General features: G+C 37.2%; 8 protein-coding genes and 1 long non-coding RNA gene across 12 annotated transcripts in view; 6 read left to right on the top strand and 3 right to left on the bottom strand.

Annotated features, from left to right (window-relative positions):
• Positions 1–3,879: 3,879 nt before the first annotated feature.
• LOC126816439 (lon protease homolog 2, peroxisomal) lies at positions 3,880–23,526 on the bottom strand. The gene is made up of 17 exons (XM_050543010.2): positions 23,385–23,526; positions 22,247–22,340; positions 21,150–21,348; positions 19,987–20,099; positions 18,954–19,106; positions 17,968–18,152; positions 17,156–17,254; positions 16,514–16,588; positions 15,915–16,100; positions 15,120–15,267; positions 13,697–13,776; positions 12,956–13,188; positions 11,882–12,138; positions 11,363–11,584; positions 10,013–10,210; positions 9,277–9,387; positions 3,880–6,428 (listed from the first exon to the last, which is right to left on the bottom strand). The coding sequence occupies exons 1-17, from the start codon at positions 23,495–23,497 to the stop codon at positions 6,318–6,320; spliced, it is 2,577 nt and encodes an 858-aa protein (XP_050398967.1). The 5' UTR covers positions 23,498–23,526; the 3' UTR covers positions 3,880–6,317.
• Positions 23,527–23,941: 415 nt separating this feature from the next.
• LOC126816445 (F-box/LRR-repeat protein 14) lies at positions 23,942–26,437 on the top strand. The gene is made up of 2 exons (XM_050543024.2): positions 23,942–24,107; positions 24,416–26,437. Exons 1-2 carry the CDS (start codon positions 24,084–24,086, stop codon positions 26,303–26,305), a joined length of 1,914 nt encoding a protein of 637 aa, XP_050398981.1. The 5' UTR covers positions 23,942–24,083; the 3' UTR covers positions 26,306–26,437.
• Positions 26,438–37,446: 11,009 nt separating this feature from the next.
• Positions 37,447–72,362, bottom strand: LOC126816436 (importin-4). Its single transcript, XM_050542991.2, has 29 exons — positions 72,248–72,362; positions 70,381–70,467; positions 69,504–69,589; positions 67,558–67,599; positions 66,394–66,526; positions 65,444–65,580; positions 63,274–63,316; positions 61,608–61,673; positions 60,357–60,458; positions 59,346–59,429; positions 58,489–58,623; positions 58,175–58,228; positions 56,900–57,009; positions 55,272–55,380; positions 54,520–54,658; positions 53,958–54,068; positions 53,350–53,466; positions 52,822–52,945; positions 52,386–52,497; positions 51,831–51,943; positions 51,472–51,549; positions 50,686–50,843; positions 48,881–49,074; positions 47,250–47,417; positions 46,335–46,543; positions 45,273–45,408; positions 44,287–44,391; positions 43,652–43,721; positions 37,447–42,732 (listed from the first exon to the last, which is right to left on the bottom strand). The coding sequence occupies exons 1-29, from the start codon at positions 72,311–72,313 to the stop codon at positions 42,593–42,595; spliced, it is 3,228 nt and encodes a 1,075-aa protein (XP_050398948.1). The 5' UTR covers positions 72,314–72,362; the 3' UTR covers positions 37,447–42,592.
• A 1-nt stretch (position 72,363) lies between these two features.
• Positions 72,364–79,393, top strand: LOC126816472 (acyl-coenzyme A thioesterase 8). The gene is made up of 6 exons (XM_050543085.2): positions 72,364–72,748; positions 73,679–73,818; positions 74,412–74,637; positions 75,909–76,072; positions 78,645–78,842; positions 79,240–79,393. Exons 1-6 carry the CDS (start codon positions 72,675–72,677, stop codon positions 79,344–79,346), a joined length of 909 nt encoding a protein of 302 aa, XP_050399042.1. The 5' UTR covers positions 72,364–72,674; the 3' UTR covers positions 79,347–79,393.
• A 2,010-nt stretch (positions 79,394–81,403) lies between these two features.
• On the top strand, positions 81,404–89,276 carry LOC130010388 (acyl-coenzyme A thioesterase 8-like). Its single transcript, XM_050543080.2, has 6 exons — positions 81,404–82,645; positions 83,523–83,662; positions 84,278–84,503; positions 86,445–86,608; positions 86,964–87,161; positions 88,600–89,276. Exons 1-6 carry the CDS (start codon positions 82,539–82,541, stop codon positions 88,704–88,706), a joined length of 942 nt encoding a protein of 313 aa, XP_050399037.1. The 5' UTR covers positions 81,404–82,538; the 3' UTR covers positions 88,707–89,276.
• Positions 89,277–94,942: 5,666 nt separating this feature from the next.
• Positions 94,943–105,531, top strand: LOC130010390 (acyl-coenzyme A thioesterase 8-like). 4 transcript variants are annotated; one of them, XM_050543084.2, is made up of 6 exons: positions 94,943–95,079; positions 98,064–98,203; positions 100,507–100,732; positions 101,473–101,636; positions 103,463–103,660; positions 104,287–105,531. In XM_050543084.2, the coding sequence occupies exons 1-6, from the start codon at positions 95,006–95,008 to the stop codon at positions 104,391–104,393; spliced, it is 909 nt and encodes a 302-aa protein (XP_050399041.2). In that variant the 5' UTR covers positions 94,943–95,005; the 3' UTR covers positions 104,394–105,531. The 4 variants fall into 4 exon arrangements, with proteins under 4 accessions (XP_050399041.2, XP_055955707.1, XP_055955706.1 ...); XM_056099730.1 differs by lacking the exon at positions 94,943–95,079 and adding an exon at positions 96,543–96,669; XM_056099732.1 differs by lacking the exon at positions 98,064–98,203.
• A 3,168-nt stretch (positions 105,532–108,699) lies between these two features.
• Positions 108,700–113,908, top strand: LOC126816474 (acyl-coenzyme A thioesterase 8). Its single transcript, XM_050543090.2, has 6 exons — positions 108,700–108,891; positions 110,217–110,365; positions 111,149–111,377; positions 111,908–112,071; positions 113,159–113,344; positions 113,762–113,908. Exons 1-6 carry the CDS (start codon positions 108,812–108,814, stop codon positions 113,863–113,865), a joined length of 912 nt encoding a protein of 303 aa, XP_050399047.2. The 5' UTR covers positions 108,700–108,811; the 3' UTR covers positions 113,866–113,908.
• Positions 113,909–115,081: 1,173 nt separating this feature from the next.
• Positions 115,082–132,474, bottom strand: LOC126816473 (gamma-soluble NSF attachment protein). The gene is made up of 10 exons (XM_050543089.2): positions 132,293–132,474; positions 131,127–131,194; positions 129,009–129,093; positions 127,420–127,437; positions 126,813–126,953; positions 123,406–123,472; positions 122,213–122,283; positions 121,007–121,165; positions 120,619–120,748; positions 115,082–119,475 (listed from the first exon to the last, which is right to left on the bottom strand). The coding sequence occupies exons 1-10, from the start codon at positions 132,355–132,357 to the stop codon at positions 119,362–119,364; spliced, it is 918 nt and encodes a 305-aa protein (XP_050399046.1). The 5' UTR covers positions 132,358–132,474; the 3' UTR covers positions 115,082–119,361.
• Positions 132,475–138,371: 5,897 nt separating this feature from the next.
• Positions 138,372–144,179, top strand: part of LOC126816493 (uncharacterized) — a 16,213-nt gene continuing 10,405 nt past the window's right edge. The window contains exons 1-2 of the long non-coding RNA XR_007678413.2: positions 138,372–138,557; positions 141,383–141,784. This is a non-coding gene — a long non-coding RNA (uncharacterized LOC126816493). The remainder of the gene's footprint in view (positions 138,558–141,382; positions 141,785–144,179) is intronic.

Below are 144,179 nucleotides of genomic sequence, written 5' to 3'. Positions count from 1 at the left end.
AACTAGAAAAGGAAGTGTACTCTCGACATAAACAAACATACCCAGTTATCTCAATGCTTTAGCTATTAGCTTCATTTTCATATTTAAAATTTACGATGGTTAGAAGAGTCTGGCAAGATCCGGAGCACACAGTGGCGTGGATGTAAAAAGGCCCGTAACTAGCCCAGAGCAAGGAGAGTGGTGGAAAGTGTTCTCAGGGGTGCTGTAAAATTGACGGACAATGTATATCTATTGTTTTTAAGGTTCACAATTTTTTCACAGGGGGGGGGGGGGGGAAACTTTTTGCAGGGGGGACTTTGCCCCCAACCTCCCGTGCCCCCCACCCACAATTACGGGCGTGGATGTAAACGAACGATTGGCAGCTGGAATAAGAAGAAGAGTAGGCGCTGTTCGGGCAAAATGTTCTTCATAGCACACTGTAGGGCATATGTCCGTCTTTATTATCCCGGTTGGTGCAGAAAAGTAGACGCTGAACCAGATTTCAACTTGAATATTAAGAGAAATATATATTATAATAGGTCTGACTAGCTGTCGTGTATCTTAAAGATATGCAGCCAATGTAACCGTGATGGTTATTAACTGAATGATATTTTTTAATGGTGTATCGTAAATATTTCATGATGCTGACATTCAAATATCAAACTTTATGGGATCATCTATCTTCTCTGTTCTAGAATCTTGTGGTATAAATCTCACCCTTTCACATATTAAAGGGGCCGGGGAGGAATAGTTAGATCGTGCGCGTTGTATTATAAGGTCTGTCATTGAGTATACTGGTTTGGTTTCGATTTCCTGGTTGTACGTGACAAGGAGTAGGGTCGCCTGTCAAACATCGTGGGTTTTCTCCGGGCCCTCCGGTTTCCTCCGACTGCTAAAGTCTAAAGACCCCTACGCGCAAGTGAATTAATGAAATAAAATTGAACCATATGTTAGATCCGAAATGACCTAGTTTGTGTCGAGTGGACGTTAACCCCACCCCCTCTCTCTCACTCTCTCTGCAGCGAGACTTATAAGGAGTTGGGTCGCCTGACCAACCTCATGGGTTTTCTCCGGGTCCTCCGGCCTTCCACTGATTTAGACCCCTATGCGCATGCAAATTATTGAAATAAAATTAAACCATATGTTAGTCCCAAAATGACCTAGAAAGCCCCCTCTCTCACTCTCTTACTAAACTGAAGCGGCATATGCCTCTCTACAATTAGTTGACCGACATTTTAAAGCCTAAATCGACGATTTTAGTCGAAAACACTATAAATACTTCTAGAATTTTGAAAAGTATTTATTCCGCATCCATTCAATGAAAATTGAAATGGTTTATGTGTACTTTGTGTGGCAGATGTCAAAATGGAGTAGAACCGCATCACAAAATAGTATGCTAAATTTTGGATATGACGGCCATTCAGGGTAGAGTTCTAACCCTGGACCTAGTCCAATGGCTTATCCCAAAAATCACGTACCCTAACCTTATTTATATCTCAGCGACTTTGACAAAAATCGAGCTGGCCTTAACAAATAGGTTTAGCCGCAACGCCGTGGTTCGCACGAATATATCTGCAAGGGGGAGATAATCCACTTTTAAAAATCCAAATGTTTCCAATTAAATCGAAAATGAAGGAATTCTTAAACATTTAATTTAGCATATTTGAAACATTATTAAATACATTAATTTATTCTATTAATACACCTCCAAGAGAACAATTGCACAAATTAACTTCTTTTTTTTTAATCGAGGGAAGGGAATCCATTAATTTTATTAAACCAAAAAAATGGAATAATAAGTCTTACTTACGTGAAGCATCATTAATTTTATCATCGTTAGTCCATTATAAAGAGAAATTATAGGAAATGAAAAATTTAATTATCCGTAAATTAAAATTTAAATGTTTTGTCAGGGGAGGTAACCCATTAATTTAATTCGAACAGAATAATGGAATAATGAATATTAAGGATGTTCAGAAGCATTATCTCTAATGCATTTCTGCAAAATCTTAGGTTTTGAGTCTAAATAAAACGGAAGGTGTAGGAGATGAAAATTTAATTATTGAAAACCATACGTTTTAGTTTTATCAGGGGAGGTAATCCATTTATTTATTCGGGTGCTGAGACAAATAATCATACTCTTGGAGATGATTATAGAAGAGATGATTTCTTTTAATGTTTTGTTCGTCAGTCCAGACTACCAAGGAAAACATTAACAATGAAATTATAATTAATACTAAAATCGCGATTCAGATTTGGGAAGGGCAAGTAACTCTTTAAATTATGAAATGGAACCAGACTACTAATTAAAGACAATGTTAATGTCATGTCATGTCTAAGCATATCCTCTTTTGCAAAATATTCCCATGGAATTTATTTCAGCATAGAGCTCAACATGTCATAATTCACACTGATCAGCAGGATGACATGATGCGACTTAATGAGCCACAAATATTAACTTTTTTCCTCCGACAAATTAAATTCTAAAACATTTTTTTTATGTAGACTATTAGAAAAATAAATAAAGCAGTTTTTGTAGGTAAAAAATATTTCCTATTTAGTGTAAATGGGTATTAAAATGAGTAAAAGGCACCATTCTGCCTGAACCAGTAATGTCTTATGTAAACAATGCACACGCCTTTGAGCTGATAATTAATGCTGTGTGATGTGACGTCACGTGTTGAAGGCAGTCATCTTTTACAGAGATATTAGAAGACTTTTGTAATCCTCTGTGAAACAGATTGGTCACAACTATCTGATAAATTGTTTGAAGGGGATTGCCTGATGTTATATTTCCTTAGGTGCTTATCCTTCCACTTCAATATCTTTTAATTATTCAGTTGGATCTAAACTTCACAAATCAGCAAAGATGTGTCACAATTATCTGATTGTACAAGCCTGGAAATAAGGCACCTGTCACTGACAATGTCAGGCACTGATTTGCCTTTTTTATTGATATTATTAATACATATCTGGCACTAAGTTGAAAATGTCAGGTACTATTTCATTAGTGTTTGACATTTTGTCGGTACATCTAGAACCGTTATTTCCAGGCCTGCTGATCAAATCTGGAAGCAGGGTTTGACATGATTGTTGATTCTAGGTCATTTTTAGAAGTGAATTCCTCTAAACAGACATCTGTTGACCTTCTCTCAAAATATTCACCAAAATCTGGCAGAAAATCAAAATTAAAATCCTTTTTTCGTCAATTATTCTGGAACAAATACCCAAATATTATCATAAACTTCCTTGTGCCCAACACTCAGAACAGCCAAAAAGATAGGTTGCCAGGCAATGAAACATACGCCCACAGCAGCTAAATCGTTCGGGCAGTCAACAAGAGTTGTTGCATATTTGTACTTTTGTCGGTAATGAAACATTTATAATACACTAAAGTCTGATTAAGAGTAACAACTCATTAAGTAATTATCAGAAAATCATTAGAAAATCATTAGGTTTCTTCATCTGATGACCTTAAAGACTTTAGCCTCTGGAGTGTGCACAAGATTTTTCAAAGTGATCAAGGGCCATAACTCTGGAAGTCATTATCGGAAATTAGTGAAAATCAATAGGCTTCTTCATCTCATGACCTTTATTACTGTGTATAAATTTTAAGTCAATTGGATTAACTGTGGACGCGTGACAGACAGACGGACGACAGACGGATGGGGGTGCAGATAATATAAAACAACATTTCAACAAATTGTGCTGATAGAATTGCTCTTTTAGATGGCCCTTGATTTTTCATCCCTTCTGAAAGCCTAGGCATCACTTTCCTTGTCATCCTGGACAAGTTGAAACAGGGCTTGAAAAATCCCATGGTTCTTCTGTGTCCATGACATTTTATTTGAGATTCAAGTCCTAGTTTTGTTTTGTCAGCTCATAAAATTCAGGTTTCTTTATTCAATGGTTAGTCATCATTTTATTTAAATATGTTTTTTATCAATTTTTTAATTAGCATAAATATTATACATAAATATTAGCATAAAAATTATACATAACTTTAATTACCAGTAAACATTCAAAAACATAACCAGGGATGCCAGGCAACAAATCATGCTCATAATTTTCTGTCATTAACTACTTAAAATTGACACACTTCGAAATCTGTCATTAACTACTTAAAATTGACACACTTCGAAATCTTTCCCAACCTGTTATTAAATTGTCTGCAAATATAATAAATCTTTGGAATTTGATACATACATTCAAAAATTATTGAAATTTCAAATAGTTCAGGTGTTAGCAATTATTGGGGGTTGGATGGTCGAATGGTTAACATGTGCGCGCTGTATCATAAGGTCTGTCATTGAGTCAACTGGCGTGGTTTTGATTCCCTGGTTGTATGTGACAAGGAGTAGGATTGCCTGTCCAACCTCGTAAGTTTTCTTTGGGTCCTTCGGTTTCCTCCCACTGCTAAAGACCCCTACGCACAAGCCAATTATTGAAATAAAATTGGACCATATGTTAGTCGTTGAATGACCTAGTTTGTGTCGAGTGGACGTTAAACCCCATTTATCTCTCTCTATCTTGTTAGCTATTATAGTCAATGAAGTAACTATTCGCCAACATGTTTGAGAGAAAGGAATGAGGTTTAACGTCCACTCAACACTAACTTGGACACTTTGGGACTAACATAATAATGGTGGTACAATTTGTTTCCATTATTCTCTACATGTAGGTAGGGGTCTTTAGCATTGGGAGGAAACCAGAGGACCCCGGAGAAAACCCACAAGATTAGGCAAGTGACTCTACTCCTTGTCACTACAAGGTTGGGATCAAAACCATTCCACTTGACTCAATGACAGATCTTATGATCTAAAGCACACGTTAGACTATTTCTATATTTAATAACAAAATTATAGTCTATGTACGTTCAATAGATCAGTGATTCTCAACCAGAGTGTCGATCTTCCTTACTGTGCCGCAAAATTTTGAACGGCACACTAAGAAAATGCGAAAAACCAAGTGACCCCAATTGAGTATTCACTGGTGTCTACTGATAAGCTGTGTTTTTCTTTATTTAGTTTGAGTCATTCTATGTGTCTATAACTAGTCTGTGTCTACGGTTGTATGCCGTCTGACTTACCATGTTTTTATTTTGCAAAATTTCAAATATTTTTCATAAATATTTAGCCAGGTGTGCCGCTATTTTTCCATGTGTTCTAAGGTGTGCCGGTGGCAAAAAAAAGTTGAGAACTACTGCATTAGATAAAGTTTAATTTTGTGTCAATGTACACATTGTGTTTGTTAAACAATATTTTATTCAAAATAAGAAAGAGACTGAGGACCTATAAGACCTCTCTGCTCTCTTCTAAAAGCACATGGCATTTGTTACATATGGCAAGAATATACAGGTAAGTTTAACGGCATGATTGTACTCCCATTAGAGTTGTTACTATATATAGTATCAGCTACAGAATGGTACCATCATATTACATCTGTTATATACATCAACACAACACTAACTTGGCACCAATCACAGATATTATCACATGTTGTCATAGTGATATATGATTATTATCCAATCGACAATAGTCTACCATAACTAACAATATCATAGATAGCAAAACAGTTCTTTTTTTTTCTCTATGAATAATAGAATAATAATTTAATCTTAGTGAAACTGCTTTGATTTAATCACATACACAGTTTGGTTGGACAAATTGTTGACCTTCAGTTGAAGTTGCCCAGTCCGTTCTAATTAATTATAATATATTTATAGTATTCATAAAGCAAAAAGACAAAAAAAAAACCAACACACAACCAATGCAGGATATTTGAATTGATATTCATGATTTCAAAATTCTTCAAAGCTAATCTAAAATTAATATAATTTAACCTGTCAATTTTGATTAAATAAATAGATTTAACTACTTAATACACATCATCTTATTGCCAAAGGAAAAGCATCTTCTCATTGGCTAAATGAGGGGGTCAAGTCAGGTGTATCTCTTTAAAGTCTGATTTGAATCACTTTGATTGGCTATAATTATTAAGAACAAGGATCTTTTCATTGGCTAAATGCAGGGGTCAATTCAGGTCAGTAGAACACAACTGTACTGTAATTACCAACAACGATATAACACAATAGAAATGATTTTATGTCATCATTAAAAAAAGATTTTAAATTCAATTCACACATTTCTTAATAATTCAACAGCCATTAATTATAATATATCTTTTTATAGAAAAATAATATATTTCAATTAATATTATCTATTCAAATTAATTTTTAAATTTGTCCTTAATTCAAAAGACAGTGTGGAACAATTAAACTAGTTTCTCTTTCAAACAACCTTAGTTGTTATTTTCTACTTAAGTCGCCACTCTTCGTTTCATAATTTGCTTTCAGTGAGAACTTGAGCTGACAATGCAGGAAAACCATCTTCAAATGCTGAGTTCAGGACGTCTGCCAATTTGGTAGCGAAAATAAAACACATGTCTTTCTGTAAATAGAGAGAATAATCTGGTAACCATGGATATAGTTGCTAGGTTTCCATTTAATTCGTGGAGTAATTATCATCTTAAAGATATCTTACATCAACATGGTAATCTAGTGCTCCTTTCAAAATTATTCATATTTGAAAATATGAGATTTAAACATACATTATGCAAGAGCTAAATCTGCTTATTGCAGGTCTTTCTTTAGGCCTAAAATGTTATCTAAATTATTAATTAGACATTAATTAACTAATCCGGACCATAATCAACTCTCGATGTCTCGCCAGCCTGCGATATTTACTGGATTGGAATCCGATCTGCTGCTCAACGCTCATTGATGATTAAATAAAAAAAATGGATGATCGCGACTATGCTTCTTATCGTACCGACTTTAGTAATAATTTTCGAGACTAGGCCTAAAATTCTTGGTTCTAAATGGATCAATTTGACTGAAATTTTCTGCAAATTCGCTTTACATTATCTAGTTTTTAACTATTATAGTGAGAATTGGCAACTCTTTATCTAATCTCCCATAATATATCTTTAAGAAAAATTAAAATTATAGTTAAATGGTGCTGCTACGGTAATATAGTACTCCTTTCAAAATTATTTATATTTAAAAATATGACATTTATGAAAAATCAAAATAAAATTATAATTTTATGGTGCTGCTATGGTAATGTGGTGCATCCTCCAAATATTATTTTTATGAATGAAATCTATATATATATATTTGTGAGAGAGAGAGGGTTTAACATCCACTTGACACAAACTAGGTCATTTTGGGACCAACATAATGTTCAATTTTATTTCAATAATTCGCTTGCATATACAGGTCTTTAGCAGTGGGAGAAAACCGGAGGACCCAGAGAAAACCAACAAGGTTGGACAAGAGACCCTACTCCTTGTCATGTACAAGTGGGGGAATTGAAACCATGCCACTTGACTCAATGACAGACCATCTGATCCAACGCCCACATGTTAACCATTTGGCCACCAACACCCCCAGCATTAATAAAAGGTGTTACATATTTAAGATGTACCAGTAATGATGGTACATATATGTTATACATGAGAGACTAGCATTTATATATAAATAACAACATATGTAATAGGTAGATTAAAATATGGTTCTTGTTATCCATGGTTTTAACATTATAGACAGATATATGTAGAACTAGACAAATATATGTAGACACAGACAGAGAGAGAGAGTTAACGCCTGGTCAACACAAACTAGGTCATTTTGGGACTAACTTATGGTTCAATTTTATTTCAATAATTTGCTTGCATATAGGGTTCTTTAGTAGTGGGAGGAAACCGGAGGACCCAGAGAAAGCACTGAGGTTGTGCAAGCAACCCTTTCGAAAATCATTGCTAGTCCCCATTGACATGCAGCTTGATTAGCTAAAGCATGAACTTGATTAGATAAAGCAATGAAGTCGATTAGCTAAAACAATGAACTTGATTAGCTAAAACATCTAGCTGCTTTCAATTTACATAACATAAAATATGTTTTTTTATTGAATTTTTCCTTTAAAAATTGCCAAGACAAGTATAGTTTTATTTATGTCACCACAGATCAAAATTGTCGTAGAAATGTCTGAAACAAAAAATAACATGCACTATAGACTGTAAACATGCTTTTTTTATTATGGCGCTATATAAAAATCCTAGGGGGGGTGGATGGCCGAATGGTTAGCACGTACGCGCCACTGTATCATAAGGCCTGTCATTGAGTCAACTGCCTGTCCAACCTTGTGGGTTTTCTCCGGGTCCTTTGGTTTCCTCCCACTGCTAAAGACCCCTACGCGCAAGCGAACTATTGAAATAAAATTAAACCATGTTAGTCCCGAAATGACCTAGTTTGTGTCGAGTGGACGTTAAACCCCATTTCTCTCTCTCTCTCTCTCTATATAAAAATTCATAAAGGCTTGACGCATCTTTAGCACTTTCACTAAAATATCAAATAACATGACTTAATACATGCTAAATATGTACTCAATTGGATTAAAAAACAAAAAGTATGCACTATGAAAATATGTTTTTTTTTATTATAAATTATCTCCCATGAACTGAAAAATACATGGTAGTGTCTATCTATTATGTAAAAACGAAATGTTGCATTGTTATTCCTAGTAAGACAAACGTCTTAACTACTGAGAAGACAAACGTCTTAACCATTAACCGGTCATTGTCGACTATAATCACCACAACGTTATACAGCTAAGTGGTCACGGTCGATCGATTAAAGTCGACCACAGCAAGAACCTTTTTGATAAGCCGCATTTGAGTTTTTAGTTACGTATTTAATTGATATGGCCACGCATGCGTGTCAGACAGGAATTTGTTTTGTCAAGGGCATTGAGAAAAACATGTCTTTGTTCAACATTATTTGACGAAAAACGTAATTTAACGATGTTGGGACGCTCGAAGTAGTTGAAATACTTATGAATGATTCCGACTTGGATTATATCGATGACACCGATTCTAAAGACGATATTTCTGATGAAAAGGACTTAGAATGATTTGCAAATTATAGATCAACTTATCCTCTTCAACATTTTATTTATTTAGCCTGACCACTGGACGCCATGACGTCAAAATGACGTCGACCGGTTAACTACTTAGATAAAAGGAAGCAAATACACAAAGTGAAGACGAAGCAATACTAGACGACAACAAGGCTATTAAGATAGGTTGGATGTTGCATTCAGTTTGACGACAGCCCGCTCTCCACGTCTGACAAAAGACCCATGGTACTACAAACTTTCACAAGTGTAGTTTGCTAGGGATTTCTATAGCACTAAATGATGAATCAAATGTTTTATAATAATAATAAGTTCTACTTACCCTGATGTTATCTGGTATTTCATGAAGATCTTTTTCATTTCTTTTTGGTAGAATAATTCTATTTATCCCGGCTCTATGGGCAGCTAGAACTTTATCTTTTATTCCTCCAACCTAGAATAATAAAAAACAATTCAGCTTTAACGTTCAGTCAACATATATTCGAAAAAATTTAACCTTAAAACAGTTCAATTTATAGTTTTTATGTGTAAAAATACTTTAAAATGTATTTAGGAAATTGGATCAAGAGTAAGCCCTGGTGGAATTTTTTTTTTTTTTTAAAAACAATATTCTTATTCAGGCTTAGTCTATGTAAGACCCCTCTCACTCCATTCAAATGCACTAGAAAATGAAATGAAATGAAATGGGTAAACGTCCTACTGTTCTGCTCCGACTGGGCTAATGAAGACGGGCATACACCATACAGTGCAGTATGAGGGAAATTTTGCCTGGGAAGCGGCGCTATGACCTACTTATATATCGAATTCCAACTGCCAAGAGAACTATTACGTGCACACCAATGTATATACGGGACCTTGTTTTTTTGTCCCATCCGAATGACAAGACAGCTGTCCTTGTCAGGCCCTCTGTCCTGTAACACTGACAAGGGGAAACCATGCCGGAAAATCCCGATGAACTTTCTCGGTCAATGCAGGGATTGAACACGTGACCTCCAGGCTAGTGAGCCAGCGTCTTACCCACTTAGCCACAGTGGCTCCCCGAATGCATTACAACTCACCGGTAAGACTAATCCTCTAAGAGTAATCTCCCCTGTCATAGCTGTATCTGATCGAACACATCTCCCACTAAATAATGACACCAATACTGTTGTTATGGTAACTCCAGCAGATGGACCATCTTTCCCAACAGCACCAGCAGGAAAATGAATATGGATATCGGTATTATTCAATAAATCACCGGTCAAATTCAAACTCAGCTAAAAAAAAAACAAACAAAGAGATTAAATTTAAGCCAAGAACTTTCTCAAATTTGATGAATTTTTTAAAAAGTAATTGTAAATATACATTTTGCACATTTTGCATCATAATCATCATTATCATCCCCATCATCAAATAAATTTAACCCTAAGGCACTTGCATCACCCAAAACCAAAGCTCCCTCAAAGGGCCCAATTCATGTAAATAGTACCAGTTACTACATCTCTCACTTAGGGGGTTAGGGTTAGTTTCAAAATGAGCCCTCAAAGTAAAAATCGTCATTTTTCTTTCAATTGTTCTAGGAACTGGAGGAGTTAATCAAAACTCAATTGATTATAAGAATCTAATATGCCATTAAAAACATAAAGATGATATATACAATGAGTTCAAATTTCCGTGCAGGACGGAGGATCTGGCAAGGACCGCTGTCTAGTCGTTCTGATGGTCCGAATAACTGAGGTCCCATGTACACATTGGCGTGCACGTTAAAGAACCATTGACAGTTGGAATACGATATAAGAGTAGGCCGTAGTGCCGCTGTCTGGGCAAAATTTCCCTCATAGTACACTGTATGGCGTATGCCTGTCTTCATTAGCCCAGTTCGGAGCAGAACAGCAGGACGTTAAACCCCATTTCATTTCATTTCGTTTTCAAATATCCAACCTCCATGCCGGGGGTGATCTCCCCAAAAGTGATCACCCCATACCTGATGCAGTTTATTTACACTTCCCCTGTGCATGTGCGCTTACTGTCTATTTATAGTAACTCTCAGAGTTAACAGTCATGTTTTTTTTCGACCAATATGAGAGAAATGGGGTTTAACGTCCACTCGACACAAACTAGGTCATTTCTGGACTAACATATGGTTCAATTTCATATCAATAATTCGCTTGCACGTAGGGGTCTTGAGCATTGGGAGTAAACCGGAGGACCCGGAGAAAACCCCCGAGGTTGGCATTGCGACCTTACTTCTTGTCACATACAACCTGGGAATCGAAACCACACCAGTTGACATAACAGTTAATAATTACATGCACCAAATGTTAAAGGATTAACCATTGCAGCTTGTGATATTAGACATACATTTTTATTTTTAGAAAAACAAAACTGAAACGGGAAGACCCCTCAAAAATAGTATGAGTATTTAGTACCTGTTTAGAATGTGCTCGAACCCAATTTAAAGCGAGATTAGCAGATTCTTTCATTACGTCCCCCAGTTGTCCTGTTAGAGTTAACTTTCCTTCTCGTTCCGTGTTTTCAACTCTTGATGCCTCTACGAACATGATCTCTCCACCCATAGCTGTCCACGCCAGACCCACGGCCACACCAGGTTGCTGTAATCTTTCTTTAGATTCCGGTTCATACATAGCAGGCTGGAAAAAATATTCAAGTCTGGTAAGTTAGGCGGCAATAAATTTTTTTTTTCTGTGTTTTTGTTTTTTCCAAAGGGTCACAACTCAGCTAAATGACTTCTATACATATCTATTAGTTGTTTATAGGAATATATGATTATCCAGTATCATCTATGATAGTCATTAACATTGATCAGGGTTGTGTACTTGATAAATGAGTCTATGGATTCATTCAAATTCTTCCTAGATTTACTTCCTGTAACCAGAATAAAATATTTACAAGGGGTAATTAATGGCCTACTATAGAGCTATACATACCCCAAGAATGTCTTCCAGTGCAGCATCATCAATAACTATTGGCATCTCGGGTGGATGAGCTAACGTAGACGCTGTATGGGAATCGATATCAGTCAGACTATCATTCAATATCTCCTTCTTGTCACCCTCTGACGCTTCCAATTTCTCATGTCGGCTTTTAGATATTCCTTCTGCAACCCGTACAGCTACAGCTCGACAAATGGCCGCCAAGCGCCTCTCTAATTTTCGTACTCCGGCCTCCCTTGTGTAGTTAGTAACTAAAATAATAAACAGAGCTGTTTTAAAAACATTTTCTAGCTTCAGGTTTCGAAATTTAGGGAGTCATGGTGGGTCAATGAGTAAGGCAATGACTTACTAACCAGGTGATCCCAAGTTCCTCAGAAAGTTCCCCAGGATTTCAGTGGCGCAGAAATGGCATCTTGTCGTTCAGATGGTCTGAAAAACTTTGGTCCTGACTCCTGTCTGTGTACACCTTGGCATGTAAGTAAAAAAAAGTTTTGACGGTTGGAATTCAATGAAGAGTAGGCCTTCGAAATTTCCCTCATAGCCCACTGCATGGCGTATGCCCACCTTCATTAGCCCAATAGGAGCAGAACAGTAGGACGTTAAACCCCAAATCATTTCATTTCCCTATAACATGGGTTAGGGTTTGGAACTTCACAACCAGATACATTATACATGATTAAACTGTCTGGAAAATCAACTACCGCTCATCAATGAACACGACCTCCAGCTAAAAAAAGAACGTGGCATACAGTCATAAGTCCTGTATTTTAATCACTCAACGACTACCACCTCCAGCTAACGTAAGAACGCTGCATACACTTCTAAGTATATTTTCCATGCATCATTGTAAAAATATCGTTGTTATTATTATTATTATTATTACCTATCTAATTAAAATACAGATCTATATTCCATTTCATTTTTTTTGTACTATCGATGGCCTACACTACATGAAGATAACAACTCTTCCAAATCCTAGTGTAGTAAAGACAAGTAAAACGAAATTTTGAACTATAAAAAACGAAACGAAATAGGATCTGTGTTTTATCAGATTGTATTAATTATTACCTATTATTTTGACGGTGTCTTCAGGTATCTGTAATTTCTCTTCACTCAATCCATGTTCCTCTAATTGTTTAGGTATTAAATGTCGTAAAGCGATGTGTATCTTCTCCTCCACGGTATAACCTGGTATCTGTATTACCTCCATTCTATCTAGTAACGCTGCTGGGATGGTAGCCATATTGTTGGCTGTTGCTATAAATAACACTTGTGATAGATCAAATGGTACATTCAGATAACTTCACTAAGTTAAGAAAAACAAATAAAACCTCGATGTTTTTTCAATTGACCCTATTTTCAAATTTGTGATTTTTTTCACTATACTGTGGTACAAAATGTATTCTAAAACTCTCCAGCAAAACATCGTCATTTTCACATATTTAAACATACATTATGCAAGGGCTAAATCTGCCTATTGCCGGTCTTTCTTTAGGCCTGAAATGTTATCTAAATTATTAATTAGACATTAATTAACTTATCCAGACCATAACCAACTCTCGATGGCATCAATTTTATTTCAATAATTCCCTTGCACGTAGGGGTCTTTAGAAGTGGGATGAAACTGGAAGACCCGGAGAAAACCCACGAGGTTGGAGAGGCGACCCTACTCCTTGTCACGTACAACCAGAGAATCGAAACCACGCCAATTGTCCTTCTAAAGACAATAGAACTGAAATGTACTGGGTATATGGTGCATCTCATGCAACCATGCAAGCTCTTTTCTCCCAAAGACAATAGAAAGGATACTGATCAACAAAACTATGATTTTGTTCAGGATCTAAAACCTCTAACAGAGCAGCAGCTGGATCACCATGGACACCTCGACTCTACAATAAAACAATTTAATTAAGATTTAAAAATCGTCTTTAAAGAATATGAATTTATCAGACTGAAAATGTTTTACAGTGAATTATGATATTGATATATACAGATTCCCCTATAGTTAATCTAGTCCCAAGACAAATGATACCCCCATAGTTAACAGGTCAATTGATTCCCCCATAGCAAACATAGCCCTAAGACACATGATGCATCCATAGTTAACATAGTTCCAAGACATATGATGTCCCCATAGTCGACATAGTTCCAAGCCACATGAAACAGCTATAGTTAATATAGCTCCAAGACACATGTAGTCACCATAGTTAATATAGTTAACATAGTTCCAAGACATATGATGCAACCATAGTTAACATAGTTCCAAGACAGCAAGACACATCATGCCCCCATAGTAAACATAGTTCCAAGACACATCATGCTCCCTAAAGTTTACATAGCTTCACGATACATCATGCCCATAGTTAATATAGTTCCAAGATACATCATGCCCATAGTTAACATATCTCCAAGACACATGCCCCCCCCCCACCTCCATAGTTAACATAGTTCCAAGAAACATGATGCCCCCATAGTTAACAAATCTCCAAGACACATTATACCCCTATAGTTTACATAGTTCCAAGACACATTATGTTCCCATGACTAACATAGCTCAAGACACATGTTGCCCCCATAGTTCCATGAAACATGACACCCTCATATTTAACATAGCTCCAAAGCACTTGATGCTCCCATAGTTATCATAGTTCTAAGACACATGATGCCCACATAGTTAACATAACCCAAGACACATGATGCTCCCATAGTTAACATAGTTCAAAGACACATGATGCCCACATAGTTAACATAACCCAAAACACATGATGCCCCCATAGTTAACATAGTTCTAAGACACATGATGCTCCCATAGTTAACATAACCCAAGACACATGATGATACCATAGTTAACATAGTTCTAAGACACATGATGCTCCCATAGTTAACATAGTTCTAAGAGACATGATGCTTCCATAGTTAACATAACCCAAGACACATGATGTTCCCATTGTAAACATAGTTCTAAGACACATGATGCCCACATAGTTAACACAACCCAAAACACATGATGCCCACATAGTTAACATAACCCAAAACACATGATGCCCCCATAGTTAACATAGTTCTAAGGCACATGATGCTCCCATAGTTAACATAGTTCTAAGAGACATGATGCTTCCATAGTTAACATAACCCAAGACACATGATACTTCCATAGCTAACACAGCTCTGAGACGTGATAGATTTAAAACAATCAGCAAATATAAATTAATTTCAAATAAAAACTATTTACCAATTTATCTATTTCATCAAAGAGGAAGACAGGATTGTTGACTCCGACTGTTTTTAAACCTTGTATTATACGACCTGGCATTGAACCTATATATGTTTTACGATGACCTCGTATATCAGACTGATCACATACACCACCTAACGCTATCCTAAAATATATAACACGTTAACCCTTTAAATACCAGATACTTGTAAATACTGAAATACAACATATTAACCCTTTAAATAGATGTAAATACTGAAATACAACATGTTAACCCTTTATATACCAGATACATGTAAATACTGAAATACAACACGTTAACCCTTTAAATACCAGACACATGTAAATATTGATTAATAATAATGATTTTATTTATCAATATTGCGATAATGATTTTTGTAAAATCGTCCAACCCTAGGTAAGAGTACTCTCATTGAAATGTCCAACTCCACTCAACACAAACTAGGTCATTTGGGGATTAACATATGGCTCAATTTTAATTCAATAATTCGCTTGCATGTAGTTAGCCGCAGGAGGTAGCCGGAGGACCTGGAGACAACCCATGAGGCTGGACAGATGACCCTACTCCTTGTCACGTACAAGCAAAGAATTGAAATCAGACCTTAAGATTTCAAGTGCATGCATTAAAACACTTGACCACCCATCACCCAGACAGTTTAGAGTTCTACAGGGAGCAGTTGATATGTTAGGGTTGTTGCTGGGGTCAACATTGTACAATTCTGTAATTCTCTAATATAGTTATTTGTATTCATAGAGTTAAGAAAGCTCTTTTTTCTAGTTCTAACAACTTACCTATGAAATTCTCTTCCTAATGTATTCGCTATGGATTTCCCTAAACTTGTCTTTCCAACTCCTGGTGCTCCAACAAAACACAGAATTGGTCCCTTTAATGTGTTCTTTAATTGTCTAACAGCTAAATATTCTAATACCCTCTTCTTTAATTTATCTAAACCATAATGATCTACATCCATATCTTTCCTGAATAATAATAACATACACCCATTAATTATCTCCCCTGACAGCCATTTATCTGCCCTAAACCACAACATATCTTTAAAGTTTAACCTTTCAAATCTTAAAATTATGGCTATATCAGTATTGTCCCAAAATAATGTCCAAAAGTATTCAAAAAAAAAAAAAAATCAATTGGCTATTTATTTTGAATACACAATTGATAGAAAAAAAAAAGAAGAAAAATGGAGTTGAAAAAAAGAAGATAAAAAGGAAAAAGGATTTATCCATATATAATTTTCACAACATTCCAAAATATTTAGTGGACTGACACCATTGGCAGAAAAATAATTACCTCCCTTGACACATCAAATTATCTCCCCTGATGAGTAACATTGTCCTTCAGGGATAAACTAACATTTATAATTCTTTTTACATACCTTGCTTGAACTATATCTAAAGCATCTTTTGTACCTTTTGACCAAGGCAGCTCCACCATTAACTCCAGGTAATTCCTAAAAAAAAGAAACATGAAATAAAATACTTTTATTCTGTCAATGGCTGTGAAAGAACGTTGATCTGAGAAGAGGCTTCCTTTGCTGTGGCATTGCCTGTCCATTTTATGTATGGTTGCCCAATCTGGTTAAAACACAGATCCTATTTTGTTTCGTTATTATAGTTCAAAATTTCGTTTTACTTGTCTTTACTACACTTGGATCTGGAAGAGGTGTTATTTAACTCATGTTCTGAATGGTGTCCGAGATAAGCCAATGAAGCGGTCTGTTACGGCGAGCTTTAGGCGTATTTTTCACGGAACTGTGGGTAATCCACTAGTAACATCAATGCTGATTGGTTAATCAAATGTCTGACGTCATAGGGTCATAAGTTGGTCTTTTGACCCCTGACGTGACCTATCACTATAACTTGTCAGATCTTCATGTAGTGTAGGCCATCGAAAGTATAAAAAAAAACGAAACGAAATGAAATATAGATCTGTATTTTAATCAGATTGTATGGTTGCCATCACAGATCTTGCATTTTGATTATAAAATTCCTTCTCGTCTTGAATATAGATTGAATACCTGATCATGGCGTGTTCTGGCATGTGTTGTGGCATCTTCTTTAACCTTTTTAATTCTTTCATGGCTGCTTTATGTGCTTCTTCAGACATCTTACTGGCTCTACCAAAAGAGAAAGTTCAAACATTTTAATAATCAAGCAGTGTTTTTCGTTGACTTTCGACATTTCATTCATACTAGTTACGATGTATTATGTGTGTGCACCACTGTGATTCACAGTGGCAAGGTTCTAGACCTGACAATAAATTACCTTATAAAGTACCCTCTCTCATCACGAGGCAAGCAGGGTCGAGAGATAAGGAATCTAACCTACTGCCTACTTTTCTTCGGGTGGTTTTGGATGGTGTAAAGAGCCCTAGTTATGGTGGTTTTGGATGGTGTAAAGAGCCCTAGTTACGGTGTTTTGGGGTGGTCTAAAGAACCCTAGTTAGGGTGATTTCGTGTGGTCTGAGGAGGCCTAGTTAGAGTGGTTTTGTGTGGTCTATGGAGGCCTAGTTCGGGTGGTTTCATGTGGTCTAAGGAGGCCAAGTTAGGGTGGTTTCATGTGGTCTATGGAGGCCTAGTTAGGGTGGTTTCATGTGGTCTAAGGAGACCTAGTTAGGGTGGTTTCGTGTGGTTTAAGGAGGCCTTGTGGGGGTGGTTTCATGTGGTCTAAGGAGACCTACTTAGGGTGGTTTCGTGTGGTCTAAGGAGGCCTAGTTTTGGTGGTTTCGTGTGGTCTAAGGAGGCCTAGTTAGGATGGTTTGGGGCCGTCTAAAGAGGCCTAGTTAGGGTGGTTTGGGGCTGTCTAAGTACTAAAGGGTTAAATCAATTACTTGATTTTTTGTTCCATGTCAACAATTTCATCCAAATCTTCAATTTCACCATCATCTTCATCTTGTAAATTTGGTGTGTTTAATTTACGAAAAGCTTGTCTCATGTTGATTGGACGATTTGATTCTCTCCGTGTAATTATTTCAACTTTACCATCTTTACGAGCTTTCTGTAGTAACTTTAAACCCTAAAATAGAGAAAAAGATTCCTGGAGGTTTATTGAGCTTTCTGTAGTAACTTTAAACCATAAAAATGAAAATGATTCCTGGAGGTTTATTGAGCTTTCTGTAGCAACTTTAAATCCTAAAATTGCAAAAGGTTCCTGATGATTTATCACAATAAAAATCATTGACTGAATTGTTCGTTGTTAATGTCTGGTTTCCTCCCACTGCTAAAGACCCCTACGCGCAAGCGAATTATTGAAATAAAATTGAACCATGTGTTAGTCCCGAAATTACCTAGTTTGTGTTGAGTGGATGTTGAACCCCATTTCTCTCTCTATCTCTCTTATTGTTAATGATTAAGTAAAAATAAAAATGCAATGAAATTGTGTTAAACGCACTACTTTTCTGTACCAACTGGGCTAATCAAGACAGCATACTTTGGGCAATGATGGGAATTTGACCTGGACAGCAACGTTTCTGCTTGTGCTGGCCCAATATATCGTTGAATCGATTTGTCATGATTCACGTGAGTAAGTAACCTTCCGTAAGTAACCTGTCCCTCTTAATTATCCACGTCACACATTATCCATAGGTACACAAACACTCTCATATTATTTTGGTTCTTATTTTGATCCACATCAATATCATGATATAAAACAGTTTTATTTCTTCGACATCAGCAGGACTAATATGGTCACGTTGGTAGTTGGCTTTGTATTGCGTCCAATGGAAAGGGCGCGGTTCGGCTCCCTTTCCGACTAGCTACGGGCCTGATGACTCCCTCAGAAAAACAAAATGAAAGTAGAGAAGAAAAGTACACCAACCTCTATCTGCCTCATGAGTAATGGTAAGGCTTTGTTAAATCTTTCTGTTAAATCTATGGCATCTAAAACTTGGAGTTTCTCATTGTATGAAGATTTTACAATCGCTGCACAAACGTCTGGTAGATGTTGACTTGGTAAACTCTCCAGCATTCTCTTTAAAAAAAAACAAAAAAAAACCCAAGTGAAAAGTGAGACTGATGTCACTCTAAATTAATCCCCAAACTAGCCAACACTGAGACTGATGTCACTCTAAATTAATCCCCAAACTAGCCAACACTGAGACTGATGTCACTCTAAATTAATCCCCAAACTAGCCAACACTGAGACTGATGTCACCCTAAATTAATCCCCAAACTAGCCAACACTGAGACTGATGTCACTCTAAATTAATCCCCAAACTAGCCAACACTGAGACTGATGTCACTCTAAATTAATCCCCAAACTAGCCAACACTGAGACTGATGTCACTCTAAATTAATCCCAAAACTAGCCAACACTGAGACTGATGTCACCCTAAATTAATCCCCAAACTAGCCAACACTGAGACTGATGTCACTCTAAATTAATCCCAAAACTAGCCAACACTGAGACTGATGTCACTCTAAATTAATCCCCAAACTAGCCAACACTGAGACTGATGTCACTCTAAATTAATCCCAAAACTAGCCAACACTGAGACTGATGTCACTCTAAATTAATCCCAAAACTAGCCAACACTGAGACTGATGTCACTCTAAATTAATCCCCAAACTAGCCAACACTGAGACTGATGTCACTCTAAATTAATCCCAAAACTATCCAACACTGAGGCTGATGTCACATTCACCCTCACCCCCTACCCACCCATTCCCAACAACATAGAGAAGTTTGACATGGCAGTGGCATTACCCCATCCCCCAACATTGTATAGAAGTTTGACATGGCAGTGGCATTACCTCCCACCCACCCACCCACCCATACCCAAAAACATAGAAAAGTTTGACATTACCCTTCTTTGAATTCTAACTCAAACATATCTTTTATATCAACTCACCTTTAGTTTAGCTACAACAGGTATTGATACATCCAACATCTCAACAAGTTTAGCTGCTTGTTCTCGAAAATTCTCGGCCAGAGAATTTAATTCTTCATCGGATGTATCATACACTGAAAAATAACAGATTAATTTTATCACCGGTATTTCAACAGCAAATCATGGTTGACACAAATAAACTTTGCGCATTATTTTCATATTTTTTATTAATGAAGATTTTTCATCCATTCATGGCATTAACATCACAGCTATTTCAGCTCTTTAGTTTTACCCCTGCTTGTATTTTCGTCTTCCCTTCTCTTCTTGTGGTTAGTCACAATTTAAAGTCTGTATTAAATACAACCATTATAATAGTTCAAAAATAGATAATGCAAAATGAATATATTGAAAATTTCATTCAAATTACTCTATTGCGTGAGAAAATATTAGCCTTTGAAGGTTTGACAAGATGTGTGCATTGATTGTAACCACCGTATTGGTTGTTCGAAGCTAAGCTTCGCTTCTCCATCTTTAACTTAAATCGAAATATGGCTGAACTGTTCTTGTCTACATGCACTTAATATCAGAGATATCCGATGGCATCGGGAGTTTATTATGGTCTTGTCATATTAATAAATGTCTAATTAATAATTTCTGGCCTGACAATAGGCATATTTAGCTCTTGCACAATGTATGTTTAAAGATACATTATGGGAGATTAGATAAAGAGCTAGCAGTTCTAACTATAATAGTTAAAACACTAGATAATGTAAAGGGAATTTGCTGAAAATGCCAATCAAATTGATCCACTCTGAACCGAGAATTTAGCAATTGAATTTTGGGCTTAGCCTTGATTATCATTACTAAAGTTGGTACGATAAAATACATAGTCTCGATTATCCATGTCTTGATTTAATCATGAATGAGCGTAGAGCAGCAGATCGGATCATAATCCAGTAAATATCATAGGCTAGCGATGGCATCGAGAGTTGATTATGGTCTGGATAAGTTAATTAATATCTAATTAATAGTTTAGATAACAGTTTAGGCCTAAAGAAAGACCTGCAATAGGCAGATTTAGGCTCTTGCATAATGTATGTTTAAGAAATCTATATAACAAGTTGGCATCAATCAAACCAATAAACTAATCTATATTTGATTAATAAGACGGTAATCCCCATTACCTTTATCATCAGCAACTAATTTATCAAGTTGAGTAACCGTAGCAACAGGATACGGTGATTCCTGTAGTAATTTGTCGACTTTAAATCTACACAGCCCAGTTACGAGTAAAGTATAAGCTGGGCGGGGCCAGTTGGTTCCCGTTATCTGTACAACTACTGCTGCTGTTCCGATTGGATGCAGACTTGTAACTTCTTCGTCCTGTACAGGTGATCAAAATCAGTTAAATAATCAAAAAAAAACACGAATTACAATTCTTGTATTAAATCATAGTCAACAAAAATTATCAATTGCATTATTTTGAATTTAAGCATGGTTTAAGCTGTTAAAAAATGAACCCTGAATTAAAGACACATTATACAATGGTAAGCTACATAACACAGTCAGGAATGAAAGCAGTTTATTTCAACGGCCAGACAAATCGAAATGAAAATGAATTGTGGTTTAACGTCCTACTGTTCTGCTCCGACTGGAATAATGAAGACGGGCATATGCCATACAGTGTGTTATGAGGGAAATTCTGCCTGGACAGTGGCACTACGGTCTACTCTTATAACTAATTCCAACTGTCAAGGAATCTTTTATGTGCCCTCCGATGTGTACAGGGGAAATCTGTTTTTCATCCCATCCAAACAGCTAGAGAGCTGTTCATGTCAAGGCCTCCTTCCTGCACCACGGATAAGGGGAAATCATTTTGAAAATTCCTGATGAACTTTTTCGGCCAACACAGGTATCGAACCTATGACCTCCAGGCTAGCGAGCCAGCATCTTACTCACTTTGCCACAGGGGCTCTGCCAGAAAAATCAATATATATCTTTTGAAATAGATGTACAGCATAAAGGGAAATTTGTTTTACGATGAATGAGGGAGAATCAGGTTATTGTATATACTGTATAAATATAGTGCTATATAACTATCCATAGCAGTTACCATTTTTTTTCCAGTATGGGCTTCCCTATGGGTTATCTTTCGAAATTGTTTTTTTTCGTTTAGCAAATTTTGTACAAGTGCCGAGAGAACAAAGCAGCTATACCGGTTACCAGCTTGATTTTGACTCAAAACAAGTTCAATAAATTATTATATTAATATATTACTTACATCTAGTTCGGCCTTCTGTTGTTTTGGTATAACGCCTATAACTGTGCTACTTAACGTATTCCTTCCTAGAAGTCGACTTTTTATCATATTCATACTGAAATATTAACAAAATAATACAGTACCATGAGTTGTTATCATAATCAATCTATTTCATATTACCAAATCAACCCCCTGCAGATCAAATATTTTTCTGAATATTCTAGAATTCTTGTCATCTTAACTAATCTGCGAATCATGATAAACTTTTTTGACAACACAGAGATTTAACACGGGACCTTCAGGTAGCTATAGCCTACTCCCTGAGCCACTGTGACTCACTTCGGAAAAATAACTACTAAGCCAATGATTCCATCTAAAATGAAAACAATATTAGTATAATTGTCTGTCTACACATAGCCTAATGGTCTTGGATGACATGTGGATACATCCATTTATCATGAATTATGTCATAATATTTTGTGGTTAATTCATATTCCTGAAGCAATGGCCGCAGAAAAATCCATCTCTGGCCATTGCTGGATTGACTTCTGATACTTGCGCTTTTGAGGGAGTGTGTCTATTCTTCCCGTTCAATCAAATCTATCCTAAGTACAGCAACATGACAGTCCTTCGTTAATCTGGGGGTCTTCCCTGAAACTTTGGACAGTTATTAAAGGTATTAAAAACGGTGAAAGTATTGTTTGTCTCCAAACAGTATTGTTTACATTGTAGCCGTTTTTGATAGTCACGTTTGTCACGCAATTAGTTTTTCTGCAATATTATGTTATGTACAGGCTAATTGAGCGTAATAAATTTCTGGATCATTGAGGTAATGTTTATGTTATGTAAACATATTTGAAGCTCGAGATTTTAGTTTAATCCTGAATGATATTTACGCTGTTCAGTTAGGTATTGGTTATTAATCGGACTATTGAACAGTCATAATTTGGAACAGAAATTTGCTTTCTTTACGGCAGTGTTGAGTGGGATTAGGTCTAATCAAACGAAACACTGCGATGGGGTTAATTTTAATCTTCTTGTTCTTCAGTACTGACTTCAGCGACGGCAACTCTACTGTCTCTGGTTCAGCTGTGAAGGTAAAGGCAGATCCAGCATCTGTAAGAGATAATATGTGACAATGACAATTATGAATAATTACTTTCTAATGCTCCTGACAGGAATTCGCATCGAAGATCCTGGCAACAGAACATTGTCGGTGACTAAAAGTAACGGTAAACGTCTCGGAATGGTTATCGATGAAGCCATTTTCATAACATAACCTTTGGTCGGTCGGTTCACTGGTCAAGGCCGCGAGGTCAATTAACGATTGTCGTAAAAAGGGTAATGATCAAAATACTATTATTTCTCAAATATTTAGTGATTAACATCTGTGTATATTTATAAAATCCGACAGATGCCACTAATGTTATAAACTGACATCAAAATACTTTGGAAAAAATAACGACATAGACAAATTAGTGTCTTGATAATCCAGACTAGACAATTTAGTCGGCTCCTTTCCTTTGATTTAATGGTACGTTTATTATTTATTGCTTATAAAATACCGCGTGTTATTTGTGCGATGTGGTTTGTCTTCCGAGTTTCTGTTTGGCTGTTACTATGTATGGTGCGGTTCTCCTGCAATAACTCATCGTGTAACGCCTGGGCAATTACGACTACAACCATCTGTCATTCGCAGGTCACATGATTTTGAAATGTAAACAAATGGGCTGTCATTGACTTGTGACTCGAGTTAGATAATCTTGATGCAAGTCGAAATCTAGAAGGCAACAAACAAGGAAAGCGTGTTACTGGTTATTTTCTGTGTAAATCCGTCTAGAAGACTTTAAATTTAAACATGGCGTCTTCAATACCAATCGAGGTAAGTTGAGATGACATCAACGACTTCAGTTTTTGCAAGTTCGATCAGTTAAAACATTAGTTCAAGTTGTCAAACCCTATTATATAATGTCCTTGCTATAAGGATATATATATATATATATAAAAAAAAAAAAATAGACCTTGTAGATGTCATACCATTTTTGTTGGTATATTTAGAAATTTGACAACCTATAGCAGTTTACAAGTGATAAAAAAAAAAAAAAAAAAATACACAAATGATATTCAGCGGGGCGGGGGGGTGCCTACACATTAATTAATTTCTTAAAAATAAAATGTTTTATTTTTCAGGTTGTAACCCATATATTTAAATATTTAGCTGTTTCTGATCGAAAAGAAGCCTCCCTTGTTTGCCGCTCCTGGTACGAAGCCTCCTTAGATCCAAGTTTACAGAAGGACATTGTCGTCAATTTTCTCGGAAATATTTCATCTCAAGATGTTTCGGAGGGTTTGGTTAGGAGAAAACTCACCCACCTCGTTCTCAATCAAATCGAGAACACACTGAGCTCGAATGAAAATTTGATCCAGTCATGTCAAAACCTCAGCCAAGGTTTAAAAAGTTTATCGCTGAAAGGAGCGAATATCACGGAGAAGACATTTATATCGCTTGTGTCGCATTTTACAAATTTAGAAAATTTAGATCTCACTTGCTGCAACTCCTTGTTCATGTCCGGAAAAATTCTAGAAAAGCCTTCGGATGTCGAACTCTTGAAACATTCCTTAAAGAACGTTAAGACCTTGACACTTTCCTCCATTCGATTTTTATCCGATTCCACGTTTAACAGAATTGTATCCGTTTGTCAGAATGTACAAAATCTTTCCATAGCGTCTGCTCAGATTACTTTCAACAGCCACGCTTATTATCCAGAGGACACAAAGGTCTGTGATAGCCCGGCCATTTTTTCATTCCGGAACATTTTATTTTTCTTGCAAAAGCAGAAAGAAAAAATAAAGTCGCTGAATTTGAGTCGCATTTCCATAACGGATCCGTTTCTTGCTAAAATATCCCACGTGGAAGGATTAAACTTGAAAGAATTGATTCTAATTAATTGTCGAGACTTAACCAGTGAGGGAATAATCGAGATGTGTTCAAACCAGAAAAATATCGAGAAAATAGACGTCAGCTATTGTATTGATGTTGGAGATCGTGGCCTCCTGGCCATTACGTCGAATTTAAACAATTTAAAGACATTGATGACAAAGAAATGCCTGCGTATTTCGGATGTTTCTGCGAAAACGCTTAAAAATCTCCCCTGTGTGGATGTCCTGGATTTGTCTGAGTGTTATAATTTGACGAGCGACGGATTGATTCAGGGTTTGTGTAGCGGAATCCAGAGCCACCTGACCCACCTGAATCTGCGATGCTGCAGTTCCTTAACAGACGACTTAGTTGTTGAATTATGTAAATACGTTCCAGGACTACAATATCTGGACTTAGGTTCCTGTTTTCCCTTGACAGATTTGAGCGTTCAAAGTATCTCGAAGAACCTAAAGAATTTGAAGCATCTCTGCCTGACATGGTGCAAGGAAATAACCGATCTGGGTTTGATCGGATTTGAAAATGTCGATCTGAACATGGACACACATGCCGACCACGGAGACCATGGCCAATGTCGCTGTACACGTAGAAAGCACGAATCCACCATATTCCGTAAACCTACGGGAGAACTTCAGAAGAAAAAGTTGGCATTAACTCAGTTGGAAGCCCGAGTAAAAACAGAAGAGCAAAGATGCCGCCTGAATAACATCGCTGGTCTTCAATCTTTGGATTTATCATCGTGCGAGAAGTTGACAGACGTCAGTGTCAAGGAAGTCATAAGATTCAGCGGGTTACGAAGTCTCAACTTGTCGTCTGTTCACGGCCTTACTAATGCCAGCGTCATCGCAATCGCTAAAGGTAACCCAAGCTTGGAGGAGATCCAGTTTCAGCAGTGTCCAAAAATTACAGATTCCGCCATGGAGGTTCTGATCGAAAGATGTCCACGGTTGACTTATATCAATGTGGCTAGTTGCGATCTCTTGACAAACGTGACGCTTTATAACATTCAAATGAATTGCCATCGTCTACGCCATCTTGACGTATCTTTCTGTAAAAATATGACACCTGAGGGCGTGGATAAATTGGAAGCGAGTATCAAATGTTTGACGAACGTACAGAGGAGATTGGTTGGAGCTTTTTAACCAGGATGTTGATATAGGAATATTGTTCGATATATTTTTGAACCAGGAACTGCTTGCATAGACTTCGTTATCTTCTTGGCACGATGCTCTGCCAATTTAAATATAATCAATAAAAAATTGGACAGACTTGTTCTATGGACAATTGTTCATCGAATGACGGACATCGATTTTGGATAATGTTGTCATAATTCCAAGATGGCTCCAATGACGACATGCTCAGTTCCTAGCACTGGGCAAACCTCCGCAGATTCCAGTACCTTACATCTAACCTCGGCTGTATGACGAAGTCTGCCATTGGAACTACTTTCAAGTTCCCAGATTACCAACAGCGTTGATCCTGGCAACGCCTTTGAAGAATGTTTTATCATACAAATATTTCAAAGTCTGAAGCTGTTTTTTCTTTCAAGTTTATCCGATTTTCTTCAAACTAGTACAACTTTGCAGCGAAAATTCTACACACGCTTCAAATGACGCAATTTTGATAACTTCTTTTTAAAAGTGGTATGTTTTCCTAATAAGTAAACCGGTGCCATATCGCAATTGTGTAGTCGTAGGTACATATCACTTACCGTCATACAGCCGAGGCTAGATGTAGAGTAACGGAATCTCTCGAGGTTTGCCGAGTGAGTTCCCAGGTAATATTATTGTGATTATTAGGTATAAATTAAATATTTTTATTTTTGTGTTGAATGGTAAATTTGATGCATACACATACAATAGTCAGTATATCGTAGTGCTAAAAATTGAGGATGATTATTGTGACAGCCTACACGTACGTGTCATTTAATTCAAATATATGTTATAGGTTTAAAGTATTGATACTATGACATTTGTAAATGTATAAATTTGTATGATATATATTTTATGTAGTTCTTTATTCCAGTGATATTCAACTAAAAATACTAACGTCTTTCACATCAATTGTTTCGGTGGCATTTAGTAATTAAACCCGGAAGCCTCCTCTATTTAACTGGGAACAGCCTGATTATATGGTTGTCATTGTGAATATATCGGTGCTGCAGCATCTGGGGGTGTGTCTCTGTTCTCTGCATTTGATTGGCTGCGTACTTCACAACCTTCAAAACTATGGAATAATGTTGGGGAATGCTAAATATATACCAGTAGGGGAGATTTGTGATTTCCAGAGTTCACAATGGCCGCTTTATGTAAATGAGTATTTTGGGAAACATTAACTAGAACCCTTTTAAGAGGAGTGAAAAGGGAATTGGATCCAATTTCAGTCTCCTAAAATGGTTAGGATTAGTATTCCCCCAAATACTCATTTATATAAAGTGGCTAATGTGGACTCTGGAAATTCGCGAACCTCCCCAACCGACCTACAATTAGAAGCTCCTAATAGCCTTCCTTTTAAAGGCTCAATACCACTCTTGTTGTAACTGAATAATATGTCCCAATCTTTATTCTGGTCAACAAATTGCACTATTTTACAATATTCCAATTAATTGATGATACAAATTTCATCTTAACACACCTAATTTAAAAAATTGGAAAAATTCAACTAAATGATTTGAAAAGCCTAATATAGACCTTTTCAAATGTGACTTAATTGGATTTAAAAATATTTTCGAACCCTCTGGACAAGTAAAATGGGATGTAATGGATAATTTACACAACAGGTAGGACACTAACACATCTAGTACTTAGAATAAGGCTATTATTTATTTTCTGGAACTGTCAAGCCAGCAAGAGTGTTATTGTCCCTTTAATTTGCACCAATCTATAGCCATTTTTAAGAAAAAAAAGAAAAAACATTTAGTTTTAGAGGCTTTCAAATAATATTTATTTACTTTGTTGTGTTTTATATTCATCTTTTTAAAATTGTTTATTTTATTTTAAATATTTTCACCAGTTAGATATTTTGTAAACCCGGTTATTTATATAATGGTCCTACAACAAAATGTTGACCATCGTATCACATAAACCACGAAACATTGTATAATATTTGTTAATACATGTAATGTTAACCTTCATATCACGTAAATGGCGAAACATCATATGATATTTGCTAATATACAATACATGTAATATTGACCTTCATATTACGTAAACGACAAACAGTCATATGATATATGTTAATACATGTAATATCTTTAAAGGGAATTTAGGGAAAGTAATATTTAATAACAGATGTTATTATTAAATAACCAATTTTAGTACATTAAGCGTGGATTAAGTTGTGAAAATCAGATATTGTACAAAATGCAAATATGACTATTATTGGCTTGAATGTCTCGCAATAACTCACATGGAGCAATTAATGAATTAGATATAATTTTATTGGACCAATTGAAAGTCTACATTACCAGAATATGTATCCTTATTTTCAAGCCCGTACAATCTGATTAAAATATGGATCTATAATATTTCGTTTCATTTTTTATATTTTTGATGGCCTACACTACATAAAGATCTGACCAGTTGTACTGGAAGGTCGCGTCAGGGGTCGTATGAGCGGCTTTTGACCCTATGATGTCAGACATTGATTAATCAATCAGCGTTGACGTTTCTAGTGGTTTACCCACAGTTCCGTGCATGGCACACTAAGAAGTCACCGTAAAAGACAGTTCCATTGGTTAATCCTTCACGCCATCCAGAACGGGGTTTTATAACAACCCTTTCAGATCCTAGTGCTGTACAGACAAATAAAATGGAATTTTGAACTATAAAAAACAAAATGAAATAGGATCCATGTTTTAATCAGATTGAAGCCTGGACATACATTTGTAAACCACCTGTCACAGATTATGTCAGACACAAATTACTACACAACATTTGTATTATAATATTTACTTTGAGTGATAATTTGTCTCAGACAGGTGCCCTATTTCCAGGCTTGGTTGTTTTAATGCTTGCTTGTTTTACTCATGGTTTTCTAAGGCATTTTTTTCTGCATAAAATCAAAGTTGATATTTAAAAATAAACACACTTATATGGATATACTACTTCGGAATTTTATTAACATGCTACATTTCAATAAACATACAGGTATCGTTATCAAGCATTTGCTATTCAGGTATCGTTATCAAGCATTTGATAAAATTCAGAAGTAGTATATCCATATCAGTGTGTTTATTTTTAGTGAAATCTATTTCTATATGTATTATAAGGAAAAAGTTGATATTTGCCATTCAGGAGCTTGATTTCAACAAGCTTAACTGTTCATACATGTATCTTCAGGTCTCGACTTTTATTTTGTTTTTACCTTAACAAGGAAATTTGACCGATATTTATTATATTCATGTTATCGTAAATGTACATATTTATTAGGCACAGGAAAGTTCCCCATATCAGTGATAGGACAGAGGGCCTGCACATATTGTCTACAGAAAGTTCCCCATATCAATGGTAGAGGACAGAGGGCCTGACAAGGAACGTCATCTATTCTTTCATATGGGTGGGGTGGATGGTTAGCACGTGTATCATAAGGTCTGTCATTGAGTCAACTTGCGGGTTGATTCCCCGGTTGTGTGTGACAAGGAGTAGGGTCGCCTGTCCAACCTCGTGGGTTTTCTCTGGGTCCTCTGGTTTCCTCCCACTGCTAAAGATCTGTACGCATAAGCAAATTATTGAAATAAAATTGAACCATATATTGGTCCCGAAATGACCTAGTTTGTGTCAAGTGGACGTTAAACCCCATTTCTCTCATATGGGATGAAAATAACTTGACATGCACATTAAATAATCCTTAACAGTTGGAATTCGACGAAGATTAGGTGGAAACGCCACTGTCTTGGCAAAATCCCCCTTATAGCACACTTCAAGACATATGCCCAATTGGAAAATAAATGTAGGACGTTTAACACCATTTCATTTGTATACTTATGTAAATTCTCATCACTAAAACAGAGAACAAAAAAAAGTTTAAATTTGAGATGTTATAATTTTTTCAAAACAAAAACTCTGCATGTAGGCTGTACATGTATTTATAAAGATTATTTCTTCACCCAGATTTTGTTTTTGTAAATAAGGTATTTAAAGATTCTCCATTTTGTTTTTTTGCTACATGCCAGTCTAACCACAATAATTATTTTATAACCAAATTAAGTTTTTTTTAAAATTTTATTTATAAATTTTTCCCCCCTCTCACAGTTAAACTTTTGTTCTATTTCTTTAAAGAACATAATAAAGTGTTTAGGAAAATGAATATGGGAATCCGCCATACAGTGAGCTCTGAGGGATGTGCACGTCAAGCAGTACATCATTCGTTCGTATACATCCACATCCACCAAGAGTGATATCGTAGACAAGAGCAGTACATGGGAGGGCCCCCGTTTTACGTCCAACCCGAACCACTACACCCCTTTTCTTTGCCAAGCCCTCCTTCCGGCAGCAGGCTGAATAATTGTGAGACAATTCTCAGCCTATTAGAATATTGATATTTTGTAAACATATGAAATTACGGACAAACGGTGCACTATAGATGTAGGAGCTTGCATTGCTTGCATCAGTAGAATTTGTGAAATGTTTAAATAATTAATGACTGAGAATGCATACTATTTAATTGACATTAAATATTAAAGATACATCATGTAAGATTTGGATAAATGAAATGAAATGAAATAGAGTTTAACGCTGTACTGTTTTGCTCTGACTGGGCTAATGAAGACGGGCTATGAGGGAAATTTTGCCCGGACATCGGCACTACGGCCTACTCTTATATTGAATTCCAACTGTCAGGGGATCTTTTACGTGCACACCAATGTGTACATGGGACCTCGGTTTTTCGTCCCATCCGAACGACTAGACAGCTGTCCTTGTCAGGCCCTCTGTCCTGCATCACTGACAAAATCTGGATGAATTTTCTCGGCCAATGCAGGGATCGAACACCCAACCTCCAGGCTAGCGAGCTATAATAGTTTAAAAGTAGTCAATTAAAAATGAATAAAAGTCTTGATTATCAATTATATTGTTAAATTTTTAAATCTTATACTATTTAATTGATATTAAATATTAAAGATGCATTATGTAAGATTTGGATAAAGTGCTGGTAGTTCTTGCTTTAATACTTCAAAAATAGATAATGAAAAATAAATAGAAGTCTCAATTATCCATTTTATGGTCTAGAGAGTTGATTACAGGTTTGTCATGTAAATGTTTAAATAATAGAATAACATTTAAGAAAGAGATTTAGCACTTACATAATGTATCTTAAATTACAAGTAAAGTGATCCCTAACCCTAACCCAAGGTCATCCAAAATTTCTACCTTAGGGTTAGGGTCGATTAATTTTAGTTATAGATTATTTGTTATATTTTAAATAAATTACTAATTATTTTAGATAGATTTATTTATGTGTGTATCTGGAAATATGGTATCTGTGACCGACAATACCAGACACAAATGTAGGGTTTGTCAGGTAGGCGGCACACTTTCTCTCGTGTCTGTTAATTTATACGAGCACAGCGTGTCCTTGTTTTATTGATATTATTAATACATGCTCGTCACAATAGTCAAAACACTTTCTCTCGTGTCTGTCAATTTATACAAGCACAGCGTGTCCGTGTTTTATTGATATTATTAATACATGCTCGTCACCAGTCAATATACTGGGTAGATGTATTACATCAGTAGTGGCAGACATTTAGTCAGGTACATCAGATATATCCAGACCTTGCTACCAGGTAGATATGATATTTCCAGACCTGACTACCAGGTAGACATACTTCCAGATACTTATTAATTTTGTTATATTAAGGAATATTTGGTGTATTAAAACAATAAATTATTGCCTCTTGAAACTATTTCATCAAGATGTTATTTGATCGTCAAATTTTTTAGATCTGTAAAGAGTCAACAAAAATAAATTGAATTGTGGTAGTTGGAGATTAACATTTTACACTGTAACCCAGGTATTATTTAATCTTGTGTATCTAGCACTAATTTCTTTCACATATGTTTAACATCAAATTTTTGTTTAAAAATTCGTAAAAAAACGTTTAAAATCACCATAAATCATCTAATTTGTACTTGTGTCCAGTTTAAAGCTGACTGATTAATTTTGATAATGAGTGTCCAATTTACAAGTATTTAATTTCCCGACCACTGTCCAAACATTAATCATTAATCAATTGGGTTTATTTTTCAACAGTGATTGAGAAATTAAACACTTGTAAATTGGACTCATTATCAAAATCTTTAAACTGGACACAAGTACAAATTCGATGATTTATGGTGATTTTAAATGTTTTTTTTACGAATTTTTAAACAAAAATTTGATATTAAACGAATGTGAAAGAAATTAGTTCTAGATACACAAGATTAAATGATACCTGGGTTACAGTGTTACTTTACTGCACCAATCAGATAAATATTAGAATAGATCTATGTGCATCATGAGTATGGGCATTATTTATATATATTATAAATTAGTTTTAGAAATATCTATTTAATAATATACACTAACACTCAGGGGCACACAACAACGGCCAATTTTTTCGCTGTGTGGGACGTTTTTTTTGTTGTTTGTGAAAATTGGCCAGTATGCCAGTCTCTATAAATCAATATTCAACTGAGTCATTTTAAAATGACATAATGCTATACTTACTAACTACGACAATTGATTTTCTTATGTGGAGTGGGCCGATTTTTTTATGGCTCACCCCCACTGGGAAAATGTTTGTGGGCCCCTACTAACACTATATATATATAAGGGACCTAAACCTATTTTATTTATGTCAAAATAAAGTGTTGAATTGGTTTTGTAATATCTTTGATTTAGGCCAGAAAATGTGTTGAGTCTGGTTGATCTAATCTGTTTTATCTTTTTAAGTTAGAGCATAATTTTTCATTAAGGCCAGAACAGAGTTTTGAATCTGATTTTTCTGACGTATTATTTCCATTAGTAATGGATTAAGTTCTAAATGATTAAATTTTTGTTACAAAAGATTAACTTGATTTGATGCGTTTTTGGCTTAGAGAGGGTCTCGTGTTGAACATAAAATCAGATAAATATCAGTATTGGCTTTTACTGTGGACCTAAAATTTTAAATGTAGACACGAGACAGAAACAAATCAACACAGCCAAATTTTACTAATCTACACTATCAATGATGTCTAATCTTTAATTAAGTTTGTTGGTTTTCCTGTTTCAAAGTACAGGTAACCAGAAATAGTACCCAGTGATTAGGACTACAGGTAGTCTTTTGTTTTAAGTCTTAAATTGTTATATATGTTAAATTATATTAATATAATAAATGTGATACAATGATAAATTCTGTGGTTCAAAATTTATATAGGCTGAAGAGGTTCAAGAGAACAGAAAACGTTAGCCAAAAAAACATGTGTTTATTTCTTTTTTCAACTTAATTTTATATAATATGTGCAAACACACTAGACTGATAATCCAAAAACGTTGATGGTCATTAGTGCTTTAGTTATATTATACAGTGTTAAATGTGTGTCCTCCATAATTAAAGACAAACACATACACACCCACACACACACAGATTGATAGTCCAAAAATATTGATGGTCATCTAAGCCCATTAGTGCTCTTGTTATATTATACACAGGGGGTTGGATGGCTGAATGGTTAGCGTGTGTGCGCTGTATCATAAGATCTGTCATTAAGTTCACTGGCGTAGTTTTGATTCCCAGGTTGTACGTGACAAGGAGTAGGGTTGCCTGTCCAACCTCGTGGGTTTTCTCCGGGTCCTCCCACTGCTAAATGGTTGAAATGAAATTAAACCAAATCTTGCTCGCAAAAATGACCTAGTTTGTGTCAAGTGGACGTTAAACCCCATTTCTCTCTCTCTCTACATATATATATATATATATATATATATATATATATTATACAAGCCCATTAGTGCTCTTGTTATATTTTTATACAATGTCAGATGATTGGGTTTCTTATCAGAAGTAAATAAAGTTTATTTAAAGTTCCTCAATGACACATCGTAATTCAACAGATATAGGTGACGGTTAATCAGACGGAAGGTTGGTCAAATAGTCTTGTTGCTCGGTGAACATGTCATTCAAGGGTTGGTCATTTTTTTATGACGCAAATAAATGTGTTGAACAGATGGGTTTGGTATTTCATAATCATCCTCACTATTTCAAGATATTATGAGGGAGAGAGAGAGAGGGGGGAGAGAGAGATGGTGTTTAAAAAGTCCACTCAACACAAACATGGTCATTTAAGTACTATATGTTACAATTTTATTTCAATAACACGCTTAGGCATAGGGGTCTTTAGCAGTGGGAGGAAACATTCGAGAGAGAGAGAGAGTTGGGGTTTAAAGTCCACTCAACACAAACACGGTCATTTAAGTACTATCTTATGGTATAATTTTATTCCAATAACACAGTTAGGCATAGAGGTCTTTTAGCCGTGGGAGGAAACATTCGAACATCCAACTCTTAAAATAAATTATGTGATCTTTATATTTACTGCTGAGAGAGATAGAGGGTTTAAAGTCCACTCAACATAAACATGGTCATTTTATTTCAATAATTTACATGGAAATAAAATAAAATGGGGTTTAATGTCCTACTGTTCTACTTTGACTGGGCTAATGAAGACGAGCATATACCATACAGTGTGCTATGAGGGAAATGTTTCCCGGTCAGCAGTGCTACAGCCTACTCATCAAATTTTAACTGCCAATGGATCTGTTACATGCAGACCAATGTTCAGACATTTATGATCTAAGGTGCACACATTAGGTCACTGGGCTACCTACCCAACCTCCAACAGATGCTTAGTTTACTGCTGACAGAGAGGGAGAGCGTGTTAAAGCGGAAATTTCAAATTTTCTAAGAAAGTCAAAACATAATTATTTCTATGTCTTTTGCTCAATAGGTTATCAACTCACTATTATACGACCATGGGCATTATTTCCCACCCTTAAAAATCATTGACACCGGAAATAATAACACAATTACCTCCCTTGCTTTCCTATTGCCTCCATGCATTAGCGTCCTTCAAACGTTGGAATTTGAAGTTGAAAATGATATTTTTGACAATTTCTCAACTGGCAATAGTGAATTATAGGATTAATAGGATTATTCTTCAACAAGGTAGGACTGTTTATAGATACCATCTATTTTAAGGCTTTATTTTAATAAATTTAAAAATATAACTTAAAAATATGAAATTGTAACTTTAACATCCACACAAAAAGTAGGTCGATTTGGGACCAACATGCTTTAATTTTATTTTAAAAATTTGCTTGCGTGTAGGAGTCTTTAGCGTATTTAATACTTAGAACGTGGGAGAAAGCGAGAAATCGGGTTTAACCTCCACTCGACACAAACTAGGTCATTTTGGGACTAACACATGGTTCAATTTTAGTTCAATAATTTGCTTGCGCGTAGGGGTCTTTAGCAGTGGGAGGAAACCAGAGAAAACCCATGAAGTTGGACAGGCCTTTTCATATACAACTGGGGAATTGAAACCACGCCAGTTAACTCAATGGCAGACCGTATGATACAGGGCACATGCGCACTAACCATTCGGCCATCCACCCCCCCACCCCCACTTAGAATGTGAGTAGCTGGTCCACATGAATGTCTTGTAAAACAAGCTTCTTAGGGTTAGGGTTAGACGTCACTATTAGAATTCCCAATAGCTGAATTTTTCCTACTGTTCTGCTGCGACTGGGCTAATGAGGATGGGCATACGCCCAGACAGCGGCCCTACACCCACCTGCCTGACAATACTCCCAGGATGAATATTATTGAGCAAAAAGGGTACCCAAACTAACATGGTTGAAAATCACCCAAAATACTTCCACTTGGTTTAAAATTTTCATTTTATTGTTGGTTTGTTCACCGTAGGACAAAAATAAAATCTTTTGTTGCATTTAATTTGTACTGAACTAGTAACCTATATCCCGACAGGTTTCACACAATAGACAACAAAATTAGATTTTACAAATTAGACATCCCATAGAATCTTATTATTGTTAATGACACCCATTACAGTACATTCATTTGGTTTATTATACTTGAATAATTAATAAAATAGTGTTAAAGATGGGTTGCACGGCAATGAAACATACGCCCACAGCAACTAAGTCGTGGGATCCATCCACAAGGGTTGTCCGCGACTTTCTCACATATTTTTGTAGGTAATAGAAGAGAGAGGGAGAGAGGGAGGGAGGGAGGGAGGGGTTTAACTAGGTCATTTCGGACTAACATATGGTTCAATTTTATTTCAATAATTTGCTTGCGTGTAGGGTTCTTTAGCAGTGGAAGAAAACCGAGCATTTACATGTTGCTTCAAACTAACCAAGGGTAATAACCCATTAAATAATTAAAATTTGATTGGCTTCTAGATCTTCTTGATACTACATTTATTATACAAATAAGGTACCGTTACTCAGATGATAAATTTACCTTTTTGAGTTATCAGAAAATGTGGAAAATCAATAGGGTTCTTCATCTCATGACCATTTAAATTTGAACTTTAGCCAATAGATCCCCGACAAAATCTTTCAAAATGATCAAGGGCCATAATTCTGGCCTTAGCTCATGTTACGTAACTTTGTCATGGTACATGTATCTTGTAACATTCGGAATCCAAACCAAATGAATTTTTTAGAACTCCAAAATCATTTGACTTTTAACGGAAATTGACGATAGATTGCCAGGTAACGAAACATACGCCACAGCAGCTAAATCGTCCGAGCGATTGACAAGGGTTGTCGCATATCTTGTAACAATGTTCAGCAGTGTGACCTTCTCTCTCGTAACATAAGCTGTCCATTCTGAAACACACAATCTTCACTTGGAATCCAAACCAAAATCATTTGACTTTCAACAGAAATTGAAAATGACATGAAATGTTGTTTAACGTCCTTCTGCACTGCTCCTACTGGGCTAATGAAGACGGGCATGCGCCATACAGTGTGATACAAGTTAAATTTTGCCCGGATAGTGGCACTATGGCCTACTCTTACATCAAATACTAACTACCAAGGAATCTTTTACATGCAAGCCAATGTTTACACGTACTTCAGGTTTTCCGTCCCATCCAAACGACTAGACTGCTGTCCCTGTCAGGCCTTGCTAACAAAATTTGAATACACATAAATGAATGACTCACATAAAATCACAAAAAAAATCAAGGCTGTATCCAATCGGTTTCATATCAGGAAATAAATCAAAAGTCAAAAATCAATTTTAAAATATTTCTATTTTTTCAAGCAAAGAGCCCAAATACAATAATAATATCATGCACTCAATAATTATGTCTTTTCACAGTTTAAGCTTAAAACATCACTTTCAAGCCAACGCACACAGAAACACAATTATTTAGGAATTTTTTTCCAAAAAAGTGAAACCAGGTTGATGTTGCCAAACAACATGACAATATCAAAAGCCAGGGAAATTGTTAGCTTATATCGCCTTCCATAAGAATCAGATCGGGTTGATTTGGAATGGTAACTTCAGCCTTATATCAGCTAATATCGCCTTCCATAAGAATCAGAGGTTGATCCGATCTGGATGATCGGAATCTTAACTTCAGTCATGGTCGTCCCATTTAGCAGCAGTATCAAATGGGTATATATAAATATTTTTTTGAGTGTCATTTAGTAATTGAACAGTAATACACATTTAGCAATTGAACACATTAAAAAGCACAACACAATTTATATGGAAATACAATCACTGTTTTATAGGCATAACACGACGTTTCAACAAGTATTTTCTTATCAAGCACAACAATAAGAGAATACTTGTCGAAACGTTGTGCTATGTATTTCCATATAAATTGTGTTGTGTTTTTTAATTACTGGTTTATTAACAACATGCAACGTTTTTACAATGGTTCTCTCGTTTTATCAAACAAATGATGGAGAGTATCATCGTTGAAACGTTGCATGTTCAACATATTTTATGTAAGAGTTAAATCTGCCTATTGCAGGTCTTTCATTACGCCTGAAATGTTATCTAAATTATTAATAAGACATGTATTAAAATGACAAGACCTTAATCAACTCTTGATGCCAATATTAAATAGATTAGAACGGTTCAGTCCTATTTAAACTTGGAGAAGCGAGTCTTAGCTTCGAACAACCAGTACGGTGGTTACAATCTGTGCACACATCTTGTCAAACCTTCAAAGGCTAATATTGTTGCTCGCAATAGAGTAATTTGAATGAAAGTTTCAATGTATTCATATTTTGCATTCTCTGTTTTCGAACTATTATAGCAAGAAATGAAATGAAATGAAATGGAGTTTAACGTACTACTGTTCTGCTCCTAACCTGGGCTAATGAAGACGGGCATACGCCATACAGTGTGCTATGAGGGAAATTTTGCCCGGACAGCGGCACTACGGCCTACTCTTATATCGAATTCCAACTGTCAAGGGATCTTTTACGTGCACGCCAATGTGTACACGGGACCATTATAGCAAGAATGGTCAGCTCTTTATCTAAATCTTACATAATATATCTTTAGTAAACCAGTAATTGTTATTCCATGATAAATAGTTTGATAAATATTGACCATAGAGGTTTCTTGAAAAAAATCTAGTGATGCATTTTATATCAGTATATCCCTGGAAAGCCCTGAAACGATTCGAAATTCCTTAGATCATCCGAGTTATGTGAATAGCTCTCCATAATGTAGGACCATTGACTAGTTCTTGTGGAGGCCACAAACATTGACGTGTTGGTTTAAGGCGATCTAAGGAGCATTAGTTTCAGAGCAATCCAAGAACTGGTCGTATTTTTATACATATTTAAATTTATGTTTTCAAAATGTATCGTAAAGTGCACCAGAACATGCAAGGACTGATCCTGAGACCATGGACAGGGGTTGGGGGCAAAGCACGCAAAAGGGGCACCGACATGTGGCCTCCCCTGGACAATTTTGAAAATTGGAACCCCGGAAATGCACACAACAGTGGCACCGACATGTGGCCTCCCCCGGACAATTTCGAAAACTGGAGCCCCGAAAATGCCATTTCCAGTGATCTGAGACAAGAATCAGGTTCTAAAACACTGCCTGGATCGACAAGGGGGGAGGGGGGGAGGAGAGGGGCCCTGCACTGAGAGTACCCCCACTAGATCTGCCCTTGAACATGCATGTGTAAGATTGCGCTAAATAACTGTTTTATAATAATAAGAATAATTAATAATTGAAGAATATTTAAGTTTACACTCTTCAAAAACTTACATAAATTACATAAACTTAAATGTGTTCGCAAGATGTCTGACATATTTTGACTGTGCCAAGGGCAGTAACTCTAAGGCAATGATTACCGACACTAGCAATGACGACATGTATTCATATTATTTGTGAGCGTTTTAAAGGCACATAGCAACATTGATCTCTGATTTAAATAAAATAACTTAAGATGCATAAAAAACTTAACAATATCCAATACATCAATTTAATTCTAGTAAAATAACAGCATAACAAAAGATAAACAATCTTCTATTGGTCTATGTGCATTATAAACGAAAACTAACCTCATTAAATTCTTATATTACTTAAACATACATTGTGCAAGAGCTAAATCTGCCTATTGCAGGTCTTTATATAAACTACTAATTAGACATTTATTAACATGAAAAGACCATAATCCACCCTCGAAGCCATCTGATGGATACAATGTTAACCAGATTTGAATCCAATCTGCGATGGAAAGGTTGTTCATGATTAACCGTAAAAATGGATAACCGATACTTTGTTTATTAACTATTATCATAACAGCAGTAACAATGATAATCAAGGCTACACTGTTACATATTATAATTCCGTTTTCTGGGCTCAGCGTGAAGTAATTTGACTGAAATTTTCAGCATATTCTCTTTATATTGTTTAACTATTATAGCGAGAACTGTCAGCTCTTTTATCTAATCTCCCATAATGGCCCTTCAACAGACCAATTCAATTTTAGTTCTGCAGAGTTTTGATCAATAAATACCCCCCCCCCCTCAATTCTTATACGCAGAGTTTTTAAAATTTCAAAACTTGGCCATTTGGAAGTAAACGTTTTTGAGGCGAGCAACCAATTTCTTTTTGCTTATGAAATGAAATGGGTTTAAACCTCCTACTGGGCTAATGAAGACGGGCGTATGCCATCTGACAGCCTACTCTTATATCAAATTCCAACTGCCACGCCAATGTGTACACGGGACCTTGGTTTTTCGTCGCATCCGAACGACTAGACAGATGTCCATGCCTGGCCCTCCCCTCCTTTTTTCCTAAAGAAACTGCTAGCAGAATTTTTAGTAGGTGTTCCGAAGAACAAAAATTCTAATAGGTCAAAGGGCAGAAAGAACTGAACGGACATTGGTGTGGTCAAAGGGCAGAAAGAACTGAACTATACGTACAAAAACAGAAACTCATACTACAAAAACAGAGGACAAGACACACAACAAATGGACATTGGTGTGGTCAAAGTGTAGAAAGAACTGAACTATACATACATAAACAGAAACTCATACTACAAAAACCGAGGTAAAGACACACAACAACCACGGACATTGGAAGCAACAAACAACAACAGTATTATCAAATCAAGTGAATGTATCGTGGGCTGGTTTTTAAGGGACTGCTTCCACACAGAATTATCATACCACAGAGTTTCTGATTGTAGTACATGACTAGAATAAAGGTTTTTAAAGGACTACTTCCACATAAAATTATCTTGTACAGGACTAGGATAAAACTTTTAAGAAAGTTTGCCCAGACAGCCTACTCTTATATCAAATTCCAACTGCCACGCCAATGTGTACACAGGACCTCTGTTTTTCGTCCAATCTGAACAACTAGAAAGCTTTCCTTGTCAGGCCCTCCGTCCTGCATCACTGACAAGGAGAGGAACCACGCCAGAGAATCTGTATGAACTTTCTCGGCCAATGCAGGGATCGGACACCCGACCTCCAGGCTAGCGAGCCAGCGTCTTACCCACTTAGCCACCGTCTTACCCACTTAGCCAACGTGACCCCCCTTCTTGTTTAAAGGCTTGATGCAAACTACAATATTATCAAAGTTTTTATTCTCTCTGAAAGGAAAATATCAGTTCTGATAAATTGAAATTTCATCGATCTACGTTGCTGTCTTTTATTGGCAGCGGAGAAATCTGATGGTCCTACTTCAAATCAGATTGAATCCAAGCAGAGACATTATCTAGTGCTTTAAACATACATTATGCAAGAGCTAAATCTGCCATTTTCAGGTCTTTCTTTAGGCCTGAAATTTTATATATAAAATATTAATTAGACATTAATTAACCTATCCAGATATTTACTGGATTATGATACGATTTGCTGCTCAACTTTCATTCATGATTTAATCATGAAATGGATAATCGAGACTATGTTTTTATCGTATTGACTTAGTAATGATGATCAAGGTTAGGCCGAAAATTCAATCGCTAAATTCTCAGTTCAGAGTGGATCAATTTCACTGAAATTTTCAGCAAATTCCCTTAACATTATCTAGTTTTTAACTATTGTAGTGAGAACTGCCAGATCTTTATCTAATCTCCCATAATGTATCTTTAAATAATCAATCTGAGTCTATATTTAGCATGTATTAAGTCATGAAAAATTGATATTTTAGCAAAAATGCAAATGATGCATCAAGCCTTTGAGTCAGAAAAATATTTCTGGGAAGGCTGCGTTTAATTGTCTTGATTTGTATAGTCCTATAACAGAAACACGTAGTAAACAGGCATGACAAAAAAAACATTTATAATTCATCAACTTTGTCGAAAATATCTGGCCATTTCTTAATGTAAGTTTCATTTTTACAAAAATATCTTAGACTTAATAATAAATATATAAGTTTGAATATTAATCTAATTATAATAATAATACTGTCCGAGAAATAAAATAGTTTTACAACAACCAACCAATCAGCAGCCTTTTAACAATATACAAAACAACAACCAATCAATCAGCAGCTTTTTAACAATGTATAAAAGTTGTGCATGAAGCATATTAATATCTTTCTGAATAACTAGTAGCAGTTTTTTACTGTGAATAACTCACGCTCAAAACGTATCAGGCTATTTTAAGAATCATCCTGTTACACGGAGATGTTTTTAGAAGTGGGAGGAAACCCAAGTACCCAGACAAAACATTTGGGGTTACAGGTTGGTCATCAGAGATTTTAGAAATGTACATTAATATGGTCTCCAAAACTCTGGAAATGTCTAAATGGAGTAGAAATAAGTATTCATGTTATTCAGAAAGACTTGCATCAGCGAAAGATAAAATGCATAAAATTAGTTCTGTATTTCACGTCACGGAATGAAAAATATACCAGTCTTTCTGATAAACTTTTACAGACTTGACATTCAAGACCCATTCACCATGGATACACAATTGTCGAGTTTTGAGCTCAGGTCGTTTGGTAATGTTGCCTTGACCTTCTGAAATTCTTCCGGGTATTTTTCGTTGATGTGTTTAGCGAAGTGCACCAATATAGTGTGGGTTTCTGTGGAGTAAAAAAAAGAGTATACGAAATGTGGTTTAATCCTATAGTACTTGAAACTTGGAACCGCCTGAAACTTGTGTTCTTTACAAAGGATGAGTCATGTAACTGTGGTGCCCCAAAAACTAGTATACAGTACTACAATTCACAAAACTGGGATGATTGAAGCAATTCAAACGAAAGTACTTTCGGACGGTTTCGGTGTTATCAATAGTATAAACTATATCACTTTTCAAGGAACTGGGGTAGTCAAAATGTACCTGATCCAAGAGCTTACGGGGTTAACGTTTTATTTTTCTGCACTTCAAAATATAAACCCAATAACCAACATGGCTGTTGGTTCTTTATATAAACCCAATAACCAACATGGGATGGTTCCCATGACTGATTCTTAATATAAACCTGATAACCAACATGGTGGTTGGTTCTTAATATAAACCTGATAACCAACATGGCCGTCGGTTCTTTATATAAACATGACTGGTTCTTAATATAAACCTGATAATCAACAACATGGCGGTTGGTTCTTAATATAAACCTTATAACCAACATGGCCGTCGGGTCTGAATATAAACCTGACAGGTTCTTAATATAAACTTAATAATCAATATGGCTGTTCGTTCCTAACATAAACATGACTGTGGTTTTTAATATAAACTTTATAATCAATATGGCCGTTGAATTTTAATTTAAACATGACTGGGTGGTTTCTATAAACCAGATAACAAACATGGCTGTGGGTTCTATAAACATGACAACCACCATGGCGGTGGGTTCTATAAACATGATAACCAACTTGGCGGTGGGTTCTTTCTATAAATCCTATAATTAACATGGCCGTAGTTCTATATATAAACCCAATACAGTGACAGTGCTGGTTACTGGGTTTAAATTAATAATTTGTAATGACAAAACAATTTACCTGGTTTAATTTGGTCTGTACCTACAACCATAGCTATAGAACTTAACAACTGTGGTGTACATTGTATCACCTGTAACATATAATAACACATAGATATAGATCTCATTAACTGTGTGTGTGTGTGTGTGGGGGGGGGGGTGGCTAAGTGGGTAAGACACTGGCTCCCTAGCCTGGAGGTTGGGTGTTTCGATCCCTGCATTGACTGAGAAAATTTGTCCAGATTTTCCAGCATAGTCCCCCCTTATCAGTGTTGCAGGATCGAGGGCCTGACAAGGACAGGTGTCTAGTTGTTCAGATGGGATGAAAAACCGAAGTTCAGTGTACACATTGGTGTGCATGTTCAAGATCCCTTGACAGTTGGAATTCGATATAAGATTAGGTTGTAGTGCCGCTGTCCGGGCAAAATTGCTCTTGGCAGTTGGAATTGGATATAACATTAGGCTGTAGCACCGCTGTCCGGGCAAAATTTCCCTCATAGCACACTGTATAGCGGCGTATGCTCGTCTTCTTTAGCCCAGTCGTACCCTATTTCATTTCATTTCAGCTACACACAAAGACATAGTTACTTTTCCATCATTGATTAAACAACGTACCTGTTGATTACCGTTACTATGTACCTGTATTAAACAACTTACCTGTTGATTACCGTTACTATATAACTGTATTAAACAGTGATATACTGTGTGATTCTCTTCATAGTCTTCTTTTAATGGTAGAAAACTTACAATGGCGGGTATCACCTGAAAATATAACAAACAATATCTTTAATGGTTCATTTCGAGTATTTTTACTTTTTTAACAAAGTCATAAATCAGGAGTAATATCCCATGGAATGTATACCTAGGTCATTTTAACACCATGGAAGATAGTATCAAAAAGAGAAGAGCGAAAGAGAGAGAAAGAAAGCGAAAGAGAGAGAGAGAGAGAGAGAGAGAGAGAGGTTTAATGTCCACTTGATATAAACTAGATCAGTTCGGGACTAAAATATGGTTCAATTTTATTTCAATAATTCTCTTACGCGTAGGCAAGGATCTTTAGCAGTGGGAAGAAAAGGGATGATCTGGAGAAAACCCAAGAGATTGGACAGACGACCCTACTCCTGGTTTTGTACGAACGGGGAATTGAAACCATGCCAATGTGATTTCACTAGATCACCCCGCAAAAGGAAGAGAGAAAGAACTTTGGTTTAATGTCCACTTGACACAGACTAGGTCATTTCAAGACGAACATGCAGCACGATGTTATTTCACTTGTTCCCTGGTGTGTAGCGGTTTTTAGCCAAAGAAGAAAAACCAAGAGGGCCCAGAGAAAATCCACAAGGTTGGAAAAGCGATCACACTCCTTGTCACGCATAACAGGGGATTCGAAACCACGCCAGTCGACTCAATGACAGACTTTATGATACAGCGCGTGCACGTTAACCATTCAGTCATCCACCCACCCCCCCCTTATAATATATAAGCGTGGGTTCGAAACCATACCACTCTATGACAGGCCTTTTGATCTAAATTGCATATGTTAGACCACTTGACCACCTGAAAAACAAAGAAAGAGACTAACCTTGTGGACGGATGGACAGGGACGAAGACAATATATGTCCACATGAAAGAGAGAGACTAACCTTGTCAAATGGAATACAACTACTATTGGTCAAAATAAGCCGACAGATGGCAGCACAAACATTATCTAAAACTCTTGGATTATCTTCGTCACCAGACACCAAATCAAATAACGTCTTTAATATCACAGGGAATTTACTGAAATCAAAACAATTTCTTAAATATCACAGCTGATTTATTGAAATCAAAACAATTTCTTAAAGATACATTATTGGAGATAAGATAAAGAGATGGCAGTTCTTGCTATAATAGTTAAAAACTAGAAAGTGTGAAGGTAATTTGCTGCAAATTTCAGTCAAATTGATCCACTATGAGCCGAGAAAGTAGTCGATGAAATTTTTTCATAGTCTCGGTTATCATTACTAAAATCATTAATATAAACAGCATAGTCTCGATTATCTACTTTTTCTGATTTAATTATCTTTGGCCGTTAGCGGCATATAGGAATCTAATCCAGCCTACATCGAAGGCTAGCCTTGACATCGAGAGTTTATCATGGTCTGGATAAGTTAATTAATGTCTAATTGATAATTTAGATAACATTTCAGGCCTAAAGAAAGACTTGTAATAAGCAGATTTTGCTCTTGCATAATGCATGTTTAAATATCACAGGGAATTTATTGAAATCAAAACAATTTCTTAAATATCACAGGGAATTTAGTAACCATTGCAATTCTGAAGGGAACATGATCTAACATTTCCAGCAGTAACCAATATAACTAGCCTATAATAGAAATTGACACAGGAATCTGATGACCATAGCAACCAATAGCAAACGGTCATCTTGCAGGGGCATAGTCACTCCAATTCTATTAAGACTATAACAGAATTTGTCACAGGAATCTGGTCACCATTTCAACCAATTGTGAATGGTCATCAAGCATGTGCATTGTCACTCCAATCCTTTGGAGAGAGAGAAATGGGGTTTAACGTCCACTCGATAATTTGCTTGCGCATAGGGGTCTTTAGCAGTGGGAGGAAACCGGAGCACCCAATCCTTTGGACTAGAAATGATCATAGGACCATAGCAACCCCAAACGAAGGAGTTAATACAATATGCCTACCTATGGAGCTTTTCACCACCATATTGAGCTAAAACGCCCACAGCAAAAACAGCGTTACTCTTCACTTCCTCATCTTCATCTTGTATATGTTTCATAAATAACGGATAAAGAGTATCGACAAATTCTGCCGAGGCAGCTCCACATGCTTGCACAACCTCTGCTAATGTTCCTACAGCAAAAGATTTTTCTGGGACGGAACTTGTAGCTTTCTGTTAAAAAGAAAATTTAATCTTTAGTTATTTAATATTGATAACTATTACATCGGTTGTCTCCAACAGGGTGTGCACAACTCAGAACATTTAAAATTTCAGGAGTTATTTACCAGATTATTTACCATGAACTTGTGAACTTTTGAAGAAACATTCGATGACTACGTTCAGTATTATATCTTAAAATATATAGCGAAACCACAAATGTTGATTTTCCAGGAGTTTCAAGGATTGTTTTTCCAGGATTTTCCAGTACTAGAAATCATGTTTTCATTTTCCCATGATTTTCAAGGAGTTTCAAGTAGTGTGCGAACCTTGTCCAAGACTGTGAAATGAAATGGGGTTTACCTGTTTAACGTCCTACTGCTCTACTTCGAATGGACGGACATATGCCATACAGTGAGCTATGAGGGAAATTTTGCATGGACAGCGGCACTACCGCTTACTCTTATATTGAATTTTTACTGCCAAGGGTTCTGTTTTTCGTTGCATCAGAACGACTATACTTTGACACTTGCCAGGCCCTCTGTCCTGCACCATTGACAAGGGGGAATCATGCTGGAAAATCCAGATGAATTTTCTCTGCCAATTTAGGGAATGAACACGCGACCCTGGGCTAATGCAGACGGAAGTATGAATAAAAGCTGATTAACAACAACAAATAATTCAGCCTTGTATAAGATGTATCTTGACGATTTATACTCACCAATCTTTTGAGCAAATCTGTGAGGAAACTTCTGAAGAATGGTAGGAATTCTGAACCACCGACAAGTTTAGCCATCGTAGGTAAAACATCTCCTGCTGATTCTATCAACATGGCATCATACTCGGCTTGTTGATCATCATCTTCATCTTCATCATCTTGACACGCCACCTAGTGAGTAGATAATACATGTCATCTTTTATTTATTTAAAGTCAAAACATACAAGAATAAAAGTTAGAGAAATAGAGGTTTAACAGACCTCAATACAAACTAGGTCATTTCCGGACAAACATAAGATTCAGTTTTATTTCAATAATTCCCTTGTGCGTAGGGATCGATAGCAGTGGGGGAATGGGGGAAACTGAAGGACAGCAGCACTGTGGCATACTCTTATATCGAATTCCAACTGCCAAGGGATCTTTTACGTGCACGCCAATGTGTACACGGGACCTAGGTTTTTCGTACCATCCGAACGACTAGACAGCTTTCCTTGTCAGCCCTCCCGTCTTGCATCATTGACAAGGGAGAACCACCCTGAAAAATCTGGATGAACTTTCTCGACCAATGCAGGGATCGAACACCCGACCTCCAGGCTAGCGAGCCAGCGTCTTACCCACGTGATCCCCTAGAAAAGAAATAAGGTTGGCATGTACAAGTGTGGGATTAAAGCCAACCCACTTGACTCAATGGCAGAAACTAATGATACGAAGGGAACACGTTAGACCATTCGACCACTATCTCCTTCTCCTCCCCCACCCCCACCTAAAACTTAAATATAGAGCTAAAGCAATCCACACAACTATAGCCCGTTCAGACGCTTAAGTTGAACTGGTTTAAAAACCCTGGGGATCGTTAAACCAGTTTAACTTAAGTGTCTGAACGCAAATGTGGGGCAAATAAACCAGTTTAAAGATAGGTTGCCAGGCAACGAAACATACGCCCACAAGCAATTGTGGACGCCGGACCGACGGATGGACAAACGGACGGACGGGGGTGACGACAATATACGACCACATTTCAATGTGGGCGTATAAAAAACCCAGCTCGCGACCTGTCTTCGAGAAGGCTTTTTATTTTAAACTGGTTCATCTTAGCCGTCTGAACAGTTTGGCTTTAAATCCGTGGATCGAGCTTGCTTTGAGCATGTGCAGTACACAGCAAGTTACATTCCTGTGAAAATATTGGGGTTAGACAGTGTTATCGAAAGCGTGCGAGAACCGAATAAAGAATATGAAGCTACCCATGCGTAGTTAACTCTAACCTCCGACCGAAGAGGTCAGAATAGTTAAACTGGTTTGGCGTGCGAGAACCGAATAAAGAATATGAAGCTGCCCATGCGTAGTTAACTCTAACCTCCGACCGAAGAGGTCAGAATAGTTAAACTGGTTTGGCTTATAGTATGTGTGAACGCAACACGATGCTGTCTTAAAAACCCCAGCGATTATGAACTGGTTTAAAAATAAGCGTCTGAACGGGCTATTTGACAGCTGTCCTTGTCAGGCCTTTCATCCTGCACCATACAAGTAAGTATTTCTCCGCCAACAGTGGGAGCGAACCTCCGGGACCTCCAGCCTAGCAACCCATCGTCTTATGCACTGAGCCACAGTAAAAGATTTGAATATGAGATAAATACCTTATGTGTAAATATTTTTTTCATGGCTGTAAGTATAGGATTCGTTGCCCCGGTCATTTCTAATACTGGTTGACCTATTTTAGTCAATAATTCCTCGATTGAATCAACAGCTGACATCACCACAGTTCTATCAATATCGGATTGGATAATCTCTAAGAATCGTGGTATTATAGCATTTAACATAGTCTTTAAAGCTGAAAATACATTTATATTAAACATACATTATGCAAGAGCTAAATCTGTCTATTGCCGGTCTTTCTTTAGGTCTGAGAAATGAAATGAAATGGGGTTTAACGTCCTACTGTTCTGCTCCTAACCTGGGCTAATGAAGACGGGCATACGCCATACAGTGTGCTATGAGGGAAATTTTGCCTGGGCAGCGGCACTATCGCCTACTCTTATATCGAATTCCAACTGCCAGGGGATCTTTTACGTGCATTCCAATATGTACACGTGACCTCGGTTTTTCGTATCATCCGAAGGACTAGACAGCTGTCCTTGTCAGGCCCTCCGTCCTGCATCACTGACAAGGGAGAACCACGCCGGAAAATCTGGATGAACTTTCTCGGCCAATGCAGGGATCGAACACCCAACCTCCAGTCTAGCGAGCCAGCGCCTTACCCACTTAGCCACGTGATCCCCTTTCTTTAGGTCTGAAATGTTATCTGAACTATTAATTAACTTATCCAGACCATAATCAATTCTTGATGTCATCGCTAGCCTGCGATTAAATTGGTTAATCGAGACTATGCTGTTTAACGTACTGACTTTAGTAATGATGACCGAGGCTAGGCAGAAATTTTATTCGCTTAGTTCTCGGTTCATAGTGGATCAATTTGAATGAAATTTTCAGCAAATTGCCTTAACGTTATCTAGTTTTTAATTATTATAGTGAGAACTGCCAACTCGTTATCGAATCTCCCATAATGTATCTTTAATTCTATTAATATTAGTGGATATTTTAGTAGCAAGCCTGGACATAACACTGTAACCCGGGTATCATAACGCTTTATTTCAAAGCACATTTAATGAATAACGTTTTATTTCAAAGCACATTTAATGAATAACGTTTTATTTACATGCACGTCTAATTAATTACGTGTGATTTTAAACTCATGGTGGACAAAATTACACTAAGGTCTTCCTTGACGTTGGGGTATTCAGATATTAACAAGCAAAGTTACCCCAATTAAAGGGCCATAACTCCTGAACAAAATTTTATTTCATGTGGACGTATAAAAACTAAAGATGCATTATGTAAGAGCAAAATCTGCTCATTTCAGGTCTTTATTTTAGCTTCAAATGTTATATAAATTATTATTTAGACATTTATTCACATGACAAAGCCTATAATCAACTCTCTAGATCATCGGATTGACTTGATTTACTTGGATTAGAACATCAGTGACAGAGAGAGAAATGGGGTTTAACGTCCACTCGACACAAACTAGGTCATTTCGGGACTAACCTATGGTTTTAATTTTATTTCAATAATTTGCTTGCGCATAGGGTCATTAGCAATGGGAGGAAACCAGAGGACCCGGAGAAAACCCACGAGGTTGGACAGGTGACCCTACTCCTTGTCACGTACAACCGGGGATTCGAAACCACGCCAGTCGACTCAATGACAGACTTTATGATACAGCGTGCGCGTGCTAACCATTCGGCCATCCAACCCCCCTTACTTGGATTAGAACATCAGTGAGACTTGAGAACTATTATAGCAAGAACGGACAACTCTTTATCTAAATCTTACATAATGCATCATTAATCAAGATAAAGAAATATAATTTTATTAGTCATACCTGTCTGATCTAGACCCGTTTCTATACAGACTCTATAGACACAAATACAGAACTGGGAGAGAGAGGCTATAGTCACTTTCTTTATGCCTTCTGCTGGATAATCTAATAAATCAAATATTTGTGTGTAACTCTGTTCTAGGAATGGCATGAATGGTGCACTGGAAATAAAATTATTTTTCATAGTAAAACAAAAGGTAGTTCAAACTATGAAATAAAAAGGGGTTTATGGTCATACTGTTCTACTGCCAAGGAATTTAATCAGATAAATCAGAACCACCTAGTAACTTTAACTTTAATTAAAGAGACGTTTCGTTGAGGGTTCCCTCAACGTTTTCAAGCAAAAGATGTGTTTCTGTGTTTATTACGAATGTCAATTGCTATAAATGCCCCTCAAAGAGAGAGAGAGAGAGAGAGAGAGAGAGAGAGAGAGAGAGAGAGAGATGGGGTTTAACTTACACTCAACACAAACTAGGTCATTTCGGGACTAACATATGATTTAATTTTATTTCAATAATTAGCTTGCGCGTAGGGGTCTTTAGCAGTGGGAGGAAACTGGAGGACCCAGGGAGAAAAACCACGAGGCTGGACAGGCGACCCTACTCCTTGTCACATACAACCGGGGAATTGAAACCATGTCAGTTGACTCAATGACAAACCTTATGATACAGCGCGCACAGGCTAACCATTCGGCCATCCACCCCCCCAAAGGGATTCTAAACCCCTCAATTAACGAATAGTGCATAAAAGTTTATCAACAATTTGAAGTATAAAAGAAGAAATAATTACCCAACATTTTCAGCTATTTCTCCCAATGAACAGACAGCATCTTCTTTTTCATCTAAATAAGCATTCTCTACTGTAACACTGTAATATATAAAACACATCTAAATAAGCATTCTCTACGGTCAGGGGGGAGAGAGAAAGAGAAAAAACCTGAAAGATTTTACTTGGTCCGTGCTGGGATACAAACCCAGACCATTCTAGGCCAGTGTCATGACCCCGCCCAGAAACTCGTGCCTGGTTACTACAGTTAAAATGGAACATTTAACAGTGAATTTACAAATGCAACTCACTACCTACTATGCTCTTTACCTATACGTGATATATGTATTACATAGTGACCCCTTGTAACCCCTAAAACTCACCCTTCTATTTGACCCTCGTCATCATCTGAATCCTCATCCCCGATATCTTCTTCATCTATTAAATCATCTTCATTAAACACAGCTATAGCATCAGTGTCTTCTTTAAAATGGGTCTGAAAAATAAAATATGTAAAATAACAAGTTGGACTCTGTCTAAAACAACCCATTTGGTTTGTGAAGAGTTTTCACGAGTTGTGTTCACGAAAGTATGATTCACAAACAAGCCACCCACAAAAAGAGAAGACAACACAAACAATATAAAATACTCAATCATTAATTAAAATCTCAATCTTAAAATGGTTATAGCTCGTTCGATTTGTCTCTTCGTAAGAAATTGAATGAAATAAAATGGGGTTTAACTTTGCACCAAATGGGCGCTATCCGTACACATCAACACTTTTCCTTGCCAGACGCCCTTTGATAAGAGGGAACAATTCGGCCACCCAACCCCCTAAGAAGAAAGGAACAAGGATGAATAATTCCAAGTAACGTTCCAATACCGGGATCTAATCCCCAACTCCATCAATATTTCTAGTAATCTAGTCTATTACTTACAGTTACACCTTCTTTAGACTTGATCGATAGTAACATGTAGTTTACGATCTTTTCTAAGTATTCGCTCATTTCCGTCTTCAACAGATTAGAAATAGCGGCAAAAAGAGAATAACTGAAAAAAAACAACAACAGATGAAAAATAAACGAAATGAAATGAAATGGTGTTTAACGTCCTACTGTTCTGCTCCAATTGGGCTAATAAAGACGGGCATACGCCATATTGTGTGCTATGAAGGAAATTTAGCCTGGGCAGCGGCACTACGCCCACTCTTATATCAAATTCCAACTATCAAGGGATCTTTTACGTGCAGGCCAATGTGTACACAGGACCCCTGTTTTTCTTCCCATCCGAAAGACTAGACAGCTGTCCTTGTCAGGCCCCCTGTCCTGCATCACTGACAAGGTGTGAAATCAAGTGAGAATGGTATCTACTTACACACATCTACGTAAATCAGGATCATCTGCAGCCTCTAGTAAATTTAAACCAAGTTGTAAACATTCTTTAGCTAATGGTTGAAATATGTCACTACCACAATTTCTAGCTAAAATACCCAATGTATCTGAAATTATTAAACAAATTACTGGCTAAAATACCCAATGTATCTGAAATCATTAAACAAATTACTGGCTAAAATACCAAAAATTATTATTATTATTGACAAATTTATATAGTACATAGGTAACCCATGTATCATTTAATCATGTGTATCTAGCAATAATTTCTTTCATCCTTCGTTTAATATGAAATCTTTGTTTAAAAATGTAATCATGTAATTTGTAGTTTAAAGCTGAACATTCAATTTTGATAATGAGTGTCCCCCACGATGAGCGAACCCAAGACCTCTTGGTTAGCGAGCCAGTGTCTTACCACTGAGTCACCGCGGCTCCCCTGATCATTCTATTGCTGAAAGATATGTTGGTCTTTCTAAGACAAATTATTGAAAAAAATATAGAAAGTACTAACCTATTGTTTGAAGCTGTAATTTTTTCATTTCTTCTGAATTCCTGGCAATCAAGTAACTTTTTAATTGTTCAATTATCTCATTAAAATATGGTTTCATGGCATCTTTAGCTGCAGTAGCTGTAATAAATGACCCAATTTGGATACAGTTCATTATAAGAATAAAATAAAACAACAATGATTCAAAAATTATCAAGCAACGAGCAATCAGTGGGTTTAAACTGAGCAGAAAATGCTCATTATCAAATTTAAACAATCTGGTTAAAACACAGATGCTATTTCGTTTCGTTTTTTTATAGTTGAAAATTTCGTTTTACTTGTCTTTACTACACTAGGATCTGGAAGAGTTGTTACATAAGCCACGTTCGAGTTATTATGAGGGATTAGCCAATGAAGATGTCTGACAGTGACTTCTTGGCGTTCGATGCACTGAACTGTAGGTAAACCACTAGAAACGTCAACGCTGGTTGATTAATCAATGTCTGACGTCACAGGTTCAAAAGCTGCTTATATGAAATAACCAGGTTTGAACAGGATCTCATTGGTCCACGCCAGTCCAATGCTATTGACGCTCGACTACCCAGCAAATAAAATATAAAATATAATGTTACCTGTAGCACCAATAGCAGAAATAGCTAATTCTTTAGATCGAATATGATCGGATTTCAACACAGCAAGTAAATGGTCCATTAGTGGGGGAAGATATGGCAAGATTTCTTTCTCTGTTAAAATAAAATATACATCAACAAGCCACCTCAGTATGTAAAAGAAGAAGAAACTATCGAAGATTTAAGAGGCTCATCTCTTTACTTCAATATTAGATCATTTCCTGTGACAGATAACTCAGCGCCATTGAGCAGTTTACTGAATAATAGGCGCTATATAAATACAGTATTATTATAATGAAGAAAGAATTTTTCAATTGACTGATTTTTTTTTTTGTACCCGAAATCTATAAAATTTAGAGAATAACTCATAAATAAGGCAGAAAATGTCAAGCATTCCGATTTGCATCTTGTGATTCAATATAGAGGAAAGGTGAATCGTGATAAATTAATTCAATGATATTTGATCCACGCATTATAATCTAGAGACTTTGTTGCATTCCCTTTAGCAGGTTGATAGTTCAGTTCCTGACAGAAGCATCAAGTCACACATACCAACATAACTTACCTAAATTTTCACAGAAAACTTCCAGTGCATAATAAATCTTTGTCAGCCCTTTAGGATTCTTATCTGGTTCTTGACTAATTTGACCCAGATATTGAAACAATAGGGGCAGTAACTCTGATGCAAATTTACTGATATTAGGCTGAAAATAAATAACGTTAAGGAATAAAGAATGAAAGGAATTAAGTGTCTTGAGAATATGATATAAGGTAGAGATAATTCTAATAAAACGTGACTCTAATTCCAACGGCCAGATTTGGAAATAAAATCTTCATTGGATAACCGATGCTATATATACATATGTTTGTAGTGATGTACGAAGCAAACTGACATTTTCTTTTGAGGAATTTTGCCCAGAAAATTAAGAGAAAGAAATGGAGTTTAACATCCCCTGACACAAACTAGGTCCTTTTTCGGGACTAACACATGATTCAATTTAATTTCAATAATTCGCTTGCACGTAGGGGTCTTTAGCAGTGGGAGGAAACCGGAGGACCCGGAGAAAACCCGTGAGGTTGGACAGGCGACCCTACTCCTTGTCACGTACAACCAGGGATTCGAAACCATGCCAGTTGACTCAATGACAGACCTTATGAGACAGCGCGCAAGTGCTAACCCTTCGGCCATTCACCCCCCCCCCCCCAGAAAATTAAGACAAGATAGCTATTTGTGACAGATTGGGACTGATGTCTGTCTTTACCAAATTTTAATGTGGGTGGATGTATAAAAAGTTATGAAATGAATTATAGAATTACCTGTAAATGTTCTGAAAATTGCCCCAAAGCGAAAAGAGCAGCGTTTCGAACAGTATTATCAGAATCGTTGAGTCCTTTACAAACACAGTGTAATACAGCTTTTAAATGTCTGAAAGAAAATCAATGTTTTATTTATTTACACCTGGTATGGAAATAACACTTCTAGTTGTTTCTGAAAAAATCTCAGGTACAAATGAACTAGTATGTCAGACATTTCTAACTTTATGAAATTAAATGAAATAGGGTTTAACGTCCTACTTTTCTGCACGAACCAGACAGAGATATGGGGTTTAATGTCCACTCGACACAAACTAGGTAATTTCGGGACTAACATATGGTTTAATTTTATTTCAACAATTCGCTTGCGCGTAGGGGTCTTTAGGAGTGGGAGGAAAAGGGAGGACCCGGAGAAAACCCACAAGGTTGAACAGGCGACCCTACTCCTTGTCACGTACAACTGGGGAATCGAAAACCATGCCAGTTGAGTCAATGACAGACCTTATGATACAGCGCGTACATGCTAACCATTCGGCCATCCCATCCCTACAGGCATAAACCGTTTTCCCAAACAGTGTACATGAAATGAAATGTGGTTTAACGTCCTACTGTTCTGCTCCGAACTGGGTTAATGAAGACGGGCATATGTCATAACATGTGCTACGAGGGAAATTTTTTCCCGGACAGCGGCACTACGGCCTACTCTTATATCAAATTCCATCTGTCAAGGGATCTTTTATGTGCACGCTAATGTGTACACAGGACCTCGGTTATCGTCCCATCCGAACGACTAGATAGCTGTCTTTGTCAGGCCCTCTGTCCTGCATCACTGACATGGGGGAACCACACCGGAAAATCTGGATGAACTTTCTCGGCCAATGGAGGGATCGAACACCCGACCTCCAGGCTAGCGAGCCAGCCTCTTACCCACTTAGCCACCGTGCCCCCCCCCCCCCCGGACAGTGTACATGAGAATTGAATTTATGGGTGGGTGGGTGGTCTGTCATTGATTCAAGTGGTGTAGTTTTGATCCTCCTGTTGCCTGTCCAACATCTTGGGTTTTTCTCCGGGACCTTCAGTTTCCACCCACAGTTAAAGACCCCTATGCGCAAGAAAATTATTTAAATAAAATTTAATCATGTTAGTCCCGAAATGATCTAGTTTGGGTCGAGTGGATGTTAAACCCCATTTCTCTCTCTCTCTCTTTTGAATTTCTGTTCCATCCACAACTTGTTCTGCTAGGACTGGGCTAATAAAGAGGGGCATACGCCATGCAGTGTGCTATTAGGGAACTTTTGCCCAGGCAGCGGCACTACGGCCTGCTCTTATATCGAATTCCAACTGCCAAGGGATTTTTAACATGCACACCAATGTATGCACGGGACCTCGGTTTTCCATCTCATCCAAACAACTAGACAGTTGTCCTTGTCAGGCCCTTCGTCCTGCGCCACTGACAAGGGGCAACCATGTCGGAAACTCAATAGCCCAGTCAGTGCAGAAAAGTAGGACGTTAAACCTCATTTCAGCACCTCATACAAGACTAAACCAGGCTGAAAAATCCAGAGGAACTTTCTCCGCTAACGTGGGTTAGTTACCACGATCACTGAAACCCCCTCCCCACAAACACTTACTTGTTCATGATATGATCAGCACAGCCCTCAACAATTACAGCCATCGCAATATAACCAGCCTTTCTGTGACAAGGATTTTCATTGGCTAATGCTCCTTCTATTAATGGCATCTATAGTAATTTAATAAACGTACAATTAACAATAAATTTTACACAAAGCAATGTCCCCCTTTTAAAGTAGAAATATTGTAATTAATCTATTAAAACAGAGAGAGAGAGAGAGAGAGAGAGAGAGAGAGAGAGAGTTTAACGTCCACTCGACACAAACTAGGTCATTTCGGGACTAACATATGGTTCAATTTTATTTCAATAATATGCATGGGCGTATGGATCTTTAACATATGGGGTTAGTATATATGGTTGAATCGCAAGATGCTGAACTGATTTTTTTAAGTCGCTTAGGAGTGGGAGGAAACCAGGGAACCCGGAAAAAACTCACAGAATTGGATAGAGACCCTACTCCTTGTCACATACAAGCAGGGGATCAAAACCACGCCACTTGATTCAATGACTGACCTTATGATACAACGCACATGCATTAACCATCCAGCCACCCAACCCCTTATAAAAAAAAAAACACACACAGTCTTCACATTGAATTAACTTTCTATAAAACTACTGAATCTTAAAAACCTTCACATTTCCCAAATATAACATTTAATAACTATAACAGATCAACAGTTAGGCCAATGTACCCCACCATAACAAGTCAACAGCAAGGATGATGTCCCCAACCATAACAAGTCAACAGCAAGGATGATGTCCCCCACCTTAACAAGTCAACAGCAAGGTTGATGTCCCCCGTCATAACAAGTCAACAGCAAGGCTGATGTCCCCCCCCTTAATAAGTTAACAGCAAGGATGATGTCCCCCACCTTAACAAGTCAACAGCAAGGATAATGTCCCCCATCATAAGTCAACAGCAAGGATGATGTACCCCATCATAACAAGTCAACAGCAAGGATGATGTCCCCCATCATAACAAGTCAACAGCAAGGATGATGTCCCCCATCATAACAAGTCAACAGCAAGGATGATGTCCCCCATCATAACAAGTCAACAGCAAGGATGATGTCCCCCACCTTAACAAGTCAACAGCAAGGATGATGTCCCCCACCATAACAAGTCAACAGCAAGGCTGATATCCCCTATAACAAGTCAACAGCAAGGATGATGTACAGACAGGCAGTTGCACTGATAGACAAATATCAATAGTGCCCAGAATTCTGGGAACAATTAGAATTACAAAAGAGAATATGATAAAGAAATATCTTACTAGATTAGGAATAAATTTCTTGGGAGGTAAATGTAAGGACATGGTATCTAAAACCTAAAATTACAAACAATGACATATAAATATTTATATAAATCAACTTTATATGACTTAATTCTGTTTAACTTGGTTGTATCAACCACAATAGATCCCTTTTAGATGTGTATTTGTTTCTTCTGATTTTGCTACCCATGACTATAGTTTGTTTTCCACCTCTGAGACACGTCATGGTTTAACACTTTTATCAATTAGTGAGTTAATGACTAGTCTTATTCCTGATTGTAGTCGAGTAGAGTTATTTGCCCCTGTTTTTATACCTGTGGTACGTATTGCACAGGTGTATGAGATTCTATTTCTTCTATATCCTCATCATCATCTTCATCTTCATTAGCACATAGAATAGGAAATATAACTTGAAGAATTGGATCCACCAGCTTATGTTTGAGTATTGCCTGAAACAAAAAAAATTAAATAATATTAAGACAAACAAGAGAATCGAAGGCATAGCGACAACCCTGTTATTTCCTGCATTTTGATGATTTGGCGCTATATCTAAATGGATACGATAGTATTGACAGTTGTTGTGCAAGAAATGGAGTACGGTTAGTGTTTCTACAGCCCCCAATGTGACTTCTAAATTATCTAGGAAGTTAAATAAAATGAAATGGGGTTTAACATCCTACTTTTCTGCACCGACTGGGCTAATGAAGACAGGTGCACGCCATGCAGTGTGCCATGAGAAAATGTTTGTCTGGCCATTGGCGCTACGGTCTAGTCTTTTTTTTTTGAATTCCAACTGTCAAGGCAAAGGGTTCTTTTACATGCACAGCCAACGCCAACGTAACCTTTTTTTATTATCCCATTTGAATGACTAGACAATGTTCCCTGTGAGGCCCTCCAATCTGCACCACAGAAATCAGTATCAGTCATCTCAATAAAAGTTTACGTTATCCCTCAAGTTAAGTACCTGGTTTAAGCGTATTACGACATGGACAAGCACTAATATTTTAAACTTGTATGTCATGATAGGCTATTAACCCCTCCTTGACGTAACGGATCGTTTCATTGGTCGAAAGCGCCAATGGTTTAAACTTGTTTATCAAGCCGGTTTATAAAATTATGTATTTACTTCCAGCATCATAATGTTCTACAAGATTCTTAAAAGTATACGTACGTTTTTCTTCATTCTTGTAAGCGAGCTAATAAAAGACATAGCTTTAACACGAACAGCGTCTCCAAGACTAGATTGAGCAGCTACCTGTAAAATATAAAACAAGACTCGATTAAACAGCTACCTGTACGATATATATGAAATGAAATGGGGTTTAACATCCTACTGTTCTGCTCTAATGAAGACAGGCATACACTATGCAGTGTGCCACATGGCAAATTTTGTCCAGACAGTGGCGCCGCGGCTTACTATTATATCAATTTTCATGTGCTAAGGGATCTTTTCCATGCAAGACTAAAATGTTCTACATATTTGGGATAACCAATCATGGCATTTAGGAGGAATTCTATTCTGAAGGATACGCTGATGAAAGAAAGGTCCATCTATCCACCACGGGACCCGCAAACCAGCGGAGTCACGTTTCAAACTCTATTTGAAAAATGTATCAAGAAGGACTGTGATATCTGCTACAAATTAGACCAAAATAACTACTTTATTAGTGGTAAAACTGGCAAGAAATATTCCTGGCACACGGGCTATAATTGTCTACATAGTCTACCTATTAACATGCTCCACCAAAAACAATACGTACGTAGGAGAAAGCAAAAGTGTCTTATCAAAACGAATAAAGGAACACTATGCAGATATTAGACACAACAGACTAAAGCCGGTCGCACTACACTTCAACTTAGATAGACATACGAGTAGAAATGTTATGATTAAAATTATAGAGCTTTTTAATACTGACCCAGATAACGGCAAAAATGATGCCGTAAGGAAAGCCAATGAATTCAAATGGATTCACACTTTAAGAACATTCGCACCGGATGGCATTTAACGATAAGATGTAGTCCCGAGGCGTCCCCCACTTTATTGTTTACTCTATATATTTGGGAATCAAACTATTTCAGTCATTGTCATTTATTCTCATATATTCCCACAGACTATTTTCGAGTGGCAGACCAAATAATGTATGTTTACTGAGAACTTGAAGATTCTAGATTAAAAGCCTACCTGTAGACAGAATTCTACGACAGTTTTAACATGTGGTACAAGAACAGCCACTTCAGATTCCAATAATTCATCAAATAACTCCATACATTCACAAGCTTCATCCTGAAAATATATATTACACAAATAAATGGGGCTTCAAAAACTAAATGACAGCTGTATTTACATTGCAAATGCAATGAACCTCTATTTAGCTCGGTAATGTGGTGACTATTTTGAAAATTCGTCTTAATTATTAAATAAATATATTAAAATGCATTCAAGTAAAATAATGAAGAAATTCCAAGTTCAAAAATTTCTACCTTTTGTTACACAATAAAGATTGACCTAACCACATAATAGTTCCAAGATGACAGCCTCCATGAACTTTTCTGTGTCAAGTGAATGGGTTAGATCTGTGTCATTACACAGACAACACTGAGGCGATGTAGGTTTTCTAGGATGTCAAAGCCATTTTACTTTGGTTTATTTGTTTATACATTGAGTTTTTGATAGAAAAAGAAGTATGACCTGTAATGTTTGGATCACGTGGCATATGTATAATGGCTATCAACTGTGTTCTGTTGTTCAGATTGATAATGGAAATGAAATGAAATGAAATGAAAATGAAATGGGGTTTAACGTCCTACTGTTCTGCTCCGAACAGGGCTAATGAAGATGGGGCATACGCCATACAATGTGCTATGAGGGAAATTTTGCCCAGACAGTGGCACTACAGCCTACTCTTATTTCGAATTCCAACTGTCAAGGGATCTGTTACGTGCACGCCAATTTTTTCCTCCCATCCGAACGACTAAACAGCTGCCCTTGTCAGACCCTCCGTTCTGCATCACTGACAAGGGGGAACCACGTCAGAAAATCTGGATGAAGTTTCATGGCCAATGCAGGGATCGAACAGGGTAAGTGTTTCAAACTGATGGAATTACCATCGCGTGACACAGAACAGAGTCGTTTCACAGTTCTGCCAGTTTGTCTTAAAGTCTCTCAATCATCAGTTGAACGAATATCAATTTCGTTCAGTATTTACAAAGATCTGACGAATTGAAAATGTTTCAACATTTGGCATGTTGAGTAAAATTGTTACGTATTCAAACATGGTGAACGTGTTTCAGCTACATTATTGGTCGAGACAGTATCAAAATATCTGTGTTTATTCATTTGTGACCACATAACTTTGACAGATTTACCAAGAATTTACATTTATTTTGGTTGACATAACTACGTTTCTCAAAATTACTAAATTTGAAAAATTACCTCATCAACCTTGATTAATTCTTGAATAACCAGTAAAATCTGTGGAATACTTTCTTGAATAAATTTCTGTAAAATACAATTCAACAATTAAAGGCTTTTGAAACAATTTAAGTTTGTGTCATACAGATTAATAAGGTTAAAATTTTACATTACATTCATCATTAGATTCCAGATACAAATCATAGATAGATGGCTAAATCGAAATATCACATAGTGAGAGAGTCATTTTGGGACTAACATATGCTTCAATCTTTTATTTTCAATAATTCACATGCATGTAGGGTTCTTCAGAAGTGAGAGGACCCAGAGAAAATCTACATGGTCGGACAGGGGACCCTACTTCTTGTCATGTACAAGTTGGGAATCGAAACCACACCACTTGACTCAATGACAGACCTCTCGCAAAGGGAGAGAGATAACAATGACAGACCTTGTGACCTAACACACCCGCATTATACTATTCAGCCACACAACCACCGCAAAGGGAGACAGATATCAATTTTATTTCAACAGTTATCTATTTACCATGCCATACATGTGTCTTATGAACATGTAAGTTAAATTATTCATATATCCATTATATTGACATAGAGACCAGCCAGTAATTCAGTCGGTAAGGAAACTTGTGATGTTAAACAGGCAATCCCACTCCTTGTCACATACAAACCCAGTATTAAACCCATGACTTGTACAGATAACATTCTATTTGTTAGTCCAATCAATAACCCAGAAATGATATTGGAATAGATTAGTAAAATATCCTATCCTTTCAATAGATGATAGATATTAGTACAAATTAAAACAACATCGAATTCCCCAGCTTTCATATCCCTCACTATCTGTGGATGTTTTGACAAAATGTCTGTCAGATATACAGTCCGATGAATAGTTCTGAGAATTGGTAAGAAGAGAAATCCCTGAACGAAACGAACCAATCAAAATATTTTTTCGAAACTGAATAAACCCGACGACACCCTGTCAAAATATCCACAGTTCACATATTAAAAGACAAATTACTTGAACAAAAACCTATTTCAAAAACACTTGAATAATTCTAATAAATTAACAAATATAATTATCTTTTAATTAAAACTGTCAAATTAAAAGACAACAAGAAATGTAACCAATGACAACTATTTATTTACCTTTACAATTTGAAGCTAGAAATACAGCAGACGACAAATTATAATTGAATTAATTCTTTTGACTCAAACCAACTTTAATCCTTTTATTTTAAAATACAGATGGGACATCACCCTTTGATGGTGGCGTACCATTATTTCAAATAATCGTACTGTGAACTTGCCAATCGTACATTATTTATACTAGTGAAATATTGGACTCTCGTGACGTATTTCACTGTCGTTTAATATATTGCATAATATATTGTAAAAACACTCAGGCCTACGGCCCTCTTGTTGTTACAATATATTACTTAATGTCTTGCTCTCGTCCATTAAACATAATTATTACTCAAAACCAACACTAGTGATCATTAATAATAATGGGTGGCTGCATCACTGACAAGGGGAAACCACGACGGAAAATCCTGATAAACTTTCGCGGCCAATGCAGGGATCGAACCAGCCTCTTACTCACTTAGCCACCATGGCTCCCAGTAATAATTGATTTTATTTACATAGAAAATAAAATAACATAAACTTACGTATTCATCCATTCCAACTAAATATACCAATTCACTCATTGTTCTAAAAAATTAAATTATTCTTTCATATACGGACTGATAAATGGAATAATATGATCAGTAGAAATTTAATCATGAAGGATTTTGTCATGCACAAACACAGGATTGTAATTTGAAAGTTAATCAAATTCAAATATTTTCGCCAGGACTAATGGATTTTTAAAAAGAGAGAGAAAGAGAGAGAGAGAGAGAGAGTTGGGGATTAAGGTCCACTCAACACAACCTAGGTCATTTTAGGACTAACATATATTTCAATTTTATTTCAATTTATCGCTTGCGCGGAGGACCCAGAGAAAACCCACGAGGTTGGACAGAAGAGCCTACTCCTTGTCACGTATACCGGGGAATCAAAACCCCGCCAGTTGTCTCAATGACAGACCGTATGATACAGCGCGCATGTGTTAACCATTCGGCCATCCACCCCACCCTGGATTTTAAAGATCGGGACAAGTTAACGTTCAGGTCAACGTGAGATAAACCTGAACCACAATACAACATGCAATATCAAATCCAGATCTGACTGTGATAAAAAGAGAGGGAGAGAAAAATGGGGTTTAACATGTACTCGACACAAACTAGGTTATTTTGGGACCATCACATAATTCAATTATATTTCAATAATTTGGATGGGCGTAGGGGTCTTTAGTAGTGGAAGCAAACCTATGAGGTTGGTAGTGCTGACACGATAAAACGATATATCATTGAATCGATTTATCGTGATTCACATTCTCACGATTCGCGTATTGAATCGCACGACGCTGAATCAATTTTTCACGATTCTTTTTTACATTTTTTTTTTGTTGCTTCAGGAAGTAACCTAGTCCATATTTTAATCCACATCAATATCTTGATATAAAAGTTTTATTTGTACGACATCGACGAGACTAAAAATATCAATCATTTTTTTTATCCTGTTGTTTTCTTGGTAAATATCAACTTGGTTATAAATCGTGACACCAATCGCCTTGTAGTACTTGAATCGCAATACACATCGAATCATGACTGCAGTGGAAATACCCAGCACTAGAGGTTAGACCGGAAACCCTACGCCTTGTCATGTACAAGCTGTAAGTCAAAACCATGTCACTTGAATCAATAACAGATCTTATGATATAGTGTGCACATGCTAATTGAGAATTAAGACCAGGCCCCGGGTTCACAAAGCATTCTCAGACTTAAGTTTAGAATTTACTCAAGAGAGAGAGAGAAATGCGGTTTAACGTCCACTCGACACAACTAGGTCATTTCGGGACTAACATATGGTTTTAATTTTATTTCAATAATTCGCTTGCGCGTAGAGGTCTTTAGCAGTGGGAGGAAACCGGAGTGCCCGGAGGAAACCCACGAGGTTGAGAAGGCGCCCCTATCTCCATGCCACATACGCTCACACCAGGGCTCGAAACCACAGCCGCAAGCCAGAGGTGACCGGCCAGCCAGAGGTCGAAGCGCGGCACTCTAGACCACTAGGCCATCCCAACCCCCCAGAATTTACTCAAAACTGTTTATTAAATGAAATGAAATGGGGTTTAACGTCCTACTGTTCTGCTCCTAACCTGGGCTAATGAAGACGGGCATACGCCATACAGTATGCTATGAGGGAAATTTTGCCCGGACAGCGGCACTACAGCCTACTCTTATATCGAATTCCAACTGCCAAGGGATCTTTTACGTGCACGCCAATGTGTACACAGGACCTCGGTTTTTCGTCACATCCGAACGACTAGACAGCTTTCATTGTCAGCGCCTCCGTCCTGCATCACTGACAAGGGAGAACCACGCCGGAAAATCTGGATGAACTTTCTCGGCCAATGCAGGGATCGAACACCCGACCTCCAGGCTAGCGAGCTAGCGTCTTACCCACTTAGCCACGTGATCCCCCTGTTTATTAAACTTTGGTTGTTTTAAAGTATCAAATACATCACTAAGAAACAATGTGCAAAGTTTTGTGTTTCTGAATCAAAGATATTACTCATAAATAGTGACTGAAAGTTGAACTCGGGTCTAGGGCTCAGACTGGGAGAAAATGCTTTTAACCCTCATTTTAATGACGTGACACATGATCTAAAGCTCACATCCATTCTTTTCATTGAAAATTGATAAATTATATATTTATATATATATATATACCCACCTAATAGAATAATAAGGAATAGCTTTACTCTGGTTATTTTTAACCGTTTCTACTAATATTTGCATGACTGGTATAAGATGAGGTTTTAACTGCTCCCCAGCATCGGATGATACTGTGTACAATACAAACATTCCTAGCTGAAATATTATAATACATTTAAATACAGGCTTGTCTTGATATAAATGACTACAAATATCACACATGCATTTAATAAATACAGGCTTGTCTGGATATAAATGACTACAAATATCGCACATCACATTTACATTTAATAACTACAGGCTTGTTTGGTTATAAGGGACAACAGTGGACTAGAAATGACTATCTCACGCTTTACATTTAAAATGAAATGGGAGGTTTTTTTTAATGTCTTACTTTTCTTCATTAACAAATCCCAACTGACAAGGGATCTTTTACATGCACACCAATGTGTACGCAGGACCTTGGTTTTTCTTCCCATCAGAACAACTATATGTTGTCTCTTGCCAGGCCCTTTGTCATGCACTACTGACAAGGGGGAACCATGCCGGAAAATCCTGATGAACTTTCTCGGCAAACACGTGGATCGAACATAGGAACTTAAGGTTAGTGAACCAACGTCTTACGCACGGAGCCACTGTGGCTCCCTGATATGAAAGACTAGTGAAGTACACAAAATGAAATGGGGTTTAACGTCCTACTGTTTTGCTCTGAACTTGGCTAATGAAGACGGACATACGCCATACAGTGTGCTATAAGAGAAATTTTCCCCAGACAGCGGCACTACGGCCTACTCTTATATCGACTTCGAACTGTCAAGGGATCTTTTACGTGCACATCAATGTGTACATGGGACTTGGTTTTTTTATCTCATCCGAATGACTAGACAGCTGTCCTGGTCAGGCCCTCCGTCCTGCATCACTGACAAGGGGGAACCAAGGCCGAAAACTAAAGTACACAAACCAACGTACCTCTACTTGTTTAACTTCAGGACTTTTAACTTGAGTTGTGATAAATTCAAATAAAGCTGGCCATTGATTTTCAGGTAGATCATGTTTAGCTACTGTGCCAACTATCGTACCTATAGCAGTTCTAACATTCTTACTAAAATAATAAACAACATTTATTAGAAATTTTTCATTTACACAATCTGGTTAAAACACAGATCCTATTTCGTTTCGTTTTTTTTATAGTTCAAAATTTCGTTTTACTTGTCTTTACTACACTAGGATCTGGAAGAGTTGTTATATTACCGACATTCTGTTACGGCGAGTTCTTGGCGTGTGATGCACAGAACTGTGGGTAAACCACTAGAAACATCGATGTTGATTGATTAAACAAATGTCTGACGTCATAGGATAAAAAACTGCTCGTACGACCCCCGACACGACCTTCTAGTACAACCTGTCAGATCTTCATGAAGTGTAGGCCATCGAAAAGTATAAAAAAAACAAAATGAAATATAGATCTGTGTTTTAATCAGATTGTCATTTACATAGATGTCATTATTTTAATTCGCAGATTATCTTTTCATTTTTCGGACAGTATCTAATGCAGAATGTTGACAAATGTCCAATCCATCATATTTTTGTTAATACAGAATGGAATGGAACCAATTAATGATCACACATATATAACCAATTGGGTTGTTTATATTTGAACAGTGATCTTGAAATTAAACGCCTGAAAACTGGACAGTCATTATAAAAATAAACAGTTAGCTCTAAATTAGATGATTTTTACGAATTGTCAAAAAGAGGGAGAAAGAATTGGAGTTTAACGTCCAACTAGGTCATTTTGGGACTAACATATGGTTCAATTTTATTTTAATAATTTGCTTGCACGTAGGAGGAAACCAGAGGACCCAGAGAAAACCAACGAGGTTGGACAGACGACCCTACATACAACTGGGTAAAGAAATCACACCAGTTGACTCAATGAAAGACCTTATGATTCAACACGTCAACCATTCTGCCATCCAATTTATAGAAATTGGGGCTAAATACACAGCATTAAATGATACCCTGGTTACAGTGCAAGTTGATCACAGCCATCATTAAGGGACAGACTTCTTCACCCCACTAATCTAAACAATACCTTTCAAATTTTATGTTGATCAGAATTAGATTACTTACTCTGGTTCTTGAACTAGTAGCTGTAAAATATTTCCTCGAATACTGAAATATTCAAACCCCAAAATATGAGAATTGTAAAAAAAAAAAAACAACTAACAAAAATAAAAATAAATCTCTTGTATCTATTCAAAGACTGACATAGTTTATGTGATCAAACAAGCATTACAAAAATCAGGCTCCAAATAAATGTCAGTCTGTTATTAAAACATCACTTGTCAGGTTTTCTTCTATTTTTCATGTCATGAAGCTGAAATGTGTCATTTATTAAAATAGTAGGGTCCCCCTTGTTTATGATCAGTTAGTATATGTTACATTTACACCCTGTTTCTTGAACATCAAATCACAAAAAAAAAATCAAACAAATCTCTTCCAAAAGCTTTGCATCGATACATAACATTGAAATTACGGTAACTAAAGCAAAACAACCTCATTAGGTTAATAAGTGTATGACCCCTTCTTGTTCTTAGATGGGTTCAGGTATCCATTGTACCCAGATGTCCCTCTTACTCGAATGGGCATGTTTATCATGCTAATGGCTAAAACACAGTTTGCTCAACACCTTTATGACTTGCAGAGAGAGACAGAGAGAGAGAGAGAGAGTGTTTAAGTCCACTCGACACAAACTAGGTCATTTCGGGACTAACACATGATTCAATTGTGCATAGGAGTCTTTAGCAGTGGGAGGAAACCGCAGGACCCGGAGAATACCCATGAGGTTGGACAGGTGACCCTACTCCTTGTCACATACAACCGGGGAATCAAAACCATGCCAGTTGACTCAATGACAGGCCTTATGTGCAAACCATTAAGCCATCCATGCCCCCAGAAGAAACTAACACTAAATAGTTGAAATTAAATTTCAAGTAGATCAGAACACCATGACCATCTAAGAGTTTAAAGATAAAATAAACTTAGTCTGGATTGTCAATAAAAAAAATACGCCACATGTACATGTTGTCAAATCAAACAAAGGCCTTTTAATAACATTAAACAGCTGAAATTAAAATTCCTGTATTTCTACTTCTGTTATATGTAGGGGTGATGATTTTCCGTTTCAGAAAATAGCAAATTCCGTTTTAAGTATTTTTAATTCCGTTATTTTCCGTTTCAGAGCTGACCATATTCCGTTTTTTCGAGATAAAATGTTATTTTATGAATAAATGAATAAAACATCTTAAAATGCCTTTTATTACAAAACGGATCATTTTAAACCAATGATAACAAATGTTGAATTGTGAATGACTTGTAATGTTCAATGACTAGTTATTCTTTAAACCCGTTTCCCGAATTAAATAACAGAAAATTACATCTTGTGAGCTCGTTTCATCTTTTTAGCAGACGAAGCCATTTTTCTCAGCTGTTAGGTGTAGTCGCGATATATCCAGACATCTTCGTAGTTACTACCGTTTCTTCGAGAATAAGGGCTGGATTCACAAGGCTACGGTATATTTCTGATGTCACGTGGTTAATGCGGAGTCACGAGCCCGGCAGTAAAATAAGAAGTAAATGAAACGATTTTTACTTTTATGAAGTGACAGAAGTTTTTTTAAAGACATATATATACATTACAATGTTTAATTCAAGTTAAACTACAGAGTAATTTTATAATGGGATACATGAAAGACGGGTTTTCGTTTCGATTAAAATTATGATTCCTAAATGATGAAATGAAAGTAGCGAAATACTAAAATAGACAGTAACAAAACCACGCGATATCATTCAATATTTCCGATTTTTATGAATAAAAAGATGAAATACTTGGATAACTGCAAAATTATTTTGAGTTTGTGTTTAGTATCAGCAAATATCGTCTTTTCCGTCTTTTTCCGTGTGAGATTTCAAATTCCGTTTTGAGTGGACAATTCCGCGATTTCCGCGTTTTTTCCGCGATCACGGAAAATCATCACCCCTATATATGTTTATTTCCACCGCGGTTACATTCATACCTATTTTTCATATCATCTGATAAAGAATTCCAATGGTTTTTTTTCTGTATTTTTCTTCTGATGAGGACAGCAGAATATTGTCGAATCTGAAATACGAATTTAATTTACTTCATTATATTATATTCCATGTCAACTATTGTGGTAATATTACCAGTAGGCCTATTTAAACAACTTGACTTTATTGTGTCCTGTCAACTATTGTGGCAATATTACTGTGGGCCTATTTAAACAAATCGACTTCATTGTGTCCTGTTGTGGTAGTAATATTACCAATATGGGTTATAATAACAAACTTTACTATGTGGTATTATATATTATAATTACTTTGACTAAAAACTGAAATTGTTACCATACTAATTTGAATTTTGTTCTTCAGGAACACCTGAACAGTTTATTTCCTACATATATGTAATCAAATTTAAAAACACAGCATATGAGACACCTAAGGCAAGCAGTCTGCAAATGTTGATGCAATCAAGGTATCCATTACATACAGGTATCAGAGAGAGAGAGAGAGAGAAATGGGGTTTAACGTCCACTCGACACAAACTAGATCATTTCAGGACTAACATACGGTTCAATTTTATTCCAATAATTCGCTCGTGCATAGGGGTCTTTAGCACGAGGTTAGACAGGTGACCCTACTCCTTGTCACGTACAATCAGGGAATCGAAACCATGCCAGTCGACTCAATGACAGACCTTATGATACAGCGCGCATGTGCTAAACATCCGGCCATCCACCCTCCCTTCCCCCCCATGTATCAAAGCTCAACCCTCTACACCAATGTGACGTGCTGTATATCCAGGCTTGGTAGTCTGGGGGTGAGGGTGGGGTGGGTGTGTTGATGTACATGTAATAGATTAGTTTAACCAACCTGAGGTACCGTAGAGGTTCCCAAGACTTGACATAATGCTGGCAGAATACTTGGATCTTTAAATATTTCTTTCAGCTGTTTGGTAGCCTGTAAATATATAAAACAAAAGGTAAAATATTGGGTCACAAAATGAAATGGGGTTTAACATACATAAACTACTGTTCTGCTCCAAACTGGGCTAATGAAGACGGGCATGTGCTGAAAAGGAAATTTTGCAAAGACAGTTTTATTTTAACCTCCTCGTTGTTGAATTCCAATCTAAGTTCTTTTACGTGCACAACCTGTACACAGGACCTCTCTCTAAGAGAGAGAGAGAGAGAGAGAGAGAGAGATTTAACATCCACTAGACACAAACTAGGTCATTTCTCAATTAACATATGGTTCAATTTTATTTCAATAATTTGCTTGCACGTAGGGGTCTTTAGTAGTGGGAGGAAACCGGATCACCCGGAGAAAACCCACAAGATTGGACAGGCAACCCTACTCCTTGTCATGTATAACCGGGGAATCAAAACCATGCCAGTTGACTCAATGACAGATCTTATGATACAGCACGCACATGCTAGCCATTCGGCCATCCAATTGCTCTCATCCTATCAGACTGACAAGAGGACTATCAATGACTAGACTGTCTGTCAATATCCCTAGGCCTGTGCCTATAGTAAACAAATTATATTCTGTCTGTAGCCGTTTTAGTTACTATGGTTACTACCTGCTAGCTAGACGTACCCCCCCCCCCAAAAAAAAAACCACCTGTTAACCGTTGGTGACGCCGTGACAGGTAGCCACTAGCTAGACAGGTGAACATTTTGATCCCTGTGTTTGTTTGTTTGGTGTGATGTTCTGTTTGAAGTTGCCAGCAATGCACTTTCAGCCCAATTGAGAGACAGTCTGGATCTCTGAGGACGGCCGGCGTTAACTTGCCAAATATTTCTTTCTTTATTTAAAATTTTTTGCCTAAAACCCCATTTGGCTAGCTGCCCTCATCCAATATTATTTTCATTAAGGGGGGCCTGCAATTGTAATGACATTATATTATCTAACTGACACTAGGTATCATTCAGATTTGATGAAAAAAGGAAAGAATCTAATACATGTATCCAGTTAATAGATTGCCATCCAGAAAGTATTAAATGCCGTCATCAAGATTCATCAAAAAACGTCCAGTTTGTGCTACCGTGTAGTTTAAGAAACACTGTTTAGTTTTGACATTGGTTGTCTAGTTTATGACCATTTAGTTTAGTTTTGATATTGGTCATCTGGTTTATGACCATTTAGTTTCATAAACTAGACAACTAATGTCAAAACTAAACAGTGTTTCTTAAACTACACGGTAGCACAAACTAGACGTTTTTTGATGAATCTTGACGACAGCATTTAACACTTTCTGGATGGCAATCTATTCACTGGATACGAGTATTAGATTCTAGATAGTAAGCTCAGTTTCTTTCCTTTTTTTGTCAAATCTGAATGATACCTGGTCCCTAGTACTAGTAGTAGTGTGACGTATTGGTATTGTTCAATTAATTGGAATGTTTGGAATGTTTGAATTTATTATTATTTCATGAATCAGTTTTTGACATCATGTTTAGTAATACATGCTTACGTAAGAAATTACAATTTTCCTCAATGCCGATGATTTTTGCAAGATGAATAATATTGATGGCTCGTACAAGTCAGTGAGTAGTCAATCAAATTGGCAAGTCTACACTGCACCACGTGTTGTCTGCGACGACCGATATGTAATCGATCCGCCTAATGTCACGGCGGTCTTAGCCAATACCTCGATGCAACAGTTACATATTCTAAAAGATCGTCATTCTAGAAAGGCAGATAGATTGAATTTTGTCATTTTTATAATATCTACCTCTTGAATAACAGTGTTATTCGGCTCCAAAAGTTTGGACAATATTGTTTCCACTGACCCCGCCATTCTTTATTTCACTTTTGAACCTCCTTTCACTAATCATTGAAGAGTTCTGATTGTACCGTGATGGCTTTTTACCGTTAAAATTACAATAATTTCACTATTTTCCAATTACACGTGACGCAAATGATTTACTATTCAATGGATTGTTTTATTTTTTCTATTTACGCAATAATATTGCTGTACACTGTTAATTAGAAAGGAATAAACGTTTTATAATTTTATCAAAATATTGACGTTAACATTTATTTTTACACAAGAGTTACCTCTCTTCTCATGAAACAACAGTAAATTCAATCTGCAGCACAACCACAAAGGAAAGAGAAGGGGTGACAAAAACTGTTAACAACGGTCCATTTCTAATGCCATGGATCCAGAAAGTGATAATGTCTTGCTGAACCAACATTTAAACCTCGAAAAAATTGAAAAGTATCTTTATAGGTGAATATTCCTGCCTGTCAAGTTATGACATTCAATATGAATATAATAATTAAAATAGCCTAAATGACATGCGACTTTTATAAGTCCAAAGTCTAATTTCATCATTTAAACAGCACATGTTAAATAAATTGTAAACAAAGAAAATTATAAGAGCTCAATTTATTCTACCTTAGGTGACAGAATTAACAAAATATGATCGATAGATAAGATAGATAGGCCTAGATATTTTATTAGCCCACCCTTTTCGGGCAGCATGTAAATTATAGGATTATAGGCCTAATGAATAAAAAATTCTATAGGTACAGGGCTGGATTAAGTATTGGATTAGGACCCTTTGTCTGAAAATGTCACGGGAACCTTATATCAACTTTGAAAAGGGAGCATATTCTGGTCATTATCCCAGTCACCATACAGATTAGACTGGTTATAACTGGTTATATTACATGTTAACTATAGCATATCCCAGTCAACATACAGACTAGAGTGGTTATAATACATGTTAGCTATAACATATCCCAGTCACCATACATGTACATAACATATCCCAGTCACCATACAGACTAGACTGGTTATAATACATGTTAGCTATAACATATCCCAGTCACCATACAGACTAGACTGGTTATAATACATGTTAGCTATAACATATCCCAGTCACCATACATGTACATAACATATCCCAGTCACCATACAGACTAGACTGGTTATAATACATGTTAGCTATAACATATCCCAGTCACCATACATGTACATACTGTACTAGACTGGTTATCCGGGTGTGGAGATAGGCGTGGTCCTAATTAACTTACTGGTATTTGACCCACTACTGTCGGACATAATGCTGTGGTTTATATATTGCCCAAATCATTCTCAATTCTCCACAGGCTTTGCTTGCTAAAGTAAAACATGTCATATGATTTGATTTTTCAGAAGTACATATCAGCAAGTTAACCCAGGAGGAAGGAACATCTTTGGGGGTCAGGTGATCGGACTGGGGTTAATTGCTGCCTGTGATACAGTTGAACCTGGATACAATCTTCATAGTTTACATTGTTACTTTCTTAAAGGAGGTAGGCCTACAATATTTAGAGAATCAATCATGCCCCCCGCTCACCACCACCTAAAGGATGTAAAGTAATATAGGCAATCAATTAAATATCTTGGATTTTTTTTTTATCTGCATGTTCCACGGAGGCTATGCAGAGATAAGTGACTTGTTTTGTCAGTGCTTTGAAACATAATTCTGAGTGACAGACAGGCATAAGAGATAGAGAAAGAGAGAGAGAGATGGGGTTTAACATCCACTCAACACAAACTAGGCCATTTCAGGATGAACACATGGTTCAATTCCATTTCAATCATTCGCGCTTGCGCGTAGGGGTCTTTAGCAGTGGGAGGAAACCAGAGGACCCGGAGAAAACCCACGAGTTCGGACAGGCGACCCTACTCCTTGTCACGTACAACAGGGGAATCGAAACCCCGCCAATTGATTCAATGACAGACCGTATGATACAGCGCGTGCGTGCTAAACATTCGGCCATCCAACCCCCCCGACAGACATAAGACAACACTGCATCAATATCTCGACATGACCAAGTCCGATAATGCTTTATATACACATAAAATTTAACGAATTAATGATAGCTTAATCGTACAATTTCAGGATTAGATCAGCCGATATTATATCAAGTTGAAGCAACTCGAGAAGGTTCAACATATTGTAGTCGGAGTGTAAAAGCTATTCAAAATGGTCTAACTTTATTCACCATGCAATGCTCATTCAAAAAACCAGAATCTGATTCATTTGAGCATCAGTTTAAAATGCCAGACGTACCAAAACCAGAAGAATTAAAAGACACATCTCAGTTATTACAAAATTGGATTGATGAGTAAGGACAATTTTTTTTTTTCGCATAATACTGGTAAACAGTAATTTATTCGCAGAAAAGGACTGAAGAACAAGCTATACCTATATTACCTCTGTGGGGGGGTTGGATGGCTGAATGGTTAGCGTGCGCGCGCTGTATCATAAAGTATGTCATTGTGTCGACTGGCGTGGTTTCGAATCCCCGGTTGTACGTGACAAGGAGTAGGGTTGCCTGTCCAACCTCGTGGGTTTTCTCTGTGTCGTCCGGTTTCCTCCCACTGCTAAAGACCCCTACGCGCAAGCGAATTATTGAAATAAAATTTTTAAAAACCATATGTTAGTCCCGAAATGACCTAGTTTGTGTCGAGTGGACGGTAAACCCCATTTCTCTCTCTCTCTCTATTACCTCTGTTTTATAAATGTCATTGTGTTATATATGACATTGTGTTATATACGACAGGGTATTATATATGGCAGTGTGTTATATATGGTAGTGCATTATATATGACATTGTGTTATATTATGGTAGTGTGTTATATATGGCAGGGTATTATATATGGTAGTGTGTTATATATGGTAGTGTGTTATATACGACAGGGTATTATATATGGCAGTGTGTTATATATGGTAGTGCGTTATATATGACATTGTGTTATATTATGGTAGTGTGTTATATATGGCAGGGTATTATATATGGTAGTGTGTTATATATGGTAGTGTGTTATATATGACAGGGTATTATATATGGCAGTGTGTTATATATGGTTGTGCGTTATATATGACATTGTGTTATATTATGGTAGTGTGTTATATACGGCAGGGTATTATATATGGCAGTGTGTTATATATGGTAGTGTGTTATATACGACAGGGTATTATATATGGCAGTGTGTTATATATGGTAGTGCGTTATATATGACATTGTGTTATATTATGGTAGTGTGTTATATATGGCAGGGTATTATATATGGTAGTGTGTTATATATGACAGTGTGTTATATATGGCAGGGTATTATATATGGTAGTGTGTTATAAATGTCAGGGTATTATATAAGGTAGTGTGTTATATATGTTAGTGTGTTATAAATGTCACAGCATTATATATGGTAGTGTGTTATATATGGTAGTGTGTTATATATGACAGTGTGTTATATATGGTAGTGCATTATATATGGTAATGAGTTACATAAGACAGTGTGTTATATATGGCAGTTTGTGGTATATTGCAGGGTGTTATGAATATGGATTTTTATGGTAGCATTTTTGATTATATTTTGTTATGTATTTTTACAGTACAGATCCATCTGATGAAAATTTCCGTGGTATATTAAGAAGTTATAGGATGATGGTAGACAGAGATACGTATGAAGTAAGACCTTGTTATCCCCAGAGATACCGACACGAGACAGGTTTAGAACCCTGGGATTGTGTATGGATTCGATCAAAACAACCTTTAGGTAACCTAATCAATAAGATAACCGTGGTCTCTGATTTTATACCTCATATTGTTTAACGTCCGCTCGACACAGACTAGATCATTTTGGGGCTAACTCTTGGTTCAATTTTTTTTCAATAATTCGCTTGCGCGTAGGGGTTTTTAGCAGTGGGAGGAAACCGAAAGACCCAAAGAAAGCCCCCAAGGTTGGACAGGCGACCCTACTTCTTGTCACGTACAACCAGGGAATCAAAACGTGGGTTTCATGATCTTTCTTAAACTGGAGAATTTTTTCAACGATATTACGTATCGATAAATATCGCTGGAACGTATCGATATACATATCGGTGTATCGATAATATATATCGACACAGTCCTAGTCAGAGATGACACTCTCACTCTCGGAAGTAGATTTTAGACTAACAGTAGTCGTAGCAAGGAAAAGGGAATCTGTCCTTCTTATTTTGGGTTTACTAGTATTAGTTGTCATTATTGTGCGTTTTATTTATTTGCTGTGTGAGTAAAGAAAAATTGTAGTGAAGCGAATGTAAACAACGCAGTGCCACACAAAAAGGACGTAACTGTGTTTGATAATTTTAATGCGTAACATGGACTGATTTGGACATGTAGGATTGGGATAGAGTAATTAATGTACTAAAAATAGACACTCCATCGAGTCAATTGAAAGAAGATATATTATAATAGCAGATTCACGAAATAACACACTCTAAAATTCATTCACCAAAATTTTTGCCAGTTTCATCACTTTATTGGCGAATGTCTAGGGCGTGCACTGCACATTCACAAACTGAAACATCTGTTGTTTTTCCACTTTAACGTCCAGACTTATTGCCTTTGACCTCTTTGAAATAAATTGTGGATTGATTAAGACGATAATGTTATCTATTGAGTGTCTTTATCATCTTGAGAGGAAGAAACCTAGGTACCTTTGATCAGTTTTCAGATTTTTGTGGGATCTCTCTACTAGCTAAAGTTATTTTGCGATTTAGCAGCGTGGTTTCCCCTTGTCATTTGTGTAGGAAGGATAGCCTGAAACGGAACAGTTGGTGGGTGGGGGCTGGATAGCTGAATGGTTAGTGTGTGCGTGTTGTATCATAAGGTCTGTCATTGAGTCAACTGGCGTGGTTTCGATTCCTTGGTTGTTAGTGGGTTTTCTCTGGTGGGTCCTCCAGTTTCCTCCCACTGCTAAAGACCCCTACGTGCAAGCAAATTATTGAAATAAAATTGAACCATGTTAGTTCCGAAATGACCTGGTTTGTGTTGAATGGATCTCTCTCTCTCTCTCTCTCTCTCTCTCTCTCTGTCTCTCTCACATACATCTTAGTTAGCCCGATTGGTACAGAAAAGTATTTTCTGAATCTCTCAAAATTCCTCAAGTGAAGATCAGCTCATGTTATTTTAATAGGCATTGATGTTGATCCACTTTAGTTCACATTCATTTCTATTTCTCGTATAGCACCATGCAGTTCGGCAACCAAATCAAATATGTCATATGATGTGATTATATGAACCTCTGGTTTGATGTGGTAACCACAATTGCCCAAAAGCTCCCCACATCCAATGTGTGACGCATACTCTCTCATATTTTATTATCCTTGTAATCATCTGGTATTGTCTCTGGTTATATTTGTAATTCCTTAACTGGTTAGGACGTATTTTTAAATGTTTCTTTAACATCTCGCGTTGTGTATATCTTTTTATCAGTCCCAAAAATATTGTATGATTAACAAACAAGATGACAGGAACAGAAGTACAGTTTCTACAGTTTTATATCAAGCTGGATACATAGGTTACAAACATAGATAAAAAATAAAGTCATTCTCTCTATCTCTCAACCCAAATGTTGCCACTTGAACCTCAACAGTCTCTCCCTACAACATGATCTTTTCCCTCTCAAATCTACATGATTATCTAAAATCGTGAACATCTCAAGTGTTTTTATATGCATTGACTTTGGCTATCTATTATTTAATTGGTCAAATATTACTTAATTAATTATGATGATTGGTTAATAAGCGTAATGACATAAGTACTATCTTTAAATTGACAATGGAATATTCCTCACATGAGTGAAATGGACAATGGAATATTCCTCACATGAGTGAAATAGACAATAAAATTTCTCCTTGGCCTTAGACCCCAATGACCTGTTATTGTCACAATATTTCATAAACATTGTAATTTGAATTTTGGGGGGTTGGATGGCTGAATGGTTAGCGTGCGCGCGCTGTATCATAAAGTCTGTCATTGAGTCGACTGGCGTGGTTTCGAATCCCCGGTTGTACGTGACAAGGAGTAGGGGCGCATGTCCAACCTCGTGGGTTTTCTCCGGGTCCTCCGGTTTCCTCCCACTGCTAAAGACCCCTATGCACAAGCGAATTATTGAAATAAAATTAAACCATATGTTAGTCCCGAAATGACCTAGTTTGTGTCGAGTGGACGTTAAACCCCATTTCTCTCTCTCTCTCTAATTTGCATTTTAAAATAAACTCATACCATAGCTAGTAAAATAACAGTGAGGAATAATTAGTCAAAGCCATAATATTATTACACTTGTTTCTCTTTTATTTTAGGTGACGACGCCCATTTAAATAAATGTGTAGCTGCATATTACTCAGACATGCATATATCGATTGTTTCTTCATATCCCAAACCACATATTCCTGGGACTTTTCAGTTCCTCACGTCGTCATTAGATCACTCAATGTGGTTCCATCATCCCTTCAGAATAGACGATTGGTTGTTATATAAAATGGAAAGCCCACATACAGGTGCGAATATTGAATTTCTATAAAACATTATTGTTGTTTGAACAGTAAAATACAATAAATACATTGTTTGAACACAATAAATACATTGTTTGAACATTAAAACACAATAAATAAATACATTGTTTGAATAGTAAAACACAATAAATACATTGTTTCATTGTTTGAACTGTAAAACACAATAAATACATTGTTTGATCATTAACTGCCAATGGTATTTAAATCTGTTAAAATTCAAAACCACCCAAAGATCTAGAGATTTAATTATGGGCTTGGCATGTAAATAAATGTCTAATTTATGATCTATAAAACATTTGAGGCCAAACAAAAGATCTGCATTAGGCAGATTTAGCTCCTGAATAATGCAACTTTAATTCTAAACAATAATTTTTATTTTCAGCTAATGGTCGCGGATTTAGTGTGGGGAGATTCTGGTCTCAAGATGGTAAATTAGTTATATCAGTGGCTCAAGAAGGAATGATCAGAACTCTAAAAGCCAAATTATGATCAAATTATTTTTATATTTCTAGGGAATTTATTCTTTGACAAATCAATGTGTTTAATGTTTTTTTAAAAATGGAGATTGTAAGCAGGTATAATGTCTGTCAAAACTTTCAAAAGAAGACACAACCTCTACAAACATCACAAGAATATCCCAAGTTAGAAAAAAAAAAATGAAATTTCAGTGAAAGACCTGGAAAACGTGAAAACTTGGAATAAAGGACACAGATGTTTGAAAGCCAACTGTAAATCAACTAAACCAGAGACAGAATATACCTCCAGACCTGAATACCTCACCTAACTAAGGGGTGTTACTTCGTCAAGTGGTCTTACACATGCACTTTATATCTATGTCACCTCACAATCTGACGCATGTCGTCATAGTTACCCTTCTATAACTATGGCTGTCTGTTGCCATTGTGGTAAAACCCTGTCTAAGAAATTCCACTTTCTTGGGCATATTAGGGAAAGACATTTTCTACAGGTGAAAGTATGTCAAGACAGCGGAAAAAAACTACAGCTGAAAAGAAGATCTGCGCAAACATAAGTGCAAAGGAACATGTTTAGTGAACACGGAAGCCCATCAGACTCCCAATGTCCTCCATTCTTTGATAGAGTACACCATAGGAGATCTTCAAGATATATAATCTGTCACCACCTGCTCTGCAGTGACCATCTTGGCACCCGCAGATCAGACATCGAGTACCAGCCAGGGCAGCCCCACTCCTATGGGCACCCCCTTCCCTTTGTTTCCACCACAGGGACTTCACCAATTCCCCCAACAGAAAACTGGCAAAACGTTCGTTCCATCAGGAGTGACAATGGAATAACAGAGATCGCATCCTAGATTAACTGTCTAGTTATTCGGATGGAACAAAAAACAAAGTCCTGTGTACACAATGGCATGCACGTAAAAGATCCCTTGGCACTTGGAATTCGATATAAGAGTAGGCCATAGTGCCACTGCCTGAGCAAAATTTCACTCATAGCACACTGTTTGGTGTATGTCCGTCTTCATTAGCCCAGTCGGAGCAGAACAGTAGGACGTTAAATCCCATTTCATTTCATTAAATTTACTGCTGTTCATTTGTAATCAGTATTACCACCAGACACTCTGGCGAAACCCTGGTTATGGCAATCCAAGCTACCCAGCCTAAATCTCAGTCCCAGTAAAAGGCAAACATGTGAACCTTGTTTAATCTACCGATGTTACCATAGTGATGATTCATTCATGAAATCAAATGGGGATTAACATCCACTCGACACAAACTAGGTCATTTCGGGACTAACATATGGTTTAATTTTATTTCAATAATTCGCTCGCGCGTAGGGGTCTTTAGCTGTGGGAGGAAACCGGAGGACCCGGAGAAAACCCACGAAGTTGGTCATTTCTGGGATGATTTCATGGTTCAATTTTATTTTCAGTAATTAGCTCGTGTTTATATTGATCTTTAGCAGTGGAAGGAAAGCAGAGTCCCCAGAGAAAACCCAAAGGGGTTGGACAGACGACCCCACTCGAAACGATACCAAATGTCTCAGTGACAGACCTTATGATCTAAAGCGCACACATAAGACGACGCCCCCCCCCCCATCCCGATTAAATTTAGAGAGATAACATAAATCTTTTTAAAATCACAGTAGATTCTTTTTTTTTTAAATTAAAAATGAAAAAAGACAAAAATAATGATAAAATTTAAAGAAATAATTATTATGAAATTAAGATAAATTTGTGGTTGTTTTATTTTAATAGAAATACGGGTATTGTACTGTTAACCAAGATGTAACTTTGATATTTATATATATTCTTTGTACAGTCATTATTACATAATTAATATGGATGAATAAAAATAAAATAAATTATTAAATTTATAAGTTGTATTATCATGTTCATTTCACCTCTATACAAATAATATTGATACATATAATGACTACTAATACACAAATAACATTATTAAACTAAAGGGGAGAGAGAGAAATGGGGTTTAACGTCCACTCGACACAAACTAGGTCATTTCGGGACTAACATATGGTTTAATTTTATTTCAAGAATTCGCTTGCGCGTAGGGGTCTTTAGCAGTGGGAGGAAACCGGAGGACCCGGAGAAAACCCATGAGGTTGGACAGGCGACCCTACTCCTTGCCTCGTACAACCGAAAACTAAAGGGGAGCCGAGGTGGCTCAGTGAGTAAGATGCTGGCTCACGAATCAGGAGGTCTTGGGTTTGATCCTTCTGTTGGTTGAGAACAGTGACTAGTTGTTTGGATGGAACAGAAAACGGAAGTCCTGACATCTTAGGGTCAAAAGTCGCTCGTATGACCCCTGACACAACCTCCCACTACAACTGGTCAGATCTTCAAGTAGTAGATAGAGGCCATCGAAAGAATAAAAAAAAAGAAATATAGATCTGTATTGTAATCAGATTCGTATTTCATTTGATATTCTTTTAAGTTGGAGATTTGAATGAATGAATGAATGAATGAATGAATGAAATAAGGTTTATTGTTCTACTTTTCTGCTCCAACCAGCCTTTGGAATTTCTTCCCTGGAAAAATTCCTCTCTCCAGTGAGATTAGAAATTCTTACCTAGGTAGTCAAGTCAGGTGTGTCCCGTGGGTCAACCTTTGTTCTGTGCCAACATTCAGATTTCACATCAGTGACACTGTCCAATTCTCTTGCATTGGAGCGAGACCACCAGTTTTCTTTTTACACCAGGAATGTATAGCCCAAGACATAATTAGATATATTTTTCTTTCTTTCCTCCCATATTGGATTGCATTCTTATCTGTATTGACTTTTGGTGAATGATTGGTGTAGTGTAGGCATTGAATTTATATGTTCTGTCTGATTGACATTTTTAATGTGGAAGAATAAAATGCTTTGTTTTGTTTCAGCACTATCCCAGAAATGATATTCTGGCAGGCTCCTAATAATTTCAGTGAATTGAATTTACATTTTGGTGTTTTATCTCATACACGATTAGTATTCTGATGATGACCTGATAACATACTGGCTATGTTGTATGAGGGGATGGGATACGGCTAGTGGAAAATACCTGATTTAACTGTGCATATAATATCTTGTAGTCAATAATGGAAAAACATTGGTGGTCTGCATCCAATAAATGTAACAAGAGTTACCCCCCATTTCCAAAAAAAAGCTTGTAAATTACATTTGTGGCACAGCAGACGAAAGAGTGGGAATGTCAAACCGTGTGAACATCGGATCATTTCTAATGGACCCAGAAAGTGATAATGTGTTGCTGAACAAACATTTAAATTTAGAAAAAGTTGAGAAGAATCTTTACAGGTAAATATTCCGACTAGCTGTCAGTTATGAAATTCAATATTTATGTAATAATTTGGCATACCGGTAGTCATAAATATGATATGCGAATATGACAATGACATGCGATTTTTAAGAGTCCAAAGTCTAATTTCATCATTTAAACAGCACATAAATTGTAAACAAAGAAATTTTTAAGAGCTCTGTAGATTTATTCTGACCTTAGATGACAGAATTCACAACAGATTAGACTGGTGTTAGAGCTCAATATAGCAATCCCAGTCAACAGACTAGACCTATAATATATATATAGACTCTAGAATGATGATTATCATATAATAGTAGGCCTACTGTAAAATCCCACCCCACACATGTGAGGAGTCCCCATCCCAATTTATCAAGACAAACTGTGTGAGAACATTACCTTCACTAACTAAGGTCTCAAACCTAAAATACTCGCAGGCGCCTTCTCATATTCCACTCCTGCTTTGTTGTTAATAGACTTGATCAACATAGGATGGTATTAATACATGTTAGCTATATATAGCATATTCCAGTTAACATTTACGGGGGGGCGGGTAGGGGGGGGGGTTGGATGGCCGAATGGTTAGCGCGTGCGTGTTGGATAAGGTCTGTCAGCGAGTCAACTGACCTGGTTTCAATTCCCCAGTTGTACTTGACAAAGGGTCGCCTATCCAACCTCATGAGTTTTCTCCAAGGATCTCCCTTGCGCAAGCGAATTATTGAAATAAAATTGAACCACGCTAGTCCCAAAATGACCTAGTTTTTGTCAAGTGGATGTTAAACCCTATCTCTCTCCAACTATTTTGACAACCTTTCACGGAAATTCCACAGACATTGCTTGCTTAAGTAAAAGTTGTCATATGATTTGATTTTTCAGAAGTACATATCAGCAAATGAACGTAGGAGGGAGAAATGTCTTTGGGGGTCAGGTGATCGGACTGGGGTTAATAGCTGCCGGTGATACGGTTGAACCTGGATATCATCTACATAGTTTACATTGTTACTTTCTTAGAGGAGGTAGGCCTACAATATTTAGAGAATCAATTAAACCCCTTTAATCATGGGATTCATTGGTGGAGAGGAGGAGGGGGGGGGGGGGCGATCACAAGGTCTGCCATTGAATTTTTGTTGAATGTATGTTAATCCCCATTTATATATATATAGCCTATCCTTTGATTTCAGGAAAAAAAAACCCAAATTCTTCATTAAAATCAGATTTTATATACTACATCCTATAGTTCAACCAGAAATAGAAGGCTAAAATGCAAGACTTGCCCATCTGAAATGTGTAAATGGATTGAAACGTCCTATTGTTCTGCTCCGACTGGGCTAGTGAAGACAGGAATAGGCCATACAGTATGCTATGAGGGAAACTTTGCCTGGACAGCAGTGCTACGGCCTACTCTTATATCGAATTCCAACAGCCAGGGGTTCTTTTCTTGCAGGTTCATGTGTACACAGGACCTCCATTTTTTGTCCCATCCAAACAACTATATGTTGTCCCTTGCTAGGACCTCAGTCCTGCATCAATGACAAAGGGGAACCACACTGGATCTTCAAGTTGGCGAGACATCTTGCTGAGCCACTTAAATTCTTCGGTAATAAAACTTTGTGTTGTTTGTATATTTTCAGGATTAGATCAGCCGATATTATATCAAGTTGAAGCAACTCGAGAAGGTTCAACATATTGTAGTCGGAGTGTAAAAGCTATTCAAAATGGTCTCACTTTATTCACCATGCAATGCTCATTTAAAAAACAAGAATCTGATTCATTTGAACATCAGTTTAAAATGCCAGATGTACCAAAACCAGACGAATTAAAAGACAGATCTCAGTTATACAAAGATTGGATTGATGAGTAAGGAGAATTATCAAAGTATCCTAGGATATATGTCACAACCCAATCCCCCCACCCCTTTAATTATAGGGCTACTGGAATATACTATAACAGGTTAAAAGTAGTATAATTCCGAAACCAGAAAGAGTAGGCCAACGCCACCTAACCTATGGTGTTCCCTAGTCCAGGGTACCACTGTACACCTAATTTCAGTCTCGGGACAGGCCTAGTGTAGCTGCCAACCCTGAACAGACAAACAAACAGAGAGAGAAACATCCACTCGGTCATTTCAGGACTAACATGGTTCTATTTTAATTTCATTAATTCGCTTGCACGTAGAGTTTCTTTATCAGTGGGAGGAAACCAGAGGACCCGGACAGGCGACCCTCCTTATTGTCACGTACAACCGAGGAATTGAAACCACACCAGTTGACTCAATGACAGATCTTATTATACAACACACACATGCTAACCATTCAGCCATCCAAACCCCCCTAAACAAACGACAGATTATCCATTAAAATGTGTTCGTAGAGAGAATTAATAAAAACAAGGGAATGCACAGGCATTTTTATATTTCTCGCATTCTTTTATTTCATGACAGTCAATTTAGGAACAGCTTTGAACAGATATCCTCTCACGGTCTCATATAACAACTTTTCAACATACATGGAATTATTAGTGAGCTGTAAATCGAATGTGTATATGTTATCACTCTCTACTAATAACTCAGTAATTAAGACTGTCTTAACACATTTTAATGAAATAACGTTCCATTACAAAAAACAAAGTCAAGCTGCAGTCAGATCTGTTCCACAGGAAATGACTCCTAGTATATATGATAACTCTTGACATGTCCTGACACAATCAGACCACTAATGAATTCTTTAAATTCTTTTAATGACATCTAGAAGGACGGTTAACTATTCATAACAAAACACAACACAAGGTATATATGGATATAACTACTTCTCTATATTTAATAACGGCATTTCGTAACACATACAGGTCATGTTTTCATGTTATGATAAATACCCATCTAGGCAGCCTATTTATAAATATTTTAGCTTACACCAAATTGATTAATAAACAGAATTGATACGTCATCACTATGGAGATGTAACACTACTATTGATTAATGAAATCAAGTCAGCCCAATCTAAACTTAGTAAGCTGCCTAGATGGATATTTATCATAACATGAAAACGTGACCTGTATGTGTTACGAAACGTCATTATTAAATAATAGAGAAGTAGTTATATCCATATATACCTTGTGTTGTGTTTTGTTATGAACACTAATGAATTGTCTTAATACACAAAACTGGATGATATCGCAATCTATAATAAGGATGACTCGTATTTTACTTTTATTGCGTCACTTTCTGATTCTTCAATTCTTTTTTACGGATCAACTGTAGCAAATATCTCTGTGTTAGATTTGATTTGGAATGTGTTTAACCAGTAGTATCACACATGCTATATTGGCTGACTCCAGCATTCATGATATAACATAGCTGTTGTAAGAATGATATAACTGTAAACTGTTATTATACTTGTTCTGTATTTAGGGATCACGGTGGCTAAGTAGGTAAGACGCTGGCTTGCTAGCCAGGAGGTCGGGTGTTCGATCCCTGCTTTGGCCAAGAAAGTTCATCCAGATTTTCCGGTGTGGTTCTCCCTTGTCAGTGATGCTGGATGGAGGGCTTGACAAGAACAGCTGTCTAGTCGTACTGATGGGATGAAAAACCGAGGACCTGTGTACATATTGGTGTGCACGTAAAAGATCCCTTGACAGTTGGAATGCGATATAAGAGTAGGCCGTAGTGCCGCTGTCCGGGCAAAATTACCCTCATAGCACACTGTATGGCGTATGCCCGTCTTCATTAGCCCAGTTCAGAGCAGCCGCAGAACAGTAGGGCGTTAAACCCTATTTCATTTCATTTGTTTTGTATTTTTACAGAACAGATCCATCTGATGAAAATTTACATGGATTATTAAGAAGATACAAGATGAGAGCAGAAACAGATACGTATGAAGTAAGACCTGTAGATCCACAGAGATTCCGACGTGATAAAGGTGGAGAACCACGAGAATGCCTGTGGATTCGTGCAAAACTACCTTTAGGTACGGGTAAATCAAAGTCTCTCCTTTTTACATAACCATAGAAATAACGAGTATTACCATTTTGGAATTGTGATATGATATCAAAAATTGATACTGAGTTCGTTAATTGATGCATGCTAAGTTAAATGTCGATCGCACTTAAATTGGTGGGGCCTTAGGCTTTTTCGGAGAGCTTTGCACCTAGAACAAGAACAAGAAGAATAACAAGATGAGTAATGCTTTGGATCTTGTTTCAAGTTTAAAAAGTCATAAAGCCAATTTTATTGGACTTGGCATTGATGTTGACGTACTTTAGTTCACATAAATTTGTCTTTTTTGGAAGTATATAAATTTATCTGAATGTGCTTTATTTTAGGTGACGACGCCCATTTAAATAAATGTGTAGCTGCATATTACTCAGACATGCATTTAGCAGGCATTTCTTCGTATCCCAAAGCACGTATTCCTGGGACTTTTCAGTTCTTTGTGACATCATTAGATCACTCAGTGTGGTTCCATCATCCCTTCAGAATAGACGATTGGGTGTTATATGAAATGGAAAGCCCACATGCAGGTGCGAATATTGAATTTCTATAAAACATCATTAATACCATAGTATTTTCAGCTTTTTCCCCACCCCACAGAATAAATTACACATTTCTAAATTTATCAAGAATTATTAAGGGATTGTGACAAGTTGAAGGGCTCCCGAATGGACAGATTTAAATATTTTCGTGATTCAGATATGTTTTAGGTTTAGAAGCGTAGGTTAACCCCCACAGGTTTTGGGTGATACAGTAAATGTCGCATAAGATGGACCCTTTGATCTTGCACGTTTTTCTGTGCGTAAGTCGGATCTTTGCCCAACTCGGATCAAAATGTTTGGTCCATTTGATCTAATTTCGGCTCTTTTCCTTCACCTAAGTTGGATCAGCAGTATGTTCAGAATTTGACTACGTCAGTTTCACCTCGATGGTCTAAAACACGTTTAGCAGTTCCATGCACAGAGCTCCAAAATACTTTCCCCTATCATTTGGACTCAAATCAACCTATTTGACGCGACGCAATAATAGAATTTTCACGGAAAATTCGAAACTCACTGTCTGCTGTACAAGACACTTTCCGGGAAAATTTAGGACATTTTTAAAAGATGGTGACAAACCAGAGTTATCTACTCGCAACAAAACGGAAGTTATCTACTCGCACCAAAACGGAAGTTTTCTACTCGCACATACGAACAAAAGCTTGAAATGTGCCTTTGAATCAGTTATTATCCGACTCTTGCAGTTTATTTCTAATCGAGCTAAGATTTAATTTCGCTCTTCGGCTAACTTGGATCTTCGCTTAACTCGGATAAAATTAGTCAGTCGACTTAGATCCGACTGATGTGAAGTTTACTGTAGTATGACTAATTGATATACATATAAGCATCACTAGCATGAAGGGGTATCAGGATTAAAATGAGATTTAGGGTAAAAAATAGAGAATCAAAGGTAAAGGAGAAAATTTGTATTGTGCAGGACAAGTAACACAGTCTAGTTGTTCAGATGGTACGAAAAACGAAGTCCACCAGTGTCATCATTGGCATGCAAGTAGGCAGAAGCTCTGTTGTTCAGGCCAAAGATTCCTTAATGCTCACTGCCTGGCTATGGGGGGGGGGGGCGGTGTTTAAATAGCCGAATGGTTAGCGCATGCGCTGTGTATCGTAAGGTCTGTCATTGAGTCAACTGGCATGGTTTCGATTCCCCAGTTATACATTACAAAGAGTAGGGTCGCCTGTCCAACCTCGTAGGTTTTCTCTGGGTCCTCCGGTTTCCTGCCACTGCTAAAGACCCCTATGCGCAAGCGAATTATTGAAATAAAATTGAACCATATGTTAGTCCCGAAATGACCTAGTTGGTTTTGAGTGGACGTTAAACCCCATTTCTCTCTCTCTCTGCCTGGGTATCACCTTGTTCATTAGGCCGGGGCAGAAAGTTAAACCATGTTTCATCATATTTGATTACTTTCAGCTAATGGTCGTGGATTTGGTGTGGGGAGATTCTGGTCTCCTGATGGTAAATTAGTTATGTCAGTGGCTCAGGAATCAGTGTTACGAACACTTAAAGCCAAATTATGATCAAATTATTTTAATTTTTCTAGGAAATCTTGTGATATATCAATTTCTAAATGGATGCTTTAAATTTTTAAGGGATGAGACTATTTAGACAATTAACTGCCGAGATATACACGTTTTAATTTTTAATTTATATGGATTTGGTTGTGGAAATTTTTATCCTTTCTCAATGATGCACAGAGACTTTAAGAAATCAATAATTATTTAATTGATGATATAAATGTGGTTTTGTTTTGTTAACCAAGATGTAATATTTATATTTCATCAAGTTTGATTACATTAAAATTGATAAATAAATTTATATCATGTTGTTAAAACTTCACATGGCATCAAGGCTAGTAGTCTTTTTGATGTAAATATATTTGTATAGTCATTATTACCGGTATATTAAAATGGATGAACAAGTTTTATATTTTCATATTGTTAAAACCTCCCAAGGCATCAAGACTCGAAGTCTTTTTGATATTTATATATTAACCTTACAGTACTGTTACTATATATAAAGACATCAAAGAAGATAGTCATTTTGATATTTATATATTAACATGTTTTTATATTAATGTTTGAGTGTCTATTAGTATTAAGGAAAAAAAGAATGTTCTATAATTATTTATATATTAACATGTTTTTATGTTACTCTTCGAAATGTCGCCCAAATAAATAAGTAGCTGTTTTTCCATAAGTATGTGTTATAGTTTATTGTGTTTTTATAACCTTACGCTGTTACTATATATAAAGACATCAAAATATATATTAGTCTATTTAAAATATTTATATATAACCTTACAGTACTATTACTATATATAAAGACATCAAAGTAGATATTAGTCTATTTAAAATATTTATATATTATCATGTTTTTAAAAATAAGATCTGAAAGTTGTTTTTTAGATAGTAAACCTGGAAACAGTGCATGGTAAATAAACATTTTTTCCTATTCTCCATCAAGTTCCAACTGTCAAGGACTCTTTTACGTGCACAGCAACATGTATATACAAGACCTCAGTTTATTGGAATATATGAACAACCTTATACCATTCCTGGCTAGGTCGTCCTGCACCATTGAACCACCTTGGCTCCCCACTCCTCAGTATTCTAAACAGAAATGAAATGAAATGGGGTTTAACGTCCTACTGTTCTGCTCCGGCTGGGCTAATGAAGACGGGCATACGCCATACAGTGTGCAATGAGGGAAATTTTGCCCGGACGGCGGCACTACGCCCTACTCTTATATCGAATTCCAACTGTCAAGGGATCTTTTACGTGCACGCCAATGTGTACATGGGACCTCTGTCCTGTATCACAGACAAGGGGGAACCACACCGGAAAATCTGGATGAACTTTCTCGGCCAATGCAGGGATCAAACACCCAACCTCCAGGCTAGCGAGCCAGCTTCTTACCCACTTAGCCACTGTGATTCTCCATATTCTAAACAGAGTTAAAAGGTTTGGTTAAGATGATATGTACGGCTTAACATGTTTTGATGTCATCCTTGATTTGCCATGACCAGATGTGGCTGGCAATGTATTATCTAAATTTGGCCATAATCTGATGTTAAGGAAATAAGGTGCGTTCGTCTCTTTAAAAGAGGGAGTGGGACTTTGATTTATTAAGCTCATTTGGACTGTCATTCCAGCCAGATTAAAGTCCGAGAGCAACTTTTTGTGACTAACAAGTGGCCTTGGTCTGAAGAATAAAAGTTACATAATTGAACATGAAATATAATACACATCAATCTGATTCAAATACAAATCTATATTTCGTTTATTTTTTTATACATTTGACGGCCGACACTACATGAAGATCTGACAAGTTATAGTGGGAGTTCACGTCAGGGGTCAAACGTAAGACATTGATTAATCAATCAGCGTTGGCGTTTCTAGTGGTTAACCCACAGTTCTGTGCATTAAAAGGCCAAGAAGTTGCCGTAACAGACCGTTTCATTGGCTAATTCCTCACATCATTCAGAACATGTCAATGATAACAACTCTTCCAGATCCTAGTGTAGTAAAGACAAGTAAAACAAAATGTTCAACTATAAAAACGAAACGAAATAGGATCTGTGTTTTAATCAGAGAGAGAGAGAGAAATGGGGTTAAACGTCCACTCGACACAAACTAGGTCATTTCGGGACTAACATGGTTTTAATTTTATTTCAACAATTCTCTTGCGCGTAGGGGTCTTTAGCAGTGGGAGGAAACCGGAGGACCCGGAGAAAACCCACGAGATTGGACAGGCGACCCAACTCCTTGTCACGTACAACCGGGGATTTGTTTTAATCAGATTGAATACACATAGTTTATTTGGTTACCGAGGAAAAGCATGTTAGAAGTCAAAGGCAAGATCACAATTTAATAACTGACGATCCCGTAACACAACACATAATAATAATAATAAGAATAATCGTTTTCTATAGCGCTGAACATTCAGTCAGTCTGACTGCTCTGTGGCGCTTTACAATGTAGATATGATATAAAAAAAAACAAAAACAAGCATACATGTATATACAAATAAACAAAAGAATACAAAGGAATAGTTACAATATACAAATGGAAAGTGAAGCATTTAAATTATTGTTTAAAAGTTTGGGTAAAAAACAGGGTTTTTAAACGTCGTTTAAATATAGCTAAGTTTGGACTATTTTGGACTTCCAGAGGCAATTTGTTCCACTCTTTTGGTGCTGCGTACGCAAAAGCTCTCTCACCAAATTTTGACTTCTGTACTGGGCATACAAGTTGGTTTTTATGAGATGAACGTAAGGAACGAGAAGGTACATATTGTTTAATCAAATCGGATAAATAGGATGGTGCCAAAGGATAGTTGAAAGTGATTGTGTTAATTTTGAAAATGATGCGTTGATAACCGGTAGCCAATGTAACTGTTTTAGAACAGGTGTAATATGATCAGATGGTTTGGTGAGAGATACAATTCGAGCTGCTTTATTCTGGATTTTTTGTAGCTGACTTACAAGAGTTTTAGGAAGCACATGTTTATTCCTTAATTACCTATATACAGCTGGCGTGTGTATTCATTAACGCTTGACTGACTCCTTAATCCCCTAATTAAATAAAACAATTGACTGCGGAATAATTTGTTTTGTAATTTATTTTAATTAAGATCCTATTTAGAATTTGTTTTATAATGTCCCGCCCTCTCTTCTCACGACAGCGATTTTAAAACTGTGTTTTAAAGTGACTTTTTGATAAGAGCGACTCTACCATCGTGTGCAGTCCAAACGATTCGAAATATATTTCCGTCTAATTTCCCCGAGTAAAAGAGTACAGAAGTAAAAGATGTGGTCATGCAAAATGAATCATTAAAGTCAAACATGACTGAAACGTGATTTTTTAATGACGATCCGTAACTCGATTTCCTGTAGACATCGTACGGCGTCTTTCTTTCTGCATGTGGATTTGACTTCATTACTCTGAAATCGACCGTAAAAATGAAATACGAAAAAATATCTCAATATTATACGTTAGAATTAAGAGATTGAGAACGGTCATCTAACTATCTTTGTGTATTGATAAAGTGTACTGTCGTTAATATCTATCATTATACCCATACTTTTTCTCGACTCTGATGAAAATGGGAGGGTATACACCGATACACGGCCACTTTTCACGGCTACTTTTAAAAAGTGGCCGTGTATCAGTTGAAAAGTGGCCGTGTATCAGTTGAAAAGTGACAAAAATAAGAAAATCATGATTTACATATTTATTTGAACATCTACAACCCGTTTTGAACATGTTATGGTAAAAGAGTCATCATTTTAAACTGTCTCGGCACTTTTCGAATGTGCGTCACTCTCAGTCGTATTCTTACATTTTGTATCACGCATTTCTTTACATTTTGATATCTAGTCGCACTTTCACATTTTGTCGCGGCTTATGCTCATCCGCAGCACATAATCCAAATATTTTACTATTATAAATTAATGTCTTGGCATTTTCAACACTAAAAACTTTCACATTTTGTCGCGGTTTATGCTCATCCGCAGCACGTAATCCAAATATGTTACTAGTATAAATTAATCCATTGGGCTTGGCATTTTCTACACTACAAACTTGAGAACTCTACAATTCCAACTCGTCTTCATTTAATGGCTGTTCTTGTTTTTGTCTGTCAGTGGATGTCAATATCTCGCGAAGTTAATGAATTGATCTGTGCGGAAATTAGCAAATGTACCTTGCTTATCAAAAAAGTTAAAATCCAATCTTTTGTACTGATCTCGAAGTGTCACCATATTCCTATGCAATTCGACTCGTCTGCATGGCTTTAATTTCTTGTTCTGTGAAGGATCGGGCTTCTAAATCTTCGCGATCATTGAAATCTCTTGCAGAACTGATATTCTCGGTCTTAGAAATATATGTTTGTGACATTATAAAGTAGGATTCTTCGACGAATTCCCGCATTCATTTCTGCCATCCACTACAATCGACGCAGCCAGGATGTTGGCAAAACAACAAGAAATGGCTATTGTACAAAATGATTGGATGACGTTTGCTTTTCTCAACCAATTAATATCCCTGTTATGAACATTTTCCCTGACCTGATTTAAACCGTGAAATGCACGTGTGGTGTACTGACATCATTTACCTGAGTAGAAATAAGCGTTTGCGATGAGATATTTGGGGGGCTCTAAATGGGAAACTTTGATAAATTTGTGAAATGAAAAATGCTTTTGAAATTGGGAAAAATAGAAAAAATCTCTATTTCTCGAAAAAGTATTTAGTATAAGTCAGTTATATACCTTGTTTTCTCAGTGTATGGGTTGATACACCGTCTCTTTTTTGAGTGCAGATCTCCTCGGCTTCGCCTTGGAGCCCCACTCAAAAAAGAGACGGTGTATCAACCCATACACCTTGAAAACAAGGTATATAACTATTACTTAATCAATCCGACTAAAGTTGCAGACATGGGGCCATAAATTAATTTACATATCGATGTAGATAATGATTAGCGTTGCACACACATGGGGTTATAAATTAATTTACAAGTAAAGATGTTGGATTAAGAATGCTGATTAAGTTATTATTAGCCCGCCAGATCAAAGACACCACTCTAGGTAGAACGTGTTAAAACTCCACGAACGAACGACACAAGTTACGGGGGAACTTTGCTGCAATCGTTGAATCGTACATTACTCATCAGTTGTTTATAATGATTTTTTACCCAATAATCAATTAGATTTGTTCACCGATGTTTTTGTAATAAAGTAGCCTCGTATTATTTGTTGATTGGCGTTTAGACAATATTTAATGGACTTGATACGAAATCTGAATATAAATTATTCCATAGATAAACGTTTGTGATAAGATTAGGTTATTGTCTAACATCGTTTAACTTCTTTATAAAAAAAAGTATTTAACAATTACATTCACACTGTCATAGTGTGCAACAAACATATTTGTTGTACACTAACAATTAATTAAATTAAAGATTAAGCCATTAACTCGATAATCCCTCTTGTCCAGTTAAACTTAGATTGTTAACATGTCTTGGTCTGGGTTATAATCCTCTCCATTAGAAACGGATTAAATACTTTAGAATGCACGCTAATCAAATCTATGGTAACCGAAATTAGGATATAAACCCAGAAACTCCATTATTATCTCTTGAAGACATTAAAGACATTATGTGTTAACAATCTCTTCTTATTATTAGGTAACATTGTGAGAACTAGTGACAAATAACCCAAGGGTTGCGTCACATCGCCCAAGACAGAATAAGGGCACGTTCTCAACACTTTAATAGCTCACCAAACGGCATCAGGAACTTCAGTCACGATGATCACGTGTATTTTATATTCATGTCCATGAATCCCATGCAATTGTCGCTCCAAAATTTAACGTCAGTTACCACGGCCGTAGTATTGTAATAGTTAGTCACCAGCCACTCAACCGGATTAAGATCGTAATTGAAAAATTGAAAAGCGTTTTTGCGTGTCGGATACTCAAACGTTAATAGCCGAATTAATTTTAATCAGATTGGCGTGAGCTTGCCGTAAAGTGGATATAGTAACTATTGGCTACACGTAGCGAAAAAAAAAAAATGTCAATCTTATGCGGTCTTTAAGTAAATAAATGGCTTTTTCTGCCCTGTCTGTATGAAAAATTTGGGAACAAATTGGAGCCAGGCAAAGAGATCAGCATTTACATTAACGACAATAAAAAATTAATGGGGGTCTGTATCCAATTGACGTTAATAAGAGTTATCTCCCTTTCTATAAAAAACATTAGGGTGCGATGAAAGAGTTAGTAATAGTACGATTAATCCGGTGAATATCGACTCATTTCTAATGGATCAAGAAGGTGATAATGTGTTACTGAACAAATATTTAAATTTAGAAAAAGTTGAAAACAATCTTTATAGGTAAATATTCCTGCCTGTCATGCATTTATGACCAGTTGTTGGGATGTGACGAAAACCAATGTCCAGTGCACATGTAACTGTTACTAAGAATAGTGTAACTTAAGAAGAACCTTTAATTGATCTCATCAGATAAGTTGCAATGCAGCTGGCATGGCAAAATTTACATCATACATGTGGCTGACGTGCAGCACACTGCATTTTGCTAGTCATTTGTGTAGCCTAGAATGAGTCCAAAGTCTAATTTTAACAGGGTTCACGGTGACCGAACACAAATTGACGACCTATTCGGCTAGCCACCTATTCGACCGATCCAGCTGGCAACCTATTCAGAATTATGCCAACAGTCGCCCAAACTCATCTATTTTTATCAACTTGCGTGGGGTATATCTGGCATATACAGACAAAACACACATCCCATCTCAACCCCGGTACACTAAGAATGGCAACCATCTTGTTATACACTCAAAGCCATTAAAAATGTAATGTCTAATTCGTGAAATATTTCTGGTAAACGTTTTCTTGGGCTTTCCTATCTTATGGCACATAGGTGAAACTTGTGATGGGTCTCTTCTGGATGCTCAGAATTTTGTACGATGGTACGAATTTTGACTTGGAATATTACCGTTCTTTCACTTTAAAATATTGAAAAATTGGCGACGTTTAGGATGAGAGTGCACCCCTTTAATATGATTGTGCCAACTTTTACTAAGTATATTGGAAAGCTTATTTCATCACCTTTTCGAATATATATAGCTGGATGCTAGGAATTTTGTACGATGGTCCGAATTTTGACTCGGGATATTAACGGTCTTTTCCTTTTTTTGTATAAAAAATTTGCCACGTTTAGGATGAGAGCGCACCCCTTTAATATAATTGTGCCAACCTTTACTAATAATATTTGGAAAGCTTAATCAATTATCTTTCAGAATATATACATGTATAACTGGATGCTCAGAATTTTGTATGATGATCCGAATTTGGACTTCGAAAAAAATACCGGTCTATCTTTACATTTAGAATATTGAAAAATTGGCTAGTTCAGGTTGAGAGCGCACCCCTTTAATATGATTGTGCCAACTTTTACTAATAATATTTAAAAAGCTTATTCCATTACCTTTTAGAATATATTTAGTTGGATCATCAGAATTTTGTACGATGGTCCGAATTTTGACACGGGATATTAACGGTATTTCCCTTTAGAATTTTTAAAAAATTGGCCATGTTTAGGATGAGAGTGCATCCCTTTAATATGACTGTGCCAACTTTTACTAATAATATTTGGAAAGCCTTTTTAATTACCTTTCGGAATATATTTAGTTGGATGTCCAGAATTTTGATTTGTAAGATAATGTAAAATTACACCTCTATTTTCTGAGCTAAAGGAATGGATAAAAATAATATATTCTACTTTCATTTGATAGACGTAACGTTCGGTTTTATTGGTTGATTAAAATAGATGAGTTTGTGCGTCTGTTGGCATAATTCTGAATAGGTTGCCAACGAACAGGTTGCCAGCTGGATCGGTCCTTCGAATAGATCGCTAGCCGAATAGGTCGCCAATTTGTGTTCGGTGTCACGGTGGCTGAGAGGGTAAGACGCTGGCTCGCTAGCCTGGAGGTCGGGTGTTCGATCCCTGCATTGGCGGAGAAATTTCACCCAGATTTTCCGGCGTGATTCACCCTTGTCAGTGATGCAAGACGGAGTGCCTGACAAGGACGTGATGTCTGGTCGTTCGTATGAGACAAAAAAACGCAGTCCCGTGTACATATTGGCGTGCACGTAAAAGATCCCTTGACAGTTGGAATTCGATATAATAATAGGCCGCAGTGCTGCTGTTTCATAAGCCCAGTTCAGATGTTAAACCCCATTTCATCATTTAAACAGCATAGCCATGGGTCTATGTTCATAAATTAAGGGCTCAGTAGATCCATTATGACAGAATGAACAAAATATGATAGTATTGATAGTTCTACTGCAGCATTTAATTACACAATGTCAAAGATGATAGGTCCACAATTATAGGGGCGGATCCAGGAATTTTTGCAGGAGCCTAGGGGGTTTACCTGGTACCTGAGACACTGTCCTTTTGAGAAATACATGGTCTCGATCATCATCTTGGCGTATGTACATACACACTGAGCTTTTTAAAGAGAGAAATCCAACACCCTGTTTTACATCAATTTTTCTTAAGAATTAATACAGTGACATATTGTGATTCAATTTCATTGATGCAAAGCATTAACTGTGATATCACATCTATATCATTATCTCGCATTTTAAATACCCATCTCATCCCATAATCTGAAGAGGGCATATATTCGGTCTTCAACTATTCAAAATTAAAAAACTCAAATTAGAATTCAATATTGATAAATTTCAGTCAATATTCTTAACTGTCCATCAGTCTTTTTGAATTAGGTGCCTACATGTATGTGATTAATGTTAACTGATAAACAGGCGTCTTGATTTAATAATTAGGCATTCATATTCCTGAAGCAAAGGCCCGAGAAATCCCTCTCTTCCTGAGTGTGTCTATTCTTCCCGTTCAATCAAATCTATCCCAAGTACAGCAACATGACAACCCTTCATTTAATCTGGGTATTCCCTAAAACTTTGAACAGTGATTTAAGGTATTAAAAACGGTGACTGTTATTCGTCTCCAAAAAGTATTGTTTACATTGTATCAATGTCAATAGCCTTGTTTGTCATCTAAATTAGTTTTTCTGCAATATTCTGCATTTCTCTCTCTCTCTCTCTCTCTCTCTCTCTCTCTCTCTCATGTACATGATACTGTGTTTGTAAAACTGATACCTGTACCATACACATTATCCTACCAGAGTGCTGGACCCCTTCTCACTGGGTCAGCACCGAGGGCCTGGCAAGGGACTGTGTATAGTCGATCGGATGGAACTAAAAACCGAGGTTCCACGTGTGTACCATACATGCTATCCTCAAGAAACATAACACACGATTTGATTTTTCAGAAGTACATATCAGCAAGTTAACCTAAGTGAAACGTATATCTTTGGGGGTCAGTTGATTGGACTGGGTTTAATGGCTGCCGGTGATACGGTTGAACCTGGATATAATCTTCATAGTTTACATTGTTACTTTCTTAAAGGAGGTAGGCCTACAATATTTAAGGGATCAATGCCCATGAATCATGACCCCCTCAGTCACCCCCACCCTTAAAGGAGGTAAATTATTTAGGGGATCAAGATCAAATCCCTTTAATCATTAGTAGTACGCTTTAGGTCATAAGGCCTGTCATTGAGTTTCAATCCCAAGCTTGTATGTGATGAGGATAACGGTCGCCATGTTCTCTAGTTTTCTTCCACTGTTACAGACCCCTTATAGGCAGGGACAAATTATTTAAAGGCTCAATACAACTCTTGTTGTAACTGAATAATATGTCCCAATCTTAATTCTGGTCAACAAATTGTACTATTTTAGAATATTTCAATTAATTGATGATACAAATTTCATCTTAACACACCTTATTTAAAATTTTTGAAAAATCCAACATAATGGTTTGAAACGTCTAACGTAAACCTTTTCAAATGAAACTTTAATTTAAAAATATTTTCGAACCCTCTGGACAAGTAAAATAGGATGTAATGGATAATTTATACAACTATTATAGGACACTTAAACATCTAGTACTTAGATAGAGATATTATTTATTTTCTGGAGCTTTCAAGCCAGCAAGAGTGTTATTGTCCCTTTAAATAAAATTCAATACAGATCTATATTTTTTTTTCGTTTATACTACACGCCATGAAGGGCTGACCAGTTATAGTGAAAGGTCGCATCAGAGGTAATAAGAGCCTTGATGTTTCTAGTGAGTTACCCACACGCACCTCACGCCAAAAACTCGCCGTAACAGACCGTTTCATTGGCTAATCCCTCACATCATCCAGAACACGTCAATGATAACAACTCTTCTAGATGCTAGTGTAGTAAAGACAAGTAAAACGAAAGTTTGAACTATAAAAAAATGAAACATCATCCAGAACACTCAATGATAACAACTCTTCCAGATGCTAGTGTAGTAAAGAGAGAGAGAAATGGGGTTTAAGTCCACTCAACACAAACTAGGTCATTTCGGGACTAACATGGTTTAATTTTATTTCAATAATTCGCTTGCACGTAGGTGTCTTTAGCAGTGGGAGGACCTAGAGAAAACCCACATGGTTTGACAGGCGCCCCTATTCCTTGTCACGTACAACCGGGGATTTGAAACCACGCCAGTTGACTCAATGACAGGTCTTATGATACATCGCTCACGTGCTAATCATTCGGCCATCCAACCTTCCTCAGTGTAGTAAAGACAAGTACCGGTAAAAACAAAATTTTGAAGTATGAAAAAACGAAATGAAATAAGACGTGTGTTTTAATCAGATTACTTTGGCTCAAGACACGGGGGGGGGGGGGGGGGGGGGGGGGGGGGGGGGGGGGGTGTTGGATGTGATGGTGAGGTTATCATATCCAGGGGGATGGATGGCTGAATGCTCTAAGGTGTGTACTTTAGATCATAAGATCTGTCATCGAGTCGGGGGAGGGTTGGATGGCCGAATGGTTAGCGCGTGCGCGCTGTATCATAAGGCCTGTCAATGAGTCAACTGCCGTGCTTTGGAATCCCCGGTTGTACGTGACAAGGAGTATGTTTGCCTGTCCAACCTCGTGGGTTTTCTCCGGGTCCTCCGATTTTCCTCCCACTGCTAAAGACCCCTATGTGCAAGTGAATTATTGAAATGAAATTAAACCATATGTTAGTCCCGAAATGACCTGGTTTGTATCGAGTGGATGTTAAACCACATTTCTCTCTTTCTCTCTCTGTCATTGAGTCAAATTGCATGGTTTCAGTACCCAGATTGAACATGACAAGGAGAGGGGTTTACTGTCTAAGCTTGTGGGTTTTCTCGGGACCCCAATGGCAAGCAAATTATTGGAATCTCTCTCTTTCTCTCTCTCTCTCTCTCTCTCTCTTATTCGGGGACCACTGGCTAAGTGGGTAGGGCGCTGGCTCGCTAGCCTGGAGGTCGGTTGTTCGATCCCTGCATTGGCCGAGAAAGTTCATCCAGATTTTCCATCGTGGTTCTCCCTTGTCAGTGATGCAGGACGGAGGGACTGACAAGGAAAGCTGTCTAGTCGTTCGGATGGGACGAAAAACCGAGGTCCCGTGTACACATTGGCGTGCACGTAAAAGATCCCTTGGCAGTTGGAATTCGATATAAGAGTAGGCCGTAGTGCCGCTGTCCGGGCAAAATTTCCCTCATAGCACACTGTATGGCGTATGCCCGTCTTCATTAGCCCAGGTTAGGAGCAGAACAGTAGGACGTTAAACTCCATTTCATTTCATTTCATTTCTCTCTCTTTTTCTTATTTCTTAAAATTCGTGAGTAATATACTTTTGTATATTTTCAGGATTAGATCAGCCGATATTATATCAAGTTGAAGCAACTCGAGAAGGTTCAACATATTGTAGTCGGAGTGTAAAAGCTATTCAAAATGGTCTCACTTTATTCACCATGCAGTGCTCATTTAAAAAACAAGAATCTGATTCATTTGAACATCAGTTTAAAATGCCAGATGTACCAAAACCAGACGAATTAAAAGACAGATCTCAGTTGTACAAAGATTGGATTGATGAGTAAGGACGATTATTCAGACATTCTAGGATATATGCCCCCCCCCCACACACACACACTCATTACTTATTGTGTTAAAAATGAAATATCTATGTAAAAAAAAAAAATAATGAAAATATTTCCTGAATATCTCTCTATTGCCCCCCCCCACACACACACACCTCTCAATCAATGAACAAGAAATCTTTGACTGGCACTTAATCCCCATTTATATCTTTTCATGCGGCAATGATGGTAGGCCTATAGCCAATAAATAACATAGATAGAACAGTAGCTGTCTAGGAATGATACAACATTTAACAGTAGCTGTCTAAGAATGATTATAACATTTAACACACCTGTCTAAGAATGATTATAACATTTAACACACCGTTCTAAGAATGATTATAACATTTAACACACCGGTCTAAGAATGATTATAACATTTAACATAGATGTTGTAAGAATGAGTATAACATTTAATACAGGAGCTATATATATATATTTATATAGAGAGAGAGAGATTTAACTTCCACTCGACACAGACTAGGTCATTTCGGGACTAACATGGTTTCCTCCCGTTGCTAAATACCCCTACGCGCAAGCGAATTATTGAAATAAAATTAAACCATGTTAGTCCCGAAATGACCTAGTTTGTGTCGAGTGGAAGTTAAACCCTCTCTCTCTCTCTCTCTCTCTCTCTCTCTCCTTTTCATTTCATTCATAAATACACTATTATTATATTTTGTTTTATATTTTAAAGAACAGATCCGTCTGATGAAAGTTTACGTAGTATATTAACAAGTGATTTAAGGGAAGCAGAAACAGATACGTGTGAAGTAAGGCCTGTTTATCCATGGAGATTCCGACGCGAGAATGGTGATAAACCACGGGAATGCCTGTGGATTCGTGCAAAACAACCTTTAGGTAAACTCCATCTTTTTTTTGATAGGGTATAAGCCCAGCTTGTGATCCTATCAGATTTCTTCGTTAAAAATATCGTTACGATTATCAAGTCTCGCGCTTATAGCTAAAATGTCTACATGTGACAATCGAGTTGCAAAGTTCAAGGTTCGATCAATGTCAAGGTTGCTGGAAATCATACCTGATCAACAAAGAGTTTCTATGGAGGCCGCCATATTTGTTTACAGTGTGTTATGTGCGACGACCCCTGATTGGATAATGCTAATTGATCACGTGTAAACACAACGAGCGCAAAATTTCAGGAATTGCCCAGTACTGAAGCAACGGTTAGATGTTGTAAAACTCGCGATCATTGCTTCAGGAACATGGGTAAACTCATGATCCATAAACAAACATGATCCGTCAGTTTTCATTTTTGGTGTTCTGATGGAGATCATTTTCCATTGTTATATCAACGATAGGCCTGTTTTCCATTGTTATATCAACAATAGGCCTGTTTTCCATTGTTATATCAAACGATAGGCCTGTTTTCCAAGTATGCGTTTCCGTTGGTTACATGGAAATGTTTCCATTACATTTGCATCAGACTGCCTTTTATCGCCTGTGAAACGAGTACCAAGATTGAAAAATACTGCAGGTTCCTCTCTGCCAACGCCTAGATCTGTACCTGGGAAATTCTTGTTTGAAGGCCAATGCATTACAACTCGCCTCCCAAAAATCTAAAATTTAAAATTTATACTGTATATAGAACCCTTGACAATGGGAGTTGAGAGATAAGTAGGAAGAAAATGGCACTGCCTCAGTAGAATTTCTATCATAGATGTATACCTGTCTTCAATCGCCCAGTAGTGCGTTAAACCCAGGGTTCTTAATCCATTTTGAAAGGAACCTGCCATAATTGTGTCAAATGAGGTCCCGTAGGAAATGGGTTAATTACAAGCTTCCATTCCCTTTAATATAACTAGACATCAACAAAAATAATTCTTGGTAATTTGTTATGGAGAATGCAGTATTTTAGTGTATGTTATAACCACAAAAATAACAACAGGTACACATCATGTCAACTTAAAGTTACAATTTCATATTTTCTAAGAAAGTCAAAACATAATTATTTCTATGTATTTTGCTCAATAGGTTGTCAACTCACTATTATACGATCATAGGTTATCTTTCTCACACTTAAAAATCTTCACACCGGAAATAATAACACAATTACCTCCCAATTACCTCCCTTGTTTTCCTATTTCCCCACCATGGAATAGCTATCTTCAAACGTTTGAATTTGAAGTTGAAAATTATATTTTTGCCAATTTCTCAACTGGCAATAGTGAATTATAGGATTAATAGGATTATTCTTTAACAAGGTAGGACTGTTTATACATACCATCTATATTAGGGCTTTATTTTAATACATTTTAAAAACATAACTTAAAGATATGAAATTGTAACTTTAATTTATAAACTTAATGTTTCTATTTGTTACAACTGAATAAACAGTATATTGTCTATGTATGCCTGTCTTCATTACCCCAGTCTAGTGGGGGGAGTGTAGTAGTTTAACACATGCACATGAAATCATAGTTCTGTGGTTTCGATTGTAGGGTCACCTGTCCAACCTTGTGGGTTTTCTCCGGGTCCTCTGGTTTCCTCCCACCGCACAAGCGAATTATTAAATAAAAATTGAACCATATTTTAGTCCCAAAATGACCTAGTTTGTGTCGAGTGGACGTTAAATCCCATTTCTCCAGTTAGTACAGCAATGTAGGACGTTAAAACTCTTTTCATTGTATAGGCTTGTAAATAAATCTATCTTTGTGTTTTGTTTCCAGGTCACGACCTTCATATACACAAATCTGTGGCCACATATTACTCGGATTTGTTCATGGCAGATATAGCCAGATACCCCAAACCATATATTCCTGGTATTCATGCATTCTTTGTGATATCTCTAGATCACTCTGTGTGGTTCCATCAACCCTGCAGACCTGATGATTGGTTGCTATATGAATTGGAATGTCCTTGTACGGGTATGAATGTTAATTTTCTTGATTACTGTCTCGTAAATGTTGGTTCAAGACATTATCAAAGATTCGTTCAAGACATTATCAAAGATTCGTTGCTTGGTTCATTAGTTTTCTGGATCTTCTCTTGGTTTTTGTCATGGTTCTCAAATTTCACCATTTTTGAAACTCACAGTTTTTCTCACAGTTTTCAAATCTTGTGGGTTTTCCCCCCAAGTCTCTAAACTTCCAATGTTAAAAAAAAATGTAGAAATTTATTTATTTGGTGGAAAAGAAAGTGACCCCATTGCTTTTTTTGTTTATGACCAGCTGCAATATTTTCCTGTTAACTTTTATACGCCCACATTTCCATGTGGACATATTATGTTCAAATTTTGTTTGTGGACACTCCACAGGTCACAATTTTTATCTGATTTTGATGAAGTTTAAAATATATGTTTATATTACAAAGATATTGGTTCCTTTCGATATTGAATTGTAACTTCCTGGATATGACCCCTAATTGTACGAAAAATCACGACAATGGGAGGATGAGCCCTATTGATTTCCCCTGTTCTCCGTCCATCTCTTGCAAAATGTGGGTGTATCTTCCATGGCAACCACTTGTATATGTAACAATTGTTTACTTTCAGCTAATGGTCGTGGATTTATTGTGGGTAGAATCTGGTCTCCCGATGGTAAATTGGTTATGTCTGTAGCCCAGGAAACAGTGATACGAACAGCAAAAGCCAAATTATGATAAATTATTTTTATCAAAAAACAAATTGAAGTAAAACTAGACTAAATATATCATTTAAAAGATGTTGATATTTAGTAAAATGATTGGTTTTGTTTTTTAAATTTGTTACGTACAGCAAACTTCGTATTAGTCGGATCTTCTCTCAACTCGGGTAAAATTGTACCCATTGATCCTGCGCGTTTTTCTTTATTAAATTTATGCATGTAAGTCAGATTTACTAAGTCGGATCTTTGCACAACTCGAATCAAAATGTTCAGTCCATTTGATCTAATCCCGGCTTTTTTCCTTCGTCTAAGTCGAATCGGCAGTATGTTCAGAATTTGACTAAATCAGTTTCGTCCTGATGGTCTAAAACGCAGTAAGGTATTACATGCACAGAGCCCCAAAATACTGTCTGTCTGCTGTACGCGACACTTTCCAAGAAAATTTAGGACATTTTTCAAAGATGCGACAAAATGGAAGTTATCGACTTGCACCAAAACGGAAGTTATCCACTCATACATACGAACAAAAGCTTGAAATGTGCCTTTGAATCAATTATTATCCGACTCTTGCGGTTTATTTCTAATCGAGCTAAGATTTAATTTCGGTCTTCGGCTAACTCGGGGGGCTGAATGGTTAGCTTGAACGCGCTGTATCATAAAGTCTGTCATTGAGTCGACTGGCGTGGTTTCAAATCCCCGGTTGTACGTGACAAGGAGTAGGGTCGCCTGTCCAACCTCGTGGGTTTTCTCCGGGTCCTCCGGTTTCCTCCCACTGCTAAAGACCCCCATGCGCAAGCGAATTATTGAAATAAAATTAAACCATATGTTAGTCCCGAAATGACCTAGTTTGTTTCGAGTGGACGTTAAACCCCATTTCTCTCTCTCTCTCTCGCTTAACTCGGATAAAATTGGTCAGTCCACTTAGATCCGACTGATGTGAAGTTTACTGTATTTATTTTGTATAATTAATATTTAATTTGTAAAATGATTATTTACATAAAATTTGTTATGTATATATATTTAATCTGTGGAATGAAATTCTTGTTTTGTTTGTTTTTTGAATTTATTTTGTATAATTAATATTGAATTTGTAAAATTTCATGTATTTAATTTGTAGAATGAAATTCTTGTGTGTATGTTTTTTAAATTTCTTATGTATCTATTTTGTATAATTTTTTGTCATGTACATGTATGTATCTGTATGTTTTTTTTAAAATGGTTATGTAGTTTTTTATAAGATAAGATTTTATTCTAGTCATGTTTATGTATCTGTATTAAATTTGTAAAATGAAATTCTTGTGTGTATGTTTTTTAAATTGGTTATGTATCTATTTTGTATAATTTTTTTAAAAATTGGTTATGTACATGTATCTGTATTTAATTTGTAGAATGAAATTCTTGTTTGTTTTTTTAAATTGGTTATGTAGTTTTTTTATAAGATAAGATTTTATTCTAGTCATTCAGATGGGACAAAAAAACAAGGTCCCATTTACACATTGGCTTGCACATAAAAGAACCCTTGGCGGTTGGAATTCGATACAAGAGTAGGCTGTCCAGCTGTTGTCCAGACAAAATTTTCCTTATAACACACTGTATGCATACAATGTTTAGAATTTAAGCAAAAGTTGCATTACAGTTATAAGATATTAACATCTGGGGTGATTATTTATGGACGTACAGTGTAATACACTCAAAGCCATTTAAAACGCAAAGCCAAATTCAAAGTTTATTTACTGCAACAACTTTTAACAAATGTACATAACAATTGACAAAATCGAGATAACAAGCATCTGTGGATAATTTCATGAAAGAGTTCACTACAAATGCACAAAACTGAAACAAAGCAGGGGTCAGCTGAAGTCAATATCAGGTGTGTCCACCCTGAGCTCTTACACATGCCTGAGGTCGCCTTGGCATGGACTGGCACAGATGTCTCACTACACGCTGTGGGATTGTTTGCCAATGATTTTGGAGTACCTGTGCCAACTCTGCAACAGTTAGTGGTGGAACGGCTTGAGTTCGAACCTGTTGTCCAAGTTCATCCCAAAGGGGTTCAATCGGGTTCATGTAGGGAGACATAGCGGGCCAATGCATGACACGGACATGATTGTCCAACAGTTCCCCTGGCAGTAGCAGTAGCTGACTGGAACCTGTTGCACAGATGCTGTAGTCGGATGTGGCGATCATGAGCAGCGGTTGTTACAGGTGGTGCTCCAGGTCGGGGTCGATCAGCCATTCTTCCAGTGGCGTGGAAGCGTTGTCTGAGGCGAGCAATGGTCGATGGGTGGACATTAAAGTGTCTGGCTACGGCTACCTGTGAAGCCCCCGGATCCAGCATGCCAATAGCTCTGTTCCTGTTTTCTTGTGTAAGGTGTGGCATTTTTCCGAAGTGATGAATGTTGAAATTTTTATCTGTATTTAAAGGGCCAGAGTGCAGGGAATGCACGTGCAAAACGTGTGACATGGGACTGCTTAAAATCAAGAAAAAGGCAACTGTTGCGTTTGCACACAAAAGAGACCCATGTGCCATAAGATAGGAAAGCCCAAGAAAACGTTCACCAGAAATATTTCACGAATTAGACATTGCATTTTTAATGGCTTTGAGTATATAACAAGATGGTTGCCATTCTTAGTGTACCGGGGTGGAGATGGGATGTGTGTTTTTTTCTGTACATGTCCCATGCAAGTTGATAAAAACGTCTGATAGGGAATATGCCCAATTAGATATCAAGATATGGGGAAGGATATTCAATATTCAAAAAAATATTATTGTGGGTAAAACTATTACTTATTTCGATTGTGCGTGGGATCCACTGTGGCTCATAGGACTGACAGCTTTACAATCTGCTGTCTAGTCGTTTGGATGGGATGAAAAAACGAGGTCCCGTGTTTACATTGGTGTGCATGTAACAGATCCCTTGGCAATTGGAATTCGATATAAGAGTAGGCCATATAGTGTCCCTACCTGGGCAAAATTTCCCAGATAAAACCCACATGGTTGGACAGGTGACACTACTCGTCACATACAAGCTGGGAATCGAGAGAAAGAGAGAGAGAAATGGGGTTTAACGTCCACTCGACACAAACTAGGTCATTTCGGAACTAACACATGGTTCAATTTTATTTCAATAATTCGCTTGCGCGTAGGGGTTTTTAGCAGTGGGAGGAAACCGGAGGACCCGGAGAAAACCCACGTGGTTGGACAGGCGACCCTACTCCTTGTCACGTACAACCGGGGAATCGAAACCCCGCCAGTTGACTCAATGACAGACCGTATGATACAGCGCGTGCGTACTAACCATTCGGCCATCCAACCCCCCGCTGGGAATCGAAACTCGTCACTTAACTCAATGACCTTATGATTTAACATGTACAGGTTAACCATTTGGCCATCCAACCAGGTGGTACAAGGTTCGATCCCTGTGTTGATGGAGAAATTTCCTCAGGATTTTTAAAGCTGCATTCTATTAGTCAGTAGCCAAGATAAACGTCTTGTCATTCGGACGAGACAGAAACTGAACACCATGTGTACGTTAAAGATCCCATAACAGTTGGAAATGGAAATAATAATGATAAAATAATCATTAAACATACATTATGCAAGAGCTAAATCTGCTTATTGTAGGTCTTTCTTTAGGCCTGAAATGTTATCTAAATTATTAATTAGACATTAATTAACCTATCCAGACCATAATCAACTGATTCAACTCTCGATGGCATCAATAGCCTGCGATCTTTAGTGGATTATGAGCTGATTTACTGCATAACTTTCCTTCACGATTTAACGATTAAGTGGATAATCAAGACTATGCTGTTTATCGTGCTGACTTTAGTAATGATGATAGAGGCTAGGCAGAAATTTCAAACGCTTAGTTCTCGGTTCATAGTGGATCAATTTGAATGAAATTTTCAGAATATTCCCTATCCATTATCTAGTTTTTAATTATTATAGCGAGAACTGCCAACTCGTTATCGAATCTCCCATAATGTATCTTTAAATTCAATGTTCTGAAATAATAAGTATTGTGTTCAAAGAATTCATGCAGATTGCCTTTACAGGAATTCTCGTGGGTTATTGTGCCAAGTTGAGTCATTTTTTCAGATAGTTACATGTTTACTAGAATGCTATGTCAAATTTGTGTATCTCAGTATATTCATGGACAACCTCATAACATGCTTTGGAACAAAACATTGCCAAATGATGCTCAATCCAGTGAAAATTTGGAGACGACAATTCACATTTAAAGTCACTGGGAGAGAATATTTGGTGGTCTGCATCCATTTCAAATCAATGGTTGTCTCCCTTGATCATGATGTAGTTCAAAGTTCAAAATATATAACACAAGTTTACATGTAGGCCTATGTGTACCTTAATGACATGAGCAATTTTATGAGTGTATATGAAGTTAACTTTGTGTATAGTCGAGCATCAAGATGAGTGCAAGTAAAGATTTAGAGAGTATCTTAAAAAGATCTTTTCTGAATCTCGAGATAATAGACAACAACATATATAGGTGAGTCTACTAACTACAAAATGAAATGAAATGAAATGAGGTTTAACTTCCTACCGTTCTGCTTTGAACTGGGCTAATGAAGACGGGCATACGCCATACAGTGTGCTATGAGGGAAATTTTGCCCAGGCAGCGACACTATATGGTCTACTCTTATATCGAATTCCAACTGTCAAGGGATATTTAATCTTTTACGTGCGAGCCAATGTGTACACCGGATCTCGTTTTTTTTGTACCATCCGAACGACTAGACATCAGTACTTGTCAGGTCTTCTGTCCTGCACCACTGACAAGCGGGAATCACGCCGAAAAATCGGGATGAACTTTCTCGGCCAAAGCAGGGATCGAACACTCATGCCCTCCAGGCTAGCGAGCCAGCATCTTACACAAAATGAAATGGGGTTATCACTTCCTACCGTTCTGCTCTGAAATGAACTGGGATAATAAAGACGAGCATACGCCATACAGTGTGCTATGAGGGAAATTTTGCCCGCACAGCGGCACTACGGCCTACTCTTATATCGAATTCCAACTGTCAAGGGATCTTTCTTACGGATCAACTGTAGCAAATATCTCTGTGTTAGATTTGATTTGGAATGTGTTTAACCAGTAGTATCACACATGCTACATTGGCTGACTCCAACATTGATCTTTAACATAGCTGTTGTAAGAATGATATAATTAACATAGGTGTTGTAAGAATGCTATAACATAGCTGTTGTAAGAATGATGTAACATAGCTGTTGTAAGAATGATAGCTGTTGTAAGAATGATATAGCTGTTGTAAGAATGATATAACATTTAGTACACTATAAACTGTTATTATATTTTGTTCTGTATTTGGGGATCACGGTGGCTAAGTGGGTAAGACGCTGGCTCGCTAACCTGGAAGTCGGGTGTTCGATCCCTGCATTGGCCGAGAAAGTTCATCCAGATTTTCCGACGTGGTTCTTCTCCCTTGTCAGTGATGCAGGATGGAGGGCCTGACAAGGACAGCTGTCTAGTCGTTCGGATGGTACGAAAAACCGAGGTTCCGTGTACACATTGGAGTGCACGTAAAAGATCCCTTGGCAGTTGGAATTCGATATAAGAGTAGGCCGTAGCGCCGCTGTCCAGGCAAAATTTCCCTCATAGCACACTGTATGGTGTATGCCCGTCTTCATTAGCCCAGTTTAGGAGCAGAACAGTAGGACGTTAACCCCCATTTCATTTCATTTCAATTTGGTCAACACTACGATAGAACATGGGACCTCCAGGTTAGCGAGCCAACTTCTGACTCACTGAGCCACCTTGGCGCACCCATCTTTCTCGGTATTTTATATTTCAGAAGTACAAGCTTATGGCGGCCATCACTATTATCACATGAAACTGGTGTATATGGAGGACAGTTAGTAGGTCAAGCCCTGGCAGCAGCAAGTAAAACCATACCAGATACACAACATGCCCATAGTCTACACTGTTACTATATTAATAAAGGTAGGATTCAGCCATGGCAGCAGCTGTAAAACTATACCCAATATTATATTCTACACTGTTACTATATTAATAAAGGTAGAATTCAGCCCTGGCAGCAGCTGTAAAACTATACCCAATATTATAGTCTACACTGCTACTATATTAATAAACGTAGAATTGAGCCCTGGCAGCAGCTGTAAAAATATACCCAATATTATAGTCTACACTGCTACTATATTAATAAACGTAGGATTCAGCCATGGCAGCAGCTGTATAACTATACCCAATACACAACATGATTATAGTCTATACGGCTACTATATTAATAACGTGGAATTCAACCATGGCAGCAGCTGTAAAACTATACCCAATATGCTCATTATAGTCTACATTGATACTACATGAATAAAGGTAAAATTCAACCATGGCAGTAGTGGTTAAACTATACCCAATACACAACATGTTCATTATAGTCTACACTACCTGCTCTTAATTAGTCTCACCTGGAGGTCGCAGCTTCGATCCCAGTGTTGGCTGAGAAAGTTCATCAGGTATTTCCGACTTGGTTTCCCCTTGTCAGTGGTGCCAGACAGAGGGCCGGACAAGGACAGCGGTCTAGTTGTTCGGATGGTATGGAAAACTGAGGTCCTGTAATTCGATATAAAAGTAGACCATAGCCCCACTGTCCAGCCAAAATTTCCCTCATAGCATACTGCTTGGTGTATGCCCATCTACATTAGCCCAGTCGGAGTAGAACAGTAGGACGTTAAACCCCATTTCATTTCAATAATCTCTGTTTTCCAGGCTCATCCAATAAACCAATTTTATATCACATAGAAAAAACTCGAGATGGTAATACTTATTCTAGTCGTAATGTCAAGGCCATACAGAATGGGCAGCCATTGTTAACAATGCAGACAAGTTTTAAATGTGAAGAAACGGACGAATTCTGTCATCAATTTACGATGCCCATTGTGGAGAAACAACCCGAAGAAACTCTGAATGTTGAAGAATTATATCAACTTGCTGTACAGTGCGTATGATTGTAATATATAAAGGGGGGGGGGGGGGGATAGGAGGGTTGGGGTGGAGTGAGTGCACCCAATATTAATTTTCCTTGAAAAACACAGAAATTTATAAGGTGTAACATCCTATTTTGTAAACAAAATGAAGGTTATATCTTAGTCACAAAATGACCAAATTATTCTGATGAGGAGACATCAAACCCAAACCCAAAACCATTTGTTTGGGGGGTGGAGGGGGGGCTGTGGGGCGAATGGTTGGTGCATGCACGCTGCATAATAAGGTCTGTCATCGAGTCAATTCGCGTGGTTTCGATTCCCTGGTTGCCAAGGAGCAGGGTCGTTTGTCCAACCTCGTGAGTTTTCTCCGGGTCCTCCAGTTTCCTCCCACTGCTAAAGACCCCTACGCGTAAGCGAATTATTGAACCATGTGTTAGTCCCAAAATGATCTAGTTTGTGTAAAGTGGACATTAAACCCCATTTCTCTCTCTTTGGTTGCAGAAATGATTTTTGTTATACCAGTGTGTTTGTCTGGTTGTAGAAATGGATATGGTACAGAAAAGGAGAGGAGGATGTTACAGTCATTAACAGATCACGAATTCCCTTTTGATGTTCGCCCTCTACATCCATATGACCTTCTCGAACGTGGATCTCAAATTGAGGAACCAAAACGAAAGTACTGGATAAAGGCTAATGGACATTTAGGTATGCCTAATAACTGATAAAAATACAGATCTGTATTTCATTTTTTTTTTTTTATTATTTTGATGGCCTCCACTACATGAAGATCTGAATAGCTGTAGTGGGAGGTTGTGTCAGGGGTCATACGAGCGGCTTTTGACCCTATGACATCCGACTTTTGATTAACCACTCAGCGTTGATGTTTCTACTGGGATACCCACAGTTCAGTGCACGGCATGCCAAGTACCTGCCACAACAGATCGTTTCATTGGTTATATAACAACTCATCGAGATCCTAGTGTAGTAAAGACAAGTAAAACGAAATTTTGAACTATAAAAAACGCAACGGAATAGTATCTGTGATTTAATCAGATTGTGAAAACGACATTATAAACTTATTTTTCAGCACTTAAGGAATATGATATGAAATTAAAAGTTATTTGACGTTATATTTTTCTGTATCCGCGGGGCTAACGAAGAACAGTATATGCCATGCAGTGTGCTATGAAGTACATTTTGCCAGGACGGTGCCATACTCTTATTTCAAATTCCAACTGTAAAGGGTTCTTTTATGTGCATGCCCATGTGTAGATGAGACGTCAGTGTACTACGAGAGAAATTTTGGCTCGACAGCGGCACTATGGCCAACTCATATTTAGGGGGCCACGGTGGCTAGGTGGTCAAGGCGCTGGCTCGCTAGCCTGGAGGTCGGGTGTTCGATCCCTGCAATGGCCGAGAAAGTTCCTCCAGATTTTCCGACGTGGTTTCCCCTTGTCAGTGGTGCAGAACGGAGGGCCTGGCAAGAACAGCTGTCTAGTCCTTCGGATGAGACGAAAAACCGAGGTCCCGTGTATATATTGGAATGCACGTAAAAGATCCCCTGGCAGTTGGAATTCGATATAAGAGTAGGCGATAGTGCTGCTGCCCGGGCAAATTTCCCTCATAGCACACTGTATGGCGTATGCCCGTCTTCATTAGCCCAGTATAGGAGCAGAACAGTAGGACGTTAAACCCCATTTCATTTCATTTCATTTCATATTTAGAATTCCAACTGTCAAGGGTTTTTTTTTATGTGCATGCCAATGCCAAACTATTGTGTATTATTTTGTAGGTGAAGACAGTATAATACATCAATGTGCTGCAGCATTTTTAACAGACTATTTATTTGTTGATGTAGCAACTTTGTGTAGCACAGATATCAGCTTACAGGTTGTCTCCCTTGATCACTCTGTCTGGTTTCATAACACATTCCATGCCAATGATTGGTTACTTTATGAAATGGAGAGTCCACAAAGAGGTAAGGATTAAAGGGACCTCAGAAATAAAAATCTGTGTATGTATGAAATTTAAGCACCATAATATAGAGGAATGGTGTATTTACCTTGTCTTAAAATTTCAGCTCAAAATATCCGGATACGTAAACCTTTGTTCTTCGAAGGAATTTATCAGTGAGCAGAAATTCGCCTGTGTATCTGTTATCTCTCGTTACTTCAGTCAGTTATATAGAAGGATAACTTCTGTTTTAATTTTGCTTTCGTCACTTCGTTTTTTTCAAATCTTTGATACGCATCTATCAGAGCAATGATCTCTGTGTTAAAATTATATTTGTAACATGTTTTACCAATTCTGTCACATATGTGATAATAGCTGACACCAATATTGTCCTTTAATGTACACATAGCCAACATAATTTTGTTTGTGTTTTTTTCTCTAGGAAATGGTACTGCATTAGCTACAGGGAGGTTGTGGACTAGAGATGGTGTTTTAGCTATGTCAGTAGCACAAGAAGGAATTATCAGAAAATTCTCAAAATTATAAACTTCTTTGACCTCTTTGATTTAGATAAAAATGAAATTGTTGATTTGATTGACTTTTTATCGGTGTGAATGTGTATGCATGCTGTTCTTAATGGATATTTTGACATATTAAACATCATATCATGTAGAGCAGTGGTTCCAAATCTTTTTTAACCAATGGATCCATTGGGATTTTACAAACTTTACAGACTTTGAGCAAGTGCCACTTTTTTCCATTCGTTGGTCCGTTGACTGTTGAGCAAGTGTCACAACTTTTCACGTAAATCTGGGCAGTAGGACAGAACCACTTCCATGTCCTTCCTCTCCTTAATTTTGTTTAGCTGAGGTTTAAAGCTATTATTTATTCTTTTCTTCTCATCAAATTCACATAACCAGAAGCAAGGCATTTTGTAAGAAATCTCAAGCACTGGGGCATAACGGTACCCTAGAAGTTTGGGAATATGATGCTACTTAAAAAGCAACAAAAGCCTGCAGTTTTCACCAGACATTACATTATTACCCCACTGCTTCTTTATTTTTACAAAGGGGTTTTGAATTTTGTTCAACAGTGAAGTATTTGTCCCACTATCCACTATACTAAAAAATGCCCTGACCAGAAATACAATCAGTCCGCCTTCCAAAGCAGAAACAAGGATACCCCAATATGAATTTCTGTTCTTTGGGAAAACCAATTCGAGTTTTGCTTCCTATTTCAATCTGATTAAAACACAGATCCTATTTCGTTTCGTTTTTTTTATAGTTCAAAATTTTGTTTTACTTTATTACACTAGGATCTGGAAGAGTTGTTATATTAATAGCGTTTTGGTTGAAGTGAGGAATAAGCCATTGAAACAGTCTGTTACGGCGACTTCTTGCTTGGTGTGCCATGCATGGAACTGTGGGTAAACCACTAGAAACACCAACGCTGATTGATTAATCAATGTCTGATGTCATAGGGTCAAACGCCACTCGTACGACCCCTGACACGACCTTCAAGTACAACTTGTCAGATCTTCATGTAGTGTAGGCCATCGAAAGTATAAAAAAAAAAAAAACGAAACGAAATATAGATCTGTATTCTAATCAGATTGCTTCTTATTTATTCTGTAAAAAAATAACTTAAAAACAAAAAATACTTGTATTCTCTTCTAATTCATCCAGTTATCATTTACGAGACCTGAGTAACCATTTTTATTCAGACCCCTGTAGAACATTCTCTTTAACACACTTCCATAGCCTGTAGTTTTAACAGAGTTTATTCATAATGAGCATATTGCATTCTTACAAAGATTATAAAAAAATTATTGGTACTAATAATACATGATTTAAAAGACAAAAAGCCTCATTAATATAAAAAAAATTGAAGAAATCTTACCTGTACCTGGAACCACTTTTGCGATACGTAAAGTCAGACTTTAATAATCTTTACTTTCTCAATTTTAATGCTTAAAGCCGCCGATTGCGATTTGAGGTATTGGGGAATTCTTTACAAACTACAATATTGGGTTATCCTTTGCAAACTACATTCTTGGGGAATCCTTAACAAACAACAATATTGGGGAATCCCTTGCAAACAGCAATATCGGGGAATCCTTTGCAAACTACAATATTGGGGAATCCTTTGGAAATTACAATATTTGAGAATCCCCTGCAAATTACAATATTAGGGAATCCTTTAATATATTGGCGATTCCTCTGCAAACAACCATATTGAGAAAGTTGGATCTCTGACAATCATATCCCTGCAAAAATGGTTCAATTCAATTCAGTATTTCTAATCATATGATAATGCCAAATTTCATGGCTAATACAATGTATTTCGTAATTTAAATGGATTGCTTAAATTTAAACTTTCGATAAACCTAGACCAGTGAATACCACCCTTACACTCTACTCTGTCGGCAGCCTTGCCTATTGCATGATAATATTTCATAAAAGGTAAAATTTTCATTGCACAGAATAAAATACAATATCAAATTACAAATCTCTTGTTTTTTTCTCAGAATGACTATAGACAGGACATACCTATGCATACTTAAAGTCTGATTGCGCAATTATAAGCAATAGGAATTCCGTACAAACTGCAGTATTGTGAAGGATGAATGTCTTATATGAATATCAGTCCAAAACAATCTGATTAAAACACAGATCCTATTTCATTTCGTGTTTTATAGTTCAAAATTTTGTTTTACTTGTTTTTACTACACTTGGATCTGGATGATGTGAGGGATTAGCCAATGAAACGGTCTGCATAGAACTGTGGGTAACCCACTAGAAACAGCAAAGCTGATTGGTTAATCAAATGTCTGACGTCATAGGGTCAAAAGTCGCTCATATGAACTCTTAACCGACCTTTCACTACAGCCGGTCAGGCCATCGAAAGTATAAAAAAAAGAAACAAAATATAGATCTGTATTTTAATCTGATTGAGTCGAAAAATGGTTCAATCCTGTCCAGTAGCGTGTAGCAGTGAGAAATTTGATATTTCAGCGAAAATGCAAATGGTGCATCAGGACTTTAATATTGTCCTACCTATGTATCTATGTATAATTAATATTCATAATATAAACCACAAAAAAAGTCTATATCTAATTTTAGATAAAACAATTTCAATATTAATATTGTCTTACCTATGTATAATTAATATTGTCCTACTAATGCATAATTGATACTCATAATTAATACTGTCTTACCTATGCATAATTGATACTCGTAATTAATATTGTCCTACCTATGCATAATCTATATTCATAATATACACCACAGAAAAGTCTATTTCTAATTCTACATCAAATGATTTCAATATTTAGTGTCTGTGACCTAGAGAAACAACTGATATACCAGAGTAAATACGTTTATCACTAAGCTAAATATTTACAATATTATAAATAAATGTACATCTTGTAAAAGTTGCATATAATGGAGAACATATCTACAAACAATAAACTTATAAATAAATATATTTAACACATAATATACACATAACACATCTTTAATAGATTGTTTCAGAACTTCCACATCATTAGTTAGAGAGAGAGAGAGAGCGGGTGGTACAGAGGGAGAGGAGGGGGCAAAGAGAGAGAAAGAGAGAGTTGTGAGAGGGTGTTCAGAGAGAAGGATACACAGAGAGAGGGAGAGGGGTACAAAAAGAAAGAGATGGGGAGAGCAGAGAGAGAGGGAGGGGGGGGGGGTACAAAGAGAGAGGGGTACAAAAGGGGGGGGGGGACAAAAAGAGAGAGATTGTACAAGGTTGGAATCAAAACCATGTCCTTTGACTCAATGTCAGACCTTATAATCTAAAGTGCATACATTAGAACACTCAACCACCCAACCCAGAGAGGGAGAGAGAGAGAGGTGATGGGGGGAATAGAGAGTTTAATTGTTCACTGGAAAAAAGAACTGGGTTACTTTTGGACTAACATATGGAGCCAGCTTTGTTTCAATAATTTGCTTGTGCATAGGCATTTTTAGCAGTAATGGAGAAACTCAAGCACCCAGATAAACCCATATATTAGCTAATTCCACCTGTATGAGTGCCTGAACAATCATATCTATAGTCATAATTATCAACTCACTCATACGATTGAACAGTGAAATTCCTTAAATGAGTGATGTAACCCTTAACACAAATTAAATCTAGTGATCACTTCCAAGCGGCTCAATATTTTGATTTGAAATTTCCAGCCAACGCAAAGAAGCTATTTCCTCAAATATTGGTGTTAGCTTTGCATACTTAAACCCACTTTTATGCTCACTGTACTGGCATTTCTACTTTAAAATAAATGAATTTATACAAAAAAGAATCAAATAAACAAATAACATCGATTGGAATGAGACATATTCTTAACAAAGTTGCTTATACAGTAGGAACAACAAATATTTATAAAAAAAATTACAAACACAGATTCGTACTCTTATGATTTATAGTCTTGCTCAACCAGACGAAGGAAACCGCATGAGACGAGGCGAGACTGACTACATCAGTTTACATTGCATAATCGTCACCATAGCCTACAGGTGATTGGCTATAAAATAGCCTTGGCTTAAATGTCCCTTTTTTATTGATGCTTTTACTGATGTAAAAAAATCCGTTATATTCAGCGTATCTACTGCAATGTACACAAATAGCGTCATGCTCTAGACGAGATCATCTAGTAATCAGAATGGGCAATATAATTAAAACACAGATCCTATTTCGTTTCGTTTTTTATAGTTCAAAATTTCGTTTTATTTGTCTGTACTACACTAGGGTCTGGAAAATTCGTTCTGGATGGTGTGAGGGATTAGCCAATGAAACCATCTGTTACGGCGACTTCTTGGCATACCATGCACGAAACTGTGGGTAAACCACTAGAAACGTCAACGCTGATTGATAAATCAAAGTCTGACGTCAAAAGGTCAAATGCCGCTTGTATGACCCCTGACGCAACCTTCCAGTACAACTGGTCAGATCTTCATGTAGTGTAGACCAGCAACAGCATAAAAAAAACGAAATGAAATATAGATCTGTATTTTAATCCGATTGCACAATGGGGGACTGTGGACTAGTTTTATATAAGGATTTTTGCACGTTACTGCATCCTATTCATCTCGATTTTTCAAAATCTTCTTTTAAATAAAATACTTTTTAAACAGAACAATCGGCATAATGTTTCTCGTGCAGCCTTTCTGAGTTTGGTTGAACAAGTCTATTATAATTCACTCTTTATTTACATGAACGACATACCCAAGAAAGCTCCGAGAAAAACTCACTTGTTTATTGTTAAATGACAACGTTGATTTAGCGTAAATCTCAATCATGTTAATTATTGACAATTTATTTATTGAATTAAAACAAGTGGTTGCCATGCCATGCATTTTGTAAGAGATGGACAGGAAGTTACAGTCCGATATGTGGAATATCGAAAGGATCCAAGATCTTTCGGTTATAAACATACATTTCAAGTATCATTAAAATCCATGCAGTTACGGTCCTATACATGCCAATTTCGAAAGGAACCAAGATCCTTGGGAGATACACCTGTATTTCAAGTTTTGCCAAAATCGGATAAGAATTGTGACCTTAAGAGTGTCCACAAATAAATTGTGGACGAACGTCTGGATTGACAGGGGCGACAACAATATACGTCCACATGAAAATGTGGGTGTATATAAAAACAAGTATAATGGTATCATGGACCAGAAACCGAGCATGACATAATCACTGTCAATCAATGCGCAAAAATACATGGAACAAGCTTACGAAATAGCATGTCAATCGTACTTGAATTGCCGTCGCCCCACGATCAAAAACGACAAGATAAGCAGCGCTTGGTGATAGTTCCTGGTACAAAAAACAAAGTTTTATTTCTTAAATTTTAAAATCACTAAAATAAATTAAACAAACAATTATATTTCCGGAAATGGTTTTCGTACTTGAATGTGGCAGCTGTTATATGCTAGCTTCACAGATTGATACAGCTGTGTAAATCCATGATGAGTAATTATTAATTAAGTTTATATATTTTGTGCGTTGTTTTTAGCGTAAATCATCTCCGTCAAATTCTCCGTCCTCTATAACAATACCTTTATTATCACCTGCTTTACCTCCTAAACCTGTTGGCATTACCAATCCCTTCGCTAATTTAGCAAACTGAAATAAAACAATAAGAATTCAATGAAAATGAAATGAAATGGGGTTAAACGTCCTACTGTTTTGCTCCAAGAATTCAATGAAGGCTGATGAATACGAATTGCCATTATAAGATCCACTACTCACACGTGTCATATTCTTATACAGTCACAGTTAGAGGTGTACAGAGCTGTATCTGACTGATGTATGAAAAGTCCAGTTTTTTGGCTATGCCCGAGGTTGTTTAGCTACCTGTGCATTAAACGATGTGTTCATGGTGCATTCCCAGTACAGTTGTTAACTTATATCCATCTATGTGTGTGTGAAATACTAAGTAGTGAATTTATTAAGTGGAGATTATTTCAAGTGGGCAGTATGGTATAGTTGATTATTGAGTTGAGAGGGGTGGGAGGTGGGTTGAAATGTCTGCGATATCAATCTAGGTGGAAATAGCTGTAAATCTCTATCGGTAGGGTGTATCACGCTGTCAAAATTTGTCCTTTCAAAATCTGAACTTACTACAGCCAATATTCATGCTAAAATGATGAGTTCCCAATTGATTTATATGACTGACACATAGGACGTGCTTAAGCCTGAGTAGTTTCTATTAGTCTATAAATAACCATCACATGTGTACTTGTCTACACACCTATCAACTAATAAAGTCCTCAAAAATCTTTTGTTCAAAAATACAGTAATTTAGAAAATTACCTCCTTTTTTTTGTTAATTTGCTTTATTATTTACTATAGCATTAGGAGCAACATTTTTTGGTTTGGTACAATGAATATCTACGAAGATCTTGGTCTAAGCAAGAACAATCACAATAGATTTCTTGTTCTAGCTTTCTGTCAATCAGCCGGAGAACAACTAATTTGAAACCATGGTCACATAAAAATGACCGGATGTGGTGTCAGCTTTTTATTTACGATTTCAGTCTATTTTTTTTTTTTTTTTTACTCGCATCTTGTTAAATGCAACATGACCCTTTATTTAGTGACGATAAATGTGTGAGAAACAAAGTTAAGACTTGTTATTTGAATATTGTGCAATAATTTATCGATATATTTGGAGATATTTATTTATGGTGGGAAGGGAGTGGGAGGTTTTTTTTTCAACCAACCATATTTTTTCATTATGTTGGTAGGTGGATTTATTGTACTTACAGCATTATCTAGATATTTAAATAAAGGTAGGTTGAGAGTTGTCTTCCCTTTATCATCGTCACCCTCATCATAAGCTGTTAATAAGTCTTCTAAAGCACCTGCTTCTTCACTTGATCCAAACTCGGGTAAACTAAAAATATAATCATAACATTTAGAAATAAACTTATAGACACAGCTCTGTTTTAGAACCTGTAGTTTCCCCAAAAAGGCTGTTGTACCGACTGGTCCAAGGGAAGTCCTTTATACTCCTGAAAGGGGGGTTGGGTGACAAAGTCTGTCATTGTAAGTGACAACCTCATAGGTTTTCTCTAGGTCCTCTGGTTTTCTACGCAAGTGGACTTTAAACCCCATCTCTCTCTTTCTCTCTATATATACTCCTGAAACTTACCTGAGACTATTTTTAAAACAGAGATCGGCTGCGACGTAATCATCATGAGTTAAATGAACCAGGACTTGTCCCATTATAACTTTCTTCATTTTATCATAGCTTTCAGCAGCTAAATAATATTCTAATTCTCTCTGTAGGGCATTAATAGCCTCTTCATATCTACAAAATACAAGAATTCGCCATATCTTGAGAAGTTATAGTCTAATAATGTTTGTACGATATATCAGCATTACAGTGTAAGTCCCAGATTACACAGGACACTTAAAAGTGAGTTTAAAAGTATGTATACCACTAGATGCAACCACGTCAATTTCGGTTGCCACAGATACAACTAGGTCATTATGGTTGCTCTATTTACAAGGTCACATTGGTTGCCCCAGATACAACTAGGTCCCTTTGGTTACCCCAGGTACAACTAGGTCCCTTTGGTAGCCCCAGATACAACCAGGTCATTTTCGTTGCCCTAGATACAACTAGGTCAATTCGGTCCAACATATAAGGCAAATCTTTATTTAATTTTTATGCTCCAGAGGACAGCCCCTTTAGGTAGGGGACGAAATGAACTGGGGTTTAATGTCCTAGTCTTCTACCCCAACCAAGCTAATAATAATCAGCATATGGGATAAAGTTTACTATGAGCAAAATTTTGTCCTGACAATTGTGCAACAGTCTCCTCTTATATCCATTTCCAACCACCTTTATGCTACCTAGAGCCACGGTGGCTAAGTGGGTAAGACGTTGGCTCGCTAGCCTGGAGGTCGGGTGTTCGATCCCTGCATTGGCTGAGAAAGTTCATCAGGAATTTTCTGATGTGGTTTCCCCTTGTCAGTGGTGCAGGAAGAAGCACCTGACAAGGACAGCTGTCTAGTAATTCAGATGGGACAAAAAACCGAGGTCCTGTGTATACATTGGTAGGTATGTAAAAGATCCCCTGGTAGTTGGAATTCGATACAAGAGTAGGCCATAGTGCCACTGCCCAGTCAAAATTTCTCTCTTAGCACACTGTATGGTGTATGCCCGTCTTCATTAGCCCAGTTGGAGCAGAGCAGTAAGATTTTAAACCCCATTTCATTTCATTTCATTTTATGCTACCTATAGTTTTTTTCTCCCCAAAAGCAAACTAAGACAGTATAACACTATTAATTTCTACAAACTTTTCTCTATAATTGAGCTATAAATTATTTTCTCAATAAATTAAAGACTCACCGTTGACTATTTATTAGAAGACGAGCTGCTTTACCTATAAACTCGGCACAATTTATTGGTCTATCTTCAATCTACAAGATAAAACAGTGAATAGTAAATCAAATGGGGTTTTAACGTCCTACTGTTCTCCTCCATTCAGTCTAATGAAGACAGGAATATGCCATACAGAATGCCATGTGGCAAATTTTGCCTGGACAGCGGCACTACAGCCTACTCATAGATCGAGTTCCGAATGCCAGTTGAAGTTTCAATGTTTAAAGTGAATTCAAACTTTCCATTTTGTATTGAAATTCCAACCTCTATCAGCATCGTGACATTAAACAGGCACTTGGACTTTTGCTTTTATCTATTAGGGCTCAAGCGAGGGGGCGATACAGGTGAATTCAAGGAAAAACTTGCGTCTGGATGCTTGAAGCTTGACCACGGCGACTTCTCGATCGCCCTGTGTCACCGTATCATGTCTTGGTGGCGACTTGAGATTTTCAAAGTTATGTGAATTGTAAACTCTAGTCTCTGGTCGGCTTGAGTTGCTAGCATCATACCATGGACCGTGTATATACGGTCCATGTCATACCAAATAGTAATAGTTGCGGAAATTTTATTATTTTAATGATAAAGTATTCCCCTCTTTGCTTTTATATTTGTATGAACTGTCAATATAGTGTACAAAATAATTAATTTCATATACCTAATATCATCTTTAAAATACATGAAATGAAGTGAAATGGAGTTTAACGTTTGGATGAATTCCTTAAACGGTTTTAGAACATTTATTTTTCCATAGTTCAAGAGAGTGAGGGTACAGGGTTAAATGACCATTTAACACAGCTTGGCAGTTGAAATTCAATATAGTAGTTGGTAGCGTCGCTGTCTGGGCAAAATTTCCCTCATAGCACATTATATGGCGAATGCCCATCTTCAATAGCCCAGTCAGAGCAGAAGAGTAGGACGTTAAACCACATTTCATTCCATTGGTCACAAATTAGGTCATTCAGGAATAACAAATGGTACAATTTTATTTCAAATAATTTGCTTGCACGTCAGGATCTGTAGCAGTGGGAGGAAAACGGAGGACACAGAGAAAACCCCTTAGATTGGGTGGAAGAACCTACTCGTTGACACCGCTTGACTCAATGATTGACCATATGATCGAAAGTGTGAGTATTAGACTTGAAAACAGAGTCTTTACTTACTTCAGCTACATCGCAAGCTCTTATATATAAATCTATAGCACGACCCGGTTTTACCTGCTCCATCATCCTACAATAAAACACTTAAATATTATTTTACACACTTAAAAAAGATATATTTACAAATGTACATTTACAAAGATGTAATTACAAAGGGGCAATTAAAAAGATATATTTACAAGGTACATTTAAAAAGATATATTTACAAAGGTACATTTACAAAGATATATTACAAAGGGGCATTCAAAATGGTATGTTTACAAAAGAACCGTGATAAAGATATTTATAAAGACATTTATAAAGGTACATAGAAGATTCTTCGTCATAAAATTATCTTATGATAACGTTAGTATATTGCAGACTGACGTAATAGAAAAACAGTCAACACCTTTTAGAGGTAACGGTACTATAATGCACGGAATACACTGACCTCCTGTCTATGGGAATACTAATGATACTATATAGTATATAGTATCATTAGATTGGATTGATGTATAGTCCGACAAAGGTGAAGCAATGACTTCTGTTTATGATTAGATTGATGAATTCTCTGACAAAGGATTAAGTCAGTCAATCAGAGCAGATTAAGTAGTTAATCAAGGCAGGTGTATACATGTAGATGGTATAACACGATAAATACGTTGATCACTTAATTACCTAATCAATCCAGCTTATTATCAACGATAATTGGGTTGAGTGGTAGTTACACACTCAGTAAACTATATTAATTTCGGAATTTTGAATATTATTCACCATGTCTTGATGTCCAATTGGGCATATTCACGGTCAGACAATTTTGGGCGTTTGGAAAAGAGATTCGGACAAGTCCGGAATATACGGGCAAAATCACATCACTGCTATATACTATACTATAGAAATTTGATCTGATTTCTTTAGGATGGCTGGGGTGGGGGCGTGTGTGTCTGGAATGAGTAACCCACTCCGTAAATTATATAAAACAAGCCAACAGTGAGGCTGATGTCCCCCGCCGAAATACCGAAATAAAAAGATGACACATATTAATTAATCGCACATTTATTTTTTTCAAAAGTATCAAGCATTTAAACCATACATTAAGTTTCATCATTCTCTACCAGACAGAATCAAGATTATCTTGTCCCAAACCATCGACAAATGAAATCAATTAGCTCTGCTTAGCTAGCGTCAGCTCGAAATGTTTATCATTGAACTCAGTCAAGACATTCACCTAATGAACATCTACATCAAGTTTAAACATTCTCCTAATGAACATCTACATCAAGTTTAAACATTCACCTACGCCAAGTTTAAACATTCTACCTCAATTAGGAGAGTTATTGTGTTCCAAAGTCTCAACCAATCAAATTGCTTATCACTCTGCTTACCCTGAGCAGAAAATGCTCATAATCGAACTTAGTCAAGTTTCATCACTCTCACTTAATTAGAACTAAAGTTATCGTGCCCCAAAGCATCAACCAATCAAATTGCTTCCCCTAAGCAGAAAATGCTCATCTTCGAATTCCATCAAGACACTGACCTAATAAACACCTGCACCAAGTTTGACCATTCTAGGTAAATTAGAAAGAGTTATTGTGTCCCAAAAAGTGTGACAGACAGACAGACGGACGAACCCATTTTAATAGTCCCCTGCTTTCTTCGAAAGGCGGGGGACAATAAAGTGAAAAGAGGGCCATAACTCTAACTCTAGACGTAATAAACAGAAATTCAAAGGGCTTCTTCATTTCACTAATTTAAATAATGCATATAAATTTCACAAAGATTGGATGATAACTTTTGGCGTTCAACAAAATGAAACAAGGGCCGTAACCCTTGACGTAATAAACGGAAATTATTAAAATTAATTGGACTCCTTCATCTTACTAATGTAAACATATATCAATTTCAAAACAATTGGATCATAACTTTTGGCGTTGGGGCATGTACAAGAAATCGTGGACAATATACCTCCACATTTATACGTGGGCGTATAAAAATTGTGACCTTGAGAGGGCCCACTAGCTAAAAATAATCTTTTGTACAATCAGGGGGCATAATCCATGAAATATTTATCCGATAAATGCCAATATCGAAAGGTACCGGGACATAAACATATATTTCAAGTTTCATCAAAATAGGATAAAATGAACATTTTAACTCAATTCGAAGGAGAGTTATTGTGTTCCAAAGTCTCAGCAAATCAAATTGCTTATCGCTCTGCTTAATCTGAGCAGAAAATGCTCATTATCGATCTTAGTCAAGGTATTACTGTAATGAAACTATACACCAAGTTTCATCACTCTCACTTAATTAGAACTAAAGTTATAGTGTCCCAAAGCATCAACCAATCAAATTGTTTATCTACTTAATTAGAACTAAAGTTATAGTGTCCCAAAGCATCAACCAATCAAATTGTTTATCTCTGCTTACCCTAAGCGGAACGGACAGACAAACAGACAGACGGACGAACCCATTTTAATAGTTCCCTGCTTTCTTCGAAAGGCGGGGGACAATAAGCATGAACATTTACTCAATTCGAAGATCAACCAATCAAATTGTTTATCTCTGCTTACCATAAGCGGAACGGACAGACAGACAAACAGACAGACGGACGAACCCATTTTAATAGTTCCCTGCTTTCTTCGAAAGGCGGGGGACAATCAAAGTAGGAGAGTTATTGTTTTCCAAAGTCTCGACAATCAAAGTAGGAGAGTTATTGTTTTCCAAAGTCTCGACCAATCAAATTGCGTATCGCTCTGCTTACCCTGAGCAGAAAATGCTCATTATCAAACTTAGTCAAGGTATTACTGTAATGAAACTATACACCAAGTTTCATCAATCTCACTTAATTAGAACTAAAGTTATCGCGTCCCAAAGCATCAACCATTTTAATAGTCCCCTGCTTTCTTCGAAAGGCGGGGGACAATAAGCAATAGAATAATTCTAAATGATTAAATCCACCACTGTAGAGTCTTTACCGTGGTATGATAAAGGACACTCGGCAAACCTTGGCAGATTCCGTTACTCTACATCTAGGCTAGGCTGAAATGCGCTGCGGCTCCGGTTTACTTATTAGGGAAACTGCCGCTTTTAGAAAGAAGTTATCAAAATTGCGTCGTTCTAAGCGTGTTTGAATAAAATCGGATAAACTTGAAAGAAAACAGCTTCAGACTTTGAAATATTTGTATAGTAATCCGGGAACTTGAAAGTAGTTCCAATGGCAAACTTCGTCATACAGCCGAGGCTAGATGTAGGGTACTGGAATCTGCTGAGGTTTGCCAAGTGAATAAAGAAATGACAAAAATAACATAAAAGTCTTGCTGGAACACGGTTATTGTCAGCTAACCTCTACATTCACTGCGATAGCGATCAAGTCCTAGTGAATAAATTTAGTCTAATTTTTTTCTATAGAAGAAAATAAAAAAGTTATTTACTTTCCAGCTTTATCAAGTGTCAATGCAGCAGTATCTGGAGTTCCATGTTCCTGAAACATCTGGGCAGCCATCGTCATCAGGTGACAGGCTTCATCCCAATCTTTATTCTCTTTACACAATAAACCAGCTTGTTCGTACGATCTTTAATACAAATATACAAATAAACCAGCTTGTTCATATGATCTTCAATACAAATATACAAATAATTTCACAGACATATGAACATTGAAGTAATAGAGTAGAGTTAACCTCATGTCAACATAATACTTCCTAGAAAAAAGACCTGTGTCACAGACTTTGTCAGCCACAAACTTGGCCAAAATTTTAATGATTCTTTTACTCGTCAGCTCTGCACATGCTACCCCTGTCGAAAGCTCACAATTGCAATTCGAACTTTGGTGCAATCATGTCGAGAGACCAGTTCCCTTACTGCTAGATCACTGCCCCCCCCCCCCCCCAACTCGAAAACAACAGACAGCAGCAAACAAACTACCAAACTGTAATAAAAAGATAGTGTCTACAACATTACACAATGATTGATCGGTCTTATTTACCATTTAAATTTAATCTATTCACAAATATGAATATCATTAAAATATTTACTTACTTAGCTGCATGGAATGTTCTAATTACACTAGTTAAGAAAAACTCTAAAAGAGTTCAGTGATCAGTAAAGTCACGATATTCATAGGAATAGTCCCAAATCCCAGATATATTTATAGGAGTAGTCCCAGGTCCCAGAAATATTTATAGGAATAGTCCCAGATCCCAGAAATATTTATAGGAATAGTCCCAGATCTCAGATATATTTATAGGAATAGTCCCAGATCCCAGATATATTTATAGGAATAGTCCCAGATCCCAGAAATATTTATAGGAATAGTCCCAGATCTCAGATATATTTATAGGAATAGTCCCAGATCCCAGATATATTCATAGGAATAGTCCCAGATCCCAGATATATTTATAGGAGTAGTTCCAGGAGTATTCCCAGATATATTTAAAGGAGTAGTCCCAGATCCCAGAAATATTTATAGGAATAGTCCCAGATCTCAGATATATTTAAAGGAGTAGTGTTCAATGCTCAATTGTACTTTACCTCAGAATTACAATTAATCAGTTTCCTTACATAGTTGCAAGTTCCTTAAGTCTGTGCTAATCATAAGTGCCTAAGTAACCATGTCTATATACTTGTCTAAGTCATTCTTTAAAGGATTTACATAGCTCTGTTAAAGGGGCATTAGGTAAGATTAGATAAAGAGCTGACAGTTCTCTCTCTCTATAATGGTTAAAAAATAGATAATGAAAACAGAATATGCTGAAAATTGCTTCACTCTGAATAGAGATATTAGTGATTTAATTTTAGGCTAGCCTTGATCGTGATTACTAATGTTGGTACAATAATAAACAAAGACTTGATTACCCATTTTTCCATTAAATTATCCATCAAAAAATGTATTCAATTCCACTAAATATCACATGCTAACGATGGGATCGAGAGTTGATTATGGTCTAGATAAGTTAATAAATTTCTAATTAGTAGTTAATATAACATTTAAGGACTAAAGGAAGACATGCAATAGGCAGATTTAGCGTTAGCATAATGTATGTTTAACCAAATATATCAATCATTTTCGAACATCTCAATATCTTGGGGCATCTCTCTACATTTTAGTTTTTGGCTTGTGTAACAAGAGATGTAAATATGTGGTACAATGTGTGATTGTTTGTATATCTGGGAGACATCTAGATTGATTTGTCATGTACCATATGCTCTCTCGGGTTTCAATATACTTCCTCCTGACCAGGTCGTCATGGGGAAATTCCCTTTCCCTCACCCCATAGAGGTGTATCAATAGGCGTCCTCGCTATAGATAAGGGGGCATAATTCATAGGTGACTCCATAGAGGAGGTGGTCCCACGTGACCTCATTGTTTACCTTACAGCATTGTTTTCCTGTGCATTCATTATGTTCTGGTGTGGTGACAAACGTTATTTGTTGTCGTTGAAATGGATTTTAATCCCGATACGTTGAAATACAGATAAGGACACGTAAAACCAAGTTTTTACTAGCGACCCTTGATGCGAATTCTTTCAGCGAGGACGCAAATTCCATGCCTCGGGTCTTGGGTTTGATTCCTCACTTTTATTTTGGAGACTTGACATTTACATATTTTCATATATTGTAAAGGATACGAATTCATCTGTTGTTGTAATTCAGCTACATGAATATAAGTATCTTTGGCTTTATCAATAGCCTTGGCATTTCGAAAATCTGTGGCTGAAAAAAAGAGAGAAATTAGGCCATGAGGTCATTTCGGGACTAACATATGAAACTGTTTTATTTCAATAAGTCGCTAGTACGTAGGGGTCTTTAGTAGAAGGAAACAGGAGGACGTGTAGAAAACCCCTGTGGTTAGGCAGGTGACTATATATACTCCTTGTCACTTACTTGTCTGTGATTGTAACTACGACATGTCGTCACGTTTCTCGCGAACCGACAAATCTGATATATTTAAAGTATTGAGAATTATGTGTTTGAAATTTGCGTTATGTTGTTATCTCTGTAGCCATCAAATAATAACATTCATTTGTGATTTAATATTTCATACATATACATCAAGACATGGAATGCAATTTACATGAATGTTATTATTTGATGGCTACAGAGATAACAAAAGAACGCAAATTTCAAACACATATTCTCAATACTTTAAATATATCAGATTCGTCGGTTCGCGAGAAACTTGACGATGTGTGTGATCTAATGCGCATTCAACCACACCCCACCCTAGCCCGGACTGAAATAAAATACAAGATTTGGGTTTAAATATACTGGTAGCACATATATAGAACAACACAAACCAACCCATTACTAACACATTGATAATAATCTCTCCATTTATAAAGTGCTCAATTAACAAAACTAACTAATGACACCTAATAATACTATACTATAACCATGGCTCGAAATGTTTGCCTGTCTATATCTTGTTGCCGACAGAATATGTGAGAAAGAATTCCAGGGGGCGTTACCTGTCCTCCGCACACAGTACATGTAAATACAGTGCCATGTACAGGTGTGATTCGTGTTTTGATATTCAATTTATTATGGGTATTTTTAAATCTGAATTCTACACCTCAAGAGCGAAGTATTCGATTTACTACGCAAGTTCAGTACCATGATACTTGGCCGAATTCATGTGGATACGGATGATAGAATTGTATGAATCTTCGAATCGCTTGCGACAGGTAGCTTTTTTAAAACATTTTGAGGCCTGATAACAGAAACAGATATATTTAGGTTTGAAGGTAGTTTATTTCACTTTGTTGATGCAGTGTCTTAGAAAGACCTACAAGCAATGAAATGAAATGAAATGGGGTTTAACGCCCAACTGTTCTGCTCCGACTGGACCGACAAGCAAAAGACTTAACTTCACTGACAAACACAAAATTTTTGCACTTATAATATATTCCAATATACCTTGCAATATGCAAGTCTTGCTATAAAATAAAGATCTATAAGCTTATATCACACTTTTAGAAATTATACTATCATTTTTATACATGTCATTTGCATATCGATCTCGTTATAAGCCTTATGTATATTTGGTTTTCGTGTTTTATGTAAATTCCAATTATAGGGCAAAATGTAAGCAAGGCTCTTGATTTAATTTTCAACCAATTTTAAAGATACATTCCCGCATACAAACTTGGTGATTTAATGGTATATATGGACTAAAAACATATTCAAACTAATTAATTTGTCATAAATTTGCTTCAAATCCTTCCCAAACATTGTAATTGCCAAGGAATGCCCTGCTATAAAAATTCGATCAAACCAGGTCATGTTTATGTCACGTGGCTCACCTCTCATGGAAGTCAGAGGAGAATTCATTGCATACATAAGACGATGTTGTCTTTAATCGCTTACTATTTATTACAAATATCGAATCCTAATTAAATTATCGGATTATCCACTAGATAATCAACTTTTACATCAAGCGCTCAATGTTCGCGTGTGACCTTTGACATCACGCGTGCAGAAATTACTAATCGTCGGGCTGTCAATCAGGGGAACCCTTACATTTTTGTCCTGTATACGCTCCATGAGTGTTTTTCGGGAAATCCAGTAATTTCTAGTAAGATTGGATTTCTCTACTTTCCATATATACCAAAATTGCCATACTTTTATTGGAAATAACCACCCGATAAATACTTTTCCTGGAACCCATCTTTAAATAAAGTTATTATCATCATTACGTAGGCCTACAGTAGGCCTATAGAACATCTAGTTTATTCTTATTTTATTACCTGCTTTCTGATATTCAGATATTGCACTATCTCGGTCTGGCTGCCATTTAAATAGAGATGTCTTCATACTGCAATTATAAAAAATAACAGTAGATATAGGCCTGTATAACCAGGATTCAATAAAAGGCTCTAGTGTCAATGATGGTGAATATGTTACACGTTATTTATTGAACAGGAGTCGAACCTGATTTCTTGCAAGAGAAGACAATGGATGGAGTCTGTTCTAACTGTTGCCCTGCAATTACCGCCAGTCACAGATATCCAATAGGTGTATTAGTATGGGAGTGTACACACGATAGTATGCATATATGCCATATAGTTACATGGTACACTCTGGAATTCTTTTCTATTTTTTACAGCCGTTCAGTACAGTTCTGCCACTTGTATTTTGCCACCATGCTTGGAATTCTGAGTGGATGATGTTCTTTGTGAGTCTATGTTGACTTCATATCATTCCGGCTGCACTACCACCAAAACCACAGCTTTCCCGTTCAGCCCACCTTAATTGCTACCTCTGAGTCACTCTGACATTAGACATGTCATGTAACAAAAATTATTACCAATATTTAAACATACAATGTATACAAGGTCTCAATATTGATAACATAAATAGAAAGTGATAATACAGTCATTGTTTTTTAAGGTGAGCGATTGTTCTCAAGTGCCTGTCGCTGACCTGAATGTCGACCGACGAGAGGTTTTTCTCCCTCTCCTTAAAACTGAAAAATTGCTCTCCTTTACAAAATCATGGGGGGTTTTATTATCATTTATGAAACCAGGAATGACCCCGCTAACATCATACATGCATTTATTGATCTTCATGCACACAACTAATCACTCTCCTTACTTTACTATCAAATCACTCTCCTTAATTTCTAAATCACTCTAGCCTAGCTAACTTATCTACTGAGTGGGAGAGCTTTTTTGGGGGAGTGATTTATTCAATTTGTTGATTGAGGGGAGCTTTTTTCGGTTCTCCTCTAAAATACAAAAAAACGACTGATAATATAGAGACAACTAGTTTATAAATGAATCGCGACGAGCCATCTATCATAATTATTATCTTTCAGTGATGTTCGCAACCACAGACTTCACTTGACTTGAGACATGATTCATTTTCCCCAGACAATTTTCTTTTTTAATACAAGAAATAAACAAAATCATACTATTTTTCAGCTTGTTTCACGTGCTGCATCCCTTCATTGTATTTTGTATCGTTTATCTTGCTCATTTTGTTGTCCCTTTTTAGCTAAAGTCGTAGATTTATTACATTAGATGATGTCAGTTTGTGATGTGTTGTCTGCTTTCATTATAAGGTGAAGGCCATTCGCGAGTTTTCACGCGTGAATAAAACGAAAGTAGAACTATAGTCTCGATTGGTAGATCTTTTCAGAGTCTTGATTGTCAAGACTTTTCTCCGACCACGTGTTCGTAGAAAATTTCCCGCGAAAATAGAACTTAACTTAGTGCACATAGCTCAGATGGGCGCAGTACTGACCTTTTATTCGTCACAGTTTAATAAAGTTTCTGTATTTGATACAAATAATCAAAAATTTACGTTTTATTATTTAGCTAAATAAATAAAACTAAAACACATATTAATTCATTCAGGCTGTGAAAGCTAATCCGGAAGTCATCCGTGGAAATTAGGGCCGGATTGAGCTTGCATGGGACCCTTGCAATAACAGTGAAAAACGGACATATTCTGGTCATTATCCGTCACACACAAACACAAATTGTATGTCAGTATATGGTTGACAGATTTATTTGGCACATTAAAACTATCATGTAAGGTCCATGGAACTATAATTTGGGGACCCCTTCCCTTGACCTTCACCCGATCAGCACCCCGCTTAATCCAGGCCTGGTGGAAATGGATTTCTCTTCCTCCCCTGCTCCATATCAAAACCCATAACACTTCTAGTGGTATGCAGCGTCGAACCGCCTGAATATCAAAGAAAGAACTAGTATCATAAATCACCATTTAAATTAGATTCGCCTTATAGACCCAAACTCAAAGACACGCTAAGACGTTGTCTCAAATCGTCCTTGACATAACCATCTTTGGCATTTTCTGATTTCCATCTCCCATGGCGCTTAAACAAACGATCAGGGATACCCCTATTTGCACACGCTGTCGCACCTCCCGCACGCAAACTATGTAACCCATATTTTGAACAATCTATTATACCTTGAAACGCTTCTTTAAACAATTCTACTAATCTAGTATAACTAAGTGCTTTGTTAATACCCTTAATACAATATCCCGTTGAACACTTACTCAAAGCCTGAAATAAAAACATATCTTCATCTTTATTTAGCCCAGCCCAATCCAAATAATGCTCTAAATTCTTAACAGGACACAATTTGTTGCCCGTTCGTGCTATTACAACCCATGCACCGTCTCTATAGATATCAGTCTTACTTTTCTCAACAAAAATAGACAAATGGGTGTCGTCAAAACTTAAATCCGAAGTAGATATATTTAATAATTCGGCACTTCTAAGAAAGCCACTGTACGCCAACAAACAAGCACAAATTATTCTTTGTTTATAAGCACATCTGTTAACAAACGTTTTATCATACATACATTCTAAATGTTCTGCGGTAACAGGAAGCTTTTTATTTACAGGTTTCGCTAAACGTCGTTTTCCAGCCTGTAACACATTAATCACCAATTGAGAATTTGTAGGACAAGCCAAATTAGCTAACGAATGAACCCACTTCAAACTGTAGAAAGCATGAATCACCGGACTTATACTGTTCTTTTCTTGTATCAGAGATGTTAAATATAACGCAACATGTAAAGGATTAGCAGGTAACACATTCCCTTGCACATTATTACATCGAAACCATTTCTTCCAGGCTAAATAACCCCGATAATATTTCACAGTTGTAGATTTCGCCTTAACATCGGTTAATAACTCGGGTAATACATTCACAGATGATGATAAACTTACTGGTAACTCGTCTAACTCTGTCCCATAAGCAGTTCTAAAAATATTTAGAAGACAACATTAAAAAATAGTTATAACATGATAATAACGAAACACAAATTACCATATTATTATATATGATTGACATTAAAATTACATTATAGACCACACCGATAAACAAAAATCTCTCAGTTATACTACAAACATCACATCATTTAATCAATCATTAGTTATCTCAACTAATCCGAAGTCACCTCGACTTATCACCAGCCTTCTCAAGCTCAAATTGTCGTATCTAACTACGGCAATCAATTCTTAATGCCAACATCCTAAACGTTAAATCTTTCGTGCCAAATATACTCTCATAATGCAACGAGGACTTATAAAACTCCTTTCCACGTGGTAAATCAACCCAATCTTTAATAACAGATATAAACTTGTAACCATTCGGACAAATCAACGGCCAAAAACTTGCTGACTTCCATAACGGAATAATTACTGTGCCATAAGCTTTACATTCAACCACATATTTCATGACACGTGATATCAGACACACAGGTGGTACAATAAAACAGTTTCTACCCTGCCATGGTAAAGAAAAGGCATCTATTCCTGAAGAATTTGGACTCCAATATCTGGAATAAAATACATCACACTTATGATTATGTTCTGATGCAAATATATCAATTTCGTATGGTCCCCATATATTACTAATATATTTAAAAATTCCATCTCCAACTGCCCAATCATCATAATCAACAATTCTGCTTAAACAATCTGCTCTAACATTCCCAGCTCTAGGTATCCATTCTATCTCTAGAATAATTCCATTTTCTAAGCAAATGCTAAATATCTCAAATGCAATACATTGCAATTCTGCCTTCATACTACCTTTCTGAACAATAGAAATCACACTCTGATTATCTGAAAACCATTTCAACCTTTTATTTTTTAAAATATGTACTATAGATTTAAGAATACAACGAACAGCTTCAAGTTCTCTCCAAGTAGAACTCTTGATCGCTTCCTCAGCACTCCAAAAACCATGAACAACATCACGATAGGCTTGTACACAATACCCCCCATACCCTTCATTACTAGCATCTGAATACACTATTCGTTCACAGCCAGGCTGAAAATTTAAAACTTTATAATTAATTTTACTTATATTTTCCTTCCAAAAAAAAATAACTGTTGAATACTCTGTTCAGAAATACGTACTTTAGAATCCCAACTAAACCCATTTAAAATATCAATAGACAATGATCGTGTCATGATTTGGGAAATACTTCCGACAACAATAGACATAGATATAATCTGGCCGACAACACTCGCTACCTTTTTCACAGCTACTGCCTTATTCGATATACAATCACGCTGAATTTGAACTATAGATCGTAAGACTTTATCTAATCATCTCTGTGGAATTCTCAAATTTGCATTTTCAGAATTTATCACCACTCCTAACCATATTAACTCTTGTACAGGCTCCCAAGTTGACTTCTCATTTTTAGGAACAAACCCACTAGCTAAAAGATCTTTCTTAACATCTTGACTAAGCTTATGTGCCATATTATAATCATCATGAACACCAAAACCATCATCGATGTACATAACAATATATTTACCTTCACTTCTCCATTTTTTGACCAAAACTCTGCATAATTTAGTAAATAAAAAAGGTGCTGTACTTAGACCAAATGGTAGCACCAAGAACTTATAATAGGTTGCGACTCCATTCGTGACCCATGAAAAACCTAGAAACTGTGTGTGTGCATCACAAATCTCGACATGATGATAAGCAGCATGTATATCATACTTGAACATCCAGGACTTTTCCTTTACATATAACAATGCTGTACGAATATCCTCATATTTAACCGTCTGCTTACCGACAAATTTATTAACTTCTCTCAAATCTAAAATTAACCTTTTCTTACCACTACTCTGAATAGATACTGAGAGCGGATTAACAACTCTTGGAGGAACTTGACATCTACTCACCAAGCCCCTTACCTCTAAATCTTTAATAGCCCCTTCTACAAATTCTGAATTATCTAAAGCAGATCTATTATTTCTTAAAAACTTAGAATCTGGAACATCATTAAAAGGAATCTTGTAACCATTTTCAATAACATCTAATATATACGAATTACAGTTAATTTCTTTCCAGAATTTTACATTTTTGCGTAATCGACCTTTAACTAAAATGTTAGCTTGACCTTCCTCATATTCGAAATAATCATGCGTGAACCTCTCTACGGCCGACTGATCTACATTACAATCATTAAAATCATGAAAATACTCATCTTTTATACAGGTTGAAATCTCGTCACTATGTTGATTTAACGGTTGTTGTGTTGTTGTAAGAGTTGGTGTGGGGACAATCTCTTCTGTAATGACTGAACTCTCCACAGTTGTAGCAGGAACCTCTGTTTTGTTGGGGACGAAATGAATAGTTCCTGCCCCCGCCACTGCTTGCAGGAACACAGGAAACCAAATTAGACGAACTTGCTGTCACCGAACTGCCATTACTATTATATAATCTTCTTCTCTTAGAAACGGAAGATCTACCTTTAGACTCCTTCCTTTTCTTCAATGCTCTCTGTTCAGCTCTGATAATTCTCTTTTCATCTTCAGAATCACTGGCCAAGGGATTAGATACATACTGGTTGACAGTCTCCCAGCCACCTACCGATGAATCTGCTATTTTAATCAATTTATTTCTTTCAGTTAGTTTGGTCATAACATCATCTATTAAGCCATCTAAACCCTCTCTGTCATCATTATGAACTGCATGTCTTATATGTTGGATCTTATCTCCCAGTTCTACGTTGAAACCAAACTGAATCTTATTGCCTTTAAATTTCCAAACATGATCTTGATCTGTCTTGATCTTCTTCACGTCAGATGAAAACTTCTGCACAGTCCCATGTAATTCTGCTCGTAACAAATCGAACTTCTTTTCTGTTTCAATTCTCTGATGTTTTACTTCATTCAAAATGTCAGCTAAAGATACAGCAGACTGAATGTTTTCGTGTTGATCCATTATGTTGTCGTAGATAAACACCTATCTGTCGGACGTACACGTAGTGAAAACAAATCAGTGTTAAGTTGTAAAAACGTCTGTTGCATCTGGCGACTTCGACCTGAATGACTTCGTAAGACTATTTACTTGCAAATAGTACTTCATACCCCTTATATTACTACGCATATGGAGAGAAATTATTTTCCTCCTAATTCGGTTCCCTCAACCGCAGGAAAATATATTGGATGTTGGATCCCGAAATAAAATAAAAACTTATTAAAATATTAGCCCGCTTCGTTTTCTTCAGGAACTTGTAGGCCCTACTCCGACATTTTTTTCCTTTAGGGCAAGTTGCTGTAATAATAGACAAGTACAGTGTGAGGGGTGCACGGGGGGGGGGGGGGCTGGGCCTGGACCTCAGTTGGCCAGGCTTGGAAAAACATAAATTGACATACATTGTTTTTCAAAATAACTAAAATTCATCATTGATTTTATTGAAATCTGTAACGGTCGAGGAGAAAAATGATCTATGAGTGAGGTGCAGAGATAGTGAATCAAACTAGTTTCATTTTCTCATCATGTCACGTATGCCTCGCCGTGATAGGGGCCCAAATTGGATACCAGTCACACTCAGTCGATGAGGCCCCAACGAAACCAGCTGTTACGAGGGCATCAATGAAATCCCGCCCCCCGACCAATGATCTGAGTGAGGTGCAGGAATGGTGAATCAAATAGTTTCGTTTTCTTATCATTTCACTAATTCTTCACCGCGATGGGGCCCCAACAAAACCAGTTGGTCCGCGGCCGGGGCCCAGCAAGTGCTATACCCACTCCGCCCTGACAGTATTAATACGGTGCTAAATTCGGAATTGTGATTATACATGTTTTCAATCGAAAATTAGAGAACATTGGTTACCACATTGACATTTCCTTGGGTATTTGAGGTAACTCTTTCGAAATTCAAGGGCACTTTCAGAAGAGAGGGCACATAGCCACCCACACCCTATTCTCTGAGAGGAAATCGCATCGTATTCGACCCTTATCATGGACCTTATAAGGTCCATGCCCTTATGAACCATTTCCAGATTCTTTTGTTTTTCCCTACGCCTCTGATCGCCAGCTTTGAGCGAGAGCACAAGTGAAAGAACCTGCTCACAAAATGAGAACCTCACAAAAAGATCAGTGTCACGTGACAGTGTTGCATTGTGTAACGCCTGTGCATATATGATTGTATAGGACAACATAAAACTGATATGACTGTGTCTATATAACTTGATCTTAATAAAAGAAAATTCCCGGGGTGGGCTCGCTATTAATACAAGGCTATTGTGTACAGGCTAATATATTATGATTTACCTTCCGCGTTCAACACTCGGTATATTTGAAAAAAAAAAAAACTTTGACAGAAGTGAGACACGAAGTTCCAGAAGCATTTACGCATGGTTAAATTTGAGTTTAAATCTTACGGTAAATATTAAACAGTTTTGTTGTAAACTTTCTATCTTTTTTTAATTGATTTAATGAGATTCAGCTATAGCTAACTTGTGGAGGTTAATTTTCACAATAAAATAGCTGAGTAACTGTAGGTTATCAGTGTGACAAGGGATTACTGAAATTGTATTAAAGGATCAGCAGTATTTAGATGAATGAAGGATCACAGATTTGTAAAGAATGAAAGGGCGTAATCCTTAGGAGATAACTCTTATAACACTGTATAAATCAGTGCTAAAAAGAGAAATTGAGAGAGAGAGAGAGAGAGAGATGGGGTTTAACACCACTTGAGAGAGAGAGAGAGGTAGAGATGGGGTTTAACACCACTTGACACAAACTAGGTCATTTTGGGACTAATATATGACTGAATTTTATTTTCATAAATAAAGCAGTGGGTATAGAGGAGTGGGAGGAAGCCGGAGGACCTGGAGAAAACCCACGAGGTTGGACAGGCGACCCTACCCCTTGTCACGTACAACCGGGAATTCTAAACCACACCAGTTGACTCAATGACAGACCTTATGATACAGCATGCACATGCTAACCATTCGCCCATCCAACTCCCCTAAAAATAAAGAAATGATGGAATACATTTTGAAAGGGTTACCCAGATGGTGGGGAGGAGGGGTCACTTGGGGCCAAAAAACAGTGAATATGGTCCTGACTCACTGACCGGAATGCCCCAAGTACGATTGGGATGTTGGAGAAAGTTCCGCTCTTGTCAGTGATATAAGATGGAAGACCTAGCAAGGAAAAGTGTCTAGTCCTTCAGATGGAATAGAAAACTAAGGTCTTGTGTATCTCATTGTCAACATGTTAAAGATAACTTGACAGTTGGAATTTGAAATAAGAGTAAAGTATGCCATTGTCAGGCCAAATTTCACTGACAGCACACTGAATGGTATATACGTCTTCAAGGTGGGTTGGGTGGCCGATTGGTTAATACGTGCGCATTGCATCATAAGGCCGGTCATTGAGTCAAGTGGTATGGTTTCGACTCCCCACTTGTATGTGACAAGGAGTAGGTCGCCTGTCCAACCTCGTGGGTTTTCTCCGGGTTCTCAAGTTTCCTCCCACTACTAAAGACCCCTACGCGCAAGCGAAGTAATGAAATACAATTGAACCATATGTTAGTCCCGAAATAACCTAGTTTGTGTCGAGTGGACATTCAACCCCATTAAATTCCTCTCTCTCTCTCTCTCCCTTGTCTTCAAGGTGGTTGTTTAAGTAGTCTGATCCCTACAGTGTAAATCTTATGGTCTGTCAGCTGTTTAGCACCCCTGAGAACACTTCCCGCCCCCCTCACTGCTCTGAGCTAGTTAGGGCTCTGCTTGTGAGTTCACTCCACATTCTCCAGTTTCCACCATCTGTGAGAGTGCACTGAAGTAAAATATCTATACAGTACTAATATTTGTGACTGTCATTTGTTGGGTTTGGGTGTTCGATCCCTGCATTGGCCGAGAAAGTTCATCCAGATTTTCCGACGTGGTTCCCCTTGTCAGTGGTGGAGGTTGGAGGGTCTGACAAGGACAGCTGTCTAGTCGTTCGGAAGGGACAGAAAACCTAGGTCCTGTGTACACATTGGCGTGCATGTAAAAGATCCCTTGACAGTTGGATATATGAGTAGGCCGTAGTGCCGTTGTCCGGGCAAAATTTCCCTCAAAGCACGCTGTATGGTGTATGCCCATCTTTATAAGCCTAGTTCGAATTAAAACAGTAGGACGTTAAACCCTATTTCATTTCATTTCACTTCTGTCGTTTGTTTGTCTGTCTGTTCAGGGTTGGAGGCTACACTAGGACTGTCCCGAGGTTGAAATTTGGAAACATGGGATAGGAGGCGTTGGCCTACTGCTTCTGGTTTCAGAGTTATACTACTTTCAACCTGTGCTGTTAGTCCTGAAATAGCACGGTTTTGTGGTAAACCATTTAACACATGTTGGGTCACCCCGCCCCTATGGGCATTGTGTAGCCATTGGAAACTGTACTCAACAAGGCATGTGCCCCCTCCCCTCACCCAGTGCTGGACTGGTGGGTCAAAGGCCCACCTGTCAGGTCATTGACCAAGGCCCACACAAGTACGCGCCGAAGGCACGCAAGTGTCCGATGGGGGTTCTCACACTAGGAAAATTTTGAAAATTGACAACCGTGAACCCATTTCCCAAGCATTTCAGACCAAAGCAGAAGAAGGCAAATTTTTGATTTCCTGACACAATTAGATAACAGAATGACCTAAGAGATTAATTTTTCGCGAAAAACTCAAAACTGGCAAGTTTTTGGCGATGGCAATAATGACTTTCTCCTGTCCTGTGTCCTGTCCTCTCCTTCCTTCTTTCTTTCTTTTCTTTCCTTCCCCTCTTCTTTCTTTCTCTTTTCCTTTTTTCTTTATAGGCTTAAGCCCACTTTTTTTAATGAGCTTAGGCCCACCTGTCACGGACAGGTGGACAGGTGGGCCCAGTCCGGCACTGCCCTCACCCCACAATTTTTGTAACTTAGGTGTCTGAAATGTCATTTCCCAATTAACTGCAACCAACCTAGTAATCGCCCTAGGGACTTTTTTTCTGATTTTCCACCTTCATGCCACATTATCATGTCTGCAATATTGTTACAAGATTTGATTGGAGTTATTGTTTAAGAACAATAACTCCAATCAAATCTTGAAACAATTTTTGGCTGTTAGAAAATGGTGTACCGGTAACCACGACAGTACACTGCGTAATCAGCGCCATCCCTTTCACTCCTAACTGAAATCACGTCCGTAGATATTAATGACCCATTCATGTACGATGTTCTTTGTCTTACAGTTTTAATTCATCGATACAAGATATTTTAACAGATACCGGTACAAGATATTTTAACAGATACAAGATATTGTAACAATATATTTTAACAGATACAAGATAATATATATTAGGAGTAGGATCATTTAACTCGACTGAGTGTTGGAAGAAAACGTGGAGATAGTAGACCTATATAAGTTTTTTGTGTGTATTATTAATTACAAGCGGAGTTTAACTTAAGACATCAGTGGAAAAAAGTATCATATATACTTGTATGGCTAAAATTTAACTATTGAATGATGGGATAGGTTGGTACGCGATAACAGAATCAAGATGAGTAAACCATCATCATCCCCAGATTACGCCAGGAATTCTCAAGTCATCAATAAATATGGAACTGTCAAAATGAAAAGTAAAGTTTTAAAAGTAAGTTAAATATTATTGAATATTAGACTTCAGTTCTTTCATCATTACCCCACTATGATGGTATATGACAGTCTGTCCCAGTCAGAAATGAAAACATGCGACCCCAGTCATGGATTCATAAAACTCTACCGAGTGAGTCTAAGTTAAAGGAGCTAAATCGCTAATATTTGGGACCTAGAAATTGACACAAATGGGTTGAAAGGCATATAATAATGTAATATGATTTACATTCATTCGTTTCTGTCTTTACTCTGATTTCAAATCAGTTATGTTCAGCTAAATACGCAAGTTAAGTCGCAATCGAATGGCAACCTCTAGCGTCTGGTTATTCCAGTCTACAGCGATAGTATTTATTGTGCAAGCTCTCCAGTTAAGAATATGGTGTCACCTTTTGACATAATTGCCCTCGGTAGATAAAAAGGAGGAGTAATTCTACAAATGTATAAATACAGAGTTTAGTAACTGTACAACTCAGACACGGCTACGATTAGACAATGATCTGTTACCCACTATACTTATCGGGGGGCCGGGGCAACCATTAGACAATGATGCATTACCCACTATAACTTATCAGGGACTTACCACCAACCAAAGGCGTAGCCGTGAAATATATATTGGGGGGGGTCCGCAACCCTAACCCCTAACCCTAACCCTTTTTTAAAACCCCTAAAAACTATAAACAAAGCATTATGGTTACGTGGCTGGCTGCGCGGGCGATAAATATTTGGCTTAGGCGATAATGTTTTTGGGTACCTACATGCGATTATCATGGCAGAAAAAAATTAGCAAAATATTACTGACAGGCTAACTAGACACAATTTTATGGACCACAGTTACTTTTCACTTGACACATGTTACCAGGATGATTCTCTCTGTGTTTTGTTTTAGCAATGTAAACCATATTGGGATATGTACATGTTTTATACAGATAGAATCTTAATTAATCCTAATAATTGTTGTAAATAAATACGAGTTAGGGCCTACTATGGAAATTTTGGGGGGGTCCAAGTATATTCAGACCCCCCTCCCCCCCCCCCGAAAAACAATTGGGGGGGTCGGACCCCCATGCCACCAACCACATGTAGAAAGTGGAAACAGGATAAAGGTTTCTCTCGGGATTTCACTCGGATTTAATCAATTTGACTCACTAAAATATTTCTGGGATTTCCCCTTTAACCCTTTTTCTGCCATTCAGCATTTGGTATACATATTGACTACTCTGTTTCCTTGAAAAAATTGATGTATTCAATACCTGTCTATCCCTCGACAGCCTGAAACATTCAGAATCTCCTGCTCACTTGACTGTTTACTAGTTCTTGTGGGCACCACAACCATTTTTATCACTTGGGGGTGGGGGGGGGGTCACGGTGGCTATGTGGGTAAGACGTTGGCTCGCTAGCCTGGAGGTCACGTGTTCGATCCCTGCATTGGCTTAGAAAGTTCATCCAGATTTTCCGGTATGGTTGCCCCTTGTCAGTGATGCAGGATTGAGGGCCTAACAAGGACAGCTGTCTAGTCGTTTGGATGGAATGAAAAACAGAGGTCCTGTGTACACATTGCTGTGCACGTAAAAGATCCCTTGACAGTTGGAATTCGATATAAGAGTAGGCTGTAGTGCCTCTGTCCGGGCAAAATTTCCCTCATAGCACACTGTATGGCGTATGCCCGTCTTTATTAGCCCAGTTTAGAGCAGAATGGAAGGACGTTAAACCCCATTTTATTTGTATCACTTGGGCGTTTTGGGGTTGTCTAAGGGTATTTAGTTATTGGGGGCACCACAACTATTCATATCACTTGGGCGGTTTGTGGTTGTTTCAAAAACTCTATTCTTGGGGGCACCACAGTTATTCATGTCACATGGGCAGTTTGGGGGTCTGTAAGGGCCGTTCTTGGAGGCATCACTATTATTCTTGTCACTTGGGAGGTTTAGGGTTCTATAAGGAGCGCTAGTTCTGGTGGGCACCACAACTATGCATGTCACTTAGGCAGTATGGGGTTCTATAAGGAGTACCAGTTCTGTGGGGCTACATGACTATTGATGTCACTTGGGTGGTTTGGGGTTCTCTAAGGAGCACTTGTTCCTGGGCGTGCCACAGCTATTGATGTCACTTGGGCGGTTTAGGGTTCTATAAGGAGCACTAGTTCTGTGGGGCTACACGACCATGCTTGTCACTTGGGCGTTTTGTGGTTCTCTAAGGAGCACTTGTTCTGTGGGGCTACACGACTATGCTTGTCACTTGGGTGGTTAAGGTTCTATAAGTTCTTGTTAGAACCACAACTACTGATGTCACATGGGCAGTTAGGGGTTCTATAACGAGAATTAGTTCTTGGGGGAACCACAATTATTGATGTCACTTGGGCGTTTAAGTGTTCTCTAAGGAGCACTAGTTTTAGG

Source organism: Patella vulgata, chromosome 3 (genome assembly GCF_932274485.2).
Source record: "Patella vulgata chromosome 3, xgPatVulg1.2, whole genome shotgun sequence".
Classification (NCBI taxonomy): domain Eukaryota; kingdom Metazoa; phylum Mollusca; class Gastropoda; family Patellidae; genus Patella; species Patella vulgata.
This window is presented reverse-complemented; position numbering and strand designations above follow the sequence as displayed.

Coding starts and splice junctions, on each gene's coding strand:
- LOC130010390 (XM_050543084.2), top strand. CDS start 95,006: ATGGATCAAGAAGGTGATAATGTGTTACTGAACAAATATTTAAATTTA. Junction 95,080..98,063: donor GTTGAAAACAATCTTTATAG/GTAAATATTCCT, acceptor TTGATTTTTCAG/AAGTACATATCAGCAAGTTA. Junction 101,637..103,462: donor TCGTGCAAAACAACCTTTAG/GTAAACTCCATC, acceptor TTTTGTTTCCAG/GTCACGACCTTCATATACAC.
- LOC126816439 (XM_050543010.2), bottom strand. CDS start 23,497: ATGAAAATGGCTTCATCGATAACCATTCCGAGACGTTTACCGTTACTT. Junction 22,341..23,384: donor CCTGTCAGGAGCATTAGAAA/GTAATTATTCAT, acceptor TTAATATTTCAG/TATGAATATGATAAAAAGTC. Junction 9,388..10,012: donor TTAGAGGATTAGTCTTACCG/GTGAGTTGTAAT, acceptor TTATTATTCTAG/GTTGGAGGAATAAAAGATAA.
- LOC126816472 (XM_050543085.2), top strand. CDS start 72,675: ATGGATCCAGAAAGTGATAATGTCTTGCTGAACCAACATTTAAACCTC. Junction 76,073..78,644: donor TCGATCAAAACAACCTTTAG/GTAACCTAATCA, acceptor CTTTTATTTTAG/GTGACGACGCCCATTTAAAT. Junction 78,843..79,239: donor AATGGAAAGCCCACATACAG/GTGCGAATATTG, acceptor TTTTATTTTCAG/CTAATGGTCGCGGATTTAGT.
- LOC126816474 (XM_050543090.2), top strand. CDS start 108,812: ATGAGTGCAAGTAAAGATTTAGAGAGTATCTTAAAAAGATCTTTTCTG. Junction 110,366..111,148: donor CTGTTACTATATTAATAAAG/GTAGGATTCAGC, acceptor TCTGTTTTCCAG/GCTCATCCAATAAACCAATT. Junction 113,345..113,761: donor AATGGAGAGTCCACAAAGAG/GTAAGGATTAAA, acceptor TTTTTTCTCTAG/GAAATGGTACTGCATTAGCT.
- LOC126816445 (XM_050543024.2), top strand. CDS start 24,084: ATGGCGTCTTCAATACCAATCGAG. Junction 24,108..24,415: donor CGTCTTCAATACCAATCGAG/GTAAGTTGAGAT, acceptor TTTATTTTTCAG/GTTGTAACCCATATATTTAA.
- LOC126816473 (XM_050543089.2), bottom strand. CDS start 132,357: ATGAGCAAGATAAACGATACAAAATACAATGAAGGGATGCAGCACGTG. Junction 123,473..126,812: donor ACACTTGATAAAGCTGGAAA/GTAAATAACTTT, acceptor GTTTTATTGTAG/GATGATGGAGCAGGTAAAAC. Junction 119,476..120,618: donor TTAAATATCTAGATAATGCT/GTAAGTACAATA, acceptor GTTTTATTTCAG/TTTGCTAAATTAGCGAAGGG.
- LOC130010388 (XM_050543080.2), top strand. CDS start 82,539: ATGTCAAACCGTGTGAACATCGGATCATTTCTAATGGACCCAGAAAGT. Junction 83,663..84,277: donor TTGTTACTTTCTTAGAGGAG/GTAGGCCTACAA, acceptor GTATATTTTCAG/GATTAGATCAGCCGATATTA. Junction 86,609..86,963: donor TCGTGCAAAACTACCTTTAG/GTACGGGTAAAT, acceptor GCTTTATTTTAG/GTGACGACGCCCATTTAAAT.
- LOC126816436 (XM_050542991.2), bottom strand. CDS start 72,313: ATGGCGGGGTCAGTGGAAACAATATTGTCCAAACTTTTGGAGCCGAAT. Junction 58,229..58,488: donor CTGTGCAATACGTACCACAG/GTATAAAAACAG, acceptor TTGTAATTTTAG/GTTTTAGATACCATGTCCTT. Junction 57,010..58,174: donor AGAAATTTATTCCTAATCTA/GTAAGATATTTC, acceptor AAATTACTATAG/ATGCCATTAATAGAAGGAGC.